The sequence below is a fragment of the Salvelinus namaycush genome, chromosome 12 (genome assembly GCF_016432855.1).
Source record: "Salvelinus namaycush isolate Seneca chromosome 12, SaNama_1.0, whole genome shotgun sequence".
Classification (NCBI taxonomy): Eukaryota; Metazoa; Chordata; class Actinopteri; order Salmoniformes; family Salmonidae; genus Salvelinus; species Salvelinus namaycush.
In genome coordinates, this window is record NC_052318.1 from 52,669,422 (window position 1) to 52,788,030 (window position 118,609).

The 118,609-nt window shown below is 42.1% G+C and overlaps 2 protein-coding genes across 4 annotated transcripts; one reads left to right on the forward strand and one right to left on the reverse strand.

Annotated features, from left to right (window-relative positions):
* Positions 1–5,915: 5,915 nt before the first annotated feature.
* On the reverse strand, positions 5,916–63,312 carry slc13a2 (solute carrier family 13 member 2). Of its 3 annotated transcripts, none has more exons than XM_039006037.1 (12): positions 62,935–63,312; positions 41,198–41,323; positions 40,929–41,065; positions 39,875–40,128; positions 39,331–39,511; positions 34,609–34,731; positions 9,275–9,484; positions 9,000–9,115; positions 7,124–7,242; positions 6,852–7,013; positions 6,519–6,656; positions 5,916–6,221 (listed from the first exon to the last, which is right to left on the reverse strand). In XM_039006037.1, the coding sequence occupies exons 1-12, from the start codon at positions 63,031–63,033 to the stop codon at positions 6,087–6,089; spliced, it is 1,800 nt and encodes a 599-aa protein (XP_038861965.1). In that variant the 5' UTR covers positions 63,034–63,312; the 3' UTR covers positions 5,916–6,086. The 3 variants fall into 3 exon arrangements, with proteins under 3 accessions (XP_038861965.1, XP_038861964.1, XP_038861966.1); XM_039006036.1 differs by having other exon boundaries at positions 41,198–41,326; XM_039006038.1 differs by lacking the exon at positions 41,198–41,323 and having other exon boundaries at positions 5,917–6,221.
* A 36,428-nt stretch (positions 63,313–99,740) lies between these two features.
* Positions 99,741–118,270, forward strand: vtnb (vitronectin b). The gene is made up of 9 exons (XM_039006039.1): positions 99,741–99,885; positions 100,322–100,438; positions 100,733–101,005; positions 108,245–108,384; positions 108,916–109,072; positions 116,016–116,171; positions 116,397–116,634; positions 117,060–117,166; positions 117,900–118,270. Exons 1-9 carry the CDS (start codon positions 99,828–99,830, stop codon positions 118,058–118,060), a joined length of 1,407 nt encoding a protein of 468 aa, XP_038861967.1. The 5' UTR covers positions 99,741–99,827; the 3' UTR covers positions 118,061–118,270.
* The last annotated feature ends 339 nt before the right edge of the window (positions 118,271–118,609 follow it).

Here is a 118,609-nt window from a genome sequence, read left to right on the forward strand (position 1 = left end):
CATACTGAATTATAATTGGATGCATTTTACCTCCGTATCATACTGTGCTATGATTGGTTAAGACCACCCAGATGGTTAGGTGATGGTCAGTTGATCATGGTTGGAGATACGTGAACATGCAAGTTATAGCTAGCTAATAAAGAGCTACATTAAGAAATATCCTGTAGTACTGCATTTTAATTATTTTGTACAAAGCGTGCAAAACAAGACAGAGGGATGGAGCTAAAACACCTTATGGACGGTCTTGACAAAGACGTAGGTTCCATTATATTGACATGAAAGTGTTTTGTACAGTTATTACCTACGTTTTGGTGTATTGATAATTGCTACTTTTTTAAATACACATCAATATTCGGGGTGAGACCACCACATTAACAATGTCGTGAAACAGTCAATTATGCTTTTGTTGTTAGAGTTCCAATCAAAGGAAGAGAGAGGCTGTGCTCTGAGGCTTGCCATACTTCTTGCGAGAAGACCCAACCAATTTTTTGAAGACGTGAGGTATACAACCCTACAACATAAACGTATGCTTTCTCCCAGGAGTGAAATTTCCTATGAATCATGATGCACTGTAATGTTCAATGGAGTCAAGTTGAACGTCTGTCACCATCTGAAGTGATTGTAGCACACAGGCCAAATCAAATGTGAACCAACTACATTATATAAGGGCATCTCTTTTAGCAATGTTTTAGTTGTTTTACTTTTACTCCTTTGCTAGACATTCAGTTGAGAATAGTGATTTAGCATGCTTTTTGTCCAGAAGAAACTAAGTCTTTATCTTGGACAACTTCATCTTGGACTGCAAAGCAAAAATCAGGACCATACATTAAACACAATACTAGATTTGGGCGATAATACCTAACTACCATGTAAACTACTATCGATAGCTGTTGTCGACAGTTGTGAAATGTAAGTATGCGCAAGTTTTTGCATATTTTAATGTATCACACATTCCTGGTGTATGGCAGCACACAATACTGCAGTGCCCTTAGTGATATGTCAAATTCCCTATTGTTAGACAATTAACAGGGTTAAAGTGGTACTGTGAGGAATTCCAAATTCTATACAAAAGCTGTAAAAACAATATTTATTGTTATATAAAAAGTATAAAAAACGATTTTGATAGGACAATTAATCCCTACACCATGCAGTGCTGATTTTGCCATTTGAACAGGAATTGCAATCAGTTTTGCTTCAACATTGTTCGTCAGTGGGCTCACGCCGGTCCATCTTCAATGTAAACTTTGCATTTTAGGCTGTGCTTTTGTGTAACAAACTAATTGCTTATTGTAAGGAATCATTGTCCTATTTTAAAAATTTCTAGAGATATAGTTTTTGCAGCTTTTGTGAGCTGGTCATTTAAAAAGAAAGTAGTAGAGGTGGAATTCTACACAGTGCACCTTTAATATAATGAATGTTGTAGAAAGAGCTGTTTGCCAAAACAGCACTGAATGATAGATGAGGCTTTACATGGTTTTCCCCCTCATTTTCAGTGTTGGATGACCATGGGCCTTTGCGGCGCTATAGCGGACAATCAATACTTTTTAGCAAATAGGAAAATAACACTTGTTTTACGTCAATTAAGAACACATACTATCTAGACCTGGGAGCAATCATGGTTGACTGACGTGCTTAAGTACCATGCTTGTTTTCTGGCACAAAGCTCTTGACCACTAGGCTACCTGCCACCCCACTTGCCTGCATCAATATGCAACAGTACGTTTGCAGACATTTTCACCGAAAAATTGTATTGGAGGATGTTTTGTCGTGCAATGCCTTTAATCTTTGCCTATTTTTGTTCTGTTTTTCAGAAGACAACTGATTCTGAGGAAGTCACCCACGCAGTGAAAATATACTTGTCGTTTTGGATGGAGCTGCAGCAGATGACCCAATGCCAGCTGACAATGTGGACGTTGCCCTTGTGATAGAAGAGTAGGTGATCATACATGAGCTTCACAATGTCCAAAATGCCTTTGCCACTTTGATTGGACTTTATTGTCTGAACATGGATTACCCAAAATGTTTGAGGTACACTTTTGAGGTAGTTCAGAAAATATTCTTGAAGTGGTACAGAAAACTGTACAGCAAAAGTGCATGGGCTGAAGAACCGTCTTCTTCGTTAAGACAACTAATTGATGTGTTTTTGTTTTGCTCGCAGTAGTTGAGTTAATTCCCGAGGACAACGATGCTGTTATTTGCCTAAATCTTACAAATCTCAGTTTTGGGGAGACTTAAGTTACCTTATTTTTACGTGTGACCTTCAGTCTACAAACTACAACCGTCTTTTTGTTAGAGACCATTGATTTGCTATTGTCTCTTCCCATTAACTACAGTGCATTCTGAAAATGATTACTGTATGTTAGAATTTTTTTTCACTCTCAACACCCACTTGTCTTTGAAACCATTCTGAAGGTTGTCTTTGCTCAGTGTTTGAATTTTTATTTACCGTGACATAAAAACATGTTTCAATGGTGCCATTTACAAATGTGTATGGTTTTATTGGACGTGGAATAAAAGAAGTTAGACAAAACTTTTTATATTTAGAAAAAAAAATGATTAGCTGATATTGGTTAAAAGACCAATTAGTGCGGGCAGAATTTGGCTGCCCGTTTAAATGCACCCAAAGACATGCATCTAAAAATATGCATTGTCAGATTTTTTTTTACTGACAATAAATACACATGTATTTGTTTGTTAATACATAGTTTAATGCATGTTCTGAAATACATGAAAGGACTATTTTGTCATTACAAGCTAGATAGAATTAATTGATTTCAATGTAAGTTGTTGAATCAATCAATGTACTCTTGACAGTAAAACAATCATTGTAAATATAAAGTCATTTTAAAATGGAGATAAACTTTACTAAATCTGAACTTTGTTCAACTGTACATACTGGGTTATATTAAGTTTACAATTTGTATTAGTCAGTCATTTTGTTGAGTTAGAACAGTGCAGCCGGTGGCAAGCTTGTCTGTTATGTCATTAATAGTATAGTTATTTATTTATGTGTGGCCTGCTTGACTTGCTCGTAGCCACAGTGTAGCAGCACCAGCCAAACAGGTTGAGAACTATGCGTTACAATAACTCAATATGGCGTAGGCTTGACATTTTTAATGTGACATTAAATCAGATAACTCACACTTTAATGTTGTTTCAACGTGTTATTTCCAGTCATCTAATTGCGTGGCCTTTTTCAAGGTCAGGGCACTTAACATGTCACGTTATCCTTGCATATACCATTTTGTTATGTCAACTTTAAATGCAGTTATGATAACTATTACTAGTTACAGTAACTTAATTGAAATTGACTGAACAAAATGTGAAATTAACTCAACAAAAAATGGTTGGTTATACTGACATGATGTGGACTTAAATGTTTTTAATTTGTCAACATAAATGTCGCTTTACGTTGCTATGATAACTCAACATTTGTTGTTAAACGTTTAAACGTTTAAGTTGATTCGAATTAGAATAAATAGTAAGGTACACTGAAATGAAGCAGTGTACTTAACTGTCTTATTTGTCAACAATAATGTAGCTTTAGTTATTAGAATTCCACATTTATTGTTAACATAACAAAGGTTTAAGTTGATTCAAATAACAATATTAAATGAACAATTAACAAACATCAAATTAAGACTATTGTTAGTCAAAATAAATATAATAAAAGCTAGCATAACGTGAAATGTGAAGTTCTCTGAGCTTGAAAAAGGCCACGGAACTAGATCACTGGAAATAATACATTGAAACAACAATTAATTTTTTACAGTTAGGTAAGTCAGCTAAGAACAAATTATTATTTACAATGACAGCCTACCCCGGCCAAACCCTCCCCGAACCCAGACAAAGCTGGGCCAATTGTGCGCCTCCATATGGGACTCCCGATCACAGCCGGTTGTGACAAAGCCCGGGTTTGAACCACTGCGCCACTCGGTCCCCATTCCTACTTATATGCTATATTTCAATATATATATATACATTCACATGCACAATGCTTGCTTTCAAGAAGTAGTCTCGTTTTAAGGATATCCTTGTCTGGAACTGGGACTGACTCAATTCAAAGGACTGCACTGCCGTGTTGAAGCACCATTCAACCCTATTCCGCTTCACCAGATTTACAATTACATGTAATGAACACTAGGGGGCAATGGTACTGTATTGTAATGTATGGCCCAGTCCAGGAACGACTGTTGGACCCTAGTTCCCTAGCCCCTTGCCCTGACCACCTAGGCACTTTTAACAGCAGACTTAGCCTATCAGAGGGCAAGGTAGAGCTGCAACCATATCGTATATGGTATCTTATTTCTAAACTGTCCTAAATTAAGGAGAAGATACTGTAGCTGGTGTACTTGTTCATTGTCACATTCAGCATTATGTGTGCGTGCTTAATCTCCCTTTCCCATTCACTTTATCTCGCTCGTTCTATGTCTGACTTTCTGTTTGCCTGTCAGTCTACATTTACAGTACCAGTCAAAAGTTTGGACACACCTACTCCTTCAAGGGTTTTTCTTAATTTTTTACTATTTTCTACATTGTAGAATAATAGTGAAGACATCAAAAGTATGATATAACATCTATGGAATCATGTAGTAACCAAAAAATTATTAAACAAATCAAAATATATTTTATGTTTGAGATTCTTCAAAGTAGCCACTCTTTGCCTTGATGACAGCTTTGCACACTCTTGCCATTCTCTCAACCAGCTTCACCTGGAATGCTTTTCCAACAGTCTTGAAGGAGTTCCCATAAATGCTGAGCACTTGTTGGCTGCTTTTCCTTCATTCTGTGGTCCAACTCATCCCAAACCATCTCAATTGGGTTGAGGTTGGGTGGTTTTGGAGGCCAGGTCATCTGATACAGCACTCCATCACTTTTCTTCTTAGTCAAATAGCCCTTACACAGCCTGGAGGTGTTTTGGGTCATTGACCTGTTGAAAAACCAATGATAGTCCCACTAAGCGCAAACCAGATGGGATGATGTATCGCTGCAGAATGCTGTGGTAGACATGTTGGTTAAGTGTGCCTTGAATTAAGTATCACCAGCAAAGCACCCCCACAGCACACCTCCTCTTCCATGCTTCACGGTGGGAACCACACATGAGCTCATCCATTCACCTACTCTGCGTTTCACAAAGACAATCTCCAAGATTTCCACCAGTCTAATGCCCATTGCTCGTGTTTCTTGAACCAAGCAAGTCTCTTCTTTTTGGTGTCCTTTAGTAGTGATTTCTTTGCAGCAATTTGACCATGAAGGCCTGATTCACATAGTCTCCTCTGAACAGTTGATGTTGAGATGTATCTGTTACTTGAACTCTGTGAAGCATTTATTTGGGCTTCATTGGGCTGCATTTTCTTAGGCTGGTAACTGTAATGAACTTATCCTCTGCAGCAAAGGTAACTCTGGGTCTTCCTTTCCTGTGGCGGTCCTCATGAGAGCCAGATTCATCATAGCGCGTGATGATTTTGCGACTGCACTTGAGGAAACTTTCAAAGTTCTTGAAATGTTCCATATTGACTGACCTTCATGTCTTAAAGTAATGACGGACTGTAATTTTTCTTTGCTTATTTGAGCTGTTCTTGCCACAATATGGACTTGGTCTTTTACCAAATAGGGCTATCTTCTGTATGCCCCCACTACCTTGTCACAACACAACTGATTGGCTTAAACGCATTAAGGAAAGAAATTCCACAAAATAACGGCAGATCTGTTAATTTAAGTGCATTCCAGGTGACTACCTCATGAAGCTGGTTGAGAGAATGCCAAGGCAAATGAGAATACCAAGGCAACTGGTGGCTACTTTGAAAAATCTCATAAAATATATTTTTATTTGTTTAACACTTTTTTGGTTACTACATGATTCCATATGTGTTTTTTCATAGTTTTGATGTCTTCACTATTATTCTACAATGCAGAAAAGAGTAAAAATAAAGAAAAACCTTTGAATGAGTAGGTGTGTCCAAACTTTTGACTGGTACTGTCTGCCTGCCTGCCTCTCGCTTTCTCTCCCTTGCGCTCTTTGGTGCTCATATCAAAATCCTCCCTCCATCCTCCTCCTTCCTCCCGCCTCTTCTCTCCTCCCCCTCTCAGGGCTTGATCCCATGTGTGATGTTGGCCCAGTCAGGGAAGGTGCTGAGCTGGAACATTGCGTCTCCCCAGGTGTTGATGCCCAGGTTGATGGTCAGGATCCCGATCATGTTCAGCATGAAGCCTGCCTTCACCTGGACAACACAACAACACAAATTCAGGTATTCAGTAAACACTGTTGTATCTGAATGTGTAATAACATAATATATGCCTAATTTTAGCTGACACTTTAATCCAAAGCGATTTACAGTAGTCTGTGCATACATTTCAGTGTATGTGACCCCAGTGGGAATTTAACCTACTATTTTGGTGTTGCAACACTATGCTACCATCTGAGCAACACAAGACCACTACTGTGGTTGTGTGTCTGTGTCTATCCATTCGTGTGTGTGCACTTATGCACCTGTGTGTGTGCATGTGTTGGGTCTCACCATGTCCATGACTTTGAGATTTCCATAGGAGAAGACGATGGCATTGGGAGGTGTTGCCACGGGCAACATGAAAGCCAACGAGGCACAGATGGTGCAGGGCAGCATCACGTACAGAGGATGCAGCCCAATAGCTGTGGCCTGGTGGGACGTACAAAGGAACACACCCAGTCAGTCAACACACTTGGACATGTGTATGAGAGAGACAGACAGAGGGAGTGTGTGTGTTGGTATGCAAATGTGCGTGCATGCGTACGTGCGTTATTGGGTGTGTGCGTTCGTTCGTGCATGAGTGCATCTGTAAGTGTGCATGTGTCTGTTTGTGTGTGTGGTTACCATAGAGGCCAGTATGGGCAGGAACAGTGTGGTAGTAGCTGTGTTGCTGGAGCACTCAGTGAAGGTCCCCACCAACAGACAGAGTAGCAGAGAGATACCGAAGGGAGGAATGGACTGTAGAGGAGCTAGACTCTCACCCAGCCATTGAGACAGACCAGATGCCTAGAGAAACAGATGGGGTGGGCGAGATTAGGGGGGTGAGTGAGAGGGGGTGGGTGGAGGTGAGAGCGACAAGATACAGGGCATTATGAACTAGAGGCCTGCACACACACCTCGCTACCGCTGGCCAAAGCAAAACCTCCTCCCAGCAATAGGATGATATTCCAGGGCATGCGTTCGTGGACCACTTGCCAGTTCAACAGAGCAGCTGGTGCCTTTTGCTTCTTCTTACCTGGGGAGTTAGAGAAGGAATAAGTGAAATGAACATTAACAATGCACATTCAAGGCCTATCTCTTCATTAGAGAGTGAAACTGAACTTTGTCTCATTGAGTCTTCTTAACTGAACAGAATCTGCAGACAAAGATACAGTTGAAGTCGGAAGTTTACATACACCTTAGCCAAATACATTTAAACTCAGTTTTTCACAATTCCTGACATTTAATCCTAGTAAAAATTCCATGTCTTACTTTTTTTTAAGAACGTGAAATGTCAGAATAATAGTGTAGAGTGATTTATTTCAGCTTTTATTTCTTTGATCACATTCCCAGTGGGTCAGAAGTTTACATACACTCAAATAGTATTTGGTAGCATTGCCTTTAAATTGTTTAACTTGGGTCAAACGTTTCGGGTTGCCTTCCACAAACTTCCCACAATAAGTTGGGTGAATTTTGGTCCATTCCTCCTGACAGAGCTGGTGTAACTGAGTCAGGTTTGTAGGCCTCCTTGCTTGCACAAGCATTTTCAGTTCTGCCCACAAATTTTCTATGGGATTGAGGTCAGGGCTTTGTGATGGCCACTCCAATACCTTGACTTTGTTGTTCTTAAGCCATTTTGCCACAACTTTGGAAGTGTGCTTGAGGTCATTGTCCATTTGGAAGACCCATTTGTGACCAAGCTTTAACTTCCTGACTGATGTCTTGAGATGTTGCTTCAATATATCCACATTATTTTCCTCCCTCATGATGCCATCTGTCCCTCCTGCAGCAAAGCACCCCCACAACATGATGCTGCCACCCCGTGCTTCACGGTTGGGATGGTGTTCTTCGGCTTGCAAGCCTCCCCCTTCTTCCTCCAAACATAACAATGGTCATTATGGCCAAACAATTCTATTTTTGTTTCATCAGACCAGAAGACATTTCTCCAAAAAGTACGATCTTTGTCCCCATGTGCAGTTGCAAACCGTAGTCTGGCTTTTTTATGGCGGTATTGGAGCAGTGGCTTCTTCCTTGCTGAGCGGCCTTTCAGGTTATGTCGACATAGGACTCGTTTTACTGTGGATATAGATACTTTTGTACCTGTTTCCTCCAGCATCTTCACAAGGTCCTTTGCTGTTGTTCTGGGATTGATTTGCACTTTTCGCACCAAAGTACGTTCATCTCTAGGAGACAGATCGCGTCACCTTCCTGAGCGGTATGATGGCTGCGTGGTCCCATGGTGTTGATACTTGCATACTATTGTTTGTGCAGATGAAAGTGGTACCTTCAGGCGTTTGGAAATATCTCCAAAGGATGAACCAGACTTGTGGAGGTCTACAGTTTTTTTTTTTTTTTTAGGTCTTGGCTCATAATTTCCCATGATGTCAAGCAAAGAGGCACTGAGTTTGAAGGTAGGCCTTGAAATACATCCACAGGTACACCTCCAATTGACTCAAATGATGTCAATTAGCCTATCAGAAGCTTCTAAAGCCATGGCATAATTTTCTGGAATTTTCCAAGCTGTTTAACTGCAGTCAACTTAGTGTATGTAAACTTCTGACCCACTGGAATTGTTATACAGTGAATTATAAGTGAAATAATCTGTCTGTAAACAATTGTTGGAAAAATTACTTGTGTCATGCACAAAGTAGATGTCCTAACCGACTTGCCAAAACTATAGTTTGTTAACAAGAAATTTGTGTGGTTGAAAAACAAGTTTAAATTACTAAGTGTATGTAATCTTCAGACTTCAACTGTATTTGTTATTGTCTCTTTCATTGAACCCCCCCTCACCTTCCTCCCCAGCCTCTCCCTCCTCTTCCTCAGCACTCCCACGGCAGAACGGCCTTGAGGGGATAATGAAGAAGAGCGAGGACATGAAGATAGCAACAGTCCCGTCTGTCACAAACCTGAAGGACACACACAGAGAAAGAGTTTAGAATTCAGTTAGAAGAACAGACATTCACATTTTATTGGTGTGTGTTTGTGTGTGCGTGCATGCACCTCACTGCGTGCCTGCCTGCGCCAGCCTGTGTGGATGAATGTATCTGTATGTGTGTGCTACTCACGCTCCATCCTTGTTAAACAGTACAGTGGCCCAGCCTGGCATGAAGCCTGGTTCTCTGGTGAACCACATCACCACCAACAGGACAAAGATGGTCAGCACAGCCCCCTCGGCGAAGGCCATGCTCCCCAGCTTCCTGTACTCCTCCTTCATCACTGCGAACGCCTCCTTGTCTCCCTCGTTCTTCTTCCCGCAGCCAAATGACTTCTTCATGCTGTCAACGACACACACGGACAAGGAGTGAGACCTCAAAGAATCAATTAATATCAAGCGTAATTGAATTAGGAGCTATTAGTTAGAGGTAATGTAGCATGTTCTGCGGCTTCTCTTAAAGTGATATTTCACCGCTGCTCTTTCGATGTATATGTCCATTAATTTGTTATTTAAAAAAAGTAGAGAATTGCCTCACTACACACAAATATCAGTATTTCTGCATCTCACCGGAAGAGAAGGGCCATCTACATTTCCTGGTTGTAAGCAAACCATAATATGTGGAATTCATAGCGATTTCAGGATGTAGTACTGCACCTGTCGAAGTTGATCCAGTTGAGAATTGGTGTCAACAGATAGCTAATGTTACTCACGGGACCAACCACTCGTTCATAGAACATAAGAGTGTCTCAGGGGAGTCGGGATATGCAAAAAACACATTTCCATTTCACACCACACACTTGTGTTTACACACCTCACACTTACAGGACAAATATAAGCACCCCCTATTTGACCTGTTGAGATTGCGAAGAACTTTTTATTTTTGTGTCAACAACAACTGTAAAGTTTAGTCACGTTGTGGTGCTCAATACCTGGATGTGCAAACTACAAGCAAGTGCAGGCTGCTGGGGTACCATTTCATTGGTTAGTGGCTGGCGGCAGTGCTTAATTTAAGCTGAAGCCTGCCGGAACAGAATCCGGCACTTCTCCGTTTTGTATTGTTTCGTTCCGGAACCCATTTTGGCCGGCTCGGTACCTCTCATGGCATGAAAAATAGTTCTCAAAAATGTGAATAAACGCGGTGAAAGTTCATTCGAGTTGCCTCTGTTAATTGTCCTCCATTTTTAGGACTATAATTTACTCCTCATATTGTAGCATACAATATGTGTCTCCACACACCTAGGCTATTGATGGATTCAAGACAACGTCGTTTTCATTGATCTCAGATAATCAGTTTGTCAGTGTCAAAGTAGCCTGACTTTTTGATCATTTGTGAGGTAATATGGTGCTTTCAAGACAACTGGGAACTCTGGGTGTAAAAAACGAGGTCTAATCATGACGTCAGAGATCTTCAGGTCGGAAATTTGGGGCTTTAGAAAGAGGCCAGGGTTCCCCACCTGGAATTCCGAGTTGGATGACCATTCAAACATATTTTCACAGTCGGAGCTCGTTTTTTCCCGATTTCCCAGTTGTGTTGAACGCACTGAAGTTGGAAGTCGGAGATTTCCCAGTTGTGTTGAACGCACTGAAGTTGGAAGTCGGAGATTTCCCAGTTGTGTTGAACGCACTGAAGTTGGAAGTCGGAGATTTCCCAGCTCTGAGTTCCCAGTTTTGAACGTGACATTAAAAAAGATTATGCCTAAGTCTCCAATCATGTAAAATGACATAGAATTGCATAAAATACTGTAATAAAAGGCAACAAAAAAATCCCATGTGTGCAACTTCTGTAAATGCCTCTGATATACTGCTCTATACCACTACGCAAATGTGATGATATGCATGCAATGTTTTATTATAAAGGTTAAAAAAAATTCTCATGTATTCCGGTCCCCAGGTTACCCCCCCTCTCACGCTCACGTGTTGTTCCAGCACCTCCCGATTTACAAATTAAGCACTGGCTGGCGACAATAGAGAACGCTGCCTATGATGTGAAAACTCCTGTGGAGAAATATCCAAATGTGTGTGCTGGTTGCCAACACTTTCAGCCAGAGGATTTCGAAACAGACCTGAAGTCTTAGCTGATGGGGTTGTCAGGTCGTAGAACATTGAAATGTGAAGCTATTCCAACGATTTTCACCTTCACTTCAAAGAGGAAGCCATCTGATCAGCCAACATCAGCGCAGCAGAAAATAAGTCAAGCAGCGGTAACGTAGCTAACTTTGTTAACTTCTTACAGCTAGGGGAATCCCTTGACAACATCCACTGAAAAGGCAGAGCGCGAAATTCAAAAATATATTTTTTAAATATTGAACTTTCTTACATTCACAAGTAAAATACACCAAATTAAATCTTAACTTGTTAATCTGCCCATCGTGTCTGATTTCAAAAAGGCTTTACAGCGAAAGCACACCATATGATTATGTTAGGTCAGAGCTTAGTCACAAAAACAGATACAGCCACTTTCCAGCCAAAGAGAGGAGTCACAAAAAGCAGAAATAGAGATAAATTAATCACTAACCTTTGATGATCTTCATCAGATGGCACTCATAGGACTTCATGTTACACAATACATTTATGTTTTGTTCGATAAAGTTCATATTCATATCCAAAAATCTCAGTTTACATTGGCGCGTTATGGTCAGTAATGTTGTGCCTCAAACATACAGCGAATTTTCAGAGAGCCACATCAATTTACAGAAATACTCATCATAAACTTTGATTAAAGATACAACTGTTATGCACAGAATTAAATATATACTTCTCCTTAATGCAACCGCTGTGTCAGATTTCAAAAACTTTATGGAAAAAGCACACCATGCAATAATCTGAGTACGGCGCTCAGACACAAAAACAAGGCATACAGGTACCCGCCATGTTGTGGAATCAACAGAAGTCAGAAATAGCATTTTAAAAATATTAACTTTCCTTTGATGATCTTCATCAGAATGGAATCCCAGTTCCACAATAAATGTTTGTTTTGTTTAATAAAGTCCATCATTTATGTCCAAATACCTCCTTTTTGTTAGCGCGTTTATTTCACAATCCAAACTCACGAGGCGCGGGCAAGTCCAGGCGAGACGAAAAGTCCAAAAAGTTTTAAAACAGTTTGTAGAAACATGTCAAACGATGTATAGAATCAATCTTTAGGATGTTTTAACATAAATCTTCAATAATGTTTCAACCGGAGAATTATTTTGTCTTTAGAAATGCAATGGAACGCAGGTCGCTCTCACGGCCATGCGCGTGACCAGCTCATGGCAATCTGCCAGACATCTGGTTGAAACAGCTCTCATTCTCTCCTCCTTCACAGTAGAAGCCTCAAACAAGGTGCTAAAGACTGTTGATATATAGTGGAAGTGCAATATGACCCCATAGACACTGTGTATTCGATAGGCCAAGAGTTAAAAAGCTACAAACCTCAGATTTCCCACTTCCTGGTTGGATTTTTCTCAGGTTTTCGCCTGCCATATGAGTTCTGTTATACTCACAGACATCATTCAAACAGTTTTAGAAACTGAGTGTTTTCAGAGTATTTTCTATCCAACTCTACTAATAATATGCATATATTCGCTTCTGGGCCTGAGTAGCAGGAAGTTTGCTCTGGGAACGCTTTTCATCCGAACGTGAAAATGCTGCCCCCTATCCCAAACAGGTTAACTAGCTAGCCAGTGGCGAACCGTCATTCACGGCAGAGGTCCACCAGTTTTGAGCCCCACTTGTTTAGCTTAAACTTTTTTTAAGCCTGTTATTTTGGCATTAATTCGTGTCACATATCAATTTGCAAACAAATTTATTGAGTGATTAAAGCCACATGGTCTTTTTCTTGCATTCTTGAGTAAGGCAGCTCCAAAATGCATATGTTTCAGCCTAGACCAGTGCTTTCTATGGTGGAGGGGCAGCCAGTGGAAAATACAGAGCGTAGGTGTTGGTAATCTTCTCTAGTTGCGCCGTGATAGGCTCAGTGTTCTGTCATTCATGGGGACACTACGTCACCGCGTAATCTACAGGGAGAGCTAGGACGTTGAAGCCCCCTTGGGTGCTGCCATAGATTTACAATAGAAGTGCTCATCCAACTTTGCTCAAGGTCATTGGCCACAGATAAAATGACTTCAAATCATGTTTTATGTAGTGGAGCTTTGATTGGACTGATCATGTCAACATTATACTTTTAAAATCTTAACTAGACAAGCAGTCATCATCATGAATCACCTCGACAATCTACTGGCAAATCCTTTCTAATCCTTATCGTATGAAGAGAAATTATAGATTAAAGGCATTGGTGCTCATCGGCCATTGGACCGAAAATTACAAATTCAACAATGCGTGGTTTGTAAGGAATCAGTGGCTAACTGCAAGAGTTGCAAAGCACTCACTATTTTGCTTCCCCTGCATGCTATTTGGTGGAGAGGGTGTGTGGTCCAAGTCTGGGTTTAAGGATATTAAGCATCTATCTAAAAGGCCCTTTTTTCTTAGACTTCAGTAAGTTCAAGACAACTGGTAACTCTGGAAAAAAATGAGCTCCGACTGGGGAAAATACATATTGAATGGTCATCCAACTCGGAATTCCAAGTCGAGAACTCAGCCTTTTTCTAGAGCTCCGACCTGAAGATCACTGAAGTCATGATTCGACCTTGTCATGATTCGAGTTCCCAGTTGTCTTGAAAGCATCATACATCCAGAGAATGTCAGACTTTTATGACAAAGTTTGATGACAAAGGACCGCCGCGATGCCTTCCTGTTCAAGTGGGCACAGCACAACAACGGTGAGTCCAAAAATGTAGTGTATGCTGCTGCATCAATTATGTAATATGCTAGGGAGATATGTATACTGTAGATAAGAAAGTAATACTACGTGCATGTTGTGTAGTAAGCTGTTGGTAGCCCATGTGCTTCACCCTAATAATTTTGTCCCTTTCCCCCTCAGCACTTGGTGGTGCACATGTAGCCTATAGCCTGTTTTAGAGAAATGTCATCATCAAACATTGTAAGAGCTTTCTTTGTCTGCTTATATGCCCCCTTTATTTATCCTATGTTTCTGACTTGGTGTACATGGAGAACACTGTAAAATTGGCCCATGTTCTGAATTCTGTCTCTGTACATTTCAAAAGTGCTGAACAAATAGTTATATTGACTAAGTCCATCTTGGCTTGGTCATTAATGTCTTAATCGAAATTACGGATTGCCTCTTGTCTGCTAATCATTCGCTTATGCCATAGTTTGTACATCTCAACAGTCTCTTCCCGTTCAAATATTTGTTTCAACAAACAGTTCAGTAATAGACCCATGTAATTCAGCTGATATTGCGAGGGTTGTTTTGTTTGCGCAATGCGCTGTCTTTGCGTCTGTATATTGTCTATAAAATGTATCTTCATGATTTGTATTTCCTTCCTTTTTAGACCACATAGGGATAAAAAAAAATACTTCAAATGGTAGGCTAACCGAGTCCCCCCCCCCTCTCGCTCTGTGTGTGGTGACTTAAAGAAGTGTAAAATTAGCCATCTTGCTGAATTTATATGAACTAATATCTATCTGAATTGAATGGTATAATGTTAATGATATAAGAACACACATTATGAATTTACTGAACATAAATGTTCATAATGTTTGTGTATGGCGTTCGTTATTATTGAAGGACAATGCGGTTCTTATCGACTTACACAAATCCACAAGGAGCCAGAAGAACTATTCCGCTGCCATACAAGGCTCCACTGATAGTCAGGTGTAGCAGTGGTAAGGATTCACTCCATGGTGCTGAAAGGAAAGCTCTGCTTTTGGGACAGCTTTATGTAGCCACTAACAGTTTGTGGGCAGTTTGTCACCGTTAGAGTGCAATTAATGTATTGCTTAGTGTTGTTGTGGCTTTGCTGGCATACACCCCCCGCCCCAAAAGAAAATGTTGTTCGCCCCACCTAGATTTACATACTAAAATTGCCACTGTAGCTAGCAAACTACATTTGTTTATCTAAACCAAAATCTAGTGTGGGTGACTGACTGGTGTCTGTTGGGGGTAGGTATTGTGAGTGACGGTTAGTGTGCATAATCTATTGATACGAGGGAGATGGATGGATATAGTACAGTGCCTTCAGAAAGCTTTCACCCCTTTACTTTTTCCACATTTTGTTGTCTTACGGCCTGAATTTAAAATTTGTTTAAATGGAGATTGTGTGTCACCGATTTACACATAATGTCAGTGGAATTGTGTTTTTAGAAATGTTTAACAAATTCATAAAGAATTAAAAGCTGTCTTGAGTCAATAAGTATTCAACCGGTTTGTAATGGCCAACCTGCATAAATTTAGGATTAAAGATGTGCTTAATAAGTTGCATGGACTCTGTGTTTTAATAATAGTGTTTAACATGATTTTTAAATAACTACCCCAGCTCTGTACCCCACACATATAATTATCTGTAAGGTCCCACATTCGAGTAGTGAATTTCAAGCACAGATTCAACCACAAAGAATAGGGAGGTTTTCCAATGGTTCTCAAAGAAGGGCACCAATTGGTAGATTGGTAAAAGAAAAAAAGCAGACATTGAATATCCCTTTGCGCATGGTGCAGTTATTAATTACACTTTGGATGCTGTCTCAATACACCCGGTCACTACAAAGATACAAGCGGCTTTCCTAACTCAGTTGCCGGAGAGGAAGGAATCCATTCAATTGATTTTAACAAAAAATGGCGGTCTTCGCCTTAGCAATCTCACTGCAATAAAGACCTCCTCCGTTCCTGTCATTATTGTAAGAGATTGTGATATCTCACAACTAAAAATAGAGCTAGTCACTTCCAAGGCAGTCAGTCAGTTAACTAATCACTGATCATAACCTTGATGTGATTGGCCTGACTGAAACATGGTTCAAGACTGATGAATTTACTGTGTTAAAATGAGGCCTCTCCTCCTGGTTACACTAGTGAACAAACCCCCCGGGCATACCACAAAGGTGGAAGTGTTGATAACATTTATGACATTTCAATTTTTGAATCCAAAATTACTGCGTTTTCGTCTTTTGAGCTTCTAGTCATGAAATCTAAGCAGCCTACTTAGAAGAAAAAAAAGCAATCACTTTTTATAGTTCCCTGAATTCCTATTGGACCTCGTAGTCATGACAGATAATAATTCTCATTTTTTGTGACTTCAATATTTCCATGGTAAAGTCCACAGACCCACTCCAAAAGGCTTTCGGGGCCATCATCGACTCAGTGGGGTTTGTCCAGCATGTTTAAGGACCTATGCATTGCCACAGTCATACCCTGGATCTAGGTTTGTCTCGTGGAATACAATTTGTGGATCTAAATGTTTTTCCTGATAATCCTGGACTATTGGACCTCCATTTTGTTACAATTGAAATCGCAACAAATAATCTGCTAAAACCCTAACAAAAAGTTATTAAAATCTGCGCAAAAGATTCTCGGACAACCCAAAGACTCCCTCCACCTACCCAAGGATACCGGAATACAACAATCAGTTAACTTCTTGAGCCTATGGGGGCGCCATTTCGACTTTGTAAAAATGAGTTCCCAAATTAAACTGCCTCGTACTCAATTCTTGCTCGTACAATATGCATATTATTATTACTATTGGATAGAAAACACTCTCTAGTTTCTAAAACCGTTTGAATTATTTCTCTGAGTGAAACAGAACTCATTCTGCAGCACATTTCCTGTCAGGGAGTGAGATTTCAGAAATCGAGGTCCCTGTTCTGAGGTCAGTTTATAAGTCCCCATGTAAGCCATCGGGCTACATGCACTGCATACGTCTTCCTCTAGATGTCAGTAAGCGGGGAGAATTTGAATGGAGTGGATTGCGCAATCTGGGACCTTATATAAGACCGTGGAACGGAAGTAACGTCCTTTTCAACGGTGCGCCTGGCGCAAGAAGACATCACAATGGCATCCTGCAAACGCTTTCGTTTTAGTAGTTCTATATCTCCGGTCATGTTTTTATTCGTTATAGGTGTTAAAGACATCATAAGGTAGTTAATTTAAACCGACTTATAGCAGTTTATAGCAGTTTATTGCGATTTTCTGGGATTTCTTTGTCATGCGCTTTCACGAGTTGGACACGTCTCCAGTGGGTGGCTATCGTTAGCTGCTATTTCGACAGGAGAAGAGGACATCTTTCAACCCAAAGACGATTGTTCTGGAGAAAGGACACCTTGCCCAAGATTCTGATGGAAGCTCAGCTAATAGTAATAGTAATTCGTACTTATGTTGACAAATGTAAAATAATAATTCCGCCATGAATTATGGTGCGGTCTCGCTTTGGCGCACGCTGTATTGCGCAGTAACGTTAATTTTAAAAATCTAACCCAGCGATTGCATTAAGAACTAATTTGTCTTTCAATTGCTGTCCAACCTGTATTTTTTAGTCAAGTTTTGGAATAGTTACTGATTAGAATAGGTGCCTCTTCAAAGATTTCTCCTGACATTTTCTGGGCAGCTTTGCTACTTTTCTCATTGTATAACCACGATTTGTGCCGCTAAATATGCACATTTTCGAACAAACTCTATATGCATTGTGTAATATGATGTTATAGGACTGTCATCTGAAGAATTCTGAGAAGGTTAGTGAAAAAATGTATATATTTTGGTGGTTTATACGTTATCGCTATTTTTGCCTTGAATCAATGCTGTTGTGATGTTTGCTATTGTGGTAAGCTAATATAACGCTATATTGTGTTTTCGCTGTAAAACACTTAGAAAATCTGAAATATTGGCTGGATTCACAAGATCTGTGTCTTTCATCTGCTGTACGCTGTGTATTTTTAAGAAATGTTTTATGATGAGTAATTAGCTAATTCACGTTGCTCTCTGTAGTTATTCTAGTCGCTTTGGTGAGAGTTGTGATGGTGGCTGCAATGGTAAACTATGATTTATACCTGAAATATGCACATTTTTCTAACAAAACATATGCTATACAATAAATATGTTATCAGACTGTCATCTGATGAAGTTGTTTCTTGGTTAGTGGCTATTTATATCTTTATTTGGTCGAATTTGTGATAGCTACTGATGGAGTAAAAAAATGGTGGAGTAAAAAAGTGGTGTCTTTTGCTAACGTGGTTAGCTAATAGATTTACATATTGTGTCTTCCCTGTAAAACATTTTAAAAATCAGAAATGATGGCTGGATTCACAAGATGTGTATCTTTCATTTGGTGTCTTGGACTTGTGATTTCATGAACATTTTATTATATGATATCCCTGTGGCTTTAGGCTAGGCTATGCTAGTCAGCTTTTTTGATGGGGGGGATCCCGGATCCGGGTTTGGGAGGTGTTAGAGGTTTTAACCACCTACATTTAGATCAACATTTAGGCTTGCATAATACCCTAGATGCAGTCACACGTCAAAAAACATTTTTCATAAGAAATGAGCTCCCTGAAATACAGAAAATACCCGACCCTTAAGGCAAGCTTCCAGAAAATTGGAACGGAAATGACACTCCACTAAACTGGAAGTCTTCCGACTAGCTTGGAAAGACAGTAAAGTGCAAGATTGAAGAGCCCTCACTGCTGCTCGATCAGTCTACTTATCCAACCTGCGTAAGGAGAATAAAAACAATCCAAAACATATTGTTGATACTGTTGCAAAGCTAACTTAAAAAGCAGCAATCCCCAAGTGAGGATGGCCTTCACTTCAGCAATGATGAATTCATGAACTTCTTAGATTAAAAGATTATGATCATTAGAAAGCAAATTACGGACTCCTATTTAAATCTGCGTTTTTCTCCAAAACTCGCTTGTCCTGAGTGCACAGAACTGCCAGGAGCTAGGATCAATGGAGACACTCAAGTTTTTTAAATCCTGTATCTCGACACATTCACGAAAATAGTAATGAACTCTAAACCTTCCAGCTGTCTACTGGACCCTATTCTAACTAAACTACTGAAAGAGCTACTTCCTGTGCTTGGCATCTTATGTTGAACATAATAAGCAGTTCCCTATCCTCCAGATGTGTACCAAACTCACTAAAAGGGTCAGCAATAAAGCGTCTCCTGAAAAAGTCAAACCTCAACCCCCCAAAAAAGATATATGAACTCAGCAAAAAAAAGAAACGTCCCTTTTTCAGGACCCTGTCTTTCAAAGACAATTCGTAAAAATCCAAATAACTTCACAGATCTTCATTCTAAAGGGTTTAAACACTGTTTCCCATGCTTGTTCAATGAAACATAAACAATTAATGAACATGCACCTGTGGAACGGTCGTTAAGACACTAACAGCTTACAGACGGTAGGCAATTAAGGTCACAGTTATGAAAACTTAGGACACTAAAGAAGCCTTTCTACTGACTCTGAAAAACACAAAAAGAAAGATGCCCAGGGTCCCTGCTCATCTGCGTGAACATGCCTTAGGCATGCTGCAAGGAAGCATGAGGACTACAGATGTGGCCAGGGTAATAAATTGCAATGTCAGTACTGTGAGACGCCTAAGACAGCACTACAGGGAGACAGGACGGACAGCTGATCGTCCTCGCAGTGGCAGACCACGTGTAACAACACCTGCACAGGATCGGTACATCCGAACATCACACCTGCAGGACAGGTACAGGATGGCAACAACAACTACCCGAGTTACACCAGGAACGCACAATCCCTCCATCAGTGCTCAGACTGTCAGCAATAGGCTAAGAGAGGATGGACTGAGGGCTTGCAGGCCTGTTGTAAGGCAGGTCCTCACCAGACACCAACGGCAACAACGTCGCCTATGGGCACAAATCCACCGTCGCTGGACCAGACAGGACTGGCAAAAAGTGCTCTTCACTTTTTCGTGGTTTTGTCTCACCAGGGGTGATGGTCGGATGTGTGTTTATCGTCAAAGGAATGAGCGTTACACCGAGGCTTGTACTCTGGAGCGGGAGCGATTTTGAGGTGGAGGATCCGTCATGGTCTGGGGCGGTGTGTCACAGCATCATCGGACTGAGCTTGTCATTGCAGGCAATCTTACCGCTATGCGTTACAGGGAAGACATCCTCCTCCCTCATGTGCTACCCTTCCTGCAGGCTCATCCTGGCGTGACCCTCCAGCATGCCACCAGCCATACAGCTCGTGCGTGATTTTCTGCAAGACAGGAATGTCAGTGTTCTGCCATGGCCAGCGAAGAGCCCGGATCTCAATCCCATTGAGCACGTCTGGGACCTGTTGAATCGGAGGGTGAGGACCAGGGCCATTCCCCCCAGAAATGTCCTGGAACTTGCATGAGCCTTGGTGGAAGAGTGGGGTAATATCTCACAGTAAGAACTGGCTTATCGGGTGCAGGCCATGAGGAGGAGATGCACTGTAGTACTTAATGCAGCTGGTGGCCACACCAGATACTGACTGTTACTTTTGATTTTGACCCCCCCTTTGTTCAGAGACACATTATTCCATTTATGTTAGTCAAATGTCTGTGGAACTTGTTTCAGTTGTTGAATCTTGTTATGCTCATACAAATATTTACATGTTAAGTTTGCTGAAAATAAACGCAGTTGACAGTGAGAGGACGTTTCTTTTTTGCTGAGTTTATATTGGCCTATATTGAATCTTCCTTTCCTGTCAACATTTTTGAAAAAGTTGTTGTGCAGCTACTCACTGCCTTCCTGAGGACAAATAATGTATTTGAAACACTCCAGGCTGGTTTTAGACCCCATCATACTACAGAGACTGCACTCGTGAAGGTGGTAAATTACCCTTTAATGGCGTCTGACCGAGGCTCTGCGTCTGTCCTCTTGATCCTAGACCTTAGTGCAGCTTTTGATACCATTGATCACCACATTCTTTTGGAGAGATTCGAAACCCTAATTGGTTTACAAGGACAAGTTCTTGCCTGGTTGAGATCTTATCGAGTGGCGCAGCGGTCTAAGGCACTGCATCTCAGAGAAGATTACCAACACTGGCCACCCCTCAGAGCCTGGTTCCTCTCTAGGTTTCTTCCTAGGTTTCTTCCTAGGTTCCTTCCTTTTCTAGGGAGTTTTTCCTAGCCACCATGCTTCTACATCTGCATTGCTTGCTGTTTGGGGTTTTAGGCTGTGTTTCTGTATAAGCGCTTTGTGACATCTGCTGATGTAAAAAGGTCTTTATAACTACATTTGATTTGATTTGACATTGAATGTTCCTGAGTGGTCTAGTTACCGTTTTGACTTAAATTGGCTTGAAGATCTATGGCAAAACTGGACAATTGCTGTCTAGCAATGATCAACAACCAACTTGACAGAGCTTGAAGAATTTGTAAAATTCGCTATATTCGCTGCCAAAGGTGACTCAGGGGGTTGAATACTACATCTAATCAAGATATATTATGGTTTTATTATCCATAAAGTTTTTTTAAATGTTAGAATTTTTCTAGCACTTTGACATTACAGAACATTTTGTGAAGATTGTTGACAAAAATTACAATTATATCCATTTGAATCCCATATTGTGACTTAACAAAATATGGAAAAATTCAAGGGGTGTGAATACTTTGTGCATTGATGTATACAAAGTAGTAAAATGTTGGCTAATCACTGACTAGTGTGTGTCCTACAGTCTAATCCTGCTGCAGTAAATAAAATAGTACAGATCCTGTAACCCCATTGGATGAAAGCTTTCAGCTGGGAACAAACTCAAGGTCAACATCTGACACAAGATGAAAAGACATAACAGACATCGTAAAAAGGAGTGGACACTTGCTACAAGTCCTGTAGATATTCACCCTGGAACAATCATATCAGGGAAGCAATATCCATAAAGAGAGACACGCCCCCCTCAGAGAGAGAGACACAGCTTAAAAACTTCTTGCCACTATAGGGGGTGCTGTTTTCGCATTAGCATAATTTCCTCTACAGATTAAACTGCCTCTTATTCAATTATTGCTCTTACTATATGCATATAATTAATACCATTGGATAGAAAACAATCTATAGTTTCTAAAACCGTTTCAATTTTGTCTCTGAGTTAAACAGAAGTCATTTGACAGCACTTTCCCTGACCAAGAAGAAGAATGCAAGATGTGTATGCTCGCTTCAACGCTCTGCCTATATATGGTCACGCCACCTATGACCCGAAACACACTTCATTCGTCTTCCTCTGGGTGTCAAGAGGACGTCAGAGGAGAAATTTTTTGTTTACCTTGTACTGACGTGAAATAAGACCTATTTCTTTGGCGTGACCGACAACTTCCGGTTCTCTGATTCGCGCTATTTGGAGGTGCGATTGTCTACTGTTTTGCTGCCGTTACGGATGAAAACTATCTCCGTCTCGAAGTTTGTTTGATACATGTGACCATATCATCTTAATGTATGTTTTTTCAATATAGTTTAATCAGATTATTTGAATTTTTTCGGGAGTTTTGCCGTGTTCCGTTCTGTGACTTTTTTTACTTTGGCCAGTCGACCAGTACATATGCTAAATGAAGAGGGAAAGTTGCCATTATGAATGGATTGAACGACTCATCAGGACTAAGGACACATTGATCAACATTCTGATGAAAGATCAGCAATAGTAAGACCCAATTTACGATGTTATTTCATATATCTGTCGTGCATGTGAACTGGTCGGGGGCGCCCAGCTGGTTCTGGCTGGCGTGGCTATGCTAATTTAGCGCTACATTTTGTTTTCGCTATAAAACATTTAATAAATCTGAAATATTGTTTGGATTCACCAGATGTTGGGCTTTCAATATCTGTACGCTGTGTATTTTTCTGAAATGTTTTAAGATAAGTAATTAGTTATATGACGTTGGTCTCTGTAATTGTTCTGGCTGCGTCAGCACTATTTCAGATTGCAGCTGCAATGTAGAACTGTGATTTATACCTGAAAAATGCACATTTTTCAAAAAAAAACTATGCTATACCATAAATATGTTATCAGACTGTCATCTTATGAAGTTGTTTCTTGGTTAGTGGCTATATATATTTTTATTTAGTCGAATTAGTGATAGCTACTGACGCAGGAAAAAACTGTTGGAGTAAAAAAATTGTGTCTTATGCTAACGTGGTTAGCTAATAGATTTACATATTGTGTCTTCCCTGTAAAACATTTTAAAAATCTGAAATGGTGGCTTTATTCACAAGATCTGTATCTTTCATCTGGTGTCTTGGACTTGTGATTTAATGATATTTAGATGCTACAATTTACTTGTGACGCTATGCTAGCTATGCTACTCAGTGGGGGGGGAGTGGGGGGTGATCCCGGATCCGGGTTGGTGACTCGTTAAAGGTTAATGTGAGCTCTGACATTTTTCAACATGTTTTTTTACAAAATGATAGATTTGGAGTTAGATGAACTGGTATTCTTCGGCAGGTACATATGCAGGATGATACCCTCCACAGCATGGCCTCCCCTCCAGATTAAAACTCCAAACCTACAACCTAATTTTGACCAAAATTAACCGGAGAGATTACTGCTTCCAAGGTTTTTTCCCCCCAAGCTATATGGAGGGTGCCCTAGCAAACAAACAGCAGAGACCTGGGGACACCATTCCAACCTGGAACTGAGTGAAAAATAGAGCACATTACAATGATATATTTTACTTAATGTGGACTGAATGCTGAGGCTTGTAAGGACAGACCAGATACAAATTCAATTAGCACTAAGGTGTGAAGGCCTTTGGGCTCAACAAGTGTCAAGAGTCCTTGAAGCGTCCTCTGAAGCCCCCTTCTGCGGTTCAAAGACCATTCAGTTGCATTTTCTACAAGAAATCTGCCTCCAGAAATAAAAGCTTCTCCCAAGTAGGTGTGACACCTACTCCCATTGCCTGCTGCACTGCTGCTTGGATTTCACCTGGCGATCTGTTCAACGTCTGCCCTGGCATGTCTCCCCAAGTCTGGTACAGGTACCCATCTCTCCCGAGCTTTCGCTCGCCTCCAGCACACATGCACTGTTGGGGCGAGTGACTCTGAACTTACAATGTCTAGCCCCAAGTTGTTATAGTATATTAAAAAAATGTCATGTGCATTTTGCTATTTGTCTCATGTCTCCTGCATACTTTGTTGACTAAAAACGTTCTTTACCCTACCGTGGGACTGACTATGCTCGGGACTCTGACTCTATTAGTTACACAGACTTTTGGCCTCCCATCTTATTCTAACCACCTCTCGCCGGCTTTGTATTCATGTTACCGGATGAAATTGCTGTACAATATGATCTTGTTGCCAACTGATGTACATTCAGATATCATAAATCAACAATGCAGAGCTCTCCCGGGACTATGCCGTGCCCTGATTGTATTACTGTTAACTTCTTTGTGATAGGGGGCAGCATTTTCACTTTTGGATGAATTGCGTGCCCATAGTGAAATTCCTCCTACTCTGTCCCAGATGCTAATATATGCATATTATTATTACTATTGGATATAAAACACTCTGAAGTTTCTAAAACTGTTTGAATTATGTCTGAGTATAACAGAACTCATATGGCAGGCAAAAACCTGAGAAAAAAAATCCAAACAGGAAGTGAGAATTCTGAGAGTGGTCAATGTTCAACTCATCGCCTATTCAATTCCCTGTAAGATATGGATCTGTTTGCACTTCCTACGCCTTCCACTAGATGTCAACAGTCTGTAGAACGTGGCATGAAGCCTCTAGTGTGATGTGGGGCCGGATGGGAAGTGTTTCAGTCATTGGTCTGACAGAATGTCAGTTCCTGGTCATGCGCGTTCCAAACGATATCGTCTTGCTTTCCATAACTTCTAGAGACACAAAGGAATTCTCCGGTTGGAACGTTATTGGATAGTTATGATAACAACATCCTGAAGATTGATTCTCTACTTAGTTTGACCAGTTTATTCGACCTGTTATATAACTTTTTGAAGTTTTCGTCCGAGTTCGCCTGCATCTGCGCGAGTGTTTGGACATGTGCACTAAACATGCTAGCAAAAGTAGCTACTTAGACATAAGTAATGGACATTATCAAACAAAACAACGCTTTATTGTGGAACTAGGATTCCTGGGAGTGCATTCTGATGAAGATCATCAAAGGTAAAGGAATATTTATGATGTAATTTCGTATTTCTGTTGTTGACATGGAGGAGAAATGTTGTTATATCTGAGCGCCGTCTCAGATTATTGCATGGTGTGCTTTTTCTGTTAAGTTTTTTTAAAATCTGACACAGCGGTTGCATTAAGAACAAGTGTATTTTTAATTCTATGTAAAACATGTATCTTTCATCAAATGTATGATGAGTATTCCTGTTATTAGATGTGGCTCTCTGCAATTTCTCCGGATATTTTGGAGGAATTTCTGAACATGGCGCCAATGTAAACTAAGATTTTTGGATATAAATATGCACATTATTGAACAAAACATACATGTATTGTATAACATGATGTCCTATGAGTGTCATCTGATGAAGATAATCAAAGGTTAGTGATTCATTTTATCTCTATTTCTGCTTTTTGTGACTCCTATCTTTGGCTGGGAAAATGGCTGTGTTTTTCTGTGGCTATGTACTGAGCTAACATAATCGTTTGGTGTGCTTTCGCCGTAAATCCTTTTTGAAATCAGACATGTTGGCTGGATTCACAACATGTGTCGCTTTAATTTGGTGTATTTCATGTGGGATTTCATTAAAGATTGATTTTTATAGTAATATATTTGAATTTGGCGCGCTACATTTTTTTCTGGCTTTTGGCCAAGTGGGACGTTAACTTCTCTGGGATATGTGGGAAGCTAACAACCCTTCAGACGAGCTTCAATGCCATACAACTCTCCTTCCGTGGCCTCCAACTGCTCTTAAATACAAGTAAAACTAAATGCATGCTGTTCAACCGATCGCTGCCTGCACCAGCATCACTACTCTGGACGGTTCTGACTTAGAATATGTGGACAACTACAAATACCTAGGTGTCTGGTTAGACTATAAACTCTCCTTCCAGACTCACATTAAGCATCTCCAATTCAAAGTTAAATCTAGAATTGGCTTCCTATTTTGCAACAAAGCATCCTTCACTCATGCTGCCAAACATACCCTCGTAAAACTGACCATCCTACCGATCCTCGACTTCGGCGATGTCATTTACAAAATAGCCTCCAATACCCTACTCAATAAACACGGATGCAGTCTATCACAGTGCCATCCGTTTTGTCACCAAAGCCCCATATACTACCCACCACTGCGACCTGTACGCTCTCGTTGGCTGGTATGAAACTCGTCGCCAAACCCACTGGCTCCAGGTCATCTACAAGACCCTGCTAGGTAAAGTCCCCCCTTATCTCAGCTCGCTGGTCACCATAGCAGCACCCACCTGTAGCACACGCTCCAGCAGGTATATCTCTCTGGTCACCCCCAAAGCCAATTCCTCCTTTGGCCGCCTCTCCTTCCAGTTCTCTGCTGCCAATGACTGAAACGAACTACAAAAATCTCTGAAACTGGAAACACTTATCTCCCTCACTAGCTTTAAGGGCAGTCAGGTCTGGAGAGAACCAAGGGCTATATCTGTTCCTGGTTCTAAATTTCTTGAATGGGGCATGCTTATTTAAGATGGTGGGTAATGCTAAAGTGTTTCAGGGAGCGTTTGACAGTGATGAGTGGAGGTCATTTGACCGCTGACCCATTACGGATGCAGGCAATGAGGCAGTGATCGCTGAGATCTTGGTTGAAAACAGCAGAGGTGTATTTAGAGGGCAAGTTTGTTAGGATGATGTCTATGAGGGTGCCCGTGTTTACGGCTTTGGGGTGGTACCTGGTAGGTTCATTGATGATTTGTGTGAGATTGAGGGCATCAAGCTGAGATTGTAGGATGGCTGGGGTGTTAACAGCATGCATTCCATTGACAAGATGTGGTGGGAGTAACCGAGATAGAGAGAGCCTGGAGGAGTAGAACTGGAGGAGTAGAACAAAACAGTTATTGTTCCTAATCATCCTGGCATCTGGGAAACGGCACCACAAGATGAACCCGAGATGGCTTATGATGCCCCCCGATCTGCATGGGAGGGGTGGAACCAGCCATGACTAAGCATTTTTTAAACTCTGCTTTGTCTGTAAGGTTAAGCTCTCGGCAACACACACTTCAGAGTGTGCAGTCGACCAGATTCATTATTGCAATAATTAATCGATCTTAAATAAAGATTGATTGTTTGAATAGTTGTCCAAGTTTCTCTCAGTATACATGATTTTCCACGATACTATTCTTTTCCATATTTTTCAGGAGTTGAAAGCTCTCCCACCGGAATCAGCAAGGAGGGAGGGGAAGCCACAGCCGCATACTGGAAGTGGTATGTGGTGATGGATGAGGTGCTGTAGGTGCTGCCACTCCATCACCACACCGGTCATCATCTCCTTCTCTCCCTCCCAGAAGGGTCGAGATGTGGAGGTGGGAGAAGGAGGTGATTTCTGTTTTCTCATCAAAGTGTTCAGAAACAATTTATTTTAAGGGGTCCTTATTACAGTGTAAGTATTGTAGTTCATTGTAATAACTCATAGTTACACTGTAATAACAACATGTAACTGGTGGTAATTACAGTCTGTAATTACAGCGGCATAACAACTAATGCTTCTTAAATGCTTGTTTAGAATGGGCAAGTTTACACTAAATTCACCAATTTCTTCTCAGCTGCATCCATTTTTACATTTGAGTAATTTAGCAGACTCTCTTATCCAGAGTGATTTACAGTAGTGAGTTCATACATTTTCTCATACTGGTCCACCGTGGGACTCAAACCCACAACCCTGGCATTGCAAGCACCATGCTCAACCAATTAAGCCACACAGGAGCATCCAGTTCATTAATAACTGTCACAAGGTTGTAATCTCTTGTTTACAGATCGCTGGGTGTCCGAAATTACAAGGTTTGAAGGCGCTTTAGGCTCTGATTATCTACCCATGAATGCGCACTCTTCAAAATCTCCACTCAATGTTGCTGCTAGCTCTTGCCCCCAAAACGTGTACCATCTGGGTTTAACTTGCTTGAGTTTACCAAAACAGATCAGACATAAATCAACTTCACTGGCTGGTGTCAACGATATGGGTGTCATCCCAGATTATAATCAAAAATTATTTGTAATATTTAGAAAAAAGGTAAAAAATTATGAACGTTCCCCATTTCGACAACCTGAACCTCCTTTCTGTACAAGTGAGAGGATAAAGTACATCACAAAGTACATGTAATACCTTCATAAGGACAATATAATTACTAGGTGTTACACAGGATTTAGCTGGTTAAAATGAAGTGTATCTTCAGGGGTACTTACTTGTAACTAGTGTGTACTTATATAGTGCATTACCCATCCTGACAGCAAATGTATTTGGAATTAACTAGAAGTAACTAGTTACAATCTTACTGTCACGCCTATTCCCGCTCTCCCTCCCTGGCGCTCGAGGGCAACAGTCTGCCCTTCATTACGCACACCTGTTGTAACGTCGGCTTCCAACTCACACCCTCAAACACGTAGATCCCAGCTCACTCTCCAGATCCCAATCACCTGAATTCTAATCACCTGTTCACACACCTGTATGTCATTATCACACACTATTTAGTTCAGTTCTTTGCACTGTGAGGTATTGTTTGTTTTGTGACACATGTATTTCGGTACTCTGTTTTTCCCGCCTTTTCCCCTGATAGGCTTAGCGACATGTTTCATTTTTGGAATATGTTGGGCATGGTTAATGTTTGTTATTTTTGTGTGGTGTCTGTGGACTGAGCAGTTGTCTCCGGGGCACATCCGTGGCTTGGGGGAATCTGCCAGCGTGCTGGGGGGTTTATTTCCTTGCCAGCGGGCTACAGTGCGTAAATACCCACCGCAAATCCGCACGAAGACTAGGATTGAGTTATTGTAGGTTTTGGGGAAGCTCCATGTCTCTTTTCTGTGGTGCCCAGTGTGATTGTCATTTCTCTTGTTGTGGTCTGGTGTGCTCAGCAGAATCGTTGAGAAGTGACTGTGAACCATTGAGAAGTGACTGTGAACCGTTGAGAAGTGACTGTGAATCGTTGAAAAGTGACTGTGAATCGTTGAGAAGTGACTGTGAATCGTTGAGAAGTGACTGTGAATCGTTGGGAAGTGACTGTGAATCGTTGGGAAGTGACTGTGAATCGTTGGGAAGTGACTGTGAATCGTTGAGAAGTGACTGTGAATCGTTGAGAAGTGACTGTGAATCGTTGAAAAGTGACTGTGAATCGTTGGGAAGTGACTGTGAATCGTTGAGAAGTGACTGTGAATCGTTGAGAAGTGACTGTGAATCGTTGAAAAGTGACTGTGAATCGTTGAGAAGTGACTGTGAATCGTTGAGAAGTGACTGTGAATCGTTGAGAAGTGACTGTGAATCGTTGGGAAGTGACTGTGAATCGTTGAGAAGTGACTGTGAATCGTTGAGAAGTGACTGTGAATCGTTGAAAAGTGACTGTGAATCGTTGAGAAGTGACTGAATCGTTGAGAAGTGACTGTGAATCGTTGAGAAGTGACTGAATCGTTGGGAAGTGACTGTGAATCGTTGAGAAGTGACTGTGAATCGTTGAGAAGTGACTGTGAATCGTTGAAAAGTGACTGTGAATCGTTGAGAAGTGACTGTGAATCGTTGAGAAGTGACTGTGAATCGTTGGGAAGTGACTGAATCGTTGGGAGATGTTGTAAAAAATTAGGAAGGACCCTGAGATGTTATTTTCGTTGGAGTTTGTAGCTGATGCGGTCTCTTGTGTGCCCTGTTCCTGAATGTTTACGTGACTGACCATAGTTTGGTATTGTCATGTTCTATCTTTCCTGCCTGTTCCCTCCTGGTCTTGTGTTCTTCTTTTCTCTTAAAGGTTGCTTCCTGTGCGCAAAGGTTGCTGAGGTCTGGGGAGGAGGAGGTTGGCTGGGGCAAGTGGAAGTGTGAACACGTAACCCCTCGTCAATTTGGGACGCAGAGGCTGTGTCAATTTGGGACGCAGAGGCTGGTACGTTGTCCCGGGGTCCTCGTTGGTCCCCGGTTTTATGGGGGGTTGTGATGACCCTCCCACTCTGTCTGCCGTATTCTCTCTCTTTGCTCGTTTCCTTATTAGGATGCCGGTGGGTGGAGTTGGGAGGGTCGTCAGCTACATGGGAAACACCTGGGCCCAGGTGTGTCCCAGGATAAATAGACCTCTTCCACATTCATTGGGGAGACACTCTCCACGCTGACACGCTATTGTTTATTTGAATATAGGTTACCTTAGTTAATAAATATATTTTGTTATTCCTTATCTCCACGTTGTCTCCCTTTTTGTTACGGGCTTCGAGCCGGTTCGTGACACAGGCGTGACAAGTTGTGTCTTAAATTGTACTCTTATTCCCACAATAAAGCGGTACACTAGTGATCTGATCAAAATGTGTGCACTTTATGGGGAATAGGGTGTCATTTGAGCTGCAACCTTACAGTTAGTGGTTTTTGTGCTTATTGTGAGTGTCGGACAATTATTTAAATATACACTAGATGACTAACGGGATCTGTTTTGAAGCAAATACACCTCCATCTTGGCACTTCCCCACCATTGTAAAACATATGTTAGATGCTATAGAAATGCATTTATTAAATCAGCAACAAAAACAAAGTACCACTGTTTCGGTAAAAACCTGAGGGATGAGGCAGGAAAAACGTAATCACTATCAAATTCTTATACAAAGCAATGGCTGCAAGGACTGACCATCCATGATATCAAATTTAAAGTTAACCATGTTTTGAGGCTACAGTGTTTGATTACATTTACTTTGTTTGCAATCATTGTCAGTAAACAAGCTTAGAATTTGGGTTCTGACAGGGTATGAAAGTTAAACTAAGCTCATGAGGCATTTACACTACATGACCAAAAGTATGTGGACACTTTGTCAAACATCTAATTCCAAAATCACTGGCATTAATATGGAGTTGCTACCTCCTTTGCTACTAGAACAGCCTCCACTATTCTGGGAAGGCTTTCCACTAGATGTTGGAACATTGCTGCGTGGACTTCCTTCCAATCAGCCACAAGAGCATTAGTGAGGTCGGGCACTGGTGTTGGGCGATTGGGCCTGGCTTGCAGTCAGTGTTCCAATTCATCCCAAAGGTGTTCGATGGAGTTGAGATCAGGACTCTGTGCATGCCAGTCAAGTGCACGGGGGGCATTGTCATGCTGAAACAGGAAAGGGCCTTCCCCAAACTGTTTTCCACAAAGTTGGAAGCACAGAATCGACTAGAATGTCATTGTATGCTGTAGTGTTATGATTTTCCTTCACTGGAACTAAGGGGCCTAGCCTGAACCATGAAAAACAGCCCCACACCATTATTCCTCCTCCACCAAACTTTACAGTTGGCACCATGCATTGGGGTAGGTAGCATTCTCCTGGTATCTGCCAAATCCAGATTTGTCCATCGGACTGCCAGATGGTGAAGTGTTTCATCACTCAAGAGAACGTATTTCCACTGCACCAGAGTCCAATGGTGGTGAGCTCCAGCTGACGCTTGGAATTGCGCATGGTGAGCTTAGGCTTGTGCGACTGCTCTGTCTTTGAAACCCATTTCATGAACTCCCGACGGACAGTGCTTGTGCTGACGTTGCTTCCAGAGGCAGTTTGGAACTCTGTAGAGATTTTTACACATTACACGCTTCAGCACTCGGCGGTCCCATTCCATGAACTTGTGTGGCCCACCACTTCGCGGCTGAGCCGTTGTTGCTCCTAGACATTTCCACTTCACAATAACCGTACTTACAGTTGACCGGGGCAGCTCTAGCAGGGCAGACATTTTACGAACTGACTTGTTGGAGAGAAGGCATTCTACAGTATGATGGTTCGACGTTGAAAGTCACTGTGCTCTTCATTTTTTTACATTACATTTTAGTCATTTAGCAGACGCTCTTATCCAGAGCGACTTACAGTAGAGTGCATACATTTTATTACATTTTACATACTGAGACAAGGATATCCCTACCGGCCAAACCCTCCCTAACCCGGACGACGCTATGCCAATTGTGCGTCGCCCCACGGACCTCCCGGTTGCGGCCGGCTGCGACAGAGCCTGGGCGCGAACCCAGCCCAGCCTGGGCGCGAACCCAGAGACTCTGGTGGCGCAGCTAGCACTGCGATGCAGTGCCCTAGACCACTGCGCCACCCGGGAGGCCTCGGGTGGTTGAAGTGTACCTATGATCAAAATTACAGGCCTCTCTCATCTTTTTAAGTGGGAGAACTTGCACAATTGGTGGCTGACTAAATACTTTTTTGCCCCACTGTAGATCATAGTCCCTTGCCGGAAAAATGTATGTGTATGGCTTTACACCCCCTGCTATGTTGTGGATAAAGAGTTACATATCTGACAAAACACAGGTGTTCTTTAATGGAAGCCTTTTCAACAAAATCCAGGTAGAATCAGGAATTCCCCAGGGAGGCTGTCTAGGGCATGTGATTTTTTTAAATCTTTACTAACAACATGCCACTGGTTTTGTGTAAAGCCAGTGTGTCCATGCATGCACATGACTCAACACTATACACGTCAGCTACCACAGTGACTGAAATGACAGCAACTCTTAACAAAGAGCTGCAGTTAGTTTCAGAATGGGTGGAAAGGAATAAGTATATCCTAAATAACTCAACTAAATCTTGAAATTAATAATGTTGAAATTGAGCAAGTTGAGGAGACTAAACTGCTTGGAGTAACCCTGGAATGTAAACCGTCATGGTCAAAACAATCTGCCTATAATAAAGCGCTTCTCTACATTCTTAACAGCACTATCAGCAAGGCAGGTCCTACAGGCCCTAGTTTTGTCGCACCTGGACTACTGTTCAATCCTGTGGTCAGGTGCCACAAAGAGGGACTTTGCAATTGGCTCAGAACAGGGCAGCACGGCTGGCCCTTGGATGTACACAGAGAGCTAACATTAATCATATGCATGTCAATCTCGCCTGCCTCAAAATTGACTTCATCACTACTTGTATTTGTGAGAGGTATTGCCATGTTGAATGCACCGAGCTGTCTGTTTGAACTACTGGCACACAGCTCAGATACCCATGCATACCCACAAGACATGCCACCAGAGGTCTCTTCACAGTCCCCAAGTCCAGAACAGACTATGGGAGGCGCACAGTACTACATAGAGCCACGACTACATGGAACTCTATTCCAAATCAAGTAACTGATGCCAGCAGTAAAATTTGATTAAAAACAGATATAAAGATACGCCTTATGGAACAACACAAGCATAGACGCATGCATACAAACACACGATAACATACGCACTATACACACATTTACACATTGATTTTGTCTTATAGATACGTGGTAGTAGAGTAGAGGCCGGAGGGCACACACTTAATATGTTGTAAAATCGGTTATGAATGTATTGTAATGTTTTTAAAATGTATAACTGCTTTAATTTTGCTGGACACCCGGAAGAGTAGCTGCTGCCATTGCAGCAACAAATGGGGATCCATAATACATTCAAATACAAATACAAAAGGAGCTGATCGTGGACTACAGTAACCGTATGGGCGAGTACGGCCACGTGAATGGTGCTGTCGTGGAGTATGTCGAGAGGTTCAATTTCCTTGATGTCCACAACACTAAGGAATTAACATTTTCCACACACACCCACACAGTTGTGAAGAGGGCACAACAGCACATCTTCCCCCTCGGGAGGCTGAAGTATTTGTCATGGGCCCTCAGATCCTCAAAAAGTTACACAGCTGCACCATTGAGAGCATCTTGACCGGCTGCATAACCGGCAACTGCATGGCATCCGACCGTAAGGCACTACAGAGGGTAGTGCGTACGGCCCAGTACAACACTGGGGCCGAGCTCCCTGCCATCCAGGACCTCCATACCATGCGGTGTCAGAGGAAGGCCCATATGTTTTGGGGGGGGGGGCTCTTTTTTCAGAGACTCCAGCCATAGATGGCAAGCGGTACCACTGCACAAAGTCTGGAACCAACAGGACCCTGAACAGTTTCTTACCCCCAAGCCATAAGACTGCTAAACAAGACTGTTAAATAGCTAATCAAATGGCTACCTGGACTACCTGCATTGACCCTTTTTTTGCAATAACTCTTTCACTGACTCTATACACACACACTGGACTCTACCCATACACTAACACATACTTACACTGACACCCCAACACACTAACACATACACACACACCTTTACACTCCCCACATACACTGCTGCTACTGTCTATTTCTATCCTGTTGCCTTGTCACTTTACCCCTACCTGTATGTACATACATGTAGCTACCTATAGCCATGTTATTTTTACTTATTATTAATCTGGTTTGAATGTTGTACAGGGATGACATGTGAAGTGAGCCTTGTGAATGTCACGCATTCAAAACAACTGGGAACTCGGAACTGGGAAAACGGATATATCCAACTTCTGACTTTTACATTTTTTTATTAAACCTTTTTTTTAACTAGGCAAGTCAGTAAATAACAAATTCAGCGTGTTTAAACTACTGGGAACTTGGGAAAAAACGAGCTCTGACTGGGAAAAATCGATTTGAACGGTCATCCAACTCCGACCGTTCTGACCTGAAGATCACTGATTTGACCTCCCATTTTTCTGAGTTCCCAGTTGTTTTGAATGCAGCATTACTTACTTGAAGCCCATGTACATGAACTGCAGCCAGAGCCAGGACAGGATAAGCATGATGACCATGTTGGGAAAGGCAAAGCCAAACCACGACGCAAAGTTGATCACATCGCCATTACCTGGGAAGAGCCTATAGAGAGGGGGAAGATGGGAGGGGAGAAGGGGGAGAAAGGAGAGAGAGAGAGAGGAGAGGGGAGAAGGGGATAGGGAGGAGATTTAGATATGGCCTGATTTTTATCTTCATCAAGACTGTATGAAAATGATGGTCATGTACTCAATGTCATATTTATGGAGTGTGCGAGCATGAATGCACATGTGTGGGTATCTGTGTCTGTTACGTTACACCCTTATTCTAAAATGGATTCAATAGTCTTTTTTCGCATCAATCTACACACAATAACCCATAATGACAAAGTAAAAGCGTAAAAAAAAAAAAAGATCAGACATTTGCATAAGTATTCAGACCCTTTACTCAGTACTTTGTTGAAGCCCATTTGGCAGCGATTACAGCCTTAAGTCTTCTTGGGTATGACACTACAAGCTTGGTACAACTGTATTTGGGGAGTCTCTTCTCTGCAGATCCTCTCAAGCTCTGTCAGGTTGGATGGGGACTGTCGCTGGACAGCTATTTTTAGAAAGATGTACGATCGGGTTCAAGTCTGGGCTCTGGCTGTGCCACTCAAGGACATTCAGAGACTTGTCCTGAAGCCACTCCTGCATTGTCTTGGCTGTGTGCTTAGGGTTGTTGACCTGTTGGAAGCCCCAGTCTGAGGTCCTGAGCGCTCTGGAGCAGGCTTTCATTAAATGCTGAGCTGTAGTCGATGAACAGCCTTCTTACGTAGGTATTCCTCTTGTCCAGATGGGTTAGGGCAGTGTGCAGTGTGTTTGCGATTGCGTCGTCTGTGGACCTATTGGGGTGGTAAGCAAATTGGAGTGGGTCTAGAGTGTCAGGTAGGGTGGAGGTGATATGGTCCTTGACTAGTCTCTCAAAGCACTTCATGATGACGGAAGTGATTGCTACGGGGCGATAGTCATTTACCTCAGTTACTTTAGCTATCTTGGGAACAGGAACAATGGTGGCCCTCTTGAAGCATGTGGGAACAGCAGACTGGGATAAGGATTGATTGAATATGTCCGTAAACACACCAACCAGCTGGTCTGCACATGCTCTGAGGACGAGGCTGGGGATGCCGTCTGGGCCGGCAGCCTTGCGAGGGTTAACACGTTTAAATGTTTTACTCACGTTAGCTGCAGTGAAGGAGAGCCCGAGGGTTTTGGTAGCAGGCCGTGTCAGGGGCACTGTATTGTCCTCAAAGCGAGCAAAGAAGTTGTTTAGTTTGTCTGGGAGCAAGACATCGTGGTCCGCGACGGGGCTGGTTTTACTTTTGTAGTCCGTGATTGACTGTAGACCCTGCCACATACCTCTCGTGTCTGAGCCGTTGAATTGCGACTCTACTTTGTCTCTATACTGACGCTTAGCTTGTTTGATTGCCTTGCGGAGGGAATAGCTACACTGTTTGTATACGGTCATGTTTCCGGTCACCTTGCCCTGATTTAAAAGCAGTGGTTCGCGCTTTCAGTTTTGCGCGAATGCTGCCATCAATCCATGGTTTCTGGTTGGAAGGTTTTAATAGACGCTGTGGGTACAACATCACCGATGCACTTGCTAGTAAACTCGCTGACCAAATCAGCGTATTCATCAATGTTATTGTCTGATGCTATGCGGAACATATCCCAGTCCACGTGATCAAAGCAATCTTGAAGCGTGGAATCCGATTGGTCGGACCCAGCATGGAACATACCTGAGCACGGGCGCTTCCTGTTTTCCCACACGTTGTTACGTTACAGACTTATTCTAAAATTTATGAAATTAAATGTTTTCCTCATCAATCTACACACAATACCCCATAATGACAAAGCGAAAACAGTTTTTTTTAAACAGAAATATCTTATTTACATAAGTATTCAGACCCAAAAACCAAGTCTTGAGGTCAAAGGAATTGTCCGTAGAGCTCCGAGACAGGACTGTGTCGAGGCACAGATCTCGGGAAGGGTACCAAAAAATTTCCGTAGTATTGAAGGTCCCCGAGAACACAGTTGTCTCCATCATTCTTTTATTTAAAAAATGGACCCATTACACCACCACGCCTCATCTGAGGACACATACCTTGTTTGTTTTTTACAGCTTTTCTACTACATATACACTACCGTTCAAAAGTTTGGGGTCACTTAGAAATGTCCTTGTTTTGAAAGAAAAGCAAATTTTTTTGTCTTTTAAAATAACATCAAATTGATCAGAAATACAGTGTAGAAATTGTTAATGTTGTAAATGACTATTGTAGCTGGACATTTTATGGAATATCTACATAGGCGTACAGAGGCCCATTATCAGCAACCATCACTCCTGTGTTCCAATGGCACGTTGTGTTAACTAATCCAAGTTTATCGTTTTAAAAGGCTAATTGATCATTAGAAAACCCTTTTGCGATTATGTTAGCACAGCTGAAAACTGTGGTTCTGATTAAGGAAGCAATAAAACTGTCCTTCTTTAGACCAATTGAGTATGTGAGGCATCAGCATTTGTGTGTTCGATTACAAGCTCAAAACGGCCAGAAACAAAGACTTTCTTCTGAAACTCGTCAGTCTATTCTTGTTCTGAGAAATGAATGCTATTCCATGCAAGAAATTGCCGAGAAAGTGAAGATCTCGTACAACGCTGTGTACTACTCCCTTCACAGAACAGCGCAAAATGGCTCTAACCAGAATAGAAAGAGGTGTGGGAGGCCCTGGTGCACAACTGAGCAAGAGGACAAGTACATTAGAGTCTAGTTTGAGAAACAGATGCTTCACAAGTCCTCAACTGGCAGCTTGATATGGACAGAAAGCTTACATTCTCATTAATCTAACTGCACAGTCCAGTTTACAGTAGCTATTACAGTGACATAATACCATGGCATTGTTTGAGGAGAGTGCACAGTTATGAACTTGAAAATGTATTAATTAACCAATTAGGTACATTTGGGCATTCTTGATACAACATTTTGAACAGAAATGCAATGGTTCATTGAACAGTCTAAAACTTTGCACATACACAGCCATCTAGTGGCCAAAATCAAAACTGTGCCTAACCTGGAATGGTACATTATGGCCTTTCTCTTAAATTTCAAAGATGATGGATTTTTTTATATTTTTATAAATGCATGTTTTTTCTTTGTAGTATCTTTTACCAGATGTAATGTGTTATATTCTCCTACTTTAATTTAATTTCACATTTCCACAAACTTTAAAGTGTTTCCTTTCAAATGGTATCAAGAATATGCATATCCTTGCTTCAGGTCCTGAGATTCAGGCAGTTAGATTTGGGAATGTTATTTTTGATGAAAATTTTAAAAAAGAGTATGATCCTTAAGAGGTCATTAACACCATAGTACCCTCCAAACTCGTCATTAAGCCCGAGACCCTGGGTCTCGACCCCGCCCTGTGCAACTGGGTCCTGTACATCCTGACGGGCCTCCCCCAGGTGGTGAGGGTAGGAAACAACATCTCCACCCCGCTGATCCTCAACACTGCGGCCGCACAAGGGTGCGTTCTCAGCCCTCTCCTGTACTCCCTGTTCACCCATGACTGCGTGGCCATGCACGCCTCCAACTCAATCATCAAGTTTGCAGATGACAATACAGTGGTAGGCTTGATTACCAACAACGACGAGACGGCCTACAGGGAGGAGGTGAGGGTCCTCGGAGAGTGGTATCAGGAAAATAACCTGACACTCAACGTCAACAAAACAAAGGAGATGATCGTGGACTTCAGGAAACAGCAGAGGGAGCACCCCCCTATCCACATTGACGGGACAGTAGTGGAGAAGGTGGAATGTTTTAAGTTCATCGGCGTACACATCACGGACAGACTGAAATGGTCCACCGACACAGACAGCGTGGTGAAGAAGGCGCAGCAGTGCCTCTTCAACCTCAAGAGGCTGAAGAAATTCGGCTTGTCACCAAAAACACTCACAAACTTTTACAGATGCACAATCGAGAGCATCCTGTCGGGCTGTATCACCGCCTGGTACGGCAATTGCTACACCCACAACCGTAAGGCTCTCCAGAGGATAGTGAGGTCTGTACAACGCATCACCGGGGGCAAACTACCTGCCCTCCAGGACACCGACACCACCCGATGTCACAGGAATGCCAAAAAGATCATCAAGGACAACGACCACCCGAGCCACTGCCACCCGAGCCACTATCTCAAGGCATCAGACTGTTAAACAGCCATCACTAACATTGAGTTGCCGCTGCCAACATACTGACTCATCTCTAGCCACTTTTATAATGAAAAATGTATGTAATAAATGTATCACTAGCCACTTTAAACAATGCCACTTTATATAATGTTTACATACCCTACGTTACTCATCTCATATGTATATACCATCTCTATACCATCTACTGAATCTTGCCTATGCAGTTCGGCCATCGCTCATTCATATATCTTTATGTACATATTCTTATTTTACAGTTGTGTGTATAAGGTAGTTGTTGTGAAATTGTTAGATTACTTGTTGGTTATTACTGCATGGTCGGAACTAGAAGCACAAGCATTTCACTACACTCGCATTCACATCTGCTAACCATGTGTATGTGACAAATACAATTTGATTTGATTTGAGAAGGGGTCTGAATACTTTCTGAATGCACTGTATGTGTGTGCCTGTGTGTGTGTAACTTACTCGTCCACCTGTCCCTTGAGGATGAGGTTGGGTGTGGTGCCAGTGAGGGTGGCTGTGCCTCCGATACTGGCAGAGTAGCACACACTCAGACTCATCCCTTTAGTCAAGAGCTGGTACTTCAACTCTCTCTCTTTTCTTCTCCTCTCCAGAGGTGAGTCCGCATCCCTCTCCTCATCCTTGTCTGGAGGGAGGGAAGATGAGGAAGGACAGAGAGGGACAGGAGGGGTAGAGAGAGAAAGAGGAATGTGGTTAGCGGGTTAGGGGGAAAAAGGGCTAGGTTTGAGACAGGAACACGTTAAACGAGACGTGTTCCTGTCTGTCCCTGTTCTCCATTCATTCACACACACCTGTCTCAGAAGAATCATTAACACTGTATTCAGAGTACTCTTTACAACTTATTAAAACGTATTTAAAACATATTGAAAATGGTTCTAGGAACCATATCAGGCAATAATGGGTTGGTCTTTATAACATCACTTTTAAGTTTTTAAAGAAAGAAATATAAAAATCCCCTTAAACAGATTACATTCAGGAAAGGACATACACATATGATCCTGCTGAATCTTGACGAGGTCCTGTTTGGTGTTGATCTCTTCTCTTTGGGGTGCTTTCGTGTCCAGTTCGAAGGCCTGGTTGTCTTTCCCTTCAACCTGCAGCTCCCGCTCATCCTGCCTGGCCTCTGTGGCACACAGCTGTCCTAGCACAGCCTGGGCGATGGGCACCATCATGGCTGTGGTGGCTGTGTTACTGATCCACATGGAAAGGAAGGCTGTCACACCCATGAACCCCGACATCAGCCTGGAGAGAGTGAGATGGGGATGGTGATTGCATTCAAACATTACTTTTGTATTGCATGTAATATCTATCTGTATTGTTTTTTTATAACTAAGGTAGGCCTACTTTTAACATTGTTCTTATTGTTTTATGTGATACAGTAGCAAATGTTGCTAACTCGGACTGTATTTTGTAGGACAAAAGCTAATGTTGCTAACTCTGACTGCATTTTACGGTACAATACCTAATATGTCTAAATCTGACTGTATTTTGTAGAATGGTAGCTAATATTGCTAACTCTGACTGTATTTTGTAGAACAGTAGCTAATATTGCTCTCTGACTGTATTTTGTAGAATGGTAGCTAATATTGCTAACTCTGACTGTATTTTGTAGAGCGGTAGCTAATGTTGCTTACTCTGATTTGTATTTTGTAGAGCGGTAGCTATCGTTGCTAAATCTGACTGTATTTTGAAGAACAGTAGCTAATATTGCTAACACTGACTGTATTTTGTAGAACAGTAGCTAATGTTGCTAACACTGACTGTATTTTGTAGAACAGTAGCTAATGTTGCTAACACTGACTGTATTTTGTAGAACAGTAGCTAATGTTGCTAACACTGACTGTATTTTGTAGAACAGTAGCTAATGTTGCTAACTCTGACTGTATTTTGTGGCTAATGTTGCTTGCTCTGACTATATTTTGTAGCTAATGTTGCTTGCTCTGACTATATTTTGTAGAACGGTAGCTAACTCTGACTGTACAGTATACTGACTGTAAATGCTACTGTATTACAGTGGCTACTAGCTAACTTCGTGTACTTACAGTGCCGGTCGTACCCCCACCACTAGTAGTACTCGGAGGGCGATGCGTTTGTGAAGATTCCAGTTCTCAACAGCGATGGCCACCAACAGACCACCAATGAACAGCATGTTAGAGTCCTTTAGGTACTGGACACACACCTGGAAAAGGTAACACACACGCACACACACACACACACACACACAGGTCAAGACCTAGTCAGCCCGCTGACTAAAGTGTAGACATCAGGTTTCAGTCATTTGTTTTGTTTTGTTTGTGTAATGTTTGCGTACTGCTCCAGACTCCATGATGCCCATCATAGGGAAGAGGATAACAGGCAGTAGGGCAGTCACAGCCAGGGGCATACACTCTGTACACCAGTACAGTGCCATCAGGATGATAGCATAGCCACACTTAGCCTGCTGTACACAGAGATAAATGGAGAGAGTACAACAAAAAAGTATGAATGTATGTACTTGTAAGTCGCTCTGGATAAGAGCGTCTGCTAAATGACTTAAATGTAAATGTAAATGAGAGAGAGAGGGAATGGGGAGGTTAGAATACAAACTTGAAACAGAATTTGGCCAGTTTCATTACAAGTTGAATAGCAATAGCAACTGCCTAGCTCTCCATTAGGCCAGAAAGGGATTGATTTTCACTTGTGGGTTCTGGGATTGCTATGCTGACTGAATTAGAAAATGTATAGAACTACTACTGTTTCTCTATATTAATTCTCTCTCTTAAACATACATGCACATAATCTTTAACACACACACACAGAACAGAGAAATAGCAGAGAAACAGAGAAATAACTCCTTTACCTCTTTAAGGATTGTAAGGCTTCATTCACGCAAATAGCTGTAACCTTTGATCATAAAAATGAACAGTCATCCATGCTCTTGTCTTTTATGACACACTTTATGGGCCTTAGGGAGAAATACAAACTCATGGAGATTATTTAACCTTCCTGGCTGAAAACTTTCCATTCCAACACATTGGTTTAGAACAGATAACCTTTTACAACAAACCAGGAGAGTTGCAGTAGAAAGGAAACGGTGTGAAAGGTTATTAGGTGATCATAGTAGTAGCTAGCTGGTTGGCCTAAGGTCAGGAATTCAGCTTGGAACTGGGCTTTCCTTTATCCCATGGTCTACCATGTAGCCTTGGGTTTGGGTTAACACACACACACACACACACACACACACACACACACACACACACACACACACACACACACACACACACACATTACCTTAGTACCATGGTCACCACAGAGAGTCCAAGGACCCAACACATCCATTACAATATCATCATGTTATTGTTGTCAGCTGTACTCTTGTGCAATTCCATTGACTGTGCTATTCAGTTTCAAGGTTGTGTCAGTGTGCCACCGACAAAATGTGTAACGGCAGAATGCAATATACTGTATGCATTATGTATGTGGTGGTGCAAGATGTGTATGATGTGTATGACATGGGCAATGTGCAATGTATGTATCGTGTATTTGTTGAGTGTGAACAGTGCAGTTCTGGGTTCAAATACTATTTAGGGTATTTCAATTTTTTTCAAATACATTTTGACATCATTTTTTTTGAAAATACAAGTAGTTGAATATGATTGATTGATATGATTTAAATAAGTCTCTGAAAATCTACCGGTGCCCAGCACACATGGGCTTACAAGACACTACGAAATTTTTTTTGTAACTCAAAACCAAATAACATTTGACAAATTATACACATATACAATAATTTGGTACAGCTACCATCTAGCCACATTACACAAATAGTACATTTCTCCTCCTCCTCCTTCTCCAGGCATTGTGAACAAACTGAGCAAATTAAACGAAATGCAAGCCTCCTACTGACGAGTTGATCTATCTACAGCTATTCATTTGGTCTCGCAATCCAGGGTTTTAATCAAGCACAGCCCTGCTTAACTCTGATATTTGTCACTGACTACTACCAATGTGCTATCCTGAGAATGATTGTTGAGAAATCTCTTAATAACTAAATATATTCACTGTTGCTTTTGAAGTCAATCCAACATTTTGGTTTAAAAGAGCCTATTAAATGTAACCATACATTAGTCACACAGTGATTTCGGGAAGTATTCAGACCCTTTGACCTTTTCCACAATTTGTTGCGTTACAGTCTTATTCTAAAATGGATTAAATAAATAAAAAATCATCAGCAATCTACAAACAATACCCCATAATGACAAAGCTGGAGCGAAGGTTCACCAGTTTTTTCAAAACAGAAATACCTTATTTACATAAGTATTCAGACCCTTTGCTGTGAGACTCGAAATTGAGAGGTGCCTCCTGTTTCCATTGATCATCCTTGAGATGTTTCTACAACTTGATTGGAGTCCACTTGATTGGACAGGATTTGCACAGGCACACTCCTGTCCATTTAAGGTCCCAAAGTTGATAGTGCATGTACCAAAAAATATCTGCAGCATTGAAGGTCCCAAAGAACACAGTGGCCTCCATCATTCTTAAATGGAAAAATACTCTTTCTAGAGCTGGCCACCTGGCCAAACTGAGCAATCGTGGGGAGAATGGCCTTGGTAAGACAGGTGATCAGGAACCCGATGGTCACTCTGAAAGAGCTCTAGAGTTCCTCTGAGGAGATCAACCTTCCAGAAGGACAACCATCTCTGCAGCACTCCACCAATCAGGCCTTTATGGTAGAGGGGACAGACGGAAGCCAGTCCTCAGTAAAACTGCACAAGACAACCCGTTTGGAGTTTGCCAAAAGGCACCTAAAGACTCTCAGACCATGAGAAACAAGATTCTCCGGTGTGATGAAACCAAGATTGAACTCTTTAGCCTGAATGCCAACCGTCACGTCTGGAGGAAACCTGGCACCATCCCTACGGTGAAGCATGGTGGTGACAGCAGCATCATGCTGTGGGGATGTTTCTCAGCGGCAGGGACTGAGAGTCTAGTCAGGATCGAAACTGGAGCGAAGGTTCACCTTCCAACAGGACTTGAATCTGATCTAACAGCTCTGAAAATACCTGAAAATAGCTGTGCAGCAACGCTCCCCATCCAACCTGACAGAGCTTGAGAGGATCTGCACTGAGGAATGTAAGAAGCTCTCCAAATACAGGTGTGCCAAGCTTGTAGCGTCATACCCAAGAAGACTCGATGCTCTAATCACTGCCAAAGGGTCTGAGTAAAGGTTCTGAATACTTATGTAAATGTAATATTTCATTTTGTATAACAACATGTATAACAACACCTGCACAGGATCGGTACATCCGAACATCACACCTGCAGGACAGGCACAGGATGGCAAAAACAACTGCCCGAGTTACACCAGGAACGCACAATCCCTCCATCAGTGCTCAGACTGTCCGCAATAAGCTGAGAGAGGCTGGACTGAGGGCTTGTAGGCTTGTTGTAAGGCATGTCCTCACCAGACATCACCGGCAATAACGTCGCCTATGGGCACAAACTCACTGTCGCTGGACCAGGCACGACTGGAAAAAAGTGCTCTTCACGGTTTTGTCTCACCAGGGGTGATGGTCGGATTCGCGTTTATCGTCGAAAGAATGAGCGTTACACCGAGGCCTGTACTCTGGAGCGGGATCGATTTGGAGGTGGAGGGTCTGTCATGGTCTGGGGCGGTGTGTCACAGCATCATCGGACTGAGCTTGTTGTCATTGCAGGCAATCTCAACACTGTGCGTTACAGGGAAGACATCCTCCTCCCTCATGTGGTACCCTTCCTGCAGGCTCATCCTGACATCCAGCATGACAATGCCACCAGCCATACTGCTAGTTCTGTGCGTGATTTCCTGTAAGACAGGAATGTCAGTGTTCTGCCATGGCCAGCGAAGAGCTCGGATCTCAATCCCATTGAGCACGTCTGTGACCTGTTGGATCGGAGCGTGAGGGCTTGGGCCATTCCCCCCAAAAATGTCCGGGAACTTGCAGGTGCCTTGGTGGAAGAGGGGTAACATCTCACAGCAAGAACTGGAAAATCTGGTGCAGGAGAAGATTCACTGCAGTTCTTAATGCAGCTGGTGGCCACACCAGATACTGACTGTTACTTTTGATTTTGACACCCCCTTTGTTCTGCGGCACGTTATTCAATTTCTGTTAGTCACACATCTGTGGAACTTGTTCAGTTTTTGTCTGTCTCAGTTGTTGAATCTTGTTATGTTCATACAAATATTTACACATGTTAAGTTTGCTGAAAATAAACGCAGTTGACAGTGAAAGGACGTTTCTTTTTTTGTTGCTGGGTTTACATATAGGCCTAGGGTTTCAAGCTTTGGTTTATTTCAAATGTAATCTTCAAGTTCATTATTAATATGTTGGACACACTTCTCCATCTCAACCAAAAATCAAAGTTAACCTCTCTTGGGTAGGGGGCAGTATTTTCATGTCCGGATGAAAAGTGTGGCCAAAGTAAACTGCCTGTTACTCAGGCCCAGAAGCTAGGATATGCATAGATAGAAAACACTTTAAAGTTTCTAAAACTGTTAAAATAGTGTCTGTGAGTATAACAGAACTGATATGGCAGGCAAAACCCCGAGGCAAAACCATAAAATAACAAAAATTCAGCCTACCACTTTTTCCAATGGCTTTCATGTTTATTACGAGGCAAAGTCCTCCCAGATTGCAGTTCCTAGGGCTTCCACTAGATGTCAAGTCTTTAGAAAGAGTTTTAGGCTGGTTTTTGGAAAAATTTGCTAGAAGTTGTAGTTTTTCTAAGTGGCTCCCATTTTGGCTGTAGGGTTTCCATGCACGTGGAGGAAAGCGCGTTCTTTGTTATTTATCGCCGGTAATGAACATACTATTCTCCGTCTTAAATTGTATCGTTTATTTACATATTAGGGTACCTGAGGTTTGATTATAAACGTTGTTTGACTTGTTTGGATAAGTTTATTGTTAACTTTTGGGATTCATTTTGTATGCATTTTGAAGGAGGGAAACTGAATGAATGAAGCGTGCCAGCTAAACTGAGTGTTTATGGATATGAAGAAGGACTTTATCGAACAAAAGGAACATTTGTGATGTAACTGGGACCTTTTGGAGTGCCGACAGAAGAAGATCTTCACAGGTAAGGCATTTATTATATCGCTATTTCTGACTTTCGTGTCGCACCTGTCTGGTTTTAAAATGTTTTTCATGGTTTTGTATGCGGGGCGCTGTCCTGAGATAATCGCATGTTGTGATTTCACCGTAAAGCCTTTTTGAAATCTGACACGGCGGCTGGATTAACAAGAAGTTAAGCTTTATTTTGATGTATAATACTTATATTTTCATGAATGTTAAATATTTATATTTCTGTAATTTGAATTTCGCGCTCTGCAATTTCACAGCATGTTGGCCAGGTGGAACCGTCCCACCTGCCCATAAGAAGAATTTTTTTTGAATCAAATCAAACCTTAAAGGCACTTTACATATAGTTTGATATGATTCTTGGTTGAGTGGATTGTTAATTTGTAGACAATCTGGAATTAAATCCATACTAAGTCACCTGTACAAAATATACATCTCTTTCAAATGTTGATATTTGGTTGAGTTGACAATCAAACACAATTCATAATTTTTATTTATTTTCTTTTGTAATACAGTAAATAGCCAAACGTTAATCTTACAAACTAATATAACAGTATTTATTTAACCTTACAATGAGTAACATCCATGGCCACATTGAGGGTAGCCTATAGTAACTATAAATATCTTCTTATGTAATCATGGAGCGTGTGCATGTTCAAGATAACATGCAAAGATCGCAGGTCTGTTGAGATTTTCACAATTGCTGTAATAATCTGTGCAGGATCTCGAACAGCATTGATCACTTGCACCATGTACTTTTAATGTATTCTCAACTGGATCCCATTTCATTTGGTTTTGCTATTAGATGAAGCACAGTGACAAAACATCACGCTTTTGTATGAATAACCTGTCTCGCCCAGGCGTTCCGCTAGCGGAACTCCTCCCACATTCCACTGAAAAGGCAGAGCGCGAAATTCAAAAAATATTTTTTAGAAATATTTAACTTTCACACATTAACAAGTCCAATACAGCAAATGAAAGATACACATCTTGTGAATCCAGTCAACATGTCCGATTTTTTAAATGTTTTACAGCGAAAACAGCACGTATATTTATGTTAGCTCACCACCAAATACAAAGAAGGACAGACATTTTTCACAGCACAGGTAGCATGCACAAAGCCAACCTAACTAACCAAGAACCAACCAAACTAACCAAGAAACAACTTCATCAGATGACAGTCTTATAACATGTTACACAATAAATCTATGTTTTGTTCGAAAAATGTGCATATTTGAGGTATAAATCAGTTTTACATTGCAGCTACCATCACAGCTACCGTCAAAAATAGCACCGAAGCAGCCAGAGTAATTATAGAGACCAACGTGGAATACCTAAATACTCATCATAAAACATTTCTGAAAAATGCATCGTGTACAGCAAATGAAAGACAAGCATCTTGTGAATCCAGCCAATATTTCAGATTTTTTAAGTGTTTTACAGCGAAAACACAATATAGCATTATATTAGCTTACTACAATAGCCTACACACAACCGCATTCATTCATCAAGGCACGTTAGCGATAGCAATAGGCACGTTAGCGTTAGCGAATAAACCAGCAAAAGATATCAATTTTCACTAACCTTCATAAACCTTCCTCAGATGACAGTCCTATAACATCAGGTTATACATACACTTATGTATTGTTCGAAAATGTGCATATTTAGAGCTGAAATCAGTGGTTATCCATTATGCTAACGTAGCTTCCTTTTCCCAGAATGTGCGGATATTTCTATTAGACTCTCACCTATTCTGACCAAATAGCTATTCATAAACATTACAAAAAAATACATGTTGTATAGGAAATGATAGATCCATTAGTTCTTAATGCAATCGCAGTGTTAGAATTCTAAAAATATCTTCATTACGACATAAGGCTTATGTTATAGCGAGAGAAAGGCCAAAACCGGGGCGCAAAACTACTAGTATACAGTTCGACAGATATATGAAATAGCATCATAAAATGTTTCTTACTTTTGGTGATCTTCCATCAGAATGTTGGACAAGGGGTCCTTTGTCCAGAACAGTCGTTGTTTGGATTTAGAACATCGTTTTTCCCTCTTGAATTAGCCAGCACACTGGCCAAGTGGCTCGAAGCTCTCCTTTCTGAACAAAGGCACACAACGCAACACGCCTAACGTCCCGAATAAATTTAAAAAATCTAATAAAACTATATTGAAAAAACATATTTTACGATGATATGGTCACATGTATCAAATAAAATCAAAGCCGGAGATAGTAATCGCCTATAACGACAGCTATTCCGATGGCAAATCCAGGACCAACTTCGCGCCTTCCTGAAAACATAAAATGGGTGACACGTCATTCCAAGAGGACGTATTCCATCTCAGACCAAGATAATCACTCCATTTCTTCTCTCACTGCATCTTGACATCCTGGGGAAGGTGTATGACGTGCATGTATACTCATACGTGTCATGCCCATTTATAGGCAGGCCCTTGAACAGAGCATAATTTTCAGACTTTCCACTTCCTGGTCAGAAAGTGTGCTGCCAAATGAGTTCTGTTTTACTCACAGACAAAATTCAAACGGTTTTAGAAACTAGAGAGTGTTTTCTATCCAATAGTAATAATAATATGCATATTGTACGAGCAAGAATAGAGTACGAGGCCGTTTAAATTGGGCACGTTTTTCCCCCAAAGTGTAAATAGCGCCCTCTATCCTCATCAGGATAAAAAACATCTGACATTGTATTCTCATTTGAACTTTGTTGTGCTTTTAAAGAGTATAGTAAATTATTTTAAAATACTTAAAAATACTTCCAATAGAAGTATTCCTGAAAGTCTGAAAATTTTATTTTTATAGGTGAAAAAGATATTTTGTTATTTGAGCTTACCTTCAGGGGAATTTTATGAAGGGGAAAGATTTGCTTTTGGCATTTTCTACATATTTTCAATATTATTCATTTCCATGTCGGCTCCATGCCCAGAAATGCCCATGTCTGGAGCAAAGGATCCCAATTTCAAGCGCTCCCCAAAATGTTTTTGCTGTTTTAAAAACTGTGATTCCTGAAAATGTGTCCAGAGATTTGGTCAACTCAGTAAGATTTGTCTACAATCATAAATTAATCAGGAATGAGCAGGGAGCTACATTATTCATGAGCAGGACCCCTTATTCATGTCCTCATTACATGTGTAGTGCAACACAACCTCATAGTCTGTAAAGTTATCTTTTTTTGATAGATTTAAACAAACAATATTGAAATGACCATAAATGGTCAACTCCATCTCCCTGATAGATCAAGATAGGATATACACTTTTTTGTTTATTTTAATTAGGTTTTAGAGTCATAAAACAACGGAGGAGAGTGAGAGAGAGAGAAAGACACACAGATGCATGTGAGCTCTCACATTTTTTTATAAGAAGATAGATTTGGAGTTAGGTAAACTTGGATTTTTCGGGGAGGGACATATACAGGATGCTACCCCCCACAGCTTAACCTTCAGTCCAGTTTCAAAACTCCCAAACCTAAAACCACATTTTTGGACAAAATTACCTTAAAGGATTCATACTACCAAGGATTCTTTCATCCAAACTAACAAACAGCAGAAACCTGAGGACACCATCCAACCTGTGACAGACGAGATACAACTTCAATTAGCACTGAGGTGTGAAGAGAGAGGTGTCGAAGCCTTTGAGCCCAACAAATGCCAGGAGTCTCTCACAGCCTTCCACACCCAAATCCGAAGGCCTCTGAAGCACCCTCCCACTGTTCAAAGACCATTCAGTGGCATTTTCTTCAAGAAATCTGCCTCCAGATATAAAAGCTTCTCCCAAGTGGGTGTGACTCCTACTCCCATTACCTGCTGCACTGCTGCTTGGATTCCACCTGGTGATCTGTTCACCGTCTGCTCTGGCCTGTCTCCCCCTGTCTGGTACAGGTACCCCCACCACACTCCACCCTCTCTCCCGAGCTTTCATTCGGCCTCAAGCACAAACGCACTGTTGACTCAACTTGCAATGGCTAGCCCCAAGTCGTTATTTTTTTTCTTGTGCATTTTCCTATTTTGCTATTTGCCTCATGACTCCTGCATGCTTTGTTGACTATGAACGTGCTTGTTTACCCAACGGTGGGATAGACTATGTTTTTTCCCACACTCGGGGCTCTGACTATTTGTTACACGGACTTTTGGCTTCCCATCCTATTCTAACCATCTCTCGCCAGCTTGGTATTCATGTTACCTGATGAAATTTCTGTACAATATGATCTTGTTGCCATCTAGTGCACATTCAAATGTCATAAATCAGCACTGCAGAGCTCTCCCTGTCCTCTGCCGTGCCTTTATTGTATTACTGCTGATGATATCTAGAAATGTGCATGTACACCCTGGCACATCTACTGTTGCTAGCCCCAATTCTGACCCGAATTGTGTTCTGATATTGTCACGCTCTGACCATAGAGAGCCCTTGGTTCTCTATGGTGTTGAGGTCAGAGCGTGACTAGGGGGGTGTTCTAGTCATTCTATTTCTATGTTGGTGAGTTGTATGGTTCCCAAATAGAGGCAGCTGGTAATCGTTGCCTCTAATTGGGGATCATATTTAAGAAGCCCTTTCTCCCACCTGCTTTGTGGGATATTGTTTTAGTTAGTGCCTATGAGCGCGCTGTACTTCACAGTCGTTGGATGTTTTGTTGTTTCACTGTGAATTCAAATTATGTGGAACTCAACTCACGCTGCGCCTTGGTCCGCTCTGTACGACGATCGTGACAGATATCTGCTTCACTGATTTCTGCTCTCGTAAAAGCCTGGGTTTTCGGCACGTTAACACTAGAAGCTTAGTACCTAAAATTGATCAATTGAAAGTGTGGGTTCACAGTTCCAATCCAGATGTGTTGGTCATTACTGAGATGTGGTTAAGGAAGTGTTTTGAGTACTGATGTTAACCTTTCTGTTTATAACCTTTTTCGACAAGACAGATCTTTCAAAGGTGGTGAAGTGGCAATCTTTACCAAGGATCACCTTCAGTGCTCGGTTGTGTCCCCAAACAATTTGATGTGCTGGTTTTAAGCATTACACATTCAAATAGCTCTTTGTTGACTGTTGCTCATCCTCCAACAGCAACCAGCCTGTACCCTACCTGCCCTAAACTCTCTCCTGGCCCCTTACACTAAGTCTGAATTTGTCCTCCTAGGTGACCCAAACTGGGACATGCTTAAACCACCTGACCAAGTCCTAAAGCAATGGGACTCCCTAAATCTTTCTCAAATTATTACCAATCCCACAAGGTATGACTCCAAACACCCAGAAAAGGCTACTCTCCTCGATGTTATCCTCACAAATAATCCTGATAGGTATCAGTCTGGTCTTTTCTGGAATGACTTTATTGATCACTGTTACAGCCTGCGTTTGTAATGGCTGCTCAGTGAAACGACCTGTCCTGATTTGTCATAGACGCTTGCAAAAAAGCTTTAATGAGCAAGCGTTCCTTCATGACCTGGCCTCTTTAAATTGGTATAGAATCAGCTTAATCCCTTTTGTTGAAGACACTTGCACCTTCTTTTATGATATTTTCAGTGGTATTGCTAACAAACACACCCCCATAAATAAAATGAGAAATAAAAACAGGGTCAGCCCCTGGTTCGACCGTGATCTTGCAGAGTTACTCCACCTCAATAATTTAATTTGGCGAAAGGCTCGGCACGCGCATACTCAGGCTGATGAGAAATAAGTGCACTCAGGCTATCCGGAAAGCCAAAGTTAGTTACTTTAAGGAGCAGTTCTCTCTCTGTGGGTCTAACCCCAAGAAGTTCTGGAAAACGGTCAAAGACCTGGAGAATAAACCCTCCTCCTCACAGATGCCCATGTCCCTTAATGTTGATGATGTGGTTGTTATTGACGAGAAGCACATGGCTGAGCTCTTTTTTCACCACTTCATTAAGCCAGGATTCCTATTTGACTCAGCCATGGCTCCTTGCACGTCCAACATTCCCTAATCTCCCACCCCTTCTAATGTGTCTAGCCCCGATGCTCCTCCCTCTTTTTCCCCTGCTCCTCTACAAAGTTTCTCCCTGCAGGCGGTCACTGAATACGAGGTGCTAAAGGAGCTCCTTAAACTTGACCCCAAAAAAACATCTGGGTCAGATGGTTTAGACCTTTTCTTCCTTAAGGTTCTGCCCCTATCATTGCCAAGCCTGTCTCTGACCTTTTTATCCTCACTCTCCTCTCCATTGCTTGGAAGGCAGCCACGGTGCGTCCTATATTTAAAGGGCGAGATCAAGCTGATCCTAACTGTTATAGGCCTATTTCTATTTTGCCTTGTTTACTGACTGGCTTTCTTGATGTATATATTATTCTCTCTGGTATGCAATCTGGTTTCTGCTCAGGTTATGGATGTGTCATTGCAACCTTAAAGGTCCTCAATGATGTCACCATTGCCCTTGAATCTATGCAATGTTGTGCTGCTATTTTTATTGACTTGGCCAAAGCTTTTGATAGACCATTCCATTCTTGTTGGCTGGATAAGGAGTATTGGTGTCTCTGAGGGTTTTTTAGCTTGGTTCGCTAACTACAGTGGTTGCTCCACTAAAAGGTTTGCGATTATGCTGCGGGACTTAGAGGTAATTTGTGGTTTAGTACGTTACCCTGCGTCACCACTTCTTTGCTCCAGACCAGCACAAGGGGGAGTTAGAGCACTGATTATGCTTTCAGGTGCTACTGTGTCTCTAACTGACAATGAATAGGCGACATAAACCTACCTTGTGCACAACTTCAGTATTACTTACTAAAACTGTTGTTACACTAAGGTTTTTATTATTTTATTTTGTTAGGATTATTTTGCTTTTACTGTAGTACTGTAGCCCACTCTTGACCAGTCACATTGTACAGCGCCTGAGTGGCGCACCGGTCTAAGACACTGTGTTGCTACAGCTACAGCTGTGTCGCTACAGATGTGTGTTGCTACAGATGCTGGTTCCATACTCGTGCCGGTCTCACCCCATATTCAAGAATGGCCTTTATCCTCGCTCAACTTTCCTTATTTGAAAACAAAATCATCTCCAAAATATTTTTATTTTTTATTATTATTATTAATTTAGAATTATATAAAAGTCCCTTGGAAAATCTCACAGATATATTATTTACCCTGTTATTAGCAGGACAATATACTGTATATCCACATCGATGGGACAGTAGTGGAGAAGGTGGAAAGTTTTAAGTTCCTCGGTGTACTGTCAAGGTGTGGGTGTAGCTGGTGCATGGAAGTCAGGTGCAGAAGAGCAGAGATGACTGGACTAAGCACTTTACTGAGTCAATATATGAAAAGAACGCAACCACGTCACAAAAACAAATGCTCTCAGAACAAGTGAGGCAGCACAAAATACAAAGTACAGTACAAAATACAAAGTACAGGCTGTCACAAAGCACGGGTGTAAAATATAACGCGGTGCAAACCAGCCGGAAGCGTGCCAACCTGACTATAAACAAATTCACACACAGACATGGGGGGGAACAGAGGGTTAAATACACGACAGGTAATGAGGGAATGTAAATCAGGTGTGTGGGAAAACAAGACAAAACAAATGGAAAATGAAAGGTGGATCAGCGATGGCTAGAAGACCGGTGACGTGGACCGCCGAACGCCGCCTGAACAAGGAGAGGGACTGACTTCGGCGGAAGTTGTGACATGTACACATCACGGACAAACTGAAATGGTCCACCCACACAGACAGCGTGGTGAAGAAGGCGCAACCGTGCCTCTTCAACCTCAGGAGGCTGAAGAAATTTGGCTTGTCACCAAAAACACTTTTACAGATGCACAGTCGAGAGCATCCTGTCAGGCTGTATCACCGCCTGGTATGGCAACTGCTCCACCCACAACCGTAAGGCTCTCCAGAGGGTAGTGAGGTCTACACAACGTATCACCGGGGGCAAACTACCTGCCCTCCAGGACACCTACACCACCGATGTCACAGGAAGGCCAAAAAGATCAAGGACAACAACCACCCGAGCCACTGCCTGTTCAATCCGCTATCATCCAGAAGGCGAGGTCAGTACAGGTGCATTAAAGCTGGGACCGAGAGACTGAAAAACAACTTCTATCTCAAGGCCATCAGACTGTTAAACAGCCATCACTAACATTGAGTGGCTGCTGCCAACATACTGACTCAATCTCTAGCCACTTTAATAATAAAAAATTGGATGTATTAAATGTATCACTAGTCACTTAAACAATGCCACTTTATATAATGTTTACATACCCTACATTACCCATCTCATATGTGTATACTATTCTCTATACCATCTACTGCATTTTGCCTATGCCGTTCGGCCATTGCTCATCCATATATTGATATGTACATATTCTTATTCATTCCTTTACACTTGTGTGTAAAAGGTAGTTGTTGTGAAATTGTTAGATTACTTGTTAGATATTATTGCATGGTCAGAACTAGAAGCACAAGCATTTTGCTACACTTGCATTAACATCTGTTAACCATGTGTATGAATTTGATTTAATTTGATATTGGTCATGGCTCCCGAGTGGCGCACAATGGGATTGCCTTGCAGTTCTCCAGCTGTATCCACTGAAAGTGTGCGAGGTTCAAGGCACAAGGGCAGGGGCACGGGATGGGCCCCACGCACAGAAGACGAACCTAGCCCATTGGGACGGGAGGATGAGGAAAGGGGGCACCTCCACAGTGGATAGCACAGAGCAGCACTTTAAGGGGCATTGCACTAATAAAGGCGCTGACTAGGGAAACGTTCCCGCTGTTCTTAATGCCAGTCGGAACGTTCAAACTAAAACAATGTAACTAATAATGCCATCTTTATGCTTTCGTTAATAAAATAATGATAAAAATACTCTTTCAAAATGCCAATGCTTATTTAGTTATGGATCCATAACAAATTACTATGGGAATAAATATCACTGAATTACAGAAATATAGGAACAAATTTGTCTAATGAAGGTAAACAAATTGTTGCTTTCTGGAAAATACTCTTTCAAACACATACGGTCACATTGTACAGCGCCATTATGGCTATTAGCAGGTAGCTGGACAATAGACTTGCCTAGAAGTTGGGTGGGGGGAGAATTATATTGTCAAATGTATCGTCAAATGTTAGGTTGGCTGTATCACAACCGGCCGTGATTGGTTGCAATTTCATTTTAATCCACCAGAAAAGACAAAACAAATAATGCGACAAAAAGTATTATTATGTATCACATCCGACCATGATTAGGAGTCCCATAGGGTTGCGCACAATTGGCTCAGCGTTTATCTCCCTCTAAAAAAAGAAATGGCCTTTACAAATATTATTTGGGCCTTTATTCAGATTACAATCGATCACTTTTTCTTTTTTTTTAACAAAATAACCTCCAAAATATCGTTATATATTATCAAGTTGATGGCACAGTCATAAAGCCCGGCACCTAATGTACATAAAGCTGAGTGACTCACTCATTCATGGCTTTTGATCAAAATAAATAAGTACCAACATTCTTTCTGATCGTTTTTAATAAATAAATGTTTTGGTTATCCTGACCTGGACACCATGTACAGTATTATAATTGCCCAGTCGGGGCTAATAGCATGACAATATACCTTTACCAACACCTTTCTGTATTTTGATACTTTGTGGATGGGACTTCAGAGTGGATGGGGGCTCCCACAGTGCAAAATGCATTGCTACAGATGTAGGTTTGATACCTGTGCCGGCCGCCACCGGGAGACCCATGAGGCGGCTGTTGGTTTTAATTTAGAATCCTTCAATCCTCTATATGTAATTATTGGTGGAGAGTCACGTCATATTTGTTTTATATACTGTAGGCCTACCGTAGGCGACATGAGTCTCACTAGTGTTGAGTAATGTGCTGTTAAAAGTGGTGTAGGTCTTGTTTATTTGAAGAGCATAATGAAGTTAGAAGCAATAGGATTTGAATAGCCTACAACTATTTTAGCACCATTTCGCGCTGCTCTGAGACAAGCATGGGGACTGGTCTTGATAAATCAATACTTTTTTTACTTTCACTGAATCTTCGTTTGGATATTGGTTAGACTACAATTATAAAATTAGGGTGTATACATGTTATGCTCTTAGTGTAACCTTGATTTAACTAGGTAAGTCAGTTAACCTCTTTCAGCTAGGGGGCAGAATTTTTATGTTTGGAAAAATAACGTTCCCAAGGTAAACGGACTATTTCTCAGGTCCAGATGCTAGAATATGCATATAATTGACAGATTGGGATAGAAAACACTCTAAAGTTTCCAAAACGGTCAAAATATTGTCTGTGAGTATAACAGAACTGATTTTGCAGGCGAAAACCTGAGGAAATCCAACCCGGAAGTGCCTTTTATTTGGAAAAATCCCTGTTCCGTTGCCTGCCCCTCCTCCATTTAAAGGGGTATCAACCAGATTCCTTTTCCAATGGCTTCCTCAGGCTGTGACCAGGCTTTAGACATAGTTTCAAGCTTTTATTTTGAAAAATGAGTGAGATTTTTCAAAATGCGTCAGGTGTCCTTTGATTAGTTCCTGCGCGCAAGAGATGTAGCTCGACATTTTCTTTCTCTGTAGTATTGAATAGGTTACCGTCCGGTTGAAATATTATAAATTATGTATGTTAAAAACAACCTGAGGATTGATTATAAAAAACGTTTGACATGTTTCTACGAACATTACGGATACTTTTTGGAACGAGCCTATGGTTTTCTGAACATAACGCGCAAACCAAATGGTGGTTTTTGGTTATAAAACTAATCTTTATCGATCAAAAATAACATTTATTATGTAACTGGGAGTCTCGTGAGTGCAAACATCCGAAGATTATCAAAGGTAAGCGATTCAGTTTATTGCTTTTCTGACTTTCGTGACCAAGCTAATTTGAGGCTAGCTGTTCTTACTGTTTTGTCTAGTGATTGATAAACTCAAACTGGATTGCTTTCGCTGTAAAGCATATTTTCAAAATCTGACACGATAGGTGGATTAACAACAAGCTAAGCTGTGTTTTGGTATATTTCAGTTGTGATTTCATGATTATAAATATTATTATTTTTTATTTTTTATTTGGCGCTCTGCAATTCAGCGGTTGTTTAGCGGCAATTGGGCGGCAAGAAGTTAAGAACAAATTCTTATTTAGAAGGACAGCCACCTCCTTCCTCCCCATCAGGGAATTGAACCCCGGTCTCCTGCGTGCCCGCAAGACACGGGATTCTTTAGCTAAATAGCCCAGTACTGTAGCCTACTCCAGACTGTCATGTTGTACAGCCCCATATTTTCTATTCCTTCCTAACAGAAACCCAGAGGGTTTTTAATTTTTCTTGGAATAAAAACACCATAAAATTAATCAAATGAATTCACTTCTTTGGGATAGGGGGCGGTATTTTGACGTCCGGATGAAAAGCGTGCCCAAAGTAAACTGCCTGCTACTCAGGCCCAGAAGCTAGGATATGCATATAATTGGTAGATTTGGATAGAAAACAGTTTCTAAAACTGTTAAAATTATGTCTGTGAGTATAACAGAACTTATTTGCCAGGCGAAACAAACCATCCAGGAATTATTTTTTTGAGTTCACTGTCTTTTCAATTGGTTTCTATGGTAAACTAGATTTATGAGGTACCTGGTTGCAGTTCCTATGGCTTCCACTAGATGTCAACAGTCTTAGAAATTGGTTGATGTTTTTCCTTTGAGAAATGAAGAAATACGGCTATTCAGAATGAGAGTCACCTCGCGCGACCTGTAGCTTGCTCCACTTTGATTTTATCCGCTATTGAACACAGTATATTCCGTCTTAAATGTATCGATTATTTACGTTTTAGGATACCTAAGGATGGATTAGGAAAGTTGTTTGAAATGTTTGGACAAAGTTTACAGGTAACTTATTAGATCATTTGTAGTCATGTTGGGCGAGTTGGAACCGGTGTTTTTCTGAATCAAATGCGCCAAATAAATGTACATTTTGGGGATATAAAAAAAGGACCATTTGTGATGTTTCTGGGACATATTGGAGTACCAACAGAAGAAGATCTTCAAAGGTAAGACATTAATTATATCGTTATTTCTGACTTTTGTGTCGCCACCTGCCTGGTTGAAAATGATTGTTATGCATTTGTATGGTGGGGTGCTGTCCTCAGATAATCGCATGGTTTGCTTTTGCCGTAAAGCCTTTTTGAAATCTGACAACGAGGCTGGATTAACAAAAGGTTTAGCTTTATTTTGACATATTGCATGTGTATTTTCAAGAATGTTAAATATTTACAATTCTGTAGTTTGAATTTGGCGCCCTTTACTTTCACTGGATGTTGGTCAGGTGGGACGCTACCGTCCCACCTAGCCTAGAGAAATTAAGCAACATTTCTTAAAAATCAGTCCCATATACTATGTTTTTACAAAAAAGGTTTTAAATTCTCTAGTACAGCCACTAATGAAGGCTATCAAATGCTACTCAAAGATGCCCTCTGGTGGTCAAAGTAGCACTGACTAGCATTAATGGTACCAGTGGTTGGCACTTAAATAACGTGCCATAGAATTCTGCGGCACGATGCAAGCTGTGTCGCAGTACGCTGCAACTTTTAAAGGACGAACTATTGTACCTCTCTCAAAGAGTGCTAGTATAAAGTCTGAACATCTGCTGTCTCAACCACTACCTGTCACGAAGGGAGTACCCCAAGGCTTGATCCTAGGCCCCACACTCTTCTCAATTTACATCAACAACACATCTCAGGCAGTAGGAAGCTCTCTCATCCATATATATGCAGATGATAGTCTTATACTCAGCTGGCCCCTCCCCGGATTTTGTGTTAAATGCTCTACAACAAAGCATTCTTAGTGTCTAACTAGCTTTCTCTGCCGTTGACCTTGTTCAGAACACTTACAAAACAAAGGCAATGTGGTTTGGTAAGAAGAATGCCCCTCTCCCCACAAGTGTGATTACTACCTCTGAGGGTTTAGAGCTTGAGGTAGTCACCTCATAGAAATACTTGGGAGTATGGCTAGACGGTACACTGTCCTTCTCTCAGCACACAAATGTATACTTAGTTTCCTCTATCATAATCACTCCTCTTTCACCCCAGCTGCCTAACTAACCCTGATTCAGATGACCATCCTACCCATGCTAGACGTAATTTATAGATCGGCATGTAAGGGTGCTCTCGAGCGGCTAGATGTTCTTTACCATTCGGCCATCAGATTTGCCATCAAAGTTCTTTATAGGACACATCACTGCACTCTATACCCCTCTGTAAACCTGTCATCTATGTATACCCGTCGCAAGACCCACTGGTTGATGCTTATTTATAAAACCCTCTAAGGCCTCACTCCCCCCTATCTGAGATACCAACTGCAGCCCTCATCCTCCACATACAACACCCGTTCTGCAAGTCAAATTCTGTTAAAGGTCCCCAAAGCAAACACATCCCTGGGCCACTCCCCTTTTCAGTTCGCTTCAGCTAGCGACTGGAATGAGCTGCAAACAACCCTCAAACTGGAAAGTTTTATCTCAATCTCTTCGTTCAAAGACTCAATCATGGACACTCTTAGTGACAGTTGTGGCTGCTTTGCGTGATGTATTGTTGTCTATACCTTATTGCATTTTGTGCTGTTGTCTGTGCCCAATAATGTTTGTATCATGTTTTGTGATGCTACCATGTTGTGCTGCTGCCATGTTGTGTTGCTACCATGCCATGTTGTTGTCTTAGGCCTCTCTTTATGTGGTGTTGTCTCTCTTGTCGTGATGTGTGTTTTGTTCTATATATATTTTTTAATCCCAAAAGGCCTTTTGCATTTTGGTAGGCCGTCATTGTAAATAAAAATGTGTTCTTAACTGACTTGCCTAGTTAAATAAAAGTAAAATAAACATAAAAAAACGAAATTGCTACTTTGTGTACCACTTGAATTAAGATTAAAAATGTAATGGTTATATTTTTATTGGGGATTTTCTAATTAATCATTTTATATAAGTATTTTACAAATGTTTGTATTGAACTTTTATTTTTAGAGGCAAAAATATGTCTGTTTTGAGTATTTGTTGTCAACTCTGTCACTGATGGCCAACCTCACTAAGATCTTTTTGGGGGGATCAATATTCAGAAAATAATATTTTAATCACTGTTCTGCAACAAATGCAACCTCTACAGGATTGGTGGGTCCCCCATGGGACGGTTGAGCTGACGTAGGTTAATGTGATTAGCATGAGGTTGTAAGTAACAAGAACATTTCCCAGGACATAGACATATCTGATATTGGCAGAAAGCTTAAATTCTTGTTAATCTATCTGCCCTGTCCAATTTAGAGTAGCTATTACAGTGGAAGAATACCATGCTATTGTTTGAGGAGAGTGCACAGTTATGAAATTGAAAATGTATTAATAAACCAGTTAGGCACATTTGGGCAGTCTTGATACATTTTGAACATAAATGCAATGGTTCATTGGATCAGTCTAAAACGTTGCACATACACTGCTGCCATCTAGTGGCCAAAATCTAAATTGTGCCTGTGCTGGAATAATACATTATGGCCTTTCTCTTGCATTTCAAAGATGATGGTACAACAACATGATATTTTACCATATCTAATGTGTTATATTCTCCAACATTAATTTTACATTTCCACAAACTTCAAAGTGTTTCCTTTCAAATGGTATCAAGAATATGCATATCCTTGCTTCAGGTCCTGAGCAACAGGCAGTTAGATTTGGGTATGTAATTTTAGGCAAAAAAAAAAAAAGGGGGAATGTGTTGGCTGTGCTAGATCCAATGCATAATGTTTGCTTTATAAATATTGTTTTATGTTCTGAATCTTAAAATTCAAAATGCACTCACACATCTGAGCTGTCTTTGTTGCAGGTAAATGGTAACAGTTGAACAAAATGAGGCAAAATTTTCTTCTGAGTCTTCTTCTGAAAATCCCAAGATAATCAAAAGTTATTTTCCCTGGTGCATTATATAACACTACAACATAAAACTAAAATAAGTTTCTAGATTTGTATGAAATACTTGAATAATCTAATGTTTATCCAACCAACCAAACACTTGTTGAACAGTACATGTAAAATGATATGCCTTTTATGGTGTCGGACAGATTTGACATTAATACAGTTAGTTACATTTCATGAATTAGAGGGTTGTTCCTTTTTACATGGTGTGATAGCTGATACTTTGGTCTTTCCAAAAAATATGTTTGAAATGTAGTTAATATATATTTGTGAAAAACAAGTTGAGATTGTTCTGTATTAAAGAATCCCTGAGATGATTCTGGACACATTATTTGAAAATACTCAAACACAGAGAAAATACGTATTTAAAATACAAATAATCAAATACACATGCATTTGAATCCAGGTCTGGAAGAGTGTATATTTAAGCAATAAGGCCTGAGGAGGTGTGGTATATGGCAATATACCATGGCTAAGGGCTGTTTTTATGCATGGATTATCCGCTGTATATTGACCATATACCACAACCCCCCGAGGTGCCTTACTGTTATTATAAACTGGCTACTGACATAATTAGAACAATAAAGTAATGTTGCATCATACCCATGGTATATTGTCTGATATAACTATCGCTTTCAGCCAATGAGCATCCAGGACCAAACTACGTGGTTTATAATTTTTTATACAGCAGTACTGACAATTTCCATGAACAATAAAGCTTATCCCATCCTATTGCCTTATTATCCCCCTATCTATCCACATGTAACCGCCCAATAGGACATGCTTTGTGTTCAGTAGGCATGAAGTAAGAGAAAACAGTTTGAAACAGATGAGATATGTTACTAAATGTCCTGAACCTGACCAATAATAACACTAAATTGATTTACTTGTTCTGTTTCAAAACCTTTCAACATGTTTTTCAATCTTGTGCATACTGAGCATGACCCTGCGATCACATTATTCTTTTTTATATATTTGATTCTCTTCCAGGCAAACTAGCATGGTGAGGAATGTTTGGTAGACCCTAGATATATATTTTTATATTTAATATATATCTACTAGTATCTGCTGTTATCTAATAAATAACCTTGGTATTTTGGAGCCTCGCTCCTCACAGTGTTTTGATGACATCAACATGTTCCCTCCTCAGAACTGCTGGCTCATTCTGATTTAGAACCTCTTCCTCATCATCATGGATACCAATCAATATCCCTCTAACCAGGCAAGCTCCTCTGTGTTCACATCACTAAGGATTTAACATGGTCGACACACAAATGCACCATTGAGAGCATCTTAACTGGCCGCATCACCGCTTGGTACAGCAACTCTTTGGCTTCTGACCACAAGCCGCTACATAGGGGAAGGGCCCCTACCATCCAGGAACTCTATACCAGGCGGTGTCAGAGGAATGCCTAAAAATTGTCAAAGACTCGAGCCACCAAGTCATACTGCTCTCTCTGCTACCCCATGGCAAGCGGTACCGATGCACCAAGTCTGGAACCAACAGGACCCTGAACAGCTTCTACCCACAAACCATAAGACTGATAAATAGTTAACCAAATAGCTTCCTGGACTATCTGCATTGACCCCCTTTTGCACTCTTTTGACTCATTACATACCCTACTGCTACCGCTTATTGTCGATCCTGTTGCCTAGTCACTTTTCTAGTGACTACTGTTTCACTTGCCTAGTCCCCTACCTATATGTACATATCTACCTCAATTACCTCGTACCCCTGCACATCAACTCAGTAGTGGTAGCCTGTGTATATGGCCAAATTATCGTTACTCATTGTATTTTCTATTGTTTTTCTTTTTTCTCTCTGCATTGTCAGGAAGGGCCCGTAAGTAAGCATTTCACTGTTAGTCCACACCTGTTGATTACGAAGCATGTGACAAATAACATTTGATTTGAAAATACTTTTCAATAAGGATGTAAATGCTACCAACACACACACACACACACACACACACACACACACACACACACACACACACACACACACACACACACACACACACACACACACACACACACACACACACACACACACACACACTTACTGGTGTGGGGATGAGCAGAGGCAGAGGCAGGAGGAGAAGTGGGGTGAGGAAGATAATGAGGTAGTTCCTATGGCTCCACAGCCAGCTACACCCAACCATGGCTCTCCAACAGACAGGTAACCCAGAGACAGAAACACACCTGGACCACAGGTAACCTAGCGTTAACTTACTACTAACCTACAGGTAACACGAAAAATAGTTTGGTCAGGTATACACCTGAGCACCAGATAGCTCAACGTTCAGAGATCCAAAAAGTAACCCAGAAAGCAGTGAACAGAAAGGTACATCTGCACTCCTGGCTGAGCCACAGGTCAAATACAGGTAAGCCTCAGGTTAGCTACTGGTAAGGTAGTGGGAAAGGTGTGCTCCAGGCTGACAGCGTAGCAGGAAATGTGTCTAACAAGACTGTCATTTACTGTTTATATCACAGAGAAAGTATTAAACATTAACTCAACCACAAGGGGAGGGTGATCATAGAGAGTGAGAGAGAGATAGGAAAAGAGTGAGGGAAGGGTAAAGGATAGGAGAAGTGAGGGAGGGAGAAAGAGAGAGTGATCACCAAACTATAGAGTATTGATTTACCAGACAATAAAGTTATTTCAACTTTATCTAAATGTCCAATTCCAATGATTTATCACACACACTATTATTGGAAGTTACTTGAAACCCCTTTTCATCTATTGCCGTGGTGATAAGCAAGTGGGTTTACTCTGGCATGTGCCCTGCTGGTGAACCCAGAACAGGTCTCACACACACACACACACACACACACACACACACACACACACACACACACACACACACACACACACACACACACACACACACACACACACACACACACACACACACACACACACACACACACACACAGTGCCTTTGGAAAGTATTCAGACCCCTTGACTTTTTGCACAATTTTTTAGGTTACAGCCTTATTTTAAAATTGATTAAATCGTTTCATCAATCTACACACAATAACCCATAATGTCAAAGCAAAAACAGGTTTTTAGACATATTTGCTGAACTATTAAAAGTAAATTCAGTACTTTGTTGAAGCACCTTTGGCAGCAATTACAGCCTCGAGTCTTCTTGGGTGTGATGCTACAAGCTTGGCACACCTGTATTTAAGGAGTTTCTCCCAATCTTCTCTGCAGATCCTCTCAGGCTCTCAGTTGCTGACCCTTATTTAAAGCCCTTGGTGAATACGTTTTTCCCTATTTTACTCGAACGCGTGTTTTAGACTGTAGTACTTAAAAAAAAGAAAAAAAAGAATGATTTTTAAGCTATTGTCACAGTTATAATGAAAAACCTTTGATAATTAAAAATATATAATTATTTAACCTTCATTTAATTAGACAAGTCAGTTAAGAACAAATTCTTATTTCAATGACGGCCTACCGTCATGATCCAATTACACACAATGATCCAATTATACATTGCCTGTCTCTGTAGTTGTGTTTGCTGTGGGACCTTAGAACTCTGCTTTTGACATATACAGCACACTATTGTAACACTCATGTTACAGTCGGAAAGCAGCATCAGTGTATTGTTGACACACAAAGGATACAGTATGTGTGAATCCTACGATCCTATGATGTCGACAAAGTGGCATTCCAACCATTTTATCAGTATTCCGTGGACTGTCCCCCAAACTGGTGGCTTTCAGATAATCAGTTGTTTTAATATGTTATAACTGTTTTCTAATGGCCTGATCAATACAAAGGCAGACAAATTGGCAGACATATTAGATATTATGACATTTATTTGACAATTATGGTTTTGGAAAGAATTAAAATGTGACCTTTTGAATTTGACCGAAGAAACAAACTTACGATTTGACTTTGGACTATGCAGTGCAAATACAGTGTAACAGTGTAAATGTATTTGTCGGAGAGCACACAGACACTGTGAATTCGTAAGAACTGTAAGCACAGTACGCGCTAATGCACTTATAAAGAAATCAATGCTAATGTTCCTGCTTTAAGATCATAAATCCTTACATACTGTAAGAACATTATGTCCCTTTCTTCTCTCAACAACTTCAATTAAGTCGTAAACTACAGCGCCAAAGCTGATAAAAAGATAAAAGAAATGCTTACACTCCCACAATTACAGAACGCTTGACCAATGGTGAAAACATAATGAGGAAGAATTCTAGCCCCCTAAATACCATATCATGTAATATTACACTATGTATACACAAAAGTATGTGGACAACCCTTCAAATTAGTGGATTCGGCTATTTTAGACACACCCGTTGATGACAGGTATATAAAATCGAGCACACAGCCATGCAATCTCCATAGACAAACACCGGCACTAGAATGGCCTTACGGAAGAGCTCAGTGACTTTCAATGTGGCATCGCCATAGGATGCCAACTTTCCAACAAGTCAGTTTGTCAAATTTCTGCCGTTATTGTGAAATGGAAATATATATGAGGAACAACGTCTCAGTCGCGAAGATAAAAGATAGAACAGCACACTCCGGTAAGACGAGGGGGGGGGTGGTTTGTGCATATTTGTAAACAACAGCTGGTGCACGAAATCTAAGGAAGTCTATAGTATCTTGTGATAAAATACAGACCACACTATTTGCCAAGAGAATTTTCAGCTATACTTTTCATGGCAGTTTATTTACCACCACAGACAGATATTGGCACTAAGACCGCACACAGTCAGCTGTATAAGCAAATAAGCAAACAGGAAACCGCTCACCCAGGTGCGGCGCTCCTAGTGGCCAGAGACTTTAATGCAGGAAAACTTAAATCAGTTCTAGCTAATTTCTATCGACATGTTAAATGTGCAACCTGAGGGGAAAAAATTCTAGATCACCTGTACTCCACACACAGAGATGCGTAAAAAGCTCTCCCTCGCCCTCCATCTGGTAAATCCGACCACAATTCTATCCTCCTGATTCCTGCTTACAAGGAAAATTAAAGCAGGAAGCACCAGTGACTCGGTCTATAAAAAAGTGGTCAGGTGAAGCAGATGCTAAACTCCAGGACTGTTTTGCTATCACAGACTGGAACATGTTCCGGGATTCTTCCGATGGCATTGAGGAGTACACCACATCAGTCACTGGCTTTATCAATAAGTGCATCGTCCCCACAGTGACTGTACGTACATACCCCAACCGGAAGCCATGGATTTCAGGCAACTTTCGCACTGACCTAAAGGGTAGAGCTGCTGCTTTCAAGTTGCGGGACTCTAACCCGGAAGCTTAAAGGAAATCCTGCTATGCCCTCCGACGAACCATCAAATAGACAAAGCATCAATACAGGGATAAGATTGAATCGTACTACACCGGCTCCGACGCTCGTCTTATGTGGCAGGGCTTGCAAACTATTACAGACTAGAAAAGGAAGCACAGCCGCAAGCTGCCCAGTGACACAAGCCTACCAGACGAGCTAAATCACTTCGAGGCAAGCAACACTGAGGCATGCATGAGAGCATCAGCTGTTCCAGACGACTGCGTGATCACGCTCTCCGTAGCCGACGTGAGTAAGACCTTTCAACAGGTCAACATTCACAAGGCTGCGGGGCCAGACGGATAAACCAGGACGTGTGCTCTGGGCTTGTGCTGATCAACTGGCAGGTGTCTTCACTGACATTTTCAACATGCCCCTGGTTGAGTCTGTAATACCAACATGTTTCAAGCAGACCACCATAGTCTCTGTGCCCAATAACACAAAGGCAATCTGTCTAAATGACTACAGACCCGTAGCACTCACGTCCTTGGCCATGAAGTTCTTTGAAAGGCTGGTAATGGTTCACATCAACACCATTATCCCAGAAACCCTAGACCCACTCCAATTTGCATACCGCCCAAACAGATCCACAGATGATGCAATCTCTATTGCACTCCACACTGCTCTTTCCCACCTGGACAAAAGGAACACCTACGTGAGAATGCTATTCATTGACTACAGCTCAGCGCTCAACACCATAGTACCCTCAAAGCTCATCACTAAGCTAAGGGTCCTGGGACTAAACACCTCCCTCTGCAAATGGATCCTGAACTTCCTGACGGGCCGCCCCCAGGTGGTGAGGGTAGGTAGCAACACATCTGCCATGCTGATCCTCAACACTGGAGCCCCTCAGGAGTGCGTGCTCAGTCCCCTCCTATACTCCCTGTTCACCCACGACTGCATGGCCAGGCATGACTCCAACACCATCATTAAGTTTGCAGACGACACAACAGTGGTAGGCCTGATCACCGACAACGACGAGACAGCCTATAGGGAGGAGGTCAGAGACCTGGCCATGTGGTGCCATGACAACAACCTATCCCTCAACGTAACCAAGACTAAGGAGATGATTGTGGACTACAGGAAAAGGAGGACCAAGCACGCCCCCATTCTCATTGCGGGGCTGTAGGGGAGCAGGTTGAGAGCTTCAAGTTCCTTGGTGTCCACATCACCAACAAACTAGAATGGTACAAACACACCAAGACAGTCGTGAAGAGGGCACGACAAAGCCTATTCCCCCTCAGGAAACTAAAAAGATTTGTCATGGGTCCTCAGATCCTCAAAAGGTTCTACAGCTGCAACATCGGGAGCATCCTGACTGGTTGCATCACTGCCTGGTACGGCAATTGCTCGGCCTCCGACCGCAAGGCACTACAGAGGGTAGTGCGTACGGCCCAGTACATAACTGGGGCTAAGCTGCCTGCCATCCAGGACCTCTACACCAGGCGGTGTCAGAGGAAGGCCCCAAAAATTGTCAAAGACCCCAGCCACCCCAGTCATAGACTGTTCTCTCTACTACCGCATGGCAAGCGGTACCGGAGTGCCAAGTCTAGGACAAAAAGGCTTCTCAGCAGTTTTTACCCCCAAGACATAATACTCCTAAACAGGTAATCAAATTGCTACCCGGACTATTTGCATTGTGTGCCCCCCAACCCCTCTTCTACGCTGCTGATACTCTCTGTTTATCATATATGCATAGTCACTTTAACTATACATTCATGTACATACTGCCTCAATTGGCCCAACCAACCAGTGCCCCCACACATTGGCTAACCGGGCTATCTGAATTGTGTCCCGCCACCCACCACCCGCCAACCCCTATTTTACCCTACTGCTACTCTTTGTGTATCACATATGCATAGTCACTTTAACCATATCTACATGTACATACTACCTCAATCAGCCCTACTAACCGGTGCCTGTATAGAGCCTCGCTACTGTTATAGCCTCGCTACTGTATATAGCATAGCTACTGTTATTTTTCACTGTCTTTTTTACTGTTGTTTTTATTTCTTTACTCACCTATTGTTCACCTAATACCTTTTTTGCACTGTTGGTTAGAGCCTGTAAGTAAGCATTTCACTGTAAGGTTGTATTCAGCGCACGTGACAAATAAACTTTGATTTGATTTGTTTTGACCATCTGGCAGTCCAACGGACAAATCTGGGTTTGGCGGATGCCAGTAGAACGCTACCTGCCCCAATGCATACTGCCAACTGTAAAGTTTGGTGGAGGACGAATAATTGTCTGGAGCTGTTTTTCATGGTTCTGGCTAGCCCCCTTAGTTCCAGGAAAGGGAAATCTTAACGCTACAGCCAGGGCGACCTGTCATTCAGGGCTGTTTTGAGCCCCATCTGTTTAGCAAAAAAAGATATATATACAGTATATACAGTACCAGTCAAAAGTTTGGACAGACCTACTCATTGAAGGGTTTTTCTTTATTTTGACTATTTTCTACATTGTAAAATAATAGTGAAGATATCAACACTATGTAGTAACCAAAAAGTGTTAAATCAAATTCTTCAAAGTAGCATCCCTTTGCTTTGACAGCTTTGCTCACTCTTGACATTCTCTCAACCAGCTTAACCTGGAAGGCTTTTCCAACTGTCTAAAAGGACTTCCCACATAAGCTGAGCACTTGTTGGCTGCTTTTCCTTCACTCTGTGGTCCAACTCATCCCGAACCATCTCAATTGGGTTGAGGTTGAGTGATTGTGGAGGCCAGGTCATCTTATGCAGCACTCTATCACTCTCCTTCTTGGTCAAATAGCCCTTACACAACATGGAGGTGTGTTGGGTCATTGTCCTGTTGAAAATCATAGGATAGTCCCACTGCAGAATTCTGTGATTGTCATGTTGGTTAAGTGTGCCTAGAATTCTAAATCACTGACAGTGTCACCAGCAAAGCACCCCCACACCATCACACCTCCTCCTCCGCCATGCTTCACGGTGGGAACTACACATGCAGAGATCATCCGTTCACCTACTCTGCGTCTCACAAAGACACGGCTGTTGGAACCAAAAATGTCAAATTTGGACTCATCAGACCACATTTCCACCGGTCTAATGTCCATTGCTCGTGTTTCTTGCCCAAGCAAGTCTCTTCTTATTATTGGTGTCCTTTAAAAGTAATTTCTTTGCAGCAATTCGACCATGAAGGCCTGATTCACGTATTCTCCTTTGAACAGTTGATGATGAGATGTGGGCTTCAAATTCTGAGGCTTGTAACTCTAATGAGCTTATCCTCTGCAGCAGAGGTAACTCTGGGTCTTCCTTTCCTGTGGCGGTCATCATGAGAGCCAGTTTCATCATAGTGCTTGATGGTTTTTGCGACTGCACTTGAAGAAATATTAAAAGTTCTTGAAATGTTCCATATTGACTGACTTTTATGTCTTAAAGTCGCCAAACCCACTGGCTCCCAGGTCATCTACAAGTCTTTGCTAGGTAAAGCCCCGCCTTATCTCAGCTCACTGGTCACCATAGCAGCACCCACCCATAGCACGCGCTCCAGCAGGTATATTTCACTGGTCACCCCCAAAGCCAATTGCTCCTTTGGCCGCCTTTCCTTCCAGTTCTCTGCTGCCAATGACTGGAATGAACTGCAAAAATCACTGAAGCTGTAGACTAATATCTCCCTCACTAACTTTAAGCACCAGCTGTCAGAGCAGCTCACAGATCACTACACCTGTACATAGCCCATCTGTAAATAGCCCATCCAACTACCTCATCCCCATACTGTATTTATTTATTTATCCTGCTCCTTTGCACCCCAGTATCTCTACTTGCACATTCATCTTTTGCACATCTATCACTCCAGTGTTTAATTTCTATATTGTAATTACTTCGCCATCATGGCCTATTTATTGCCTTATCTCCATTATCTTACCTAATTTGCACACACTGTATATAGACTTTTCCTACTGTATTATGGACTGTATGTTTGTTTATTCCATGTGTAACTCTGTGTTGTTGTATGGTTCAAACTGCTTTGCTTTATCTTGGCCAGGTCGCAGTTGTAAATGAGAACTTGTTCTCAACTTGCCTATCTGGTTAAATAAAGGTGAAATAAAATAAATTAAAAAATGATGGTGGCAGCATCATGCTGTGGGGATCTTTTTCAGCTGCAGGGACTGGTAGACTAGTCAGAATTGAAGGAAAGATGAACGGAGCAAAGTACGGAGAGATCCTTGATGAAAACTTGCTCCAGAGAGCTCAGGACCGCAACGTGGGGCGAAGGTTCCCCTTCCAACAAGACAACAACACTAAGCACACAATGCAGGAGTGGCTTCGGGACAACTCTCTGAATGTCCTTGAGTGGCCCAGCCAGAGCCTGGACTTGAACCCGATCGAACATCTCTGGAGAGACCTGAAAATAGCTGGGCATCGACGCTCCCCATCCAACCTGACAGAGGATGAGGATCTGCAGAGAATAACGGGAGAGTCTCCCCAAATACAGGTGTGCCAAGCTTGTAGCGTCATACCCAAGAAGACTCGTTGCTGTAATCGCTGCCAAAGGTGCTTCAACAAAGTACTGAGTAAATTTGACCCGATTCAGGAAACTAGGCGTATGTTGCAAGTCACGACTTCACAAGAGAGCGGTTTGGCTGACACGTGAACTTTCATGTGGCTTAATATCATTCCTGTATGCCATCTGTAAATACGAATACAGTTGCTAAATTACGAGCCTAGTTGGTTTAGCCACAGAAAAAGTGAGCAACCTTCGCGCTAGCCATGATTGGCTGAGATAATGAGTGGGCTGGACATGCCGAGAGATGAGTTTGGTTTGGTCTGCGATATAGCACGTCTGTCTATTGGAGCTGGTCAGTATGTCTAGATATTTGTGTCGAACACAGATTTTTAAAGTTTTTGTTAGTTTGAGGGGCCAGTTATAATAAAGTACATTTTCAAGGACAGACTTCTGGCATTTACATGAATCAGCCCAATGTCGCAGCTGCGGGATTTCACATCAGATGGACTCTCTAATACAAGCATACTATGCTCAGTTGGTAACCCCTTTTTTGAAAATACCATAGGTGTCACACCCTGATCTGTTTCACATATCTTTGTGCTTGTCTCCACCCCCCTCCAGGTGTCGCCCATCTTCCCCATTATCCCCAGTGTATTTATACCTGTGTTCTCTGTTTGTCTGTTGCCAGTTAGTCTTGTCTTGTCAGGTCTTACCAACGTGTTTCCCATCTCCCTGCGTTCTCAAGTTCTGTTTCCTAGTTTCCCCGGTTCTGACCATTCTGCCTGTCCTGACCCCGAGCCTGCCGGCCTGTTCTGTACTTTTTTTGACTCTGCCCTGGATTACGGACCTCTGCCTGCATTTGACCTGTCTTTTGCCTGCTCCCTGTTTGGGTCAATACACATCTGTGACTCTAGCTGTCTGCATCTGGGTCTTATCCTGAGTTATGATACTAGAACTAGCTTGAATTGGTATATACAATATTGTCTCAAACTTTACCATTGGGCCTATGCCTCGAGCGAGGACGTGGGTTAAAACAAGCGTCAATGATGGTTACCTGTTGCGGGCCTGCAGTATGATGATAATGCTGATACTTTAGTTGGGATTACCTGAGCAGGACTTGGGGTGTTGATAAGTCAAGGTCAGGGTCCAGGCTCCAAGATGAATTCTCTGTTTCTACTCTGTAGAACATCTTCTGTTTCCAAAAGGTCAAAGTTATCCACAAAAGTAACTCCAACAGAGCTATAGTGCCAGCAACCTACTGATTTTTCGCTACCATGACTCAGTGATGCCACTGGGGCTGAAATAATTGGATGTTTATTGGAGTCATTCAGAGTTCCAATCAGTTCGATAAAATCCAAATTCAGCTGTTCCGAGCTAGCCATCCTAATGTCATTAGATCCTACATGGACTACGACAGCGACAGCCCCTGTGTTCTGGAGTAGAACGGTAGGAATCAGCCTATTGATGTCCTGTACCCGAGCCCCAGGATAGCACAGGGTTTTTACCTCAGGAACCAAGATGTTTCTCACCATAGAGCTGCCGATGATAACGGCTGGTGAGATGGCAGAGGAGAAATGTTCGTTTTTGTGCCTGGAGCCGTCCGCAAAACCAAATGTGGCTGATGGAGGACCCAGTGTGTCAGACATCCTCGAGGTCCGGTGAGAGGAGGAGCGCAGCGGATCCATGTCCGAGTCCCCCCCCCCCCCCCCCCCCCCGGAATTTCGAGGATCCAAGTCTGAGGAAAAATCCGAGACAGAATCCCCCTGGGAAGGAGTCTGGATAGGAGCCGAGCTTCCCAACACCAAAAAAGCTCCACTCGCCACATGCAGCTTCCCTCCATTTGGCCTACAGTGGGTGACACACTTCTATGGCCGGGCAGCAGGATTGGTGACAGTATCATCCGCTAAATCCACCATAAGCGATCCGGAACTCCGGTCGGTCAACATTGTCCCAAAAGCGAGCGTAGTAAATACACCTCCTACAGCGCATGAAGCTGGCTTTTTCCTCTGAACGGGGAAGCTTCCATGAGAAGAGACATAGCAACTCAATCTGTGTTGCAGAGATAGCAATTTACAGACACAGTAAAAAACATATGTATTTATCCGGACCTATGCAGGCCGTTGGTTAATACACCCGATACAAATCTTTAAATGAAACGAAATAGACTCTAGGCTGTTACACTTAACTTTTTGGATGAGAAAATGCAACAAACAGCACAGTGACATTGCGGAAGTCTGTGACCACAACACCATAATACATTAAGACATGAATCATTCGTCTCTATAAATAAACAAAATATATGACATTGTAAACAATAGACAATTAGCAAGGCCATAGTGAACCATTGAGGAGACATCTCTATCACTTTAAAGTGCCAATAGCTGAATTACAGCCATCGACCTTAGCCCCAGGAATGTCATTGAGGGCATTACATGCTGTTTAAGTGCTGTTATATGGTGACGCCTATCCTCAGAGGGATCAACCTCTGGTTTAATAGGCAGCTAGAATGTACAGCCTAACACAGGTAGAACTATTTTGCGTTTCATGTAGAACCCTCTGTGGACAGGGTTTTGAAAGGAACTTTGAAGGGTTCTACCTGGAACCAAAAGGGTTCTTCAAAGGGTTCTCCTATGGGGACAGCCGATCAACCTTTTTATCTAAGAGTGCCGATCGGCAGGGTTTACAGTTTTGGACTATGTTATTTGTTCCATTGCGCCTGCCAAACTCAATCAAGCACAGATTAAGTATTTGAAATGGTTTCAAATAGTGTTTGAACCCAGGTCCGTTAGACATTGGTTAATTTTATGTTTTGTTATCATAGGATAAGCAGGCCAGTGTCTGGTAGAATGTAAATGAACTCTGGACTTTAGTGCCTGCCAGATATCGTATATGTGATTTAAGTTTTATATTATAATAAAAAATAATACCTGGGGTTTATATAGCACATTTCAATGACTCTATATGTGATTTGTCCTGCCCTCTTTTTAAAACACGGGCTTTAGTACAAAGGGGGAAAGAGGACATGTGAACTGTCGTCTATGGAGACACTGACTGTTATGTAACAAGCATGGGTGGCGCTTGGAGCGCTGGGACAGGGAGAGAGGGATTATAAAGATTTATAATATTCACCAGACTAGACTAGACTAGAAAGAGAGAGAGAGAGCGAGAGAGACAGAGAGGCTATATCAGATGGAGGTGAGAGGTGGATAGGGGTACACAAAGAAAGCTGAATGAATGACTCAGTAAACTAGAGTTACGTATGTGTCTCTCAAAGCTTGTCAATATTATGTCTGATTAGGACTTGTTTTATGGGCTACCATTGCTTTGCGGAGTATTACAACCAGCTGTCGGAGCTAGAAAAGATGGAAAACAACAAAGCAATGTGTTTATTTCACTTATCTGTTTGGTTACATATGATTTGGCTTTGGTCCTTCTCCTGCATCAGAACCAAGAAATAGAATTATAAGATTAGAATTAAGTGACATTTCCATTCAAAGCAAAGTTTAGAACCAAAGTGTACAACTCATCGAATCAGAATTAGAAGAACAGACAAGTGACCGGCTTATTGTGTGTACCATTTGGAATGTTCAATTAATTTATGCGTATCCTACTGTTACGAAACCAATAACCAGCCTATGGATATTGTTGCACTTGCTTGTCTACGGATCCTAGGAAACCTTACCTTGGTCCAGGGCCAGCTCTGTCTCTCTTGACCTCTTGGTCGTCCAGCACAAGCAGATTATAATTTGTTCAGATAATGACGAAACATAAATATATATGAAAAGGAAAAATATCAAAGGCATGCCCAAAATAAAAGACTCAAAAACAACCAAAAGGCATCATTGCCACCAAACCAACCCTATGTGTAGACTGCTGTTACTACATTCCACGCCCACTGTCATTGAGGCTGCTAGCGCTGTCTGGCCCACACTCCAGCACAGAAGGTGGAGGTAATGCACCAACATTGGATGTCCACTACCAAAAAGCCCCACCGAAGAAGGAGGCTGCTAGCTAGCTAGGGGACACCGGTATACATTGTTCTTTGCCCCAGCCTGCCGAGCACTGCTTTCCCCTCAGTTCTGTTAATGTTACAGAGATGGAAGTAGCTAGCTAGTGAAGCCAACCCAACTCTTGCTTGGAAGTGATTACCCCCACCGTAACGTTAAAATAACTGCAGAAAAGCAGAGCTCGGCAGGTGGGGGGCGAAAGACACTGTGTGACTGTGTCCTAGCTAGCTAGCAGCCTCAATGGTAGTGGCGGTGTGCAGATAGACCCTTCTCAACCAACCAGCAACCTCACGACTCTCCAAGCTGGCACTCTGACTGACACCCATCTTAATTGGCAGCACCTGATGTGCTTATCAAGCCTTGGCTCAGCACCTAGACCCAGTGGCTGCCACATGGGGGATGGAGTGTGGAAGTGTATCCTGGAAAGTGTGTGTATGACCTCACACTAACCATTCCCTTATATCATAACAATACCATAGATAAGCATGCGACCTGACCAGGAAAAACTCTTATAGCCTTTAACTAGGGTGAGGAAAAAGTCCCTGTCCTTTGGTAAACAACTATAACCATTATATGTCCCAGACAGTCACCAAGGGCCAGAGTATCTGCTGGCCCGCGTCCCCACCTCTCCCTCTACAAGCAGCTCAGATAAGTTGACAAGACTCTGACCATACCTGTTCTGTGAGCTGCCAATCATAGGACAATGTGGGATGGACCTGATTGGTAGAACATGAAGTCAAACTGAAAGAAATCTGATTGTAACAAGAATATACTCTACTCCACGTGTCTTCTATGCACTCTATTTCTATCTGCTATATTATTATGGAGTGCTAACTTCAGTCCAGCCAGCAGACAACTCAAAGCACTTCCCTTTGTCATATACTCAAGGCTCTTCCCTTTGTCATGTACCTGTTCAAGTTGTCCCACACAGAGCACAGAACATCTACAACCTACTACCAGGCACCACACTACCTATATTAAACCCCGGTTATTGTTAGCGTACCGGTTCTTACCATATCTCAATGGTTGCCAGAGACGGCATGAACTGGCAGGGACAGTGTAGATTGCGTAATATGTGAGTAATAACAGGCGCACATCCCTGCTCCTTCACTGAGTGTACTGTACTGTACCGAACGTAGAGGCAATGTCCCAAATGGAACCCTATTCCCTACACAGTGGGAATGGGCCCAGGTCAAAAGTAGTGCACTATGTAGGGAATAGCGTGCCATTTGGGACGGACCTACCATTTTGTCACTCTGCATCCCAAGGCCGTCGAACCTAACAAAATAGGTCCAAATGATTAATAGGACATTATTACAGATATGTGGTTGCCATCCAGAACTCACATAACATCATAAACCCACATGAACGTCCCTCGGAGAGACAAAGTACACCCACAGTGAACATGTAACAGTTGCCTAAAGTTTTTTCCTGGTCAGGTAAGTGTTCACGGAAAACTTCAGGCCCTTGAAACCTTTTCTCAATAGGGGGTGCTGTTGGCACTTTGTAATAATTTCGTTCCCAAATTAAACTGCCTCGTACTCAATTCTTGCTCGTACAATATGCATATTATTATTACTATTGGATAGAAAACACTCTCTAGTTTCTAAAACCGTTTGAATTATATCTGTCAGTAAAACAGAACTGGAGCTAGAGCAATTTTCCTATGAGGATGTGAGAATGCAGAATTCTGCTGGCTGTTCTGAGATCCGTTTATAAATCTGCCTGTCTTCTATTGGTTGAGATGCACTGCATACGCCTTCCCCTGGATGTCAGCGAATAGTGAGAATTGAAATGGTGTTTCTAGGCAGATCTGAGAGCTTATAAATGGCCTGGGAACGTGGGGTCCGGCCTTTGTTCACTTCGCTCTGACGCAGAAAGGACCTCTGGCTGTCGTTCTAGAATGCTCCCGTTATAGCCCTTAGATATATCCGGCTCTGTTTTTATTAGATATAGGTGTTAAAGACATCATAATGTTGTTATATTAAATCGAGTTATATCAGTTTATATCAGTTTATTGCGATTTTCGGATATTTATAAGTGCTGCGTTCTAGGGACTTGGGCACGTCTCGCCCACATGGCTAATGTTTACTGCTAATTCGAACGTTGAAGAGGACAATCTACAACCGAGCAACGATTCTTTTGGACAAAGGACACCTTGCCCAAGATTCTGATGGGAGTTCATCAAATAGTAAGAACTATATATGATGTTAATTCGTTGTTCTGTTGAAAAATGTCAAACTCATATGCCGCCATTAATCTCGGTGCGGTCTCGCTTTAACGCACGCTGTATGTTGTAGTAACGTTAATTTAAAAAATCTAACACAGCGATTGCATTAAGAACTAATGTATCTTTCATTTGCTGTCCAACCTGTATTTTTTAGTCAAGTTTAGGATTAGTTACTGATTAGACTAGGTGCCTCTCCCAAGATTTCTCCCGACATATTGTTGGCAGCTGGGCTACTTTTCTCATTGTATAACCACGATTTGTGCCGCTAAATATGCACATTTTCGAACAAACTCTATATGTATTGTGTAATATGATGTTATAGGACTGTCATCTGATGAAGTTTTGAGAAGGTTAGTGAGAAATGTAATATCTTTTGCTGGTTTATTCGCTATCGCTAACGTGCATGAATCAATGCTGCTGTGTGGTTGGCTATTGTAGTAAGCTAATATAATGCTATATTGTGTTTTCGCTGTAAAACACTTAAAAAATCTGAAATATTGGCTGGATTCACAAGATCTTTGTCTTTCATTTGCTGTACGCTGTGTATTTTTCAGAAATGTTTTATGATGAGTATTTAGGTAATACACGATGGTCTCTGTAGTTATTCTAGTTGCTTTGGTGAGAGTTGTGATGGTGGCTGCAATGGTAAACTATGATTTATACCTGAAATATGCACATTTTTCTAACAAAACATATGCTATACAATACATATGTTATCAGACTGTCATCTGATGAAGTTGTTTCTTGGTTAGTGGCTATTTATATCTTTATTTGGTCGAAATTGTGATAGCTACCTATGCAGGAAAAAAATGGTGGAAAAAAAGAGTTGTGTCTTTTGCTATCGTGGTTAGCTAATAGATTTACATATTGTGTCTTCCCTGTAAAACATTTTAAAAATCAGAAATGATGGCTGGATTCACAAGATGTGTATCTTTCATCTGGTGTCTTGGACTTGTGATTTAATGATATTTAGATGCTAGTATTTACTTGTGACGCTATGCTAGGCTATGCTAGGCTATGCTAGTCAGCTTTTTTACTGATGGGGGTGCTCCCGGATCCGGGATTGGGGTGAAATTGACTAATATAAATTGTTCCCAGTAGTCCTGAAGGCCTTGGGTACTGCAATGTTCTGTAATGTCGAAATGGAATGTTCCTCTGGCTTAGAGGGACTCATTTATAGCTAATAGGAGATCTGACGTTTTGCAACTAAAAACTAGCGTTTCTGTTGGACAAAACTCTGGTAGTTCCCTCCCCGCTTCGTTCTGTTTGCTTCCTTTCTGGACTACCCATCCCGGATCTGGGATCATTGTCATCAGAAACGCTGACTAGCATAGCCTAGCCTAGCGCCACAGGGTTATTAAAACTTCTTCTCAATAGGGGGTGCTGTTTGCACTTTGTAATAATTTCGTTCCCAAATTAAACTGCCTCGTACTCAATTCTTGCTCGTACAATATGCATATTATTATTACTATTGGATAGAAAACACTCTCTAGTTTCTAAAACCGTTTGAATTATATCTGTGAGTAAAACAGAACTGGAGCTAGAGCAATTTTCCTATGAGGATGTGAGAATGCAGAATTCTGCTGGCTGTTCTGAGATCCGTTTATAAATCTGCCTGTCTTCTATTGGTTGAGATGCACTGCATACGCCTTCCCCTGGATGTCAGCGAATAGTGAGAATTGAAATGGTGTTTCTAGGCAGATCTGAGAGCTTATAAATGGCCTGGGAACGTGGGGTCCGGCCTTTGTTCACTTCGCTCTGACGCAGAAAGGACCTCTGGCTGTCGTTCTAGAATGCTCCCGTTATAGCCCTTAGATATATCCGGCTCTGTTTTTATTAGATATAGGTGTTAACTTCTCTGGGATAGTTGGGACGCTAGCGTCCCACTTGACAAGCACACCCAACCCCCCCCCCCACTGATTAGCATCGCTAGCATAGCGTCACAATTAAATAGTAGCATCTAAATATCATTAAATCACAAGTCCAAGACACCAAATGAAAGATACAGATCTTGTGAATAAAGCCATCATTTCAGATTTTTAAAATGTTTTACAGGGAAGACAAAATATGTAAATCTATTAGCTAACCACGTTAGCAAAAGACACCACTTTTCTAACTCCATCAGTTTCTTACTCCATCAGGTGCTATCACAAATTCGACCAAATAAAGATATTGATAGCCACTAACCAAGAAAAAACCTCATCAGATGACAGTCTGATAACATATTTATTGTATAGCATAGGTTTTGTTAGAAAAATGTGCATATTTCAGGTATAAATCATAGTTTGCCATTGCAGCCACCATCACAAATCTCACCAAAGCGACTAGAATTACTACAGAGAGCAACGTGTATTACCAATTTACTCATCATAAAACATTTCTTAAAAATACACAACACAGCAATGGAAAGACACAGATCTTGTGAATTCAGACAATATTTCAGATGTTCTAAGTGTTTTACAGCGAAAACACAATAAATCGTTATATTAGCATACCACATGTGCAAACGTTACCCAAGCATTGATTCAAGCCAAAGAGAGCGATAACGTTATCATCGCCAAAATATATTAATTTTTTCACTAACCTTCTCAGAATTCTTCCGATGACACTCCTGTAACATCATATTACAACATACATATAGAGTTTGTTCGAAAATGTGCATATTTAGCCCCAAAAAAACGTGGTTATACAATGAGAATAGTAGCCAACCTGGGCTGAAAATGTCGGGCGCCATTTTGGACAGTGATCTAGCGTAATGAATAACTAATCATAAACTTTACTAAAAAATCTAGGGTGGACAGCAATCGAAAGACAAATTAGTTCTTAATGCAATCGCTGAATTACATTTCTAAAATTATCCTTACTGTGCAATACAGGGTTCGCCAAGCGAAGCTACACAAAACAAAATGGCGACTTATGCGTTTGACATTTTTCAACAGAATAACGATTTATCATCAAAAATAGTTCTTACTATGAGCTGATCTTCAATCAGAATCTTGGGCAATGTATCCTTTCTCCGGTCTAATCGTCTTTTGGTCGAAAGATGTCCTCTTGTCCTGTCGAAATGGCCACTAACGTTCGGCATGTACTGGAAACGTGACCAGCTCTTCAAAGTACGTCACAAAGAAATGCCTCAAAATCGCACTAAACGGATATAAATTGCTATAAAACGGTTTAAATTAACTACCTTATGATGTCTTTAACACCTATAACGAATAAAAACATGACCGGCGATATATAAGTGGCTAAACCAAAGCTTGGAAGGAGGCCAGTCCGACGACCACTCTGCGTCGAGCGCACTGTTGAAAAGGACGTTCTTTCCGCTCCAGGGTCTATTTATAGAGCCCGGATTGCGCAATCCACTCCATTCAAAATCTCCCCGCTTACTGACATCTAGAGGAAGGCGTAGGCAGTGTTTGTAGCATCATAGCATTCACAGGGACTTATGAACTGACCTGGGAGCAGGGGCCAAGATTTCTGAAATCTCACTCCCTGGCAGGAAAAGTGCTGTAGAATGAGTTCTGTTTCACTCAGAGACATAATTCCAACGGTTATAGAAACTAGAGAGTGTTTTCTATCCAATAATAACAATAATATGCATATTGTACGAGCAAGAATTGAGTACTAGGCAGTTTAATTTGGAGACCAATTTTCGCTAAGTCGAAACAGCACCCCCTATATCCCAGAGAGGTTAAAGACATCATAATGTTGTTATATTAAACCGAGTTATATCAGTTTATATCAGTTTATTGCGATTTTCGGATATTTATAAGTGCTGCGTTCTAGGGACTTGGGCACGTCTCGCCCACATGGCTAATGTTTACTGCTAATTCGAACGTTGAAGAGGACAATCTACAACCGAGCAACGATTCTTTTGGACAAAGGACACCTTGCCCAAGATTCTGATGGGAGTTCATCAAATAGTAAGAACTATATATGATGTTAATTCGTTGTTCTGTTGAAAAATGTCAAACTCATATGCCGCCATTAATCTCGGTGCGGTCTCGCTTTAACGCACGCTGTATGTTGTAGTAACGTTAATTTTAAAAATCTAACACAGCGATTGCATTAAGAACTAATGTATCTTTCATTTGCTGTCCAACCTGTATTTTTTAGTCAAGTTTAGGATTAGTTACTGATTAGACTAGGTGCCTCTCCCAAGATTTCTCCCGACATATTGTTGGCAGCTGGGCTACTTTTCTCATTGTATAACCACGATTTGTGCCGCTAAATATGCACATTTTCGAACAAACTCTATATGTATTGTGTAATATGATGTTATAGGACTGTCATCTGATGAAGTTTTGAGAAGGTTAGTGAGAAATGTAATATCTTTTGCTGGTTTATTCGCTATCGCTAACGTGCATGAATCAATGCTGCTGTGTGGTTGGCTATTGTAGTAAGCTAATATAATGCTATATTGTGTTTTCGCTGTAAAACACTTAAAAAATCTGAAATATTGGCTGGATTCACAAGATCTTTGTCTTTCATTTGCTGTACGCTGTGTATTTTTCAGAAATGTTTTATGATGAGTATTTAGGTAATACACGATGGTCTCTGTAGTTATTCTAGTTGCTTTGGTGAGAGTTGTGATGGTGGCTGCAATGGTAAACTATGATTTATACCTGAAATATGCACATTTTTCTAACAAAACATATGCTATACAATACATATGTTATCAGACTGTCATCTGATGAAGTTGTTTCTTGGTTAGTGGCTATTTATATCTTTATTTGGTCGAAATTGTGATAGCTACCTATGCAGGAAAAAAATGGTGGAAAAAAAGAGTTGTGTCTTTTGCTATCGTGGTTAGCTAATAGATTTACATATTGTGTCTTCCCTGTAAAACATTTTAAAAATCAGAAATGATGTGTAACGGTATTCCTCCTCCTCTACAACCGAAGAGGAGGAGTAGTGATTGAACCAAGGCGCAGCGGGTTGTGATGACATAATTTTAATAAAACAAGACGGGAAAAACACGAAACGAAACCACTTGAAATAATTAACAAAATAACAAAACAAATGTAGACAAACCTGAACTATACGAACTTACATATAACACTAAGAACGCACGAACAGGGAAAATAGACTACACAAAAGGAACGATGTACAAACAAACCGAACAGTCCCGTATGGTGCGACAAACACTGACACAGGAGACAACCACCCACAACGAACACTGTGAAACAACCTACCTAAATATGACTCTCAATTAGAGGAAACGCCAAACACCTGCCTCTAATTGAGAGCCATACCAGGCAACCCTTAAACCAACATAGAAACAGAAAACATAGAATGCCCACCCAAACTCACGTCCTGACCAACTAACACATACAACAAACTAACAGAAATAGGTCAGGAACGTGACATAACCCCCCCCTTAAGGTGCGAACTCCGGGCGCACCAGCACAAAGTTTAGGGGAGGGTCTGGGTGGGCATCTGACCACGGTGGTGGCTCAGGCTCAGGACGAGGTCCCCACCCCACCATAGTCAATCCCAGCTTGCTAATCCCCCTCAGAATGACCACCCCTCTCTTCCACCCACCTAATATAGGCAACACAAAATAAAGGGACAGCTCCGGAACAAGGTAGCTCAGGACATAGAGGTAGGTGAGAATAGAGAGGTAGATAGAGAGGTAGCTCAGGATAAAGAGGTAGCTCAGGATAGAGGGGCAACTCCGGACTGAAAGGCAGCTCCGGACAGAGAGACAGCTCTGGACTGAGGGGCAGTTCTGGATTAATGGCCGCTCTGGGCTGAGAGGCAGCTCATGACTGGCTGACGGCTCTGGACGCTCATGGCTGGCTGGCGGCTCTGGACGCTCATGGCTGGCTGACGGCTCTGGACGCTCATGGCTGGCTGACGGCTCTGGACGCTCATGGCTCGCTGGCGGCTCTGGACGCTCATGGCTGGCTGGCGGCTCTGGACGCTCATGGCTGGCTGGCGGCTCTGGCAGATCCTGTCTGGTTGGCGGCTCTGGCAGATCCTGTCTGGTTGGCGGCTCTGGCAGATCCTGTCTGGTTGGCGGCTCTGGCAGATCCTGTCTGGTTGGCGGCTCTGGCAGATCCTGACTGACGAATGGCTCTAGCGGCTCCTGACTGACTAACGGCTCTGACGGCTCGGGACAGACGGGCGGCTCTAATGGCTCGGGACAGACGGATGGCTCAGACGGCGCTGGGGAGACGGATGGCTCAGACGGCGCTGGGGAGACGGATGGCTCAGACGGCGCTGGGGAGACGGATGGCTCAGACGGCGCTGGGGAGACGGATGGCTCAGACGGCGCTGGGGAGACGGATGGCTCAGATGGCGCTGAGGAGACGGATGGCTCAGACGGCGCTGAGGAGACGGATGGCTCAGATGGCGCTGAGGAGACGGATGGCTCAGATGGCGCTGCGGAGACGGATGGCTCAGACTGATCCTGTCTAGCGGAAGGCTTTGGCTGCTCCTGTCTGGTGGAAGGCTCTAGCGGCTCCTGTCTGGCGGAAGGCTCTAGCGGCTCCAGTCTGGCGGAAGGCTCTGTAGGCTCATGGCAGACGGGCGGCTTTGAAGGCTCAATACAGACGAGCAGTTCATGCGGCGCTTGGCAGACGGACAGTTCAGGCGCCGTTGGGCAGACGGCAGACTCTGGCCGGCTGAGACGCACTGTAGGCCTGGTGCGTGGTGCCGGAACTGGAGGCACCGGACTGGAGACACGCACTTCAAGCCTAGTGCGGGGAGCAGGAACAGGGCACACTGGACTCTCAAAGCGTACTATTTGCCTGGTGCGTGGTACCGGCACTGGTGGCACCGGGCTGAGTGCACGCACATCAGGACGAGTACGGGGAGAAGGAACAGTGTGTACAGGGCTCTGGAGACGCACAGGTGGCTTAGTGCGTGGTGCCGGAACTGGAGGCACTGGGCTGGAGACACGCACCATAGAGAGAGTGCGTGGAGGAGGAACAGGGCTCTGGAAACGCACTGGAAGCCTGGTGCGTGGTGTAGGCACTGGTGGTACTGGGCTGGGGCGGGGAGGTAGTGCCGGAAATACCGGACCAGTGCAAGCGTACTGGCTCCCTTGAGCATTGAGCCTGCCCAACCTTACCTGGTTGAATGCTCCCCGTCGCCCGACCAGTGCGGGGAGGTGGAATAACCCGCACCGGGCTATGTAGGCGAACCGGGGACACCATGCGTAAGGCTGGTGCCATGTAAGCCGGCCCGAGGAGACGTACTGGTGGCCAGATATGAAGGGCCGGCTTCATGACATTTGGCTCAATGCCCAATCTAGCCCTACCAGTGCGGGGAGGTGGAATAACCCGCACTGGGCTATGCACATGTACAGGAGACACCGTGCGCTCTACTGCGTAACACGGTGTCTGCCCGTACTCCCGCTCTCCACGGTTAGCCTGGGAAGTGGGCGCAGGTCTCCTACCTGCCCTTGGCCCACTACCTCTTAGCCCCCCCCCCAAGACATTTTTGGGTAGTACTCACGGGCTTTTCGGGCTTCCGTGCCAGACGCGTCCCCTCATAATGCCGGTTCCTCTCTCCAGTTTCCTCCGCTCTCCGAGCTGCCTCCAGCTGTTCCCATGGGCGGCGATTCACCTCCACTTTAGCCCATGGTCCCTTTCCTTCCATGATCTCCTCCCAAGACCATAAATCCTGCTTCGTGCGCTGTCCGTTCCTCCCGTTACACCGCTGCTTGGTTCTGGTTATTTGGTGGGTGGTTCTGTAACGGTATTCCTCCTCCTCTACAACCGAAGAGGAGGAGTAGTGATTGAACCAAGGCGCAGCGGGTTGTGATGACATAATTTTAATAAAACAAGACGGGAAAAACACGAAACGAAACCACTTGAAATAATTAACAAAATAACAAAACAAATGTAGACAAACCTGAACTATACGAACTTACATATAACACTAAGAACGCACGAACAGGGAAAATAGACTACACAAAAGGAACGATGTACAAACAAACCGAACAGTCCCGTATGGTGCGACAAACACTGACACAGGAGACAACCACCCACAACGAACACTGTGAAACAACCTACCTAAATATGACTCTCAATTAGAGGAAACGCCAAACACCTGCCTCTAATTGAGAGCCATACCAGGCAACCCTTAAACCAACATAGAAACAGAAAACATAGAATGCCCACCCAAACTCACGTCCTGACCAACTAACACATACAACAAACTAACAGAAATAGGTCAGGAACGTGACATGATGGCTGGATTCACAAGATGTGTATCTTTCATCTGGTGTCTTGGACTTGTGATTTAATGATATTTAGATGCTAGTATTTACTTGTGACGCTATGCTAGGCTATGCTAGTCAGCTTTTTTACTGATGGGGGTGCTCCCGGATCCGGGATTGTGATGAAGTAGAAGTTATCAAAAAGCTAAGCTGTGTTTTGGTATATTTCACTTGTGATTTCATGAAAATAAATATTTTTTGTATTTTTTTTGAATTTGGCGCTCTGCAATTCAGCGGTTGTTTACGAAAATGATCCCGTTAAAGGGATCCGTGCGCCAAGAGGTTAACTTCTAGTGCCTCCCAAACCCGGATCCGGGAGCACCCCCACCAGTAAAAAAGCTGACTAGCATAGCCTAGCATAGCGTCACAAGTAAATACTAGCATCTAAATATCATTAAATCACAAGTCCAAGACACCAGATGAAAGATACACTTCTTGTGAATCTAGCCACCATTTCTGATTTTTAAAATGTTTTACAGGGAAGACACAATATGTAAATCTATTAGCTAACCACGTTAGCAAAAGACACCATTTTTCTTGCTCCACCATATTTTCACTCCATCAGTAGCTATCACCAATTCGACCAAATAAAGATATAAATAGCCACTAACCAAGAAACAACTTCATCAGATGACAGTCTGATAACATATGTATTGTATAGCATATGTTTTGTTAGAAAAATGTGCATATTTCAGGTATAAATCATAGTTTACCATTGCAGCCACCATCACAACTCTCACCAAAGCAACTAGAATAACTACAGAGACCATCGTGTATTACCTAAATACTCATCATAAAACATTTCTTAAAAATACACAGCATACAGCAATTGAAAGACACAGATCTTGTGAATCAAGACAATATTTCAGATTTTCTAAGTGTTTTACAGCGAAAACACAATATATCGTTATATTAGCTTACCACAATAGCAAACCAGACAACAGCATTGATTCCAGCCAAACACAGCGATAACGTATTCACCACCAAAATAAATTAATTTTTCACTAACCTTCTCAGAATTCTTCAGATGACAGTCCTGTAACATCATATTACACAATCCATATAGGTTTTGTTCGAAAATGTGCATATTTAGCAGCACAAATCGTGGTTATACAATGTGATCAGTGGCAACAGGTCATGCATTCTGGCCGGCGCCATCTTGGAAAGGCACCTAATCTAATCAATAAATAATCCTAAACTTGACTAAAAAATACAGGTTGGACATCAAATGAAAGATGCATTAGTTATTAATGCAACCGCTGAGTTAGATTTTTAAAATTAACGTTACTAGACATACAGTGTGCGTTACAGCCAGACTAGTGCCGCAATAATGGCGGACAAATCCGTTTACATTTTTCCACATAAATACGGAATAACATCATAAATAGCTCTTACTTTTGGACGAGCTTCCATCAGAATCTTGTGCAAGTGGTCCCTTGTCCAAAAGAATCGCTGCTTGGTTGTAAAACGTCGTCTTCAACTTCGGAATTAGCAGCTAAGAATAGCTATTTGGCCACAGCATGCCCAAATCCTCCAAACGCAATACTAAGGAAATTCCGAAAATAGCAATATACTCGCATAAACTGATATAACTCGGTTTAAAATAACTTCGTTATGATGTTTCTAACACCTATATCGAATTAAATTACAGACGGATATATCTAAGGTCGATAACTGAGCGTTTCAAAATGCCATTCTGAGGTCCTGCTTTGCGCCATGACGAACGTCGAAAAGAGAGGTCTCCTCGTTCTTTGGCCTTTTATAAACTCTGAGAGCTACGTAGACACTCCATTCCACTTCTCATTGGTTACTGACATCCAGGGGAAGGCGGGTGCAGTTCATGTCGACCCATAGGATACATACAGAGCTTTAAACTGATCTGAGAACAGAGCCTAATTTTCAGACCTTCGCAGTTCCTGTCATGGATTTCGCTGCAGAAAGAGTTCTGGTTCACCCACAGACATAATTCAAACGGTTTTAGAAACTAGAGATTGTTTTCTATCCAATAGTAATAATAATATTGTACGAGCAAGAATTGAGTACGAGGCAGTTTAATTTGGAGACCAATTTTCACTAAGTCGAAACAGCACCCCCTGTATTCTCAAGAAGTTAAGCGGAGCATCACAGGTGAACCCATTAGCAGACTCTCATGAGGAAACAGGGATGAATGAACCAAAACATGTATTGTTTATTAAAAACAGAGAGATATGGAGTGTAAATCCGTGGAAGCTCGGATGATTTGCAAAAAAAACAGATGTGGAGACTGAGGTTGGAGTTCACTAGAGTAGAATGTAGAAGAATGCACGACGGCACCATTTTTTTCCTGCATAGGTAGCTATCACAATTTCGACCAAATAAAGATATAAATAGCCACTAACCAAGAAACAACTTCATCAGATGACAGTCTGATAACATATTTATTGTATAGCATATGTTTTGTTAGAAAAATGTGCATATTTCAGGTATAAATCATAGTTTACCATTGCAGCCACCATCACAACTCTCACCAAAGCAACTAGAATAACTACAGAGACCAACGTGAATTACCTAAATACTCATCATAAAACATTTATGAAAAATACACAGCGTACAGCAAATGAAAGACAAAGATCTTGTGAATCCAGCCAATATTTCAGATTTGTTAAGTGTTTTACAGCGAAAACACAATATAGCATTATATTAGCTTACTACAATAGCCAACCACACAACAGCATTGATTCAAGCCAACAATAGCGATAACGAATAAACCAGCAAAAGATATTAATTTTTTCACTAACCTTCTCAAACTTCTTCAGATGACAGTCCTATAACATCATATTACACAATACATATAAAGTTTGTTCGAAAATGTGCATATTTAGCGGCACAAATCGTGGTTATACAATGAGAAAAGTAGCCAAGCTGCCAACAATATGTCGGGAGAAATCTTGGGAGAGGCACCTAATCTAATCAGTAACTAAATTTAAACTTGACTAAAAAATACAGGTTGGACAGCAAATGAAAGATACATTAGTTCTTAATGCAATCGCTGTGTTAGATTTTTAAAATGAACGTTACTACAACATACAGCGTGCGTTAAAGCGAGACCGCACCGAAATTAATGGCGGAATATGAGTTTTACATTTTTCAACAGAACAACGAATTAACATCATAAATAGTTCTTACTTTTTGATGAGCTCCCATCAGAATCTTGGGCAAGTTGTCCTTTTTCCAAAAGAATCGTTGCTCGGTTGTAGATTGTCGCCTTCAACGTTGGAATTAGCAGTAAACATTAGCCATGTGGGCCAGACGTGCCCAACTCACTAGAACGCAGCACAAATAAATACCCGAAAATCGCAATATACTGATATAAACTGATATAACTCGGTTTAAAATAACAACATTATGATGTCTTTAACACCTATATCGAATAAAATCAGAGCCGGATATATCTAAGGGCTATAACGGGAGCTTTCTAGAACGCCATCCTGAGGTCTGTCTTGCGTCATGGCGAAGGAAAGAAAGAGAGGACCCCACGTTGCCAGCCCATTTATAAGGCCTCAGATCTGCCTAGCAACTCCATTTCAATTCTCACTATTTGCTGACATCCAGGGGAAGGCGTATGCAGTGCATCTCAACCAATAGAAGACATGCAAATTAATAAACCGACCTCAGAACAGCCTGCAGATTTCAGATTTCTCACTTCCTCATAGGAAAATTGCTCCTACTCGAGTTCTGTTTTACTCACAGATATAATTCAAACGGTTTTAGAAACTAGAGAGTGTTTTCTATCCAATAGTAATAATAATATGCATATTGTACGAGCAAGAATTGAGTACGAGGCAGTTTAATTTGGGAACGAAATTATTACAAAGTGCAAACAGCACCCCCTATTGAGAAAAGGTTAATCCACCTATCGTGTCAGATTTTGAAAATATGCTTTACAGCGAAAGCAATCCAAGCGTTCGTGAGTTTATCGATCACTGGACAAAACATTACGAACAGCTAGCAGCAATGTAGATTGGTCACGAAAGTCCGAAAAGCAATAAAATGAATCGCTTACCTTTGATCTTTGGATGTTTGCACTCACGAGACTCCCAGTTACACAATAAATGTTCCTTTTGTTCGATAAATATTATTTTTATATCCAAAAACTTCCATTTGGTTGGTGCGTTATGTTCAGAAATCAACAGGATCCAGCAGTCATGAAGGGAAGACAAAAATTCCAAATAGTATCCGTAAAGTTCCTAGAAACATGTCAAACTTTTTTATAATCAATCCTCAGGTTGTTTTTAACATAACTAATCGATCATATTTCAACCGCACGGTACACTATCAATACTAGAGAGAAAGAAAATGTCGAGCAACAACTTTCGAGCGCCTGAACTAATCAAAGGACACCTGGCCATCCACTGACGCGTTTTGATAAATCTCGCTCATTTTTCAGAATAAAAGCTTGAAACTATGTCTAAAGCCTGTTCACAACCTGTGGAAGCCATTGGAAAGGGAATATGGTTGATATCCCTTTAAATGTAGGATAGGCAGGCAATGGAACAGGGATTTTTCAAAATAAGAGCCACTTCCGGGTTGGATTTCCTCAGGTTTTCGCCTGCAAAATCAGTTCTGTTATACTCACAGACAATATTTTGACAGTTTTGGAAACTTTGTTTTCTTTCCTATTCTGTCAATTATATGCATATTCTAGCATCTGAGCCTGAGAAATAGGCTGTTTACATTGGGAACGTTATTTTTCCAAACATAAAAATTCTGCCTCCTAGCGTCAAGAAGTTAACAGTACGCCTAATGTAGGTTCCTTTAACAGGTGAACAGACAGTTGATCTTTACATTGAATTGAGTAGGCTGCCAATGTAAGTAGACCTACTGTCGTTTCCATTAACAGGTGAATCAACTGTTGATTTTTACATTGCAGTGTGTAGGCTACAACTGTAAGTTGACCTACTGTAGTTCCCATTAACATATGAAAAGTTAGTTGACCTTTACATTGAAGTGTGTATTCTACAAATGTAAGTAGATATACTGTAGTTTCCATTAACGGTGGACAGTTAGTTTGTTTACGTGATGTGTCGGCTAACACTAACAAGACCCATCGTAGTTTCCATTAACAGGTGAACAGTTAGTTGATCTTTACATTGAAGTGTGTATTCTACCAATGTAAGTAGATATACTGTAGTTTCCATTAACGGTGAACAGTTAGTTTGTTTACATTGATGTGTATAGGCTTAAACTAAGTAGACTTAATGTAAACAACAGTAACAGGTGAACAGAAAGTTGATCTTGATCATTTAAGTTTGTATTCTACCAGTGTAAGTAGACCTACTGTTACATTAAATGGTGAATAGACAGCTGATCTTCACATTGACGTATGTAGAATAACACTAAGTACGCCCACTGTAGTATCCAAGAACAGGTGAACAGACAGCTGATCTTCACATTGACGTATGTAGAATAACACTAAGTACGCCAACTGTAGTGTCCAAGAACAGGTGAACAGTCGATCTGTACATTGAATTGTGAAGGCTGCCAATTTTAAGTAGACCTACTGTACTTTTCATTAACGTTGAACAGTAAGTTGGTGTTTACATTGAACTGTGTAGGCTACCTCTTCCAAAAACAGGTAAACATACAGTATATTTACTTTGACTTGTGTAGGCAAACGCTGTAAGTAGGCCTACTCAAATCAAATGTATTCATAAAGCACTTCTTACATCAGCTAATGTCACAAAGCGCTGTACAGAAACCCAGCCTAAAACCCCAAACAGCAAGCAATGCAGGTGTAGAAGCACGGTGGCTAGGAAAAACTCCTCAGAAAGGCCAAAACCTAGAGAGGAACCAGGCATGAGGGGTGGCCAGTCCTCTTCTGGCTGTGCCGGGTGGAGATTATAACAGAACATGGCCAAGATGTTCATAAATGACCAGCATGGTCAAATAATAATAATCACAGTAGTTGTCGAGGGTGCAACTGGTCAAGGGGGGACGCCAACCCAGACAGGAAGACCATGTCAGTGACTCAACCCACTCAAGTGATGCACCCCTACTAGGGTCGGCATGGAAGAACACCAGTAAGCCAGTGACTCAGCCCCTGTAATAGGGTTAGAGGCAGCGAATCCCAGTGGAGAGAGGGCAACTGGCCAGGCAGAGACATCAAGGGCGGTTCGTTGCTCCAATGCCTTTCCATTCACCTTCACACTCTTGGGCCAAACTACACTCAATCATAGGACCTACTGAAGATTTGAGTCTTCAATAAAGACTTAAAGGTTGAGACCGAGTCTACGTCCCCCACATGGGTAGGCAGACCATTCCATAAAAATGGAGCTCTATAGAAGAAAGCCCTGCCTCCAGCTGTTTGCTTTGAAATTCTTGGAACAATCAGGAGGCCTGCGTCTTGTGACCATAGCGTACATGTAGGTATGTATGGCAGGACCAAATAAGAAAGATAGGTAGGAGCAAGCCCATGTAATGCATTGTAGGTTAGCAGTAAAACCTTGAAATCAGCCCTTGCCTTAACAGGAAGCCAGTGTAGGGATGCTAGCACTGGAGTAATATGATAAAAATGTTGGTTCTAGTCAGGATTCTAGCAGCCGTATTTAGCACTAACTGAAGTTTATTTAGTGCTTTATCCGGGTAGCCGGAAAGTAGAGCATTGTAGTAGTCTAACCTAGAAGTGACAAAAGCATGGATACATTTTTCGGCATCATTTTTGGACGGAAAATTTCTGATTTTTGCAATGTTACGTAGATGGAAAAAAGCTGTCCTTGAAACAGTCTTGATATGTTCGTCAAAAGAGAGATCAGGGTCCAGAGTAACTCCGAGGTCCTTCACAGTTTTATTTGAGACGACTGTACAACCATCAAGATTAATTGTCAGATTCAACAGAAGATCTCTTTGTTTCTTGGGACCTAGAAAAAGCATCTCTGTTTTGTGCGAGTTTAAAAGTAGAACGTTTGCAGCCATCCACTTCCTTATGTCTGAAACACAGGCTTATAGCGAGGGAAATTTTGGGCTTCACCATGTTTCATTGAAACGTACAGCTGTGTGTCATCCGCATAGCAGTGAAAGTTAACATTATGTTTTCGAATGACATCCCCAAGAATTAAAATATATAGTGAAAAAAATTGTGGTCCTAAAACGGAACCTTGAAGTACACCGAAATTTACAGTTGATTTGTCAGAGGACAAACCATCTACAGAGACAAACTGATATCTTTCCAACAGATAGATCTAAACTTGTCCGTGTAGACCAATTTGGGGTTCCAATCTCTCCAAAAGAATGTGGTGATAGATGGTATCAAAAGCAGCACTAAGGTCTAGGATCACGAGGACAGATGCAGAGCTTCGGTCTGATGCCATTAAAAGGTTATTTCCCACCTTCACAAGTACAGTCTCAGTACTATGATGGGGTCTAAAACCAGACTGAAGCATTTCGTATACATTGTTTGTCTTCAGGAAGGCAGTGAGTTGCTGTGCAACTGCTTTTTCTAAAATTTGAGAGGAATGGGAGATTCAATATAAGCAGATAGTTTTTTATATTTTCTGGGTCAAGGTTTGGCTTTTTCAAGAGAGTCTTTATTACTGGCACTTTTAGTGAGTTTGGTACACATCCGGTGGATAGAGAGCCGTTTATTAAGTTCAACATAGGAGAGCTAAGCACAGGAAGCAGCTCTTTCAGTAGTTTAGTTGGAATAGGGTCCAGCATGCAGCTTTAAGGTTTAGAGGCCGTGATTATTTTCATCATTGTGTCAAGAGATGTAGTACTAAAACACTTGAGTGTCTCTCTTGATCCTAGGTCCTGGCAGAGTTGTGCAGACTCAGGACAACTGAGCTTTGGAGGAATACGCAGATATAAAGAGGAGTCCGTAATTTGCTTTCAATTGATCATGATCTTTTCCTCAAAGAAGTTCTTGAATGTATTACTGCTGAAGTAAAAGCCATCCTCTCTTGGGGAATGCTGCTTTTTAGTTAGCTTTGCGACAGTATCAAAAATACATTTGGGATTGTTCTCAATTTCCTTAATTAAGTTGGAAAAATAGGATGATCGAGCAGCAGTGAGAGCTCTTTGATACTGCACGGTACTGTCTTTCCAAGCTAGTCGGAAGACTTCCAGTTTGGTGTAGCGCCATTTCCGTTCCAATTTTCTGGAAGCTTGCTTCAGAGCTTGGGTATTTTCTGTATACCAGGGAGCTAGTTTCTTGTGACAAATGTTTTTAGGGGTGCGACTGCATCTAGGGTATTGTGCAAGGTTAAATTGAGTTCCTCAGTTAGGTGGTTAACTGATTTTTGTCCTCTGACGTCCTTGGGTAGGTAGAGGGAGTCTGGAAGGGCAGCAACCAATCTTTGGGTTGTCTGAGAATTTATAGCACGACTTTTGATGATCCTTGGTTGGGGTCTGAGCAGATTTTTTGTTGCGATTGCAAACATAATAAAATGGTGGTCCGATAGTCCAGGATTATGAGGAAAAACATTTCAATTTTTTAAGTTCCACAACATTTATTCCATGGTACAAAACTAGGTCCAGAGTATGACTGTGGCAGTGAGTAGGTCTGGAGACATGTTGGACAAAACCCACTCAGTCGATGATGGCTCTGAAAGCCTTTTGGAGTGGGTCTGTGGACTTTTCCATGTAAATATTAAAGTTACCAAAAATTGGAATATTATCTGCCATGACTACAAGGTCCGATAGAAATTCATGGAACTCAGTGAGGAACGCTGCATCTGGCCCAGGAGTCCTGTAAACAGTACCTATAAAAAGTGATTGAGTAGGCTGCATACATTTCATGACTAGAAACTCAAGTTGTAAGTTGAAATTTGTTATTGTAAATGTTAGCAACACCTCCGCCTTTGCGGGATGGGCGGGGGATTTGGTCACTAGTGTAACCAGGAGGTGAGGCCTCATTTAGCACAGTAAATTCATCAGGCTTTATCCATGTTTCAGTCAGGCCAATCACATCAAGATTATGATCAGTGATTAGTTCATTGACTATAACTACCTTGGAAGTGAGAGATCTAACATTAAGTTGCCCTATTTTGAGATGTGAGGTATCACGATCTCTTTCAATAATGGCAGGAATGGAGGTCTTTATTCCAGTGATGTTGCTCAGGCGAACACCGCCATGTTTAGTTTTGCCCAACCTAGGTCGAGGCACAGACATGGTCTCAATGGGGATAGCTGAGCTGACTACACTGACTGTGCTAGTGGCAGACTCCACTAAGCTGGCAGGCTGGCTAACAGCTGCCTGGCCTGCACCCTACCCAAGTTTCAATTAACAGTGAACAATTTGGTGATGTTTACATTGAAGTGTGTAGGCTACCACTGTAGGTAAACCTAATGTAGTTTCCATTAACATCTCTGGGATATGTGGGACGCTAACGTCCCACTTGGCCAAAACCCAGTAAAAATGCAGAGCGCCAAATTCAAATAAATTACTATAAAAATCAAACTTTCATGAAATCACATATGAAAGACAACAAATTAAAGCTACACATGTTGTGAATCCAGCCAACATGTCTGATTTCAAAAAGGATTTACGGCGAAAGCACACCAAACGATTATGTTAGGTCAGTACATAGCCACAGAAAAACACAGCCATTTTTCAGCCAAAGAGAGGAGTAACAAAAAGCAGACATAGAGATCAAATTAATCACTAACCTTTGATGATCTTCATCAGATGACACTCATAGGACTTCATGTTACACAATACATGTATGTTTTGTTCGGTAAAGTTCATATTTATATCCAAAAATCTGAGTTTAGGCAGGACGCTACTGTCTCACTTGGCCAACAGCCAGAGAAAATGCAGAGCGCCATATTCAAATAAATTACTATAAAAATCTAACTTTCATTAAATCACACATGAAAGATACCAAATTAAAGCTACACTGGTTGTGAATCCAGCCAACATGTCAGAATTCAAATAGGCTTTTCGGCGAAAGCAAACGATGCTATTATCTGAGTTAGCACCATAGTAAACAAAGAGAGAGAAGCATATTTAAACCCTGCAGGCGCGACACAAAACGCAGAAATAAAAATATAATTCATGCCTACCTTTGACGAGCTTCTGTTGTTGGCACTCCAATATGTCCCATAAACATCACAAATGGTCCATTTGTTCGATTAATTCCATCAATATATATCCAAAATGTGCATTTATTTGGCGCATTTCATTCAGAAAAACACCGGTTCCAACTTGTGAAACTTGAGTACAAAATATCTCAAAAGTTACCTGTAAACTTTGCCAAAACATTTCAAACTACTTTTGTAATAGAACTTTAGGTATTTTTTTATGTAAATAATCGATAAAATTGAAGACGGGATGATCTGTGTTCAATACAGGATTAAAACAAACTGTAGCTAGCCTTCTGGTCATGCGCCTCTAACAAACAGGACACAACAAGTGACCCTGATTCAAAATGGCCGTACTTCTTCATTACACAAAGGAAAAACCCTCAACCAATTTCTAAAGACTGTTGACATCCAGTGGAAGCGGTAGGAACTGCAAGAAGGTCAATTAGAAATCTGTATTCCCAATGAAAATCCATTGAAAAGAGAGTGACCTCAAAAAAGAAAAATCTGAATGGTTTGTCCTCGGGGTTTCGCCTGCTAAATAAGTTCTGTTATACTCACAGACATGATTCAAACAGTTTTAGAAACTTCAGCGTGTTTTCTATCCAAATCTACTAACAATATGCACATCTTATCTTCTGGGGATGAGTAGCTGGCAGTTTAATTTGGGCACGCTTTTCATCCAAACGTGAAAATGCTGCCCCCTATCTTAGAGAAGTTTTAACGGTGAACAGTTAGTTGATGTTTACATTTGTGCAGAATAACACTGTAAGTATGCCTACTGTAGTTTCTATTAACAGGTAAATAGACAGTTGATCTTTACATTGAAGTGTGTAGGCTACCACTGTAAGTAGGCCTACAGTAGTTTCCATTAACAGGTGAACAGGCAGTTGGTCTTTACGTTGAAGTGTGTAGGTTAACACTGTATTAAATAGTGAGCAGACAGTTGATCTTTACATTGAAGTGTGCAGGCTAACAATGTAAGTAGACCTATTGTAGTTTCCATTAAGAGGTTTACAGACATTTGATCTTTACATGGAAGTGTGTAGAATAACAATGTAACTAGCCCTACTGTAGTTTCCATTGACAGGTGAAAAGACATTTGATCTTTAGATTGAAGTGTGTATGCTACCACTGTAAGTAGGACCACTATAGTTTTCTCTTTTTTTGTTTGAGTATACAATGTTTCAGAATTCGCAGGCAACGCAGGTTTGGGAAAACGTGAATGCAAAACATTATTGCATTCAAACAATCGCTTTACAGGTCCACAACAGAAACATTCAGATACAGCAAATGTTACTACAAAGAAAACATTCTGCCAACACCTCCTAAGATTTTTGATCAAGTTCGCCATGCTATCGCCATGCTATTGTTCCCCATTGCTATTTCCTTTAGATACTGTCTTGGCCTAATTCCAATACTTCAAATCTATACAGCAAATAAGGGCGTTATTGCCACCATAAAAGATGAACATTTTTCAGGCAGCGTTATATTGCTCGTTCACGCGTGCACAGTTTGTAATAACTGTTCATAATAAGGTGTATTACCACAACTGACCGACCGACCTCAGTTCGTCTTTCAGTCACCCACAATGAGGAGACGGCACGTGGGTATATTCTTCTGTTAACCATTATTATGAAAGTTATATGCCAATCACCATGTAAAGTCCAAAGAAAAAAAGCATGGAAAGAGGAGAGATGACTAGAAACAATTCGGTTGACCTTTTTATGTGTGGATTAGTTGTCGGAGGAGAGGACCTTGTGCATTTAAGGTAAAATAACAACTCAGCGTTTATATCCCAGGACAAATTAGCTAGCAACAGAAAGCTAGCTAAATAGGACAAATTAACTAGCAACTGCAAGCTAGCTAGGTAAATTGCTATGAATGTTTAATGCTTTTCGACTTGTCCCCAAATTAATATAATTGGTTCCGAGTTTGTTTTGATATTTCAACCTGTGTGTCGTGATTGCGTTGGGTGTGGGGGGACAAAATCAATTTGCTCATGATGGCGCACGTGCACGTTTGGGCATGGTTTTATTCTCTAATTTGGTTAGGCCAGGGTGTGACTAAGGTGGGCATTCTAGTTTCTTTATTTCTATGTTTTCTGTTTCTATGTTTTGGCTGGGTATGGTTTTCAATCAGGGACAGCTGTCTATTGTTGTCTCTGATTGAGAATCATACTTAGGCAGCCTGTTTTTCCACCTTAGTTGTGGGTAGTTGTCTGTGTTAGTGGCCTGTATAGCCCTAGTCAGCTTCACGTTCGTTTTTGTTGTTTCTTGTTTTTATTGGCGACATTCATAATAAAAAGAAATGTACGCTCACCACGCTGCACCTTGGTCTCATCATTACAACGATCGTGACAGAAGATCCCACCACAAATGGACCAAGCAGCATGGTAAGGAGGACTGGGCATGGGAGGACATCCTGAATGGGAAAGGATCCTGGACGTGGGAGGAGATCCTGGTGAGAAAGGATCGCCTGCCATGTGAGGGCCCAGGATTACACAGGGCCCAGGATTACACAGGGTCAAGGCTGGCACGAAAGACCGGGAGGCCACTTGCCGGGCGAAGGTAACCATCCAGCCAGGACGGGTTGTGCAGGCTTTACGCTCGAGACCTCCAGTGCGCCTCCGCGGCCCAGTGTATCCGGTGCCTGCTCCAAGAACCAGGCCTCCAGTATGTCTACCCAGCCTGGTGAGTCCTGTGCCTGCTCCCAGAACCAGACCTCCTGTATGTCTCCCCAGCCTGGTAAGCTCTGTTGCAGCTCCATGCACCAGGCTGTACATACGTCTCCTCACTCCAGTGATGATCCATGGCACGAAGCCTCCAGTGATGATCCATGGCACGAAGCCTCCAGTGATGATGCATGGCACAAAGCCTCCAGTGATGATCCATGGCACGAAGCCTCCATTGATGGTCCATGTCCCGGAGCCTGCAATGAGGATCCATGGCCCGGAGCCTGCAATGAGGATCCATGGCACGAAGCCTCCAGTATTGATCCGCGGTCCGGAGCCTCCAACGACGGCCTCCAGTCCGGAGCCTCCAGCGACGGTCCCCAATCCGGAGCCTCCGGTGACGGTCCCCAGTCCGGAGCCTCCGGCGACGGTCCCCAGTACGGAGCCTCCGACGACGGTCCCCAGTACGGGACCTGCGGCGAGGGTCCCCAGTCCGGCGCCTGCGGCGAGGGTCTCCAGTCCGAGGCCTGCGGCGAGGGTCTCCAGTCTGGGGCCTGCGGTGAGGGTCCCCAGGCCAGAGGCGCCACCAAAGTGGGGGGAGCCAGAGGTGGACCAGGGTCTGCGTCCCGCACCGGAGCCGCCACCGAAGTAGATGCCCACCCGAACCCTCCCCTATAGAGTCAGGTTTTACAGCCGGAGTCCGCACCTTTGGGGGGGGGGGAGTACTGTCACGCCCTGGCCATAGAGAGGCTTTTATTCTCTATTTTGGTTAGGCCAGGGTGGGCATTCTAGTTTCTTTATTTCTATGTTTTCTGTTTCTATGTTTTGGCGGGTATGGTTCTGTCACGTTCTGAGGGCGTGAGTTGGGTGGGTTGTCCATGTTCCGTTTTCTATGTTGTGTTTTGCGTTTGGCCTGGTATGGTATGGTTCTCAATCAGAGGCAGGTGTCGTTAGTTGTCTCTGATTGAGAATCATACTTAGGTAGCCTTTTCCCACTTGTGTTTCGTGGGTGTTTATTTTCTGTGTCTGTGTGCTCCACACGGAACTGTTTCGGTTGGTTATTTCACGTATCGTTTATTGTTTTGTTTCAGTGTTCGATTGTTGTAAATAAAGAGCATGAACACGTACCACGCTGCGCATTGGTCCTCCGATCCTTACTACTCCTCCTCATCGGAGGAGGAGGAAGACAGCCGTTCCAGGTTCTCAATCAGGGACAGCTGTCTATCGTTGTCTCTGATTGGGAATCATACTTAGGCAGCCTGTTTTTCCACCTTAGTTGTGGGTAGTTGTCTGTGTTAGTGGCCTGTATAGCCCTAGTCAGCTTCACGTTCGTTTTTGTTGTTTCTTGTTTTTGTTGGCGACATTCCTAATAAAAATAAATGTAAGCTCACAACGCTGCACCTTGGTCCGGTCATTTCCACCCTGAGGACGATCGTGACAGAAAGCTCTGGCTCCCATATTTGCCTGTGGTTGTTGTTCCATTCCACAAATCAATAAGGCGTTACACAGAGGTTGATTCACATAGGGACTTACACTGATCATATTCCTGCCATGCACACTTTACTGTAGTAAAGTATATTAATTCATTCCAATGTGCACTGTTGAAAAGTGGCAATCTGTGCATAAAGCTCGTGTGTGAGTTCACGACCCCGATGTTTCACAGACAATCACTGCTGTTCCTATTGGAATCATGTTTAATGATTATAACAGCCAACGGCTGACTGACCATCCGCTCACAAAACAAACAACTAGGCTGAACGACTTTTGGAGCCCCTGATCGATCAGCTGTGTTGCCCACAGTGCAGTGGTTCCAAAGTGGGCCACCCCATCATGTGAACTTGACTTGGGTTTGTTTACCAAGCAAAGTACAACAGGATTTGCAACCCTTGTTTTTCGTGTATTTTCACCGTTCCACTTGACAGAGGAGCACCAGTTTCTACTGCTCTCCGGTCTGTGTGGTCTCCTGCTGAGTGAGACAGAATGAAGTTGGCAGTTGTTCTGCTGGCACTCACGCTGGCCTCTGCGTTCGCTGCAGAAGGTAAGTTACCATTTTTTTTTTTTATTAAATAAATTCATGTCCATTACTCTACCTGTGTGCTGCCAAATGTTTGCGTAATTCAGCTATTGGTAGCCTACTGCTTTTAATTTCTATGTTGTCTTGTAGCTCCTCTGTCATGTTTGGATGTGCGTAATTAGTGTTTAGTTCCTTAGTGTGCTTGCCCAGTAACCATACTTCAAGCCCAGCTTCGTCTGTTCAAATAATATTTGTGGTCACACTAAGTTAAAGGCCTGAGTAACTACAGTTGAATACCTTTTATATAAAAACAACATCTGTAGCTACTGTGTATGATGACCACTACTTTGGGCATTCATATAAGGGCCTCTGTCAATGTCCCTTCAATCACTAGCCTACATTGCTGTATCAGAATGTTGCTCTAAGGTAACCACGGTTTTTGGGTCTTCCCTCCGTGCAGAGTCGTGTGTGGGTCGCTGTCACAGCTTCAACCCCATGACCAAGTGCCAGTGTGACTCTATGTGTCGCTACTACAGCAGCTGCTGCATGGACTTTGACAGTGCCTGCCCTAGGAAGAGTAAGAAAGATGCTCTGCTTCTCATGATATTATGGCTCCCTGGAAATTATGATCTTATGTATATCATATTTATAAGGGATGTATCCAAAATGGCACCCTATTTATTTTATAGAGCACTACTTTTGACTTCGGGCACGCAGTCAAAAGTAGTGGACAATAAAGGGTATAGGGTGCCATTTTGGACACAGCCAGGGTTAGTTTAATGAAGTTTGATAAAGTAAAAAAATGCCACATAGAATCAAACCACTGTCCATATACAGTTTCTAATATAAATCTGTGGCATTCTCTCCTCAGTTGCCCGTGGTGACACATTTGATGCCCCAGAGGACGATGTAGCGAACACCCCCACTACAGCAGTTAACACCAACCCTGGGACCATGGTTGACCCAGAGACCACAAACATTCCCCCAGTTATGAACACAACTGCTATCCCCCCCACCACCCTGGCCCCGACCACCACCATCCACACCCCCACCCTCCCCCCTGACCCAGAGGCAGTGCCCTGCAGCGGGAAGCCCTTTGACGCCTTCCTCCAGCTCAAGAACGGTTCCATCTACGCCTTCAGAGGTGAGGGGGAATGTGTAAGGGCAAATACCAGAAAAGTTATTGATGCCATGGACTAGTGACCTGGGGATAATTCCAAAGCCTACAATCCAGTCCAAGAACACGTTTAGTCAATTTATTTTCATTCTTTACAATAATCCAAAATCAAATAAAAAGAGCACGGTTGAAAATTGTCTGTGCTCCTAATTAGGTATAGGTATGATATGAATAGAACACATAAAATTCAAAATGCCTCCTACATTGTAGCTACAAGTCGCAAAACAATTACATTTTAGAAATGTCAAGGGAGCCTAAAAAAAGCATAGCTAGCTAACATTGAACCTGGTTGGATAGCTCCCAGCAGATTCATGCAGGGTAGTAACTACATGATTTGGTACTGTTCATTGTTGTTTAACTAGCTAACGTTAGCTGGCTGGCTTGTTAGCTAACGTTAAGTGTGTGATCTTACACATTGTTTACCTCAAATCAAATCAAATTGATTTATATAGCCCTTCTTACATCAGCTGATATCTCAAAGTGCTATACAGAAACCCAGCCTAAAACCCCAAACAGCAAGCAATGCAAGTGTAGAAGCACGCTGGCTAGGAAAACTCCCTAGAATGGCCAAAACCTAGGAAGAAACCTAGAGAGGAACCAGGCTATGAGGGGTGGCCAGTCCTCTTCTGGCTGTGCTGGGTGGAGATTATAACAGAACATGGCCAAGATGTTCAAATGTTCATAAATGATCAGCATGGTCAAATAATAATAATCACAGTAGTTGTCGAGGGTGCAACAAGTCAGCACCTCAAGAGTAAATGTCAGTTGCCTTTTCATAGCCGATCATTCAGAGTATCTCTACCGCTCCTGCTGTCTCTAGAGAGTTGAAAACAGCAGGTCTGGGACAGGTAGCACGTCCGGTGAACAGGTTAGGGTTCCATAGCCGAATGCAGAACAGTTGAAACTGGAGCAGCAGCACGGCCAGGTGGACTGGGGACAGCAAGGAGTCATCATGCCAGGTAGTCCTGAGGCATGGTCCTAGGGCTCAGGTTCTCCGAGAGAGAGAACGAAAGAAAGAGAATTAGAGAGAGCATACTTAAATCCACACAGGACACCGGATAAGACAGGAGAAATACACCAGATATAACAGACTGACCCTAGCCCCCCGACATATAAACTACTGCAGCATAAATACTGGAGGCTGAGACAGGAGGGATCAGGAGACACTGTGGCCCCATCTGATGATACCCCCGGACAGGGCTAAACAGGCAGGATATAACCCCACCCACTTTGCCAAAGCACAGCCCCCACACCACTAGAGGGATATCTTCAACCACCAACTTACCATCCTGAGACAAGACCGAGTATAGCCCGCAAAGATCTCCGCCACGGCACAACCCAAGGGGGGCGCCAACCCAGACAGGAAGACCATGTCAGTGACTTAACCCACTCAAGTGACGCACCCCTCCTAGGGACGGCATGGAAGAGCACAAGTAAGCCAGTGACTCAGCCCCTGTAATAGGGTTAGAGAAAGAGAATCCCAGTGGAGAGAGGGCAACTGGCCAGGCAGAGACAGCAAGGGCGGTTCGTTGCTCCATAGCCTTTCCGTTCACCTTCACACTCCTGGGCCAGACTACACTCAATCATATGACCTACTGAAGATATGAGTCTTCAATAAAGACTTAAAGTTTGAGACCGAGTCTGCGTGTCTCACATGGGCAGGCAGACCATTCCATAAAAATTGAGCTCTATAGGAGGAAGCCCTGCCTCCAGCTGTTTGCTTTGAAATTCTAGGGACAATTAGGAGGCCTGCGTCTTGTGACCGTAGCGTACGTGTAGGTATGTACAGCAGGACCAAATCGGAAAGATAGGTAGGAGCAAGCCCATGTAATGCATTGTAGGTTAGCAGTAAAACCTTGAAGTCAGCCCTTGCCTTAACAGGAAGCCAGTGTAGGGAGGCTAGCACTGGAGTAATATGATCAAATTTGTGGTTCTAGTCAGGATTCTAGCAGCCGTATTTAGCACTAACTGAAGTTTATTTCGTGCTTTATCCGGGTAGCCGGAAAGTAGAGCATTGCAGTAGTCTAACCTAGAAGTGACAAAAGCATGGATTAATTTTTCTGCATCATTTTTGGACAGAAAATTTCTGATTTTTGCAATGTTACGTAGATGGAAAAAAGCTGTCCTTGAAACAGTCTTGATATGTTCCTCAAAAGAGAGATCAGGGTCCAGAGTAACGCCGAGGTCCTTCACAGTTTTATTTGAGACGACTGTACAACCATCAAGATTAATTGTCAGATTCAACAGAAGATCTCTTTGTTTCTTGGGACCTAGAACAAGCATCTCTGTTTTGTGCGAGTTTAAAATAGAACGTTTACAGCCATCCACTTCCTTATGTCTGAAACACAGGCTTCTAGCGAGGGCAATTTTGGGGCTTCGCCATGTTTCATTGAAATGTACAGCTGTGTGTCATCCGCATAGCAGTGAAAGTTAACATTATGTTTTCGAATGACATCCCCAAGAGCTAAAATATATAGTGAAAACAATAGTGGTCCTAAAATGGAACATTGAGGAACACCGAAATGTACAGTTGATTTGTCAGAAGACAAACCATTCACAGAGACAAACTGATATCTTTCCGACAGATAAGATCTAAACCAAGCCAGAACTTGTCCGTGTAGATAAATTTTGGTTTCCAATCTCTCCAAAAGAATGTGGTGGTCAATGGTATCAAAAGCAGCACTAAGGTCTAGGAGCACGAGGACAGATGCAGAGCCTCGGTCTGACGCCATTAATAACTTCTTATGGCTGCAGGGGCAGAATTGAGTACCTTGGATGAATAAGGTGCCCAGAGTAAACTGCCTGCTACTCAGGCCCAGAAGCTAAGATATGCATATTATTAGTAGATTTGGATAGAAAACACTCTGAAGTTTCTAAAACGGTTTGAATGATGTCTGTGAGTATAACATAACTCATATGGCAGGCAAAAACCTGAGAGAAAATCCACCAGGAAGTGGGAAATCTGAGGTTTGTAGTTTTTCAAGTCATTGCCTATCGAATATACAGTGTCTATGGGGTCATATTGCACTTCCTAAGGCTTCCACTAAATGTCAACAGTCTTTAGAACCTTGTTTCAGGCTTCTACTATGAAGGGGGAGTGAATAAGAGCTGTTTTAACCAGGGGTCTGGCAGAAGTCACGTGCGAGGCCGTGAGAGCGAGCTGCGTTCCCTTTCATTTCTAAAGACAAAGGAATTGTCCGGTTGGAATATTATTGAAGATGTATGATAAAAACATCCTAAAGATGTGAATTTGGATTTGTGAACTAAACGCGTGAACAAAAAGGAGGTATTTGGACATAAATTATGGACTTTATCGAACAAAACAAACATTTATTGTGGAACTGGGATTCTTGGGAGTGCATTCCGATGAAGATCATCAAAGGTAAGTGAATATTTATAATGCTATTTCTGATGTGGCTCTCTGCACTTTCACCGGATGTTTGTTTGAAACAGTGCAATTCTGAACATAACGCACCAATTTCAAATGAGGTTTTTGGACATAAAGATTAACTTTATCGAACAAAACACACATTTATTGTCTAACATGGAGTCCTGGGAGTGCCATCCGGTGAAGATTATCAAAGGTTAGTGATTCATTTTAACGCTATTTCTGTATTTTGTGACACCTCCTCTTCTTTGGAAAATGGCTGTATGGTTTTCTGTGGCTAGGCGCTGACCTGACATAATCGCAAGGTGTGCTTTCGCCGTAAAGCCTTTTTGAAATCAGACACTGTGGCTGGATTAACAAGAAGTTTCTCTTTAAAATGGTGTATAATACTTGTATGTTTGAGGAATTAAAATTATGAGATTTCTGTTGTTTGAATTTGGCGCCCCTGCAATTTCACTGGCTGTGAAATAGTGTCCCACGCTAGCGTCCCACATATCCCAAAGAAGTTTTAACTGTACGTTGCAATCCCAGCCAACTGACACTCTGGCACATGCTGCTAAGTCTATTCGTGGGTATCAAACAACTTTTTAGATCAGCTTGAATTGAGACCAATTTATTGATACTGTTTTTACCCCTCTTTATGATTGTTTTATTGGTTGACCCTCCTTAGTATTAGGATCTCGGTATTAAGAAGGTGTTCTTAATGTTTTGTTCACTCATTGTAGATTTGACTGTGATAAACAAATAATTGGTTATCTGTATAAAATATCTATATAAAATATCTATATTAAAGACAGATTCATCCATTCAGTCTTTTAGGATGAAATATTTGTTTCACAATAACAGGAATTCATAGCAGATTACTCATATTTCAAGCATTATAAAATACTTTGTTGAGAGTATAGCTCTACTACTAAAATCTTACATTAGTGATTACAAGTAAACAAAGCACAAAGTTTGAAAAAACATACACTATTGGTAACCTTCATGCGGTCTATACAAGGTACACTAAACATTGGCAGCACGGTGGTGATTTCTGTGTTAAATAGATGATCCACTCAAAAATACTGTCGTTTTCCTACTTACCTTCGCTGCATTCAATGTGTCTGCATTTAGGTTGTTGAGGGAATGTTTCACTCAAATACAAAGAGATCATAGTGCACAACATAGTGCACAACAAGGAGGTATAACATAAAGAGTGACTGCAGCAGATTGCACTAGAGTCTGATTTTGAACACCTCGGCTATGGCAGTGAAGGAGTCACAGCCGGTCAGTCCCCTCAGCCTGGAGGAGAACAGAGATAGGACGTACAAACTGTAACTGCAGTGTACATTACAATACACACCAATAACAGTATCAGTGGAAATAGCAGTGAGAAAGATACCTATACAAAGTGTATACCCCCTGTATCTTTTTTCCCACATTTTGTTTCGTTGCAAAGTGTACTTCAGTTGGTAGAGCAGGGCACTTGCAATGCCAGAATTGTGGGTTTGACTCCCATGCGGGACCAGTATTAACAAATATGAAAATGTATGTACTCACTACTGTCAGTCCCTCTGGATAAGAGTGAATGCTAAAATGTACATTTAATTTAAATTTTTCTCATTGATCTAAATAAAAAAACGCCATAATGTCAAAAGTGAAATAAAAATTCTACAGATTTTTACAAAGTAATGAAAATTTTATAACTAAAATATAAAAGTAGCATAAGTATTCACCCCTTTGTTTAGGTAAGTATAAATTCGTTCAGAAGTACATGCAACATGTATGTATCAGGGCTCCCGACTGGCGCAGCGTTCTAAGGCACTGCATCTCAGTGTAAGAGGTGTTAATACAGATTCGAATCCAGGCTGTATCACATCCGGCCATGATTGGGAGTCCCATAGGGCGTCATACAATTGGCCCAGCGTCATCCGGGTTAGGCCGGGTTAGCCCGTCATTGTAAATAAGAATTTGTTCTTAACTGACTTGCCTAGTTAAATAAAGGTTAAAAAAAATATATATATAAATAAAAAAATTACATTTGTAAGGTCCCTCGGTCTAGTATTGAAATTCAACCACAACTACAAAGACCAGGGAGCTTTTCGAAAGCCTCATATAGAAGGGTAGTGATTGATAGATGGGTAACAATAACAAATCAGACCATTGAATATACAGTGGCTTGCGAAAGTATTCGCCCCCCTTGGCATTTTTCCTATTTTGTTGCCTTACAACCTGGAATTAAAATAGATTTTTGGGGGTTTGTATCATTTGATTTACACAACATGCCTACCACTTTGAAGATGCAAAATATTTTTTATGATGAAACAAACAAGAAATGAGACTTTTTTTTAAAAACTTGAGCATGCATAAGCATCCAAAGTCAATAATTTGTAGAGCCACCCTTTGCAGCAATTACAGCTGCAAGTCTCTTGGGGTATAAGCTTGGCACATCTAGCAACGAGATGCAACAATTCAAGTTTTTTCTGTAAATGACTTTTGGCTTATAATTGGTGTGAAGCCAATCCAAACTGGCTTTTCTTGACACTTTTTGTTTTGGTGCAACAGGACGTTTCACAGTTGATCTCACACAGTTTAGCCCAACGCTGATTGGCTATTATTTTATCATTTTTTAATCAAGGGACGGCAAATGCTCTCTGGTTTCCATTGCAATCAATGCTGCCGGCGGCAACAATGTCATACTCCTTTTGATCAGACAGCATCAGATAGACGGCCAACACTCGCTCGGATGCTTTCTCCGGTGAGATACATTCAGCTTCTTGTGAATTTAAGGAAAATTATGAAACACAGAGAGATAAAAGATAGATTTCTTTATTGGTCAACTTTTGGTGGAAGCCTGGCTTCCCTTGGCAGCCATGAATACACACCACTGATCTTTCGGGAACGTAGCGTTGTCAGGCACAGGTGCCAGTTCTGGTGAGAACTGCCCATAATCACAAACAAATCCACAATTACATACACAGCAGTGAACCCTCTGAGAGGCAAACAATCAACAACTTATTTGGTTTAGACAGCGATTGTTTCGGCAGATACCTCTGCACATCCATTCTTTGTCTCTTTTACTCACTGTGGTAACCGCGTCCAGTTGGGTCCATTCATTAGCGCTTGGGCACTCATTCATGAATCCCAAGTCTTCCAAATGTAGTAGAGTAGCGTGCGAAATCCATCTCAAAATGTTCAACTTGAATGTAGTGGCAAAACCCCCAAAAGTTATTAATGACACTTACAACTAGGGACCTGAGGATAATTCCAATGCACACAACCCCCCCCAAAAAATTGGAATCAAAGAATACGAAAGAATACCTTCTTTTCAATAATCAAAAATCAAACAAAAAGAGCATGGTTGAAAATTGTCTGTCCTCCCAGGTACACTAGTTCCCACCCACACAATCCCCTGGCAGCCATATACAGTATAACCAAAGCAGACAAATCAAAATCAAGTGGGAGCAGCCAGGTGCACAACAGGTAAGAACAGGGAGGTATGAGGATGAAATGAATAGAACGCATAACATGAAAAATGCCTCCGACACTATCTTCTTCTTTATATCTACATTCTCACTGCTTCTCTGTTTCACTCTCTCTCTCTCTCTCTCTCTCTCTCTCTCTCTCTCTCTCTCTCTCTCTCTCTCTCTCTCTCTCTCTCTCTCTCTCTCTCTCTCTCTCTCTCTCTCTCTCTCTCTCTCTCTCTCTCTCTCTCTCTCTCTCTCTCTCTCTCTCTCTCTCTCTCTCTCTCTCTCTCTCTCTCTCCATTCTTTCTTCTCTATGACTTGTTCTGTCTCCCTGTCCTGGTGAGAACAAACATGCTCTGTCTCCTACAGGTGATTATTTCTTCGAGCTCGATGAGAGGGCGGTTGTCCCCGGTCACCCCAAACTGATCTACGACAAGTGGGGCATCAGAGGACCTATAGATGCTGCCTTTACTCGTATCAACTGCCAGGGCAAGACCTACATCTTCAAGGTAGGCTACCACCTTTCCCACCGCTCACAACACTGCCATAGTATCCTACATCTTCCCCACCACTCACAACACCAATACAGGGTCTTGCATCTTTAAGTTACCACCTTTCCTCACCACTCAGAACACTGGCACAGCGCCCTGTTAACGGGATAGTTCATCCCAAAGTCAAAGTATGTCAGACGTTTTCACATCTCCAAAAGTAGTGTTAAGCAGTGCTTCCCATACCTTTCCTCAGGTACCCCCAGCCAGTCTACTGCTTTGATGTATTCCAGAACTAGGCAGCTGATTCAAATGGTCACATTGTCATCACCCCCTACATTAGTTGAATCAGCAATGCTAGTTCTGGAATTAAGAGTCAAATAACTGGGCTGGCTGAAGGAGAGGTTTGGGAAACATTGGTCTAAACTTGAGCTGTTGTCTGCTGGAATCAATCCCAAATTAACAGGAACATATGGCCTATGAAACTGACGTTGACTATTTAGTTTGATTAAGACTCACTGCTTTGCTTTGCTTTCACTTGTCTCCTCTCAGGGAAATAAGTATTGGCGTTTTGAGGACGATGTTCTGGATGCCGATTACCCTCGGGACATCTCTGTAGGGTTTGAGAAGGTTCCAACTGACGTCGATGCTGCCTTCGCCATACCAGCACCCGGTCACCATGGCAAAGAGAAGGTCTACTTCTTCAAAGGTAACATACACGCACTTGGCACAAACGTCAATTCAAGGTCTTGTCCACATTAGTTCAGCTTAATTTATTTGAAATGACGAGGAAACAATGTTGATTCAACCAGTGTGGGCCCAGTGGGCAGAATACTGGTAATGTGTGAAACACCTGAAACATAGTGTACTGTGATGAAACCCTTGAGGGGATGAATCACTTAACTTGAACTGACTTCGCAGAAAAACAAAATTGGTTCTGTGAAAGTTCCCAGAACTTTTGGTTGGTTGAGGCAAAGTGGATTTGGGACGCACTCTTTCCTCTGGTCAAAAAATAAATTAAATATGTAATATGATGTAATATATATATATATATCCAAATGCCACAGGGCAGTGATTGGGGACATTGCCCTGTGTAGGGTGTTGTCTTTCGGATGGGACGTTAAATGGGTGTCCTGACTCTCTATGGTTACTAAAGAGCCCATGGCACTTATCGTAAAAGTAGGGGTGTTAGCTCCGGTGTCCTGTCTATATTCCCTCATACCATCATGGCCACCTAATCATCCCCTGCTTCCAATTGGCTCATTCATCACTCCTCCTCTCCCCTGTAACTATTCCCCAGGTCGTTGCTGTGAATGAGAACATATTCTCAGTCAACTTACCTGGTAAAAGTGACCTGGTAAAATAAGGGTTGAATAAATAAAATAAATGAATAAAAATTCTAATAACACAAAAACTGTCCTGTCGTGATGAGGATTATAACATGTTTGTATAAAACATTCGCCTGATGTTCCTATAACACATGTAGTCTGTTCTTTAAATGTTCCCAGAATGTTTCATTAGGTTGTGGGAACAATCAGGTTGTAACATCGTGGGCACATCACAAAATAAATGTTCCCAAAACAGACAAATATCCAGTTGTGCAGATGATTCTAAAATATTTTACGGTGCAAAAACAAATTCACCTGCTGTTACAAGAATGTTCCTAGAACACATTTAATCTGTTCTTTAAATGTTCAGATAATGTTTCTTTAGGTTGTGGAAGCATTGTGTGGTAAGACACAAGATTACCTAAGAGGTTACTAAAACACTAAAACTGTACAGTTGTTCTGACATTCAGATAAGGTTTCTATCAGGGTTCACAAAACCTTCCTAGGTGTAATCTGTGTCCGTGAAACTGCTCCCTAACTCTACAAGTGACCTTGCCTAATATAATACATAGGCATACTCAGATGAAAAAATGGAAAAGGTTGTTGACAGCTTTTTTATATATTTTGAAGCTTTACATAGTTTATGTTCCTGTTATAAACAATGGAGTAATACAACCTTATATACTGAACAAAAATATAAATGCAACATGCAACTATTTCTAAGATTTTACTGAGTTACATTTCATATAAGGGAATCAGTCAATTGAAATAAATTCATTAGGCCCTAATCTATGGAGTGATGGTCGCTGATAATGGGCCTCGGTTACGCCTATGTAGATTTTCCAATTTGATGTTATTTTAAATGGACCAAAAATTAGCTTTTCTTTCAAAAACAAGGACATTTCTAAGTGACCCCAAACTTTTAAACTGTAGTGTATACAGCAACACCTACCCCATAAGCATTCATGTCTCTTCTATAGATGTTATATCCTTGTATTGGTACTGCTGTGTCATCAAATTAATTATCTAAGTGAGTCTGAGAAATGGTTAATATGTGACCCGATTCAGGAAACTAGGCGTATGTTGCAAGTCACGACTTCACAGGAGAGCCGTTTGAATGTAAAACATATTTTTTTTATCATAATGCGTTTTTTTTGGCAGAAATGCCTTCTCGAACATGTGAACTGTCATGTGCCTTAGTAACAAATTTGTATGCCATCTGTAAATACAAATACAATTGTTAAATTACGAGCCTTGTTGGTTAAACCACAGAAAAAGTAAGCAACCTTCCCACTTGCCATGATTTTCAGAGATAATGAGTGGGCTGGACATGCCGAGAAATGAGTTTGGATTGGTCTGCCATATAGAAGGCTTCTCTCTATTTGAGCTCGTCAGTCTGTGTTGGTAATCCTGTTGAACGCATATTTTTTAAATGTATTGTGTAGCTTAGCTGCATGAGTGTTGCTCTCCACTTTCTGGAGGATCAAGTTTTGAAATCAGTGGAATTAGAGCTAATGAGATGGAGAAAACACCTGTCTCCGGATTACATCTTCAAACTAAGGGCAACCGTGGTATGGCATTCCTGACAGGGAGACGCGTCCATCATGCATGATAATGTAAACATGTAAGATAGTCTAGCGTTTGCTAGCTACATTTTCAGATATTACACGTTTTTAGTTTTGACAGAAAGTGGTTTCATTTTAAGCTCAAGTGTACTGTTATCTAAATCAAATCAAATTGTATTTGTCACATACACTTACGATCTCAGCCGTAAGAAGTTAACAGCACAAAGTAAATGGACCGTCCTGGGGCGCTCAAATGTGTGCTCAGTCAGAACTACTGGGGCTGCTCTAGTCACCCTCCCAATGAGTCTCTTGCACCAGACGGCTTGCTTCCGCACAATGAGCCTGGAACTCCTCTGTCAGCTACAGATGGCGCTAAAGCAAAAACCTAATTGTAATTAACTTATAAATAAATAACAGTCATGGGTGCGTGTGGCCTGATAAACCAATAAACTACATCCAACAAGAGTAGAAGGAGATGGCGCCTGAGAAGAAGAAAATGGCGCCGGAGAAGAAGGCAGACGTTTTACATGCCCCGAGCCAATTGTTTTTTTGTTCAATTATGTTACGAACCCCTTTGGCCCTGCAGTCTAGGGGGGATGGAAACGAGACCCGTAACATATCTCATGCAAATCATAACAGTGAAATGGAACAGTGAGAACTAAAAGAAATCCACAGACAACCCAAACCTACCATCAAACACGTTAGGTTTATTTCAAACACACGGTAATGGGGTGTGGGAAAAAGGGGCTGAGCTGGCCCCAAGGAAATAAATAATAAATATCCAAAAACCGCTAAGCTAGTCTTACTGGGTAAAGAACAGCTAGCTAACTAACCAATAAAATACAGTGGGTGGTCCGCCCAGTTCTAACTAGGGTACTTAGACAAAGTTTTCCTACGGGCAATGTATGCCCAAGGGCGACTTGCCTTGGTATCCCCTTTTCCCACCAACAAACAAACAGCCATACACCACAGCAATACATACTCACATGATAACGGACAATGTGAGATGTAGGCGCAAAAACAAAGGAGAGATTGCGCCAGAGACAACTGATTGGGTTTCTTTTAAACCAAGGGAAAGGGGATGTGATTGGGTAAGGGAAAAGGAGCAGGTGTGTCTTCAGATTGGCGACTGATTTACGACTGATGACTGCAAGCTGTGACTAGGGCAGAAGGAGAGAAAACAAATACACACAGGATACCTGTATCCGTAACAAATTATTTGCATTGTTTGTAATTTATTTATTTACTTATTTTGTACATAATGTTGCCGCTACCGTCTCTTATGACCGAAAATAACTTCTAAACATCAGGATTGTGATTACTCACCATGGACTAGCAGAATCCTTTTTTTCCTTTCAAGATTCTGACGAATCCGATGCGAAGGATATACTACTTTTTCTGGAACTGGTCCCGATCCCTGTAATCTGCATGAAGAGGAGGTGGAGAAAGAGGGGCCGAAGGGCGAGCTGCCTTCTGAGAATTCATAGGCGATAGAATACACCCCACCCCCACTTCCCTCCATTCTGATAGCAAACGTGCAATCCTTGGAGAATAAAATCGACGAGTTATGTGGCAGGTTAAACTACCAACAAACATTAAAAACTGTAACATCTTATGCTTCACGGAGTCGTGGCTGAACGATGACAATATCAACATACAGCTGGCTGGTTATACAATGTTCTGGCAGGATAGAAGAGCGGCGGCGGACCATGTATTTTTGTAAAAACAGCTGGTGAACGATATCTAAGGAAGTCTCGAGCTATTGCTCACCTGAGGCAGAGTATCTCTTGATAAGCTGTAGACCATACTGTTTACATACCACCACAGTCAGAAGTTGGCACTAAGAAAGCATTGAATGAGCTGTATTCCGCCATAAGAAAAAAAGAAAACGCTCACCCAGAGGTGGTGCTCCTAGTAGCCAGTGACATTATAATGCAGGGAAACTAAAATCCGTCTTATTAAATGTATATTAGCATGTTAAATAAGCAACCAGAGGGAAAAATAACTATGGACCACCTATACACACACAGAGACGAATACAAAGCTCACCCTCGCACTCCATTTGGAAAATCTGACCATAATTATATCCTCCTGATTCCTGCTTACGAGCAAAAATTATAGCAGGAGGCACCAGTGACTAGATCAATAAAAAAGTCAGATGACGCAGATGCTACGCTACAGGACTGTTTTGCTAGCACAGACTGGAATAAGTTCCAGGATTCCTCCGATGGCATTGAGGAGTACACCACATCAGTCATTGACTTCATCAATAAGTGCATCGATGACGTCGTCCCCACAATGATCGTACGTACATACCCCAACCAGAAGCCATGGTTTAAAGGCAGCATCCGCAATGAGCTAAAGGCTAGAGCTGCCGCATTCAAAGAGCGGGAGACTAACCCGGAAGCTTATAAGAAATCCCGCTTTGCCCTCCGACAAACCGGCAAAGCATCAACATAGGACTAGGATCGAAATGTACTACATCAGTTCTGACGCTCGTTGGATGTGGCAGGGCTTGCAAACCATTACGGACTGTGTGATCATGCTCTCCGCAGCTGATGTGAGTAGGACCTATAAACATGTCAACATTCACAAGGCCGCAGGGCCAGACGGATTACCAGGACATGTACTGCGAGCATACGTTGACCAACTGGCAAGTGTTTTTACGGACATTTTCAACCTCTCCTTGTCCAAGTCTGTAATACCAACATGTTTTAAGCAGACCACCGTGGTCCCTGTGCCCAAGAACACTAAGGTAACCTGCCTAAATGACTACTGACCTGTAGCACTCACGTCTGTAGCCATGAAGTGCTTTGAAAGGCTGGTCATGGCTAACATCAACACCATCATCCCAGACACCCTAGACCCACTCCAATTTGCATACCACAGCAAAAGATCGACGGATGATGCATTCTCTATTGCACTCCACACTGCCCTTTCCCACCTGGACAAAAGGAACACCTATGTGAGAATGCTATTCATTCACTACAGCTCAGCGTTCAACACCATAGTGCCCTCAAAGCTCATCAATAAGCTAAGGACCCTGGGACTAAACACCTCCCTCTGCAACTGGATCCTGGACTTCCTGATGGGCCGCCCCCAGGTGGTAAGGGTAGGTAACAACACATCTGCCACCCTGATCCTCAACACAGGGGTCCCTCAGGGGTGTGTGCTCAGTCCCCTCCTGTCCTGCTAGTCACGACTCCAACACCATCATTAAATTTGCCGTTGACACAACAGCGGTAGGCGTGATCACCGACAACGACGAGACAGCCTATAGGGAGGAGGTCAAAGACCTGACCGTGTGGTGGAAGGACAACAACCTCTCCCTCAACGTGATCAAGACAAAAGAGATGATTGTGGACTATAGGAAAAAGAGGACCGATCACGCCCCCATTCTCATCGACATTGCTGCAGTGGAGCAGGTTGAGAGCTTCAGGTTCCTTGGTGTCCATATCACCAACAAACTAACATGATCCAAGCACACCAAGACAGTCGTGAAGAGTGCACGACAACACCTATTCCCCCTCAGGAGACTAAAAAGATTTGGCATGGTCCTCAGGTCCTCAAAAGGTTATACAGCTGCACCATCGAGAGCATCCTGACTGGTTGCATCACTGCCTGTTATGGCAACTGCTCGGCCTCCGACCGCAAGGCACTACAGAGGGTAGTGCGAACAGCCCAGTAAATCACTTCCTGCCATCCAGGACTAAAAAAAGCATAAAACCTGGTGTATCTAAAAGCATGATCAAATGAATTAGCCAGCTACTGTATTTTGAGAAACATTGAGAAATAATTTGGTCAATTTTTGAGGTCAAAAATGCTAGCTAGTTAGTTCCAGTGCCAGTTTCAAGTCTATCTAAACTAATTTCTTACTAACTCGGACATGTGAAGATATTTCAGAATGAAAGTTAACTGGCTAGCGCATCATGCTTTGTGACATTATATTAGCCATCTCATTTAGATTGTATTTTCACTTATTGCATCTCCATGCCTGTTGAGTTCTCCTTGGTGCACTCCTTCGTTCGTGAGATGGCTGCTCATTCTAAATAGTATAATATAATCTGTTCAAAACAGTGGCAGCATGTGCAGCAGAAATAGGTGTATTTATGCTGTTGTTCAAATGCATAGAACGCTTTATAAATTATATCTTCTCAAAAAAACTACTGGTAGTTCAAAAAACTTGGCATCATATTTCTGTCATGCTGCATATTTCTGTCATGATGTTCTGGAAACCTTTAAATAATGTCGACCAGGCATTAAAGGAATTTCCTGTGCAACCTACTTTAAACATTGTATGAATGTCATCACAACTGAGCATATTTTGTGTTTTTGGAACCTATCTCTTGTAATGTACCCACACTGTTCCCACAACCTAATTAAATGTTCTGGGAACCACCCTAATTTTGCACCCTAATAAAAACCTTGTTATGGTCGGTGAACAGGTTTTGTGTTTTGGGAACATATCTCTTGTCATGTTCCCATAATGTTACCACAACCTAAATAAATGTGTTAAACTTTTTTATGTTCTTTAAAAGTTATTTTCTTGGAATGTTCTTGTAACATCAGGTGAATGTTTTTGGCACTGTAAAAGAAACATTGTATAATGTTATATTCACAGAACTGGGAATGTTCCCGGATTTCTGGGTTGCGATTTAAATTAATTAATTAATTTATTATTTAACCTTTATTTAACTGAATTAATTGAATTGCTTTAATAGACTTGAATTGATATAACCGTTATTTTCTCCCTATACAGGGGACCAGTACTACCAGTATGAGTTTAAGCACCAGCCGTCTCACGAAGAGTGTGTGCGCTTGACTAAGTCGTCCCCCTCTGTGCTCTTCACGCGCTACACCAACCTGTACTGTGACGATACCTGGGAGAACTTGTTCACAGTGCTTTTCCAAGGCCGTAAGACCCAGCTGTGTGTGTGTGTGTGTGTGTGTGTGTGTGTGTGTGTGTGTGCGTGTGTGTGTGTGTGTGTGTGTGTGTGTGTGTGTGTGTGTGTGTGTGTGTGTGTGTGTGTGTGTGCGTGTCTCCGTGCGTGTGTGCATGCATGCTTGTCCGTGTGTGTGTGTGTCAAAGTGTCTTTAACTCTGCATAACTTAAAGTAACTCCTACCATCTCTTTTTGCAGTGCATGGCCACAAAAAGGGCCCACGGTTCATCAATAAAGACTGGGTGGGGATCAAGTCCCCTATAGACGCTGCCATGGTGGGCCGTCTTTACATCAGCCCTAAGCCAACTCCCTCCCCATCCCCCACCCCCAGGAGACGAGCCAATAGGTGGAGGAAGGACAGGAGGCGGGGTCAGAGAGGCAGGGCCAGACAGAGTCGCTCAGCGTACTTGGAGGATTTCTTTTTAGAAGACGACTGGTAGGTATACTCTAGCCTAATGCAGTGCAGGCTTTTGTGCCATCCCAGCACTGATGACTGGTACTGTACTAACTCGTATCACACAGCAGCAACTGTGTCCACCTGATCTGGTGTGTTAGACCTGGGCTGGAATAAAAGCCTGCCCAACCCAGTGCTTTTTACAAAGCCTTTTGTAAGGCCAATTATCTTAATTTCTCTATATGTGATGATTTGATGATGTTTGGTTGTTCACACGTTAGCGAGGGGTAAAGATATGGACCATAAGGGAGATTTTGAGCTGACGACAGTGTTTTTTTGTGTGTGTGTGTGTGTGTGTGTGTGTGTGTGTGTGTGTGTGTGTGTGTGTGTGTGTGTGTGTGTGTGTGTGTGTGTGTGTGTGTGTGTGTGTGTGTGTGTGTGTGTGTGTGTGTGTGTGTGTGAGACAGGATGGGAGGAGGCTTCACCTATGACTATGACTACAGTGACTACACCCCCACACAGACTACACACGACAAGACACTGCCTGTACAGAACGTCTACTTCTTCAAGAAAGGTATCAGTACACACACACACACACACACACACACACTTCACATGCACACACGCACACAGACAAACAAAGGCATCCACCTCACACACACAAATGTACATACACACTCACACACCAGACCTGGGTTCAAATACATGTGTATGTGGCCCGAATCAACTACCTCTATTGAAAGTATTTTAAAGTATTTTCAAATAGTTTCCTATAAATAGCCTAAAATTTTCAAATGCATGGGTTAAATGCATGTGAGGCAGAGTATACAGTGAGAGTATTTTCAAATACATACCAATACTGTATTTCCAAATACATTCCAGTATTTAACTATTTGTTTTTCAAAATAAAAATATGTGAATACTTCCTTTGAAATGGATATAAAAGTAATTGAGATATTTGGACCCAGGTCTCTCTCACTCACACACTCTCTCTCTCTCACACACACACACACACTCTCTCTCTCTCTCTCTCACACACACACACACACACACACACACTCACAGGCACTCTCTCTCTCTCACACACACACACACCCACACACACACCCACACACACACACACACACACACACACACACACACACACACACACACACACACACACACACACACACACACACACACACACACACACACACACACACACACACACACACACACTCACACACTCTCACACACACACACACACACACACACACACCCTCTTGTTCTGATCATCAGTTTATTTGATTGTTTTCTGCCACCAGATAAATACTACAGGGTGGATCTCCAGACCAAACGCATTGACTTTGCCAGCCCTCCCTACCCACGATCCATTGCCAAGTACTGGCTGGGCTGCAAACAGGAGTCTGGCCCGGGCAGAGAAGAGATAGACAGACATTACGAGCCAATGGCAGAAAAGAGATGAGAAGCGATAGACAATACAAGCTGATGATGATTACAAAGTTACATAAGTGCAATATAGATGACCTAATCATGATGGTAGCGCACAATGAAAAACATACTACAGTAGTCATTCTTGCATTGTTTTGTATTGACTAAAGATAGTCAACCTGATACATTAGTCTACACTGTATATTTAGGTTGACATGATTAAATAAAATATTGATGATTTGTATCTTTGTGTTGCCCTGTGTCCTCTCTTTTTCTAATAGATGGTTAATCAGTTTTTGGCACCCTATTTATAAAATAAATAAATAAACTTTAACTAGGTAAGTCAGTTAATACATAAGAATTTGTTCTTAATTAAGAGGACCACAATGGAAATAAGTCCCAGACTTTATTGTGTGTTATCCTCAATGATTTTATTCATGTGCATGTATGGCTTTTAAGTTTTATGTGTGCTTGTTTTTTTTAAATGGTCGAATTAATAAACTAAACTAAACAAAAATTTACAACGATGGCCTACTCCGGCCAAACCTTAACCCGGACGACCCTGGGCCAATTGTGCGCCGCC

Excerpts from the sequence above, each read along its gene's own strand:
- slc13a2 (XM_039006036.1), bottom strand. The coding sequence starts at position 63,033 with ATGGTTGGGTGTAGCTGGCTGTGGAGCCATAGGAACTACCTCATTATC. Across the intron at positions 39,512-39,874 it reads GATTCAGCAGGATCATATGT|ACAAGGATGAGGAGAGGGAT; the intron begins GTATGTCCTTTC and ends CCCTCCCTCCAG. Across the intron at positions 9,485-34,608 it reads TTCATGTACATGGGCTTCAA|CATGAAGAAGTCATTTGGCT; the intron begins GTAAGTAATGCT and ends TGTCGTTGACAG.
- vtnb (XM_039006039.1), top strand. The coding sequence starts at position 99,828 with ATGAAGTTGGCAGTTGTTCTGCTGGCACTCACGCTGGCCTCTGCGTTC. Across the intron at positions 101,006-108,244 it reads TTCCATCTACGCCTTCAGAG|GTGATTATTTCTTCGAGCTC; the intron begins GTGAGGGGGAAT and ends TGTCTCCTACAG. Across the intron at positions 117,167-117,899 it reads CGTCTACTTCTTCAAGAAAG|ATAAATACTACAGGGTGGAT; the intron begins GTATCAGTACAC and ends TTCTGCCACCAG.